The sequence below is a fragment of the Arvicanthis niloticus genome, chromosome 6, assembly GCF_011762505.2.
Source record: "Arvicanthis niloticus isolate mArvNil1 chromosome 6, mArvNil1.pat.X, whole genome shotgun sequence".
Taxonomy (NCBI): domain Eukaryota; kingdom Metazoa; phylum Chordata; class Mammalia; order Rodentia; family Muridae; genus Arvicanthis; species Arvicanthis niloticus.
The window spans coordinates 81,156,664-81,300,842 of NC_047663.1; the positions used below are offsets into that span (position 1 = coordinate 81,156,664).

The window sequence follows — 144,179 nt, forward strand, 5'->3', positions numbered from 1 at the left end:
TGAAAGTCAATCTTGTGAAGACCCTCATTGGTTAATAGTGTTCTATGTTGGTAAATAGAACAATTTTTATTCTTGTGGTTACAGAATGGGCGCATTTTTAAATCAGTTACTACTCCTGATTCTCCCAATACTTCCTTTAATTACTGAAAATATATTTAAGCAATAGTGTTAGACTTATGTTCTTTTTCTTCTACCATATATTAAACTGGCCACTTACCATACTTCAAAATATAAAGTAGAAAAGTTTTACCTTTACTTGTTTTATGTTAAGAATTGTAGCAGTCCTCCGCATATGTCAGCGTCAACTATTAGTTCACCTTTTGCTAAGTTGTTTGGCTCACAACAGCCTCACTCCTCTTAGAATCATTGTAATCAGCTTCTAAATCACCCACACTCTTAATGCTAAAAAAAAAAAAAATCACAAAGCCAGTAGAGATGGCATCAGGTTTAGAACCCAGTCAGACTCCAGGGGCTTATTATTAACCTATGTTAATTTTAGAATCATTTTAAGGGACAAAGAGATGGATCAGTAAGAAGATGTTGCTTGGTGTCTAACCTTGTGATCTGACGACCATTCTCTATCTTGTTCTTAAACCTACTTGTCTAATTTCATCCAAATGGACATATGATGGATTCAGGCTTTTAATAAACACAAAAACACAATCGTTAATGCTCTTAGAGTAAAAATTCATGCATAAAATAAAAATATTAAAAAATTCTAAAGACTTGGTTTATATCTTATCATCTAGAAAATCTTCACTAGTCTAAACAGGCTTATGGTATTAATACAGAACAATTATTAATGATGTAAATTCTCTAAGTAAGAAGAAAACATACTGTCAAATATAAACCACATTACAACCATATCTCACACTTTACTTCTACTAATCCTCCAGGTACTTTCTTTTGTAATAATTGTTCTCCTTGTTGGCAATCCTACACAGAGCCTCCTGGACAACTTGGGGTCTCAGGAACTGAGCCACACTTCATCCACACTAATGCTTTCCTCATTAAGCTGGAATGGAGTAGCTGCAAGTCTTCTAGAGGTTATATCTCAGTATTATAGGTTCTGTGTGCCTTCTCTGGTGAGAAAGACAGGAGGCATTGCCTGAGGTTCCCAGTCACAGCTTTATCAAGGGAAATGAGAGAATAATCAGTGACTTGGAACTAAATCATTTAAGAAGAAGCTGACATTAGTGAGTCAAACAAAATGAATGTGATAATTGGTGAGGGACATAGAGTTTATCAAATCTTAGACACCATCAATTCTAAGACATTATTTTAGGTGCCAGTCAGAAAGAAAATATGTCTTCAATTATGCTATGTTAGACTAATAATAAGACACACTCATTTCTAAGATGTTATAGTGAGAAATTACATAAAGGATCCAGGAAATACATTATTACATTACTTTCTATATAGCAAAGGCTCTGAAAATGTATAAAAATAACCATCTCAACAATGTTATAGAATCAGAGTTCGAAACAAGGCTTGTTGATAAATTTTACATTAATTATTACTGTCCTCGAATACTTTCTCTGTGTGTGGTATGTGTGTGTGTGTGTGTGTGTGTGTGTTATAATGTTGATCATGTTTCAGATTTCTTGGTTCTTCTGTCCAAAAATTATTAGATTCTCTGTTAAGATATAACATTGGTGCTTATTATCATCTCTCATGAGTTTTGTATAATTCATACATGATTGAAATCAATTATACTGATGTTCAGTAAAGAAATACACAGTGCCTAACATCCAGACCTCAGTCTAGTAGTAAAAATGTGGGTGAAAGTATATAATAGCTCTACAGAGGGGATGACGAAGAGTATTATATGAAACAGGTAGGGGCAAAGCCCAGGAGTTAACACAAGTAACCATGTATCTTATCATTTCTGGAATGAACACCATTTGAACCCAATGAAGGACCCAAGGAACAGAACTTAAAATGAATGTTGCACAAGGGAATAGATATGGCAGAATGGTACAATAACTTATAATTGAGAAAAGTGAGCACTGGGGACAACCTATCCTGATGTAGAAATGACAGTCATTTATCTGTTAAAGATTGCAATTTCTTCACTGGATCCACTTCTAGCAACTGTTTTAACCAAAACAATAATAATGCCATTTTCCCGTGATACTCAAGTGTTAACAAATCCAGGATGTCTCCACCATTGACACCAAAATACAAGAAGGAGCAATTCCCCTATGTAAGCTGGAGTAGTACCTTCATGCCACCAATACATAGGTTCTCCATTTCTTTAATCACTATCTAGATGAGTTATAATACCTAATAAACTGTAAATATTATAAAAGCAAGTACCATAATGCAGTGTATAGAGAACAATGGAAAGACAACTATTTTGTATATATTTGATGAAGATTCCTCTTTAAAACACATTCTGTCTACAGTTATTTGAACTGTTGATGTTAACCTGCAGATGAAGACCAGTAATTTTTGTAGAGATCATTATATAGGGTTTCCAGTAGAAAAGATGGTGGAAAAAGATGATGTTAGTAAATGATTCTAGAAGATGTTTTTTCAACAGTTCAGCTCTTGTGTTCTCTTTTATTGACCCTTGGCAATGTTTGTAACTTAATAGCAAGAAAAAGTTGAATACGGAAGCAAATTATACATTTTAAATATGCAGAATCCTACACTGATACAAATACAAAAAAGATCATGAAATACAGAAAGTAAACTATAGAATGAATGAGTTTAAATCTCTCTATAGGAGTTAGTGAGATGCCTCAAATACTGAGAGTGCTTGTGGCTCAGTCACTAGAACTGATATTTAGATCCCAGCAGCCATATCAAAAATTGGCCATCTTACACATGCCTGTACCTCCAGCTCCAAAATGGATGAAAACAGGATGACTGCTAGAGTTTGCAGAGAAAATATTTACACTTAAGGAGAGATCGAGCCTCATAGGAAGAGAAGGATAATAATAAGGAGAGACACCCAGGACCCTCCTCTGGACTCTGCATGAACTCCTGTGTGAATAAATATTCAAACATGCAGACAAAAGTAAACATATACACAGAGAGATAAATAATTTTTAAAGCTCCTGTATAATACCATTTATGGTAGATAGTTGAAGGCATTAGCATACTTCATTTGCTCACCTCCACAGTGAGATGAAATATGGAACTCTTAGAATTAATCTAAGATATAATTTAAGTAACATATGTAAACCATGCATATATATTTGATGTGCATAAAATATTGATATAGCACACAGTTAGGTAAGATCACTTTCACTTTTCTTCAAATACCAAAAAAAATTTGACACCTGTTTATCTAATTGAATGTTTGCCTCAGACAACACACATCAACATCAACCAAAATCTAGATTATATCCTAGAATAATAGAAGCATTCCATTGTGTTTTCTTTATTAAAATGCATAACACAGAATGTTAAATTCAATTTAGAAACATTTTTGGCAACTGAATGACCATTGGTTATGTACCCTTCAAGACAAATTTTTACACAAATTCCTAATAATTTGATATTGCATCATAAATTTGGAACACTGCCTATGTGTAACTTGGAGACTCCAATCCAATATAAAAGTGCAGGTACTGGATAATAATTTTATCATAGCTTTTATTGCACCATCTGAGGTCTTATCTCATGAGTCACAGGCTTTCCTGAATTAAATGCTACTAACTAAACATTGTAATAAACAGGCCACTACTGTGAGAAATGAATCAGTGATGAGTGATGAATGTCCTGTTTTGTGGATTTAATGAGTAAAAAATTCTTGTTCTTATAGAATAATTTGTAAAAGAGAACAGTGTAGAAGGTGATAGCAGGTTTACTTCTCACTTGAATCATCTATGGGCTGGCACTGACTATTCAATCATGACTTGGTCACTGGAAACATAAGAGGACACTCCCACTTTTCTTTCATCAATTTCCTAGTTAGATATGAATACAATAAATATTCTGCATCTTCTCCAATCAAATAGTGAGAAAAACACTGGCATTTACAATGGAACAATTTTAATCCTGGTTCCTGAATAATGTATACCTGTGTATGCATGTGCGTGCGCGCGCCCACACACACACACACACACACACACACACACACACACACACACACACACAGAGGGAAGTAGAAGGAATGGAGAGAGGGAGAAAGATGGAGCTCTAGGAAGAAATTGTTTCATGAAGAATTCTCAGATCTTATGTGAGCATTAAGAACAATCTTAGTATAAATTTTATTGGATAAGATTTACTTTAGTTAGTTTTACCTATGATATTTCAAGCAGCATTGAAGAAATGAATGAACCTAGAATTGACACTCCCAACTTCAGGAGCATTCTAGCTTATGCCATGACAACTTTGCAGTGTTAATTCTATATTTTATACAATAAATGGTGGCAATTCCCATAATGTTCTTATTTCTTGTTTCTATAAAGACCACTTAGTAGATTCATTTATTTTCACATTGTTTCAGGTTCATCATTAATTTCTACTAATATGTAATTTAAATTGTTTTTATTATTCTATCTCTATTTTTATCATTAGCAATTAATTAATGTGGCTTAGCAATCTATTGTCTTTTTGTATAACATAAAGCATGTTTTATAGCTTGTATTAATATATGATAATAGATAGAAAATAAAACCTGAAATTTTCCTAATGATCAGCTGTTTAACTGTTAGAAAATTTTAAGACTTTAACATGAACTCCCAAATGTAACATCACAGGAATCAATCATCCAAAACAAGGTTGTCACTATGCCCAGTTTAAGAATGTGAATGACTGAAGGCTACATATGAAATTATAAGTCTAATCATATCTACATAGGAAGTTTTAAAGGCTAGGCAGTATCAGTCTAGAGTCTGGCCTCTTAGTTCCTGTGTTATAACATTTTTTATAGATATTTACATTATTGGCTGAAATTATCCATAGACTATTTTAAATTAATGCAGACATGATTATAGTTGTATGTCAATTTAATTATATAATACTCCTTTACTTTAGGAGACACTTAACATGTGCTCTGCAATGTTATGTTCCTGATCATTGGGTATTGAATAAACTGGGTAGTAGAAATGGATGGAACAAGAGGTATTTTGCCTGCCTTGGGTCAAAAGAGTTTAAGATTTCAATATTTCAATGATAGAGCCAATGTTTAACAAATGTCACCTGCACCTGTCTGTAACTTGGCCCATCATTCCTACACAGAAAAAATTCAACCATGCACAAACACAGTTCCTTTTTCTGTATGACTTTTAGTCATCTTCACATCTTCTACATCATTTTGTCCTAGTATAATGTTTACATATACCAAGGGTGGGAATGACATTATGTAATCTTTTTCTCATATTTGACAATAAAGCATAGACTCTAATTATATCTTTAAATATGGTGTTTCAAATAGAACCATATAATTAATTATAATAGTGCTAAAAAACATTGTTTTTTATGATAAGCCAATGTATTGTGAAAAAGTAAATATTAGTAAAATAACACAGTCAACCATACCCATGCAAGCTTTGTTTTAATCAGGAAGAAACACATTTTCTGTTTGAATATTACTTTTTGGTTATTTTTAAGCATCTTTTTGGAAGGAAGCAATACAGGCAGAATCCAGAATTTCTCAGGTATGAATGCGTCTGTCATTCAGGAACACCAACAGGTGTGAAGGCTTATCTCTCATTATGGATGATTATGGAACCTTTTCAAAATCCATGAGAGACTTCATCAAGTGACTAGACTGTGGAACTGAGCTAATAAAATCTGCACAAATGTAAAGATGAAGGGAGTCACAGTGGGAAAGACTTCTTTTCTTTTTCTTCTTCTTCTTCTTCTTCTTCTTCTTCTTCTTCTTCTTCTTCTTCTTCTTCTTCTTCTTATTATTATTATTATTATTATTATTATTATTATTATTATCATCTTCTTCCTCCTTCTTTTTCTCCTCTTACTTCTTCTTGATAACTGAGTAAAATTAAAAATGGTTTTGTTGAAAGAAGATTAGTGGATGGAACTAGAAAATATCATCCTGAGTGAGATAACCCAGTCACAAAAGAACACACATAGTATGCACTCACAGATATGTGGATATTAAACCTGTGTATTTTGGAATATCCAAGATACACAGGGTTCCCAATGGAGGAGTGAGAGAAAGGAGTGAAGGAGCTAAAGGGATTTGCAACCCTATAAGAAGAACAACAAGATACAATTCATAGACCACATGAAGCTCAAAAAGAAAGAAGACCAAAGTATGAATGCTTCAGTCCTTCTTAGAAGGCGGAACAAAATTCTCACTGGAGGAAATAAGGAGACAAACTTTGGAGCAGAGACTGAAGGACAGGTCATCCAGAGACTGCCCCACCTGGGGATCCATCTCATATATAGACCCCAAAACTAGACACTATTGTGGATACCAAGAAGTGCATGCTGACAGGAGTCTGATATAGCTGTCTCCTGAGAGGCTCTGCCAGAGCCTGACAAATACAGAGGAAAATGCTCACAGTCAACCATTGGACTGAGCACAGGGTTCCCAATGGAGGAGTTAGAGACAGAACTGAAGGAACTGAAGGGATTTGCAACCCCATAGAATGAACAATATCAATCAACCAGAAACCCCAGAGCTCCCAGGAACTAAACTACCAACCAAGCAGTACACATGGAGATAGCAGAGGATGGTCTTGTCAGGCATCAAAAGGAGGAGAGGCCCTTGGCTCTGTAATGGCTCAATGGCTGAATGTAGGGGAATGCCAGGGTGAGGAGGCAAGCAAGGGTGGTTGGGTGGAGGAACACCCTTATACAAGCAAGGCAAGGGGGGATGGGATAGAGAAATTCTGAGGGGTGGGAGGACTTGAAAAGAGGATAAAATTAGAAATGTAGATAAAGAAAATATCTAATTTTAAAAACCATGGTTTCAGTCTCCCCTTCATTTTAAAGTAAGTTGTTAATGTTTGTATGGATTTGCAATTAAGGATTTGGTGTGAAACATCTTTCTTACCCCCTGAAATCTACTTTATTTTACATGATTGGTTATTATTTACTTGTATTATCTGTGTTCACCAAAGCTAATTCAAACAAGTTTTGTGGTACAAGTCTAAGAACTGTTTAGGAAGCTGTTAAATGTTTCTCCACAAGTCTTCATTATGATCCCATGAGAGTCTTTGATGTGGGGAAAGGTGAGCCAGCAGATTAATCAGTCCACATGATCACTCAGTTTCTCCTCTTTCTCTGTAGGCTGTCATTAATCACAACAATACAGGAGCCATCTTTTTGGCAATGGGAACAATGATTCTTTAAGAATAAAATTTTGCTCCACTGACAAAAGACATGATAGCACCCAGGCTGCCCCTTGAACTGTGTGACACTTTGTATAAAAGGCAAATCTGTTTAAAAAAATATATTTTTTAAATACTTGAAATTCTCTCCCAACACTTTCTAAAGTGCCAAAGAAAGAATGGGATATCAAGTTCTGAGAAAGAACAGAAAGGCTAACAAGCTGCACAAGAAAGCAATTTTCTGAAAAAAAAAAAAAAGTAGTTTTCTAAAATTGAAGAACATTATTCCTTGAAAGAAAATGTCTCAGTGTCCTTAAAAATATCAGTCCCTGTAAAAATCAAATTGTGTCATAAAGTAACCATAGATTTGTCAGTTTTGTAATTGGCTTGGTTAGGTCATCCAACTTGACACCTGTGGGGAATTTCACCACCAAGCATACTTATCAATTTTTAATAAATTCCACAAATTAAGAACTATAAATAATAAATGAGGAAGACCTTGCAAATTCAATATTTAGTTTAATGTAGTCTTGGGAAAGCTGTCACTATACATGTACATAATTGGTCTGACTTTTAAGAAATCAGTGTCTTTAGCAATGAAAGTTGAAAGGTATGCCAAGGATGTGAAGGTTTTTAAAGTCACAACAGTGTACACAAGCATGTGCCTTAAATGGCTAAGGTATAGACTGGTCAGTTAAGTTAACCCATCTAAGTAGGCCTCACCAAGAAGCCAAAAACTAGTTCCTTGTTGTCTTGGTAAAACTCGGCTGTATGTATGAATAGTGCTCCTTTCAACATGGTCAATTGAATGTCAAAGGATATGAAATAATAAAGAGTTGTTAAATAGCCTGGTGAACAAAAGGGAATGACTAACTATTGAATGTGAAAATATGGAATTTGGAGATACATGCTAGTTTGTTAACTGCAAACACTTGAAATAAAATCCTGGTTTTGCCAACTTTTAGACTACAATTTAATGTCACCCCTAATAAAAGCCTAACCCACCCAGGTTAAGACCTTATTGACTCTCCAACATAATTTCCCATGCAAAACACAGTTTTCTAGTGCCTGATTTTACTGAAAGTACCAAGTTAAGATCTATTTAAATATGTCATATGTGGTGGTTGTTTTAAATGTAAAGTTGACAAAAATTAGAATCACCCAAGTAGAAAGCTTCTCCTGAAAAATCGTTTTGAATGATTTACTAGGTATGCAAAGACCTACCTGTACTGTTAGGACATATTCTAGCAGAAGAAGATAAGATTTCTTTCACTCTCTGGAACTCCCTTTAATTGTCCAGTTTATCTGTTTCTGATCAATTTTTTTTCTGATGCTAATTCCCTTTCTAATAACACGGTCAATGTTTCCAGGCTTGTATTCTTGACTATAGACACCAGTTATCCGAGAACATTCTGTGTTTTCAGTGACATATTTGTGTTATTGAGACACTCAGTCTCCTGTTAATATATATATATATATATATATATATATATATATATATATATATATATATATCAAACAAGATGTTGTGAGCCTCCCAAACTTGAATCAGTCACTATGCAACTGCACTGAATGCTGAGACACTTTTCTCAAGGATGGAGCAACTAGCCTCTCAAGTGAGACCCACCTTTAGGCACTATTTTAAGATAAATTTATTTAAAGAATTCTTTATATGTGTACTTACATATGCATATAAATATACACACACTTATATGTATGTACTCATCCTATCAATTCTGTTCATCTAGAGAACCCTGGCTAACCCAGCATGTTTGACAATTATGTTTTATAGTCTAACTAACTAGAATTCTATGTCCAAATTTAATAGCGAAACACACAGTCAAGCATCAAGTAGGCATAGAGGAACTAAAGATCAACCAAAAACACTGCATCTACAATTAACTACATTATAAACAGCACAATTCAGGATCATCAATTTGGTTGCCACAGACATTTGTACAACAAATATTTATTCACATTAAACCCAGTTGTTTTGATTGTAAGAGTCCAGATTCAAAGGTGTAACTCTATTCCATCTGAAAGTTATGTGTCTCTTTTGATACCACCCATAGTTTTTGATTAAGTTGAGACAATTATTGAAAATTTGGAGAGAAGTCAAAAAGCAACAGTCACAGAAACTATAGATCCCACTAAGACACAACAGGAAAAACAAACCTGTTTAGAAACATAGTTTGAAAAGCAAAAGTATTGACCACTTATCTACTGGTTGAAATCACATGTAGATGAAGGAAGCCTGTTAAAAGCTGTATTCAACTATAGGGCTGCTTCTCATGGGACTTTGGCTCTGATTGAGGACTCGTCTGACAAATGCCACACATTCTTGTACTGACTCATTCTGAATCCTATCCTCTGATTGTGTTTTCTATCACCTCAGTGTCCTCTCTCTCTCTCTCTCTCTCTCTCTCTCTCTCTCTCTCTCTCTCTCTCTCTCTCTCGCCCTCCGTGTGTGTGTGTGTATGTGTATTCTCTGTTATTCTGCAACACTCTGCAGTAAATCTAGCCATAAGAATTTTACATGCCAAGATAGACTAAAAGTCTTTATCATGTAAATGCAGTTTAGTGCCTCACATATCATAAAAATAGAGGCAGCTGCCTATAGCTTGTGCACACAGGGGTCCTTTCCAGGGTTTATGGCTGTAAACTAAAGAGTAATTATCACCCATAATTCAGATGAGTAAAATATAGTGAGAGAAAAATATAAGTCTATTTACATATAACTAGATCCACTTAGTGGCCAGGAAATAAGGTAATAAAAGCTGTCAGTGACAAATATCCATTTACTTCCCAACTGTGTCAATGCAGAAACAAGACACAAAGCCGCACTATACTGCTTGATGCTAGCCTACTAAAGAAGCACTGAGTCGAGGTCTTCAGAAGACAGATAGGGGCCATGCCTTGCTCATTCTCAATCCTGCAGAGGACTTTCAATGCACTGCAAGCAAAAAGCAAACTACCTTCTCTATCTACTATTCTCCATCATGCCCTGCCTCTATTCCTTATATGAACACTATATCCAACCTTTATCTCTGTGATGGTCATAGCTGCTGGGGACCTCCATGACCTGTTCATAGTTTTGCACTTTAATTTGACCTTTCAGATCCCAGCTCAAATCCAGCTCACTGAAAGGACATGCTCTTTAGAAGTTCTCTTTCTTATGGTTCATGTTTTCATGGTCTTTTATCTCCATATCAAATTGTCTTTGTCATATGCTTTCATGTTTATTCATTTTGCTTTCCCTTTATGTTTCTCTAGAATATCAACATGATGTATGCCAAGATACTTTTCCCATTTTTCCATGTTCATTTTTTAACATGACTTAGAATAATATGCATGCTCAATTTAATACTCACTGATAAATATATAATGTAATATATCAAAATAATGTTATATATGTGTGTATATAATTATATATGTATATATTTATGTATATGTGTATGTGTGTGTATGTGTATATACACACACATTACTATGCCCCAGTGTTATGTGCTGATATTTGTATGACACTACATAAACAAAGCATAATCTTATGCAATAGGTATGGGAGTTATTCCCATTATATAGATGGGAATTTGTGGCTTAGAAAGATTAACTTACTCTCCAAAGATTAAAAATCTGGTAAGAGGTAATTCAGTGTTTAGAATCCAGATAGCCATAAGCTACCATGTGGTTTCTTGGCTGGATAATGTATTCTTTTAATTATGAACTATTATGAGGCATGCAGAATATCTGAACATGGGGGACGGGCAGCATCTTAAGCTATGTGATCAAAAAAATAGATGTTTTACAGAGTTTTGTGGAATGTCGAAGTGCTTCAGTTGTGTGACTTCTCTGAGGACAGTTGCCTCTCACATTTCATCATCAGTGTCTAGGCTAATTCATTTATGCGTTATACTTAGTCTCTGATAAAGTATCTTAATAATACTGCCTTATTCAGGGAAGGGCAAGACAACTAAAGTGAGTATTTCTTAAACTATACACAGAAAACATTAGTGTCTCATGGTTCCTAGAGAGGAATTTTCTAAATGACAAATGAGTAAATAAATTGTGTGATTAAAAAGTAACTAAAAACAAATAGGAAAATGTTACAAATATGATTATTTCAAGACACAAGAAAAGATGAAATTTGTGTAAATTTGCCCCAAATTGTGAGGCCATCTGATGTTTACTAAATGTTGACTTGCTCTATTTTCAGGGCCTTTTACAGTTATTAGAATGCCTCAGGCTAAATTGAATTTTGAGTGTCAAGTGAGGCAAGTGAGGCATTCTCAAAGTCTTTAAAGAATTAAAGCAGAATTTAAATACTACTCTCAAGCATTTTTATTTAAGTAAAAAACTGTCATTTCCCACTTTACCAATAGTGAGTGATAATTTACAGTATTTTTCCAATTGAGGTTTCCACTCCTCCATCAAAATATATAAATGTCTAATGGCATTTTCTTATCACTTTTTATTTGATAGAGCTCTTATGAGAATTTTGCTTAAGTCTCAGGGAAATGCTGTCCATTCTGTATAATACAGAACCAACACTGAAAAATTATGTTGTCTGTATCCTAAATGGAGCTCATCAACACACTTATTAATCAGCCTGTTGGGTTCCAATATTTATGAATGACATACATTTATACAATCTGAGATATACACACCAAATTAGAAATGGCATGGTAGAGGATGGAGAGGGTTTCATCAATGCATGTGGACAAAGATGTAAATAATTTGTGTAAGAACTGAGAGACTAAGCATTTAGATTTACATAAATGGCCAGAGATCAATGTGGCCATGCTCTCTTGCCCCATCTCTGCTTTCCCCTTTTCACGCTTATGCACCACTAATAACTTTGCCAGCAGAATGGGGATCTTTCCCACACATATTGATACGTCCACTCACTCACAATTCTCTGATTAAATGGGAGAGGGACCAAGTTATTTGTTTACAATATGAATTGAAATAGAAACTGGACTTTCCTGCTTACGAAATTTAAACTTTGATAAGGAAATCTGAAACGTGAGAAAATTCCAGACACGCCAACCTCTCAGTTGTTCTTGAAGGAGAAAAGTCATTTTCAGCAAACATTTGGAGTCTGTTTGCCCAATTAAAATAACTTTTTTGTTTTGTATTTGATGCCTCAGGGTAGGATCCAAATTATTTTTATTTTGTTTTCCTTCTGTGTCTTCTGTAGTTTTCTCAACAGTGACATTTTCTGACAGTCTTTATTTTCTTTTCTAACTCCCATTAGTATTGTTGGTTCTTTTTTTCCCTTCCTTTCCCTATTATTTTCCTCAGTCTCTCTTTAATTTCTGCATCTATGGAGATAATTGGGCTACACTAGTAATCTGCATCATACTAATTACTTGACTGTTTTTCTGCCTGGTTGTTGCTAAGTTATATATGCTTAGGACCTACACAGAATGAACCAGCCACATCTCTTGTTGATCTTGTGTTTTGATCTTTTTGATTAATTGGTAGAAGAAATATGGTTGTGCTTAAGTGAAGGAGAAGGAACTGAGGCAGAAGACTATTTGATATGTATTAAATTACCCTTCCAGTTAATGAAACATTGTTGCGAATAGCTCTGAACAATGTGAGAAGATTGAGATAGAATTCTGAAACAATGAAAAGAACAACAGTCAAGAGGCCAAAAGGCTACAGTATCAAAAACACCATTCACACTAATTCTGTAAAACCTTAGCTAATATACTTCTCAACCAGATGCAACACTTTCATTTCAGCAATAATATTTGGAAATAAATACATTCTGAAGAAGTCAATTGGTTTGGGGAAATTTGGGTTTTTCTATTCAGAAACTAAATATAAAGCTTTCTGCATGGGTTTGTTTCAAGGATCAAACTAAATTATGCACTCAAAACGGTTAGTGCAGTCCATAGAATATGATTAGCATTAGTAATTACCATCACTAAACTACATCACATTTAAAATATCCTGGACAACATGAGAAATACAAATATATATCTGTCTGGCCTTGCCACCAAGATATTCTCAGGGTTGGGAAATAAAATATATTGTAAAACAGAAAATACCAATCAGTGTGTAATTAAGTGCTCAAGTATATGGTAGAGATGATTGGTAGTAAGGTAAATGTGAGGTGGGAATATTTAATGATACTTATGAAACGCTGATCATTGAAAACAGTTCCAGTAGTTCTCAGTTGTACCATTAAATAATAGAACAACACCACCCCATGCTGGCTGTTTCAAATGTCTCCCATTGAGTCTCTCCTGTTATCCTACTCTGGATTCCTCTCTTTCATCACATAAGTCTTTTGCATCATTCAAACATAATTGAGCTTCCAGTAGTCAGAAATTTCTTCATCATAAAATGCAAATGGCTTCTTGCGGAATATAGAATAGTATATAGAATAGTATGCTATGATCACAGAGCTACGGGGATCCAGGGTCTTGCAGCTACCTCTGCAGTCTTCCTGCCCATACACTATCTTGCTTTCTGGGATGGAATCATCCTTAGTCGTTTTGGAAGCAAGTCTGATCCTTCTTGGTTTGGGGGGAATTTTGCATTTTTCTGTTTCTTTTGCCTTGAAAGAGCCATTGCTGACATTTTTTTATACCTCCACTGTCACCATAAATCTTTCCAGGCCCACCTGCCATACTCTCTGTACTTTGGCTCTCCATTTCTTACCTTCACACATACTTCTACAGTATGTCATTTTTTTTTTTTGATAACTTGCTTATGTTGTTACTCTTGTTAACTGTTTGTATCTCCAACTCCATAACAGGGGGATGATGGTTTCTTAGAAGTAGTGAGTGTATCCTTTCAGCAACCACTATATCACAGAATTTCTGTAACCATTTATTTTTAAAATGGACAGAATATTCATCTCATACCTTTCCCACAATTTTTTCTATCTTCTATTGGGTGTGTTTGAAGCAGAATTATTTCTATCATTGATCACATCAGGAACACATCTGGCCTTCTCCATCTTCTCAGAACATTGTGCTTACTCTTTAAGGCCTTTTGTGAAAGAACATTTTTAATATTAACAAACAAACCAGCTCTTCCTTGTTCTGGCACATTATAGTTTATCAGTATTTTTCTTCTATCATGTCTGCACACTTGGGCAGAAGCTTGTGATACTGACTGCTAAAATTATAACAATAAATGAAGAATTTTCAAAAACATGTTATAGTTGAATTAAATTAATTCCCTCGCTTTTATCCAAAGAGAAGCGGAGAGTTTTCTTTCACACTCAGATCCTATAGCATATGACTCTAACTTAACAGATGATGAGTAATAACATTTAAAATTTAGCATAATCTAATCACACTTTAAAAGCATGAAAGAATGCAAACCAATTCTGTCTTATCATAAAGATTCAAGAGTGATGACTAACTTTGTATACTCATTTCCAGAACTGTACTCGTTTTGCTCCTCTTATGCAGAGCTATTGTATGACTCCAGCACACATGTTTTCATACCAGCACTCTTCATTGAAAGGCGTGTAACTCAGTACAACCCAAGAGTTTGGATGAGCAGCATAAAACTGATGTAGAAAGTTCTGTTGTGAGAACAAACCTTACCAATGGAATCAGCGACTCATCCTACAATGAGTACTACACACTGTCCTCTTGTGTCGAACACCTGCAGTAACTCAATCCTAACACTTCCTTCTGTTTAAAGAATAAAACAATTTCATACCATGTCTAAAACGTCAGAGTGATAAGCAGACCCACTCAGGGACTACCTCTCTCTCTCTCCTTCTCCCCTTTCCTCCCCCTCTCTATGATAGAACTGTCATCTGAATAGTTGTCATATGTAAAACACTACAGAAAAGTCTTCTCTTCCTTCTCTCTTTTTTGTAGAAAGTTAGGTAAAATACCCAATTTATGGAATGGATTGTGTAAATCAACTTTTCAAACCAACAAACAGCTTGATATATTTGATGGGCTACCCTTAAAATTTTAGATCCAATGGATTTTATTCCTAGAAAATACTTTTTAAAATAACTTTAAAATGGCTATTGCATATGCTCAATAGATGAAAGTAACTTATTTTGCAAAAAAATTAGCATATTAGAGCTTCCTAAAAATGCTGGTTTGCCAGATTAGTTTTATGGCATAGTAAAAATGGAGAGAGAGGGAAAATGATAATACATACACACATATGTGTATGAATATTTATGTTTGTGCATATATATCTCACATATATATTATTCTGTGGACACAAACTGGTCCATTTGAAAATGGACCATCTTATTAGCATGCCAGCTCAGCTGATCCTAAGGCAAGTCTGTTCTTTGTTCAGTTAGAAATTTTTTTTTTAATCTGGTATGCAAACAAGTGAGATATCAAGAGCCTGTATTATTTGGGGGTGGGAGGTCTCTAGTACTTCCTTGACCAAGCATTTATAAGGCAGATTCCACATCTGGTGGTATAAGGATTTTTTGTTTATTAAATTATGGCTATTAGAAAGAACATTATCAAGAAATGCAGGGTATCACCCTTTTTTTCGAGACAGTAAATGCAGAACTGAGGTGTGCACAACATATAGAGAATAACTGAGGACAGAGTGCTTAGCCCTAAGCAGGGTATTTATACTCCCTAAAAGGCTCTTGGAGGAAGAAAAGGAAGGGGAAAAGAATCAAAGAGCCAGAAAAAAGGACTGTGAATTGCCACCTCCAGGGCATGATAGGGCCAGGGCCTTCATGATCTCTTAGTTACTTCCAATGAGTCAGACTAGACCAGGCAACATTCAGAGATTGAAGAAAGGCATGAGGAGCCCTGTCCCTCCTGTGGAACTATTGAACATTTACGGATTCTGGGGATGGGTACTCATTGTCTTCCTGTAACATTCCTGTAGATGAGCCCACTGGGATAAAATGCATGTTTTAGTTCCAAACCCATATAGATGGACATATATATGGGCTATCACACATATAGATGAATTTGGATATAAACAGGAAGTCAAAGACTAACTAAAAAGACATATGTATGATCAAGTCACCTGTAGGGAATGAAGGATGAGACAGGTATGTGTAAGGTAAGAGAGGATGCAGGATGAGAGGAAATGAAATGCATTGTATACCCACACATGATGTTGTCAAAGAAGAAATATATTAAAAATAAAAACTGGCATCTTAAAAATGACATATATTACATCTTTTCATTAATTTAAAACACATTAAATTGAACCCCTTTAAAAGTAGATTTATACAAATTAAATATAAGTTAACTGAGACATTTCAGTATGGTGTCCTATAGTATCCAAGAAGGAATACCAACTTCTCTTCTATTCATTGCTTTGATTATCAGTCTGCTTGTGAATTGCACAATACGGTAATTTAGTAAAGCAGAAACACAAGATGCTGGTTTACTCAGTGTTGCAGAATTGAATCCTTTAGGGTCTTGTACCCCACCTTCCTGTAACCTCTTTTCAATAGCTAGCTGTCTGTGTTCTAGCTTAGTAATCACCATTGTTGCTTCTGCTCTCTGACTGGGAAGTTTTTTACGGTTTCTATTGCTGTGAAGAAATGCACGATCATGGCAACTCTTGATGAAGGAAAAGAGTGTATGGGGGTGGCTTACAGTTTCAGATGTTTAGTCCATTATCTGCATTATTATGGCAGAAGCATGGTCAAATGCAGGCCAATATGGTACTGAAAAGGTAGCTGAGAATACTACATCTGGACAAGCAAGCAGTAGGAAGAGCAAGTGATTGAGGGCCTGACTTGAGTATTTTAAACCTCAAAGAGCACCCAAGTATAATACTTCTTCTAACATGGTAACACCTCCTAATAGTGCCAAACCCTATAATCTTACGGGGGGCCTTTTCTATTCAGCCCACCACAGGGCATATTGGACATCTGGACATTTTAAACTTTTGCCAAATTGAGAGTGACCTTCCCCATAGTCTTAAACATCACTGTGACATTCCTCCCACTGTGCCAAAGCTCCATGCTTATGTGTATCTGATGTTGTGCCAGATGCACTGGAACTTCAAGAAAAGCACACTCCAGCTCTCTCTGTAACTATATAGAGCTAGCCCCGCCATACAGACGCATCAAGTGACATTGCTCAGTGTCTTCCACTCCCCTCACACCCACCAGTCCTTTCTCAAACAAAAAGGTAGCAACCTCCTTGGTCACAGAGATTCTCAAAAATTACTCTAAGCCTGTCCTTGCCTGCAGTGAGTCTATGCCTTTTTTTAAATTCCCTTTGGCGTAACTTGAGTGTGTTTTGGCCTTGCTGCCCTGTCTCCATAGTCTGCAAGTTAACTGTTGGAACAAGAAGTTTCTGTTTTATATTCTGGAGCACACCGGATCTGAAATATGTGCAAGGTGACTTTGCTGTAACTCAGCAGGTTTTTCACACACACACACACACACACACACACACACACACACAAACAAACAAAAATGTCTCCTTTTCTTTCTTTCTAGGTCCTAAGAACATTGTCATTACAGACTGAAAGGTGAAAATACTTAGATAAGAAAATAGCAGCCAGTTATCCTGAAGAAGTTTAAGCCACCCTGGACTGCAGGGCATCTTGGTTCCAGTCATCAGAAAAAGTGTTCTTTATCACAGGTAGGTCCATCAACTCTCATGTAAAATTTTATAGCCATAGGATTTGCTCATCTCTATAATGTAAAACCATGCTTAACTGTCATTTTGAGGAAAGGACTTACCCATAGCCGTCTTAATCAAAATAATTTATAATTTGAGTACTTATTGTGGCTGTCTTCTACTGGTGATTTCTTAGTCCACAGGTGATTTCTTATCTTTTCACATTCTAAAGATAGTTACCTTTAAATGGTGTACTCTGATTCAAGGCACCGGTTCAACTGTATGGCTTTATTCACTGACCCCTTTGGATGTCAAAATTCGGATTTCCTTAAAAGGATGCCAGAGTCCCTTTATAAAAGAGGAAGCACAGGTATTTAAGCCCATGCAAAACAGATAGCAACAGTTGTTATTTACTACCTTCATATTGTTTGCTTAAGAGAGACAAACTCACTCTCACCAAAGGCTAAGTAGGTTGTTTCTTTTCATGTTCTAGATCCCAGGAAAGCTTTGTTCCTGAGTTTATCCATGTTACGGGTGTAGCTGCTTTCCTGCACTAATGTTCATGTTTTCCATAGTCAGCTCTTTTTGGTTATTTCCTGACAAATTAGAAAATTGCCAGAAGTGAGAGTTCTATGATCTTTGAAAGAAATGAGACTGAGAGTCTATTGAAAGAGAAAGTAAGCCTTCAGGATGTACAAGAATCCCCAAGGAGGTGGAGGGACAAACACATTCGTGTCTTTATGAAACGCTGCTGCATGGGAGGCAGTTGAAAGGCTTTTTTACAGAATAAATCAGAAAAGATGAGTCGCAATTCAGTATTGTTTAGGCCCACAGTGTCAAGTCATGGAGCTTGAGACTGCAGAATTCAACGTCATGAGCATATTATTTGTATATCAAACCTTGGTATAGTATATAACATTTAAAACTGGAGAATTTTCAGTTTAATAGTGTTATGTGACAAACATTTTGGGAAGATGCAAAACACACACACACACACGCACACACAATTTACTTACCACAGATAGAAAACTGACAATAGATTAAAGTCCAACCTGTTGAACCAAAGAGTTTTACTGGACTTACATATAGAATGAGGGATGAAGGGTTACTAAAAGAAGAAAAAGGCTTCAGAGAAAGCTGCACCACTAAAGCAGCTCCTGGCATGTATCATCACAGCAAAAAACCTGGACCAGCCTGCACAGCCTGCAGGCAGCTCAGTAAGATGAAGTCTGTCCTTTCCTGGTAGCTCCCCTTACTCTGATTCCCTTGCAGGCAGCTCAGCTGGTTTTGTTTCTTAAGGCAATTAGACTGGTCTCCATTTGTTTCTGGAGGTTTGTCTGAGACCCTTCTGAGTAACTTGTCTTTGCTTAGTTCAGGGAACTAGACATGTCTGAGAGTAAACATTCCCTATCACTTTTTTATTGTTTACTCTCGGGGTGGAAGGACACTATTGAATCTGGTCAATTTCAGGGACTTTCTGAAGCTGTTCTGAGTTTTTTACTTTCTGCTTTAATGAGTTTTCTTGCTGGGTGGAATGCATCAATTGCAGAGGAAGCTGGTATAAGACAGAAATATGTAAGCTTTTACTATATGTAGTAGGTCGCAAAATATACTTTAACACCTAGAAGGTGAGTGTATACCGTGTATTGCCTTCCATTCCTTTGCCTCTCTCTATAAGGCTAATAGAAAAACTGATCTCTAGATACTAAAAGAAATATAATTTATTCACTGAGGAGCTATGCCTTGGCATGACTTAACCATCTTTCAGCATTCCTTTGCTTCATGGGTTTTACCTGTCTCTCCTTCTTACAGGATTTATGTCATTAGAGTGATTTTTCTGCTCCCTCTCACTTCTACTTTCTCTGCATTGCATTAGTCAGATAGGGGGTTTTAACCTGCACTGCAGAGGTTTACCATGGCAGATTTCAGTCTTTCACAGTCTGAGCTAATACATTTCATTCTGAGTAAGGCTCTTGCTCTACACCCGTGAACTGAAGTTCGGCCCACACCCAAGTAAAATAATTGGATTCCTTAAACAGCACACCTATTGTTTCTACCAGTTCATAAAATTTTAGATGCATCCCATTACCTTAATTCTAAACTTCAGGCACATAAAGTCTGAACCCAGAGTCCATGACTGCATGGTGTTAGAACAGACATAGTTGAGTGTACAATGAAATAAATTATTTCAATTAAAAGCATTGTGCATTCGTATGTGCGGGTGAGTATGGATGTTTGTATAGTTGTGCAGGTCGGTACATGCCATTGCAGGCATGCGATGGTCAGAGGACAACGTATGGACTGTTCTCTCTCCTTTGGGCCCTCATTATCAAAATCAGGTGGTGGCAAGTATCCGCACACTCTGAGCCATTTCAACTGCCCAATTCACTGCAATTTTTACGTATATATCTACAGTTGATTGTAATACCCATCCTTTTTGTTAATTAGGATTCCTAAGAAAATCCCAAAGGCTAGAAGTTCTTTAGTCTTGGCCAAGTTGTAAAGGCAAGAGCTGCAGTTTCGATACCATTGTTAGTAGGGATGAGATTCCTCATTAGAAAGTAAACCCTGTCCAAAAGAAACTTTTCTGGCCAATAACAAGAAAACAAGTCTTACATGTAGTATGATAGCACAAGATATATAGAATAAGTCACAACATTCCTTAAAAACAAATAATAATCAAAGGTGAAGCTTTTTAGTGGGTTTCTTCTCTGAAGGGAAGAATAAAAGCTGCTTACCTCCATAGTTTCATCAATGGCCCCAGGGCCTTATAGTATTTCAGCCAATTAAAATAACAATTACTACAGGAGATGCATAGCAGAACTACTTTCAGCTGTTTGAGTCCCCACTTCTCCTGGATTGATTAAAACCCCTCCACTTCATAGTTTCATCCTGCAATGCCTACTCTGCCTCTTCAAATGAACACGTCTAGCAATTTGGGAAAACCTCTTCAGTTTACCCTTTCATTTTCAAATTTCCTTCTGGAAGTTTCACGGATGCTTTTCAACGTCTCATACTACGGCCCTTTTATCTTTCCAAAATATAGCTGGCAATTGTTTGCACCAGCGAAATCATTATTTCACAGATTCAGCGCCATGCTTGCTTTAGTCTGACATGGGGTGTAAAGGTTGTGTTGCGTTAAAATATTCCTGTAATGGATTCCTATTGTAAGCAGATTCGTTGCTGACAGCCAAAGGATTATTCCCAGCAACCAGAATTGAAATACGAAAACTTTGAAAGATAATGCATATCAACATATTTTTGCATTTAAATTACTCTGTATTTTTCAAAGAGAAAAAAAGGATGAGCATTTAGGCTGTTGATAAACATGTATCAGGATGTGCAATCTAGTAATTAGGTACAATCCTCTGTTTCTGACACTGCTTGATAGAAAGACTAAATGAAGACTCAAGGGGTAAATTTCCCTATTCAAATTGTCTTCTTAAAAACTTGACCACCCTTTGAAAAATTAATGTTTATGTTTGAACCTAAGAAGCAAGGGTTGGTTCACTATTCAATGTATTTATACTAATAAAGATTCTTCTTAGTGGTATGTACCCTGATATTCTCCTGTTTGTGTTTTTTTCAACCTCAATTGTTTAAAATAAAATGGATACAAAATTCGTTATGATGATACATGCCCTGTAATCTCACAGCATGTGTGAACTGGAGACAGGGTATCCGAGCTTCCTTTCTTTTTGCTTTGATAAACACTATGACCAAAAGGAGGGAATGGTTTATTGGGATATAGGTCAGGTTGCAACACATCATTGAGGAGAGACCTGGCTTGTACTCAAAAGTTGTAACTGGAGGTAAGAACTGAAAGAAAAAAAAAATATCAAGGAATGTTGCTCACTGTCTCTCTCCCCATAGTTGCTATTCACTTATACAATTCAGACCACCTGCTGGGAGTGGCGTCTCCAGAGTGAGTTGGGCCTTCCCAGGTAAATCAGCTATGAAGAATGCCACATAGAATGTACCGTATGCCAATATTACGGAAATCTTTCCTCAACTCAGGCGCTGTCTTCTCAGAAGCCGCGTTCATTTAAAGCTGACAAGAAAACTTAGCAAGATAAGGGATGATCAAAACCCACATACAAAACGAAACAACACTCAGAAAGTTATAGAACTTATTTCTATTTTATTGAAAACCTTGACATATAAAAACAAGCATACATGTGTTGACGAGAGTTCAACGAAGGAAGAAAGAAACGTAATATGTATCAGTGTGTCACTATGGCTTAGAGCTACACACGAGTGTAGTTTCAAATGAGATGAAAAAAAAAATGTGTCCAAAAAAACACAAATTAAAGAAATGCTTCTTCTTACCATAGCTTTGTATAGTTTATACTTTTAAAAAATCTGATTGTGTGTGTGTGTGTGTGTGTGTGTGTGTGTACTTTTCTGTTCTTTCCTTTCTTAACATGTCCCAGACCTTCCAGGTTGGGGAAAGGAGCTTTTATTCACTAAGTGACCGGGCAGAACTCGATATTGTGTTGTTTTAGTTCAAAGTCATAACTGATGAAAGAATATGTTTTTGTTTCATTAAAATGTTATACTATTATAATGGGTATTGTTTCATTTACATATACATTCTTTTTTGTTGTTGTTGTTGTTTTGCAAGTCTGTTTTGTTCTGTGAAACTGTAGCTTAAAGAATATAGTAAAGTGACAACCCAGTGCCAATGGAATTCTCTTGTTTTAGAACTTTGTTCTTTTTGTTACCTAATTTTGATATTCCTACTTTTTAGCCCCTTCTCTTCATATCTTCTCCTTTAAAAACAAATACTAGCATAATTCACTATATTTCATTAAGCCAGACAAATACTGTAGCTGTTTCTAATATAGTGAAATGACAGGGACAAAAAAAAAGTGAATTCATCCTTCATTTGTGAAGAGGAGGGTGTATCAGAATAGTGGCTTTGTTCTTGGGAGGATGGGAGTGGATGATACGTCAGTCTGAGGATTCAATTATCATACAGAAGAATGGTTTGTCAAGATCTGGATGGAACAAAGAATGGCTTATGAAGAAGGGACTCGTAAGATCTGGAAAGGAAAAGAGAGGCAAGAACAAAAGCAGGGAGAAGGAGTGACAGGAACTGAGAAACAACAATCAAAACAGACATCTTGCTATTGAGATATAACACACCTCCTCCATGCATGTCTCTACGAAGCCATCAGTTATAAAACTTACTCCACAATGCTATTGGCACAGTAATTAGAATTTATGTTATTAAAATGGTTATAAATGCACAGCAGAATGGAGGAAAGACCAGGTGGAGAGCAGGGCAATAATTTTTTATATTAATATACATTGTTGAGATGACCTATTTTTTCTGCAACATAGCAGTGTGGCTTCCAATTTGGTTGAGCATCCAAGGGACATAAAGTTGATATATATAGAAAAACTTTCAGAATTAACACAATAGGTTTTCTTCTTCAACCCATTATTCCAGTAAAGTGTACAATTTTGTGGATTTTGAAACAGCTTTTCTAGTAATTTTTACAAACTGATTCTTATAAGATCATGGCCAAGAAGAAATATAACAAAGGCAATGGTTACATTTATTATATCTTGGAGTTTGTTTTCATCTCAGATAATGAAACAGTAATAGAGTTTTTTAAACAGGTTAAGACATTTTTAATAATACAATGTTTTGAATATTTTCAACATGTTATAAAGGTGTTATTCCAGTATTTTTTCCATGATCAATTTTCCCATTATTTATTAAAGCCAAGTGAATGCCATTAAATGTGACCCTGGGAAACACTTGAGGATAAAGTCACAAGGGTGGTGCCTAAAGATAAACACATACAGGTTTTCTTATATAGTTCACTGATAAGCAGCCCCAAACTGTATATCACCCTTGTTTAAATCACAGATTCTTATACTTGTGGTGACCTGCTTTATTCTTTGGAAATTAGAATGTGAAAATATAGATTTTAGGAAGTTGTAACCATGTACAGTGAAGTTTGACCAGTAGCCTGGGCCTTAAACAATCCTAGGTGGTTTTAGACAACAATGATGGAGACAGTGTAATGGGTTACCTTTTGTCGCAACCTGGAATTATTGTCATTTCAGGCTGTTTATGAGTCTAGAAAAAATCTCTTACATTGTTTGGGCATCACTGAAGAAGATTCTACGCTGGCACAGGACTAGCCACTAAAACAGGAATAACAACAGCAGCATCAAAGAAAATACACAACCAAAACATGTTCTTACTGGCCCATAATCAGTCATTCAACACTCTTTGAGTGACTAAAACATACTTAATGGTGTTTTAGTATTGTGGATACAGTATTGAAGGTAAAGTAATCAACATTCTTGATCACTCTGTTAAAAAATAAAGCTAGAAGGCAATTCATTGAATAAACACCTGCACTGTCCTTAATTTTCCTGATGCTTTGGTATAAAATACGATTTTCAGTGATTCTTCTGCAAAATACACTTAGAAAAATTTCTGAAGTAACAAACTCTAAAGACTCTTAATGTCTTGGAAACATAGAAATGAAAACAAAAAATTTTAAGTTATTTGGTAATGTAGAAAATGCTTACCTATAATATTATGTAAAACAATTGGATGTTCACTTTATTATCAATTAAGTAAGAATCAAGGAAGACTTGGCAAAATATGTTCATAAAATGTATTTCCTAAGAATTTTCAATATTGTGGCCTCATTTAATTACTGTTAACACTGTGTTCTTAAGTTTATAAATATTCACAGTATATAAGTATATAATATACTTATATTAGAATTATATACCCTATTATATATGTATATATCAATAGATATAAATGTTTACATAACAGTTATATATAAAAAATATTGTCTATCATGCAGATATTATAAATGTTTCTTTTTTCTTAGGAAATGTAATGTCAACATATTTGTAGGCTCACTTTTTTATTTATTAAAATTACAATACTTTTTATTAGAATCCATTAAATAAAACTCTTTGATACTCATTATGAATGGTGCTGAACAATCGATAAAAGTTTCTAATGTCTTTACACAAAATACTTGAAATAAATCAGCTCAAATATTAGATATCTTACTTGATGCAAAGTATGTCAGGAAATAGGAGCAGTCGTGGGGGGATTATGTAGTAGAATAAACTATTCAAGAAAACACAATAACCAAAATCAACCAAATCTGCTTGTAAGAGCATTATGAAGAAATAATAAGCCATGATTTAGCTGAATTACTAAGGACGTAGTATTAATGTCACAAAGATTAATACACTTTCTCTGTTCTCTTCATACCTTGAAAATGTTTACATGTAAATGTTGATGCACATTTAAATCAATTATTAAAAGCATGTTAAGTTCAAATTAAGAAAAATATACAAAGACATAATGAACAATATGTAACAGACAGGACATAATGAAAAACTTGCAGTAGAATTACATATGATGTGTTCACAATAGCTTTGTTAGAAAAACCTAAAATACCTTAACTAAATGTCCAAATATTAGGACAGCATTTTCTATATTAGAATAACCTGCTTATTTATTTTCTTTTCTATTTTCCAGCCAGCAATAATGTTGATGTTTAAGTTTTACCCTTCTTTGGTGACTTTAACTACCACTATTTAAAAAAAAAAAAAAAAAGGCATTCTTTCAAAGGAAATGAAGGAAATGTATCTTGGTTAAGTTTATAAGAATGACCGTAGAGCTTCTGGAACAGGGTTTTATAAAAAAGAGACTGATCCTAGCAAAGGAACAGGGAGGCTAATATCTGAAAAACAGGTGTAAATGAGACAATGTGCAGAGAAAGGAAGCCTGCTGGACGTATGGGGATTCTTTTGAACATGACATGACAGGATTGCTGCTTAGAGAAGCCAGGATGGTTCGAATAAGCTAGAAGATGGCAGGCATGAAAAGGTTGTTCAAATATCAAGTGCAGTAAGAAATAGAAGGTACAGGATTCCACGCAGCAGACTCAGGATGTTTGTTAAAACTGCTCTGCAAACACAGAGCCCAAGGACTGGGTCTGTTTTTAAAAGGGCTTAGAGTTTGGCCAAGTGATGACTCTTAGTTAATGCTATGCAAATGTTGGTACTCTGGATGAACTACCAGAGTATTGTTCAACATCTGTGCTTTCCAAAGGTGCCAGCTTATCATAGGGATGAACAGATACTTACTCGAAGCTGTTCTTATGAAACCTATGGGAAAGCATCAAGATTCTTCAATATTCAGCATAGTAAATGTCAGTCGTATCTGTCTGTCTTCCACATCCCCACCTTTAGATAGCACCTCAGCTGTTTTCCTCTGAACCATAGCTCCTATTACATTTACTTGTCTATGGTCAAGTACTTTGACCACACCATGGAACTAAGTAGCAAATATTGAAAATGATCTTCTTCAATGAGTAGATTATCACAGATTTGGCAAGCCATCTACTTTGTATATTTCTTCCAAACCTGGGTGAGCAGCAACTACATAAACATACCTGATTTGACAGAATTCTATAAGCTGAAGAAATCTATACAATGCAAAGAAAATGAAGACCTGCTAGAATATGTTTAATGACATCACTAGATAGACAAAATCCTTGAGAAAAGAAATGCCCAAATTCTTGTTTTCCCAGCAACAGGAACAGCACAGTAGACCAGTATAAACTTTTTTGGGTTAATAAACACCTTAAGAGTCAATAATTGAATTTTATTAATTAGTTCGAGAAATCAGAATCAAAGCCTTCCTGAAGCCACTCAGATCCATCAAATACCATTGTATTAGGATGGTAAAGAATATTGTAGACATAGTGGGTCTGGCAAAGCAGATAGCAAGCATTCTTTCTCAGGGATGTAGCAATCACTTAAGCAGAGAGAAACCTGTGAGATTTGTAAGTCTTTTATAAGAAACTCAAACATCAAAATCCCTACTTCTTAGTCCTCCTCAAATATTAGTATAATACTCCAAACTGTTGAGAAATTTATCAGGAAAATTACCTGTGTCCACTTGGTCTGTCACATGATAAGCTGCGTATTACCTTAGCATATCTCTTCCAAATCCCCTGTATTCTTTGTCTTGGAATTTTCTTCTCTGTTCGGACAAGGTAAGTTCACATGGAGTATTAGCCCTACAAATTAGTAAGAGACAGAAAAGAAAGCCATAGGAATTCAGAGATTTCAACTATCCTTTACATTATTGAACCTGCTATTCTCTGTAATTAGGAGATGGCATTAATCATTAATTAGAGAAGGAACCCTAAGTGAACAGTGTGAATTATCTCCATAGGAACACTGCTGGCTTACTCCGAACAACAGTGAATGATAGAGGAATAGAAAAACCAATTTAGTGTGCACTTTGGTAAATTTGATTTGGGTAACTAATGTGCGTAAAAACTAAATAATGCACATTTTAATTTCTGTGTCTAAAACCATTTCTTTTTCCATCCCTTTCTCTTAAGTCTTTGGTGATATGTATCTGTTTGAATATACACTGGGACCTACACAACTCATAGCATTAGAATGTCTTCCCTACCTGTAGAATCAAACAGTGAAACAAAATCAGGTGTCCAGAGTTCATTGAGATTCACTGTAAAATGATGTTTATCCTTCAGTGGGTGAAAATGTTCTGCTGGCTTCTCATTTGAGGAAACCTCTTGGATTAGGCTTCAAGATCTCATCCATCCTCTAAGGAGTGAGAGTGAAAACTAGATCTATTTCTGTTGTCATTGGGTTTCTTGTTGCCAGGGGAGACAGTTGTTAAGTTATACAATAGGACAAAGAGTAGGGAATTAATGAAGAAAGAAAACAGGGAGCTGTGATGGACTTAACACTCTGGGACTTTTCTAACAAGCTGTCATGTGTTTTCCACCCCATCTGCTGAGAAGTTTGAAATACCACCTTGCTGTTGGAGTGCATAGGGAAGAACATGCTGCCTGTCTCTTCCTCACACTCTGATTACACTATACCTGATACTTCAGCAGAAACATTTACACTCATTTCGATGACACAATATAAGTTCTTGCGATCTTCCTATTAAATTCTGAGAAAGTTCCATATAAGATATGTGCAATTAGAGATTATCTGGATGTTGTTAGGGAAAACAGAATTGAGTTTGATAGAATTTGTGAATATAAAGAGCTTGAAAAACACAAGCAAATTCCCTCTTCTTGGCCAGATTAATTCCTTCATTTTAATGAGGAGTCTTATCTGACAAAGGATTTTATTCTCATGACAAATAGCTAAATTTACTCTGGGCCAGCCATGGGGGTAAGGTTGTATTGCATATGCTCTCAACTCTTCTTCCTGGCCTGAAGTAACTATTGTCCAAGTCTGTATTTTTCAGAGAGTTTTAAATGGCATGGTATCACTGAGATAAAAACCATTATTAATTGCTATAAATAATAAAACCACAACAAAAATAGCAACCAAATGCATTCCAACTGTCATGACACAGGACCTATGCTAAAAAAAAATTTTTAAGTGGGAGAATGGTATATTTCACTTGAATTGCAGTCACTTTCTTTTCTTTTTCATTTTTATTGGTTATTTTATTTATTTATATTTCAAATATTATCAGTTTCTCCTTCACAATCCCCACATCCCTTTTCCCATGCCCCTGGCACTATGATGGTTTTTCCCACCCACCCACCTACTCCTTCCTCAGTGACCTAGCATTCCCTTACCCTGGAACATCGAGCCTCCATAGATCCAAGAGGCTCCCCTCCCAGTGATGCCTGATAAGGCAATCCTCCACTACATATTCAGCTGGAGCCATAGATATCTCCCCCCCAAGTGTACTCTTTGGGTTCTGGTTTAGTCCCTAGGAGCTTTGGGTGGTCTGGTTGTTATTTTTTCTATGCGGTTGCAAATTCCTTCAACCCCTTCAGTCCTTTCTCTAATTCATTCAATGTTTGGATGCAGTCTTCTGCATCTGTATTGGTCAGGCTCTCATAGAGCCTTTCAGTGGACAGCTATACCAAGCTCCTGCCAGTAAGCACTTCTTGGCATCAGCAATAGTGTCTGGGTTTGGTGTCTGCAGATGGGATGGATCCCTAGGTGGGGCAACCTCTGGATGGCCTTTCCTTCAGTTTCTACTCCACTCTTTGACCCTGCATTTCCTTTTGGTGGGAGGAATTCTGGACTAATATTTTTGAGGTGGGTGGGTGGCCCCAACCCTCAACCAGGGGTTGTGCATATCTACTGGATATGGTATCAACAGGTTCTCTCTCCACTTTGTTCGGTGCCATTTAATTATTATGGTAGATTCTGAGTTGGTGTTTTTACTTGACAGGAGAATTGAGTCACAGAAACAATAATCACATAGCCCTTCCCTCCCCAATACTTTGTGCTTCTGATATATAAACCAACAATAAAGCAAAGTGTTCCAAGGCAAAAAGATCATACACAAGCTATTACATAATCTATGTAATGGCATTTACACAGCATCTTCAATAAATATTTACTATGGGAAGTGATTCTTTCCCTTCTACATCAGCTTCTCAACTTACTTTTGTCCATGGATATTTTGCTTTGCTTTGTAGTGTAGTGTAGAACACTACATTGTGTGTGTGTGTGTGTGTGTGTGTGTGTAGAGCCTGGAAATCTTTAAGTATTCTTCATTTCTTAGCTGTAATATAAAAGATTCCCCTACTGTCATCCTTCAGCATAATTTATAAGTCAAGTTACCGTTATGACTAATCCCTACAGATTCTTTGACTAATTGATGGTTTGTCTTGTAGCTGTTGTCTTGATAGCTCATCTGTTTAAATAGTTGTAGGAACTGAGGTATTTTTGTATTCATGCAAAGACTCTCTCTCTCTCTCTCTCTCTCTCACACACACACACACACACACACACTACATTTTGTAGTGTAGAACACTACATTTTATGTGTGTGTATGTGTGTGTATGTGTGTATATGTGTATGTGTGTGTGTGTGTTTAGAGAGAGGACTGGGCAATTCTTAACACATTCCAGAGACATTTTGCTATTTAAAATAAACATGGTTACAGACCAATTCTACATCTTTATGAGTATGTAGGATGGGAGATAAATAATCCAAAATCCATCAATAAAATTAGTCAATTTCAGATCTGGTCCAATAGCTTGACATTTACATATTGTTTCTCATGAAAATAAATTAAGTCCACCAAAGGCTAAACCTAGAGCGATGAATACAGCACAGCAAAGGAAATATTTCCTTTTCCCCTATTTAAAGATAATGAGAGGTTCTCCAGAACTTGCTTAAGTAAGTGACACTCGGAGAAATAGATTGCTATGCGCTGACATATGGTGCACTGGTATTGCAGTTGTATGAGATTATTACTGGCAGCGAGATTTTATAGTTATTGCCTTGTCAAAACTGGTGTTTTAATCACTATCATCAGTCCTGTCTTCGTGTTCCACCTCGTCCCTATCCAGAAAGCCAGATCTCTGTGTCACCAATAGAGAAACAGGTTTGCGATGTCCCATTATTTCATTTAGACATATATTTCAGAGGGATGTGTGAGAGATGACTTTATGAGATGGGGAGGAGTACTCCTTTTAAGGAGTGGAATTTAAAGACTGTAATTATTGATCCAAGGAGGCTTAAGAATGGTGCATTTATGAAGACTCCCATAAAGCTGCATTTGAGATGAGCAATGACTGAGAGTGCAGGTGCTTCCTCTTCTTCCTGAGAGCAATTAGAAGGCCAAATTATTTCCACTGTTACCTAATAAGGCAACAAGTATCACCTGATGAAGTTAATTCCAGGTGCTATTAATGTAAACACAGCACCATTTAAGAGGACTAGCATTGCTCAGAGTTTACAAAGAGACAAAGAACGTAAACCACCCGTAAATTTTAAAAATCCCCAAAAAAGGAAAACACGGAAGAGTGAGTTAAGCCTCACCTGTCATTTGACTTTGAGTCATATGTACTTTATTAACAAAAAAAATAAAATCAGTTACTCCTCTTTTGTAGGAACCAGATCCCTTTGCTGCAGGCTCATGATTGTTGAAAAGCTTACTCATTCTGATGCCTGCCAAATTTATAATATTTTTATTTTGTTTTCTTTGGAAGAAAATGACACCATTTCCTCTAACCCTTTCCTGCCTCCCATTTGAAATATGCCTGGTTGAGATGTTTGATGGTAAAAGTAACAGCTGTGGGCTCTTTTCCCCTCTGTTTGCTTCAATTGACCTCTTTTCCCAGCACATTAGATTCAGACTTAAACTTAAATTGCAAGGTGTTGTGAGTAACCCGTGCGGCACTTCAGGCTTTGCTGGTTAGAGCTGTATGTTCCCAGCATCTCTGCACATCGCACCTCCTAAAAAGCCCAGAGAGACAAATTTCTCATTTGTGGAGCGCAGCAGGTCAGCCCTTTCCATATGCTCAAGATTTGTGGCTCATGTCATAGGCAGAGTATTCTCATCCTTCACGTCCTAACAGTACAGGAGCCTTAAATCCCTTTGAACCCAGATTAAATGGGTTCTGGAGAACACAGCACAGTGTTCGTGGGCTTATATTTTCCCGAAGGACAGTGCATCTGGAGCCCTGCTAGGGAATCGTTTGATGATCTAAAGAGCACAGTACCAGCTTTTGGTCTATTTATCACCAAACATGGTGTGTGGAGGTGGTTATGGAGATATGCATATGTATGTATAATTTAGATGCGTATTTGTATCGTTTTACTCTCTTGGCAAGCACAATTCAAGACCAGGCGTTCTCAGCCAAAATAAGATTCCTGATATAAGTATAATGCCACATCACTTTCTTGCCAAGTATGGGGAAATATAGAGATGATTTCTCTATACCGAGCTAAATCTGCAAATTTTTTTACGACATTCTTAGTGCAATGTGTCTTAAAAGAGGAAGTTCCCGATCTTTCTAATGACTTACACTCCTTGTACCCCATCAGCATTTTAGGAAGGGTTTCCACATGTGCCAGCTCACCTTAATGATATCTAACGTTGGTTGATTGAGAAGCTTCTCCTTTATCATTTATGTTCTTCATTTAAGAGTAATTTAAATTATTTCTAGCTTAGGCTCATTTTAAAGTTGTTACTAAACACGTACTGCAAGCTCAAGTCTTTTAAGTGTGTAAGCCCCCCTGTCTTTTTTGTGAGAAAGCCCCTCAAGTCAATCTCTGTGTTTTTGCACTCTCCTGTTACAGCAGGGCAGTGTTGAGTATCACAGACTTCCTAGCTTAAAACAGTATTTTCTGTGGTTTGTCAGGACCAGATGCTATGTTTATTTAACTGTGACTAGGGTCTTTTGATTAAGCTTGAAAGCTTTCTATTGTGGGGACCAGTCAATTTGTCTTTATGTTTTTGTGTTCTGATGCTATGCAGGGTTGAACATTTTCTTTAATACTTTCTTATTTATTGCATATGGGTTTTTTTTTGGAAGATAGTGAGGTGTGTGGTTTTTTTATTTTTATTTATTTTAAATTTTATCTATGAAGGATTTGGGTTCATGCTTATCAGTGTTTAGGTCTACAGTTCAACCATCTATATGTGAATGTCACTGTCTAAAAACCAACGATAGGTATGACTTTTGTTTTCCAGTATTATATTTATCATATTCTCAAACATCATCTCTTATTCAAACTGCCTCCATCCCATCCGACTATGAATACAACTTGTGCTTTCTCATGAAGATTCAGATCAAACATTCTCTATCATGAGGAATGCTCTATTTACCTTGACAAGTACTATCTCCTAAGGGAAAAAGTGCTCTTTTACTCAGACCTTAAACACCAAATAGAAGTTTCTTTCTTTTCTTTTCTTTTTCTTTCATGCCAACTAACTTTACAACTCTTTATACATAGTTGAGTAGCCCATGGTTCAGACTCACAAGGGACTACTCTACTCATCTCTAACATTTTTCTCAAGATTAGTTCTACTTATAAACTTCACTTTTGTGGCTTTTTTTTTTTTTTTAGCATAACAGTATGTTAGGGAGAAATATTTTACATAAGCACACAGCTCTTTTATTCTCATACTACAGCATATTGTGTATGAACTTTTAAGAAATTATCTCTTCCACTGATGATGAGGTAACACAGAGTAACTGTGAGTATTGTATGAACCTTTCATGTGCATGTTCAAGCATTTCAATAGTGTACTTTCCTAAAATTAAATTTATGAATCACTTGATATTTTCAAGTTCAGAATTTTTGAATTGTTTCTATTCCCTTCTGGTTAGTGTAATATTTACTTCATTTAAAACTCGATAACCTACAGAAGTACTTTGATCTTATCCTAAATAAAGCTAAGATCTTAGAATGTGTGGATTCTATATCATCCTTTATTTTTATTATTATGTCCCACAATTCTCTCGATATAAATGTTTTGAAAAATGTCAGTGCTAGTTTATTAATTATTCAATTGAATTCACTCATATATTTGTAATTTCTACCTTTTAAAAGTTTTATTGGCTCTTTGTGAAATTCCCATCATCTACCCCAATACCACTCTTCTCTCCCCTCCCCTTGTAGCTGCCATACACCCTTGCAACCTTTCCCTCCTACAGAGAAAAACAACATCTTGTAATGGAGGCTGTAATGTGTCTCAGCATGTCCTACATTATACCATTTTGTTCACTCTTCTTTGCTTGAAAATGTTCATTGCAATGACTCTTCGGTCTGGTCTTAGGCCTCTAGCTTCTGCTAATCTATCAGTACTGGAGCATCCCTGGGATTCCTCTGGGCCATTTTTACTCCTCTTTTGTTTTCCGTGTTTCTACTGAGAAAATGTGTTTGGAAATACATGTGGGAGGGCATGCTAGAGCGATGAGTCAGCGTTTAAACATAGTGACTGGTCTTCCACAGAACCTGACTTCAGGTTATACAAATTCTGTGATATAGTGGTTGCTGAAAGGACCCTCACTACTTCTACCACTGACATGGCAGCTTACATCCTTCTCTAGTGACATTTCACAGTCCCAAAGGACCTGCACACTCTAGGCAACAGGTATGTGCGTAATGCACAGAAAAAAAAAATCCGAACATAAATTTTAAAAGTGGGAGAAATTCTCACTCTTTTAAAAATGATTCTATTTTGTTATACAATTGTTTTACTTTCACTAGTTATGAAATAGTGATGTGCACACATGTTAGAAGGTTAAAGGCTTCTATAACTTTACAGGAAAATTAAACATCATATAAGCATCATCAAGTGAGTTGGTTCTCTTCCTCAAAGGTAGCTACTGTTATTCTTGTGAATGTTAAAATTATCATGGATTTATAGGACACTGCAGTATCAGCTCACTGGTCCCTCCTTCTACCTGTTTATATATCAGCACCTATACATTTGTGTATTAATGGTAGAATGCTACAGTATTGTTTATAGTCATTAAGAATAAATCTATTTTATAGTGTTGTACTTTAGAAAAATAGCATGTGGTCCATTAAACTGCTTGAATAGATATGTTAGGTTTGGGGTTGTTAACGATATAAATGGGTTTAATCATCATTCATGGTTTTTGTCTTGTGGTTTATGCCTTTGTTTCATCCCATGTAAGGAAAGTTGGGTAGATACGGAAAGCTCCCCAACCTTCAGTTGTATTAACATGCAAGTTTACTTCATGACTAGAACTGCCAGGAGGTAAGATATGATAGTGACAGCTGTTCTAGGCAAGACTCACTTGTTTCTGGATATCACAGAAGAATGAGGACATCCTGAGTCATGGGCCAGTGATGTCAATAATGGAATTGTCCTGAAGCATCAGGAAAGGTGGAGCTCTAGGGATTGTGTATGGTTAAAAAATCTCAGACTGTCACTGCTTTGCCAAAGCTTAAGTAAAAATTTCTCAACAAATATTTTGTCATTGATTCTATGCTGATAAATCAATTTCAAAGATATTAAGTGGTTGGGTGTTTTTAAAACATGTTTCCTATATATTATATTATCTTTCTTCATTTTAATGGGAATTGTATCTGTAGAGTTCCTAATACAGTTGTCTCCAAAGTGAAAACACCTTAGTAAAACTTAAAACCAGCTTCCTTGATTTGACCTGGTTCTTACCAGGTGAGGATATAGACAAAGAGTCACATATTCATGAAGTTCATTAGCTGCTGCTGTGAAGCACTGGGAAAATTACAAGTAGACTAAGTTAGCATGTGTGTAATGCTATATTTAGAATAGAAATAGTAGAATTGGAGGTCGTTTTGGTTATTTGAGATAAGAGTTTCTCTGTGTAATAGCATTGGGAGTTCTGCAACTCTTTCTGTAGATAAAGGTGGCCTTGACTTCTAGAGATTTACTTGCCTCTGTCTCCCAAGTGCTGGAATAAAAGGCACATGCCATCACTCCCCAGCCAGAATTTGAGGATTTTTTTGAAGCATATATATATATATATATATATATATATATATATATATATATATAAAATGTGTGTATATATATGTATATATACATATATATGTATATATGTGTGTGTGTGTGTGTGTGTGTGTGTGTGTGTAAATTTCATACTCTTTGGATGGGTATCTTGCTTGAGTGTATGTATGTGTGCCTCCTATGTATCTGGTGTCTGGAGAAATAAGAAAAGTGTGTCAGATACTATGGAACTTAAAGATTTATGATTGTGAGTCACCAGATAGGTTTTCTGCACTGAACTAGAGGCTTCTGTCAGAGCAGCAACACTTGTAAAATGCTATGCCATATCTCAAACTCCTGTATTGTTTTAAAAAAAGTATATAGTTTTTAATGAAATAATTACAATATATGTTGTAAATGACTCTATAATACTCATGTTTATGTTGTAAAGATTAAATTTTAAAGAAATGGCAAGGAATAAACCTGTGTATAAGAAAACCTCCTTTCTATTTCACCCTACCCCTCAAACTCAATTGGTTTTGATGGTCTCTGTGGCAAATGCAGTTAGTATAGTGATTTGTTATAAATCATCCTGACAGATTTTAGGCTTTGTTGCCACAAACTCAAGTCTTAAAACTATAATGAAGAAGCTAGTTATCATCTATCAATAATAAATATTCCCGACAAAGAAAATGTAAGAAGATCAAATAAGAGTTTGTGCTATCAAGATACTATGAAATGCCGTCCATCAAATTCTAGAGAACACCAGCTATTCACACATAACTGCTTAAAAATTAAAAAAAAAAAATACGTGGGAAAGAAATTATTTATATGCCTGACTTTTTATGCAGTCAGTAAATGTAGACAAAATGATTAGCCCTTCTTACGCTTCAGTATTCAGTAATTCTATTTGGAAAGAGTGAAAACAACAGAAAGAACATAATCAAAATCAAAGGATCCAATCAACATGAACTGAATGTGAAGCACAGTTTGCCTGTTTCTGATGACAAGTGAAGAAGTGTGCGTGTTTCTCTATTATAATTAAGGATAAGAAAAATTTCTGATCCTAAATTCTGCCTGTCTTTGATCATGTCTACCTTAACTTGCAATTAAAAAGATCACACAATAAAAAAGCTGATGTTTCTATTGACTTGCTAATCAATTGTTTACTTGCCTTGGCCATACTTACTCTTTCCAAGAGGCTGACCTAATTTTCATAGACTTGATTAAACCCGAAAACCAAATTAAAAGGGTTGTTTTCTCCTTTCCTTCTCTACATTACACTGGTTTAGAGGTGAACAAAAATAGACAGAAAACCAAATCCATCTTTTTAGGGGATATTTCCTTGCCAGGTTTAAGTATTTGTCAAAACAAAATCTGCTTAACATGTGTCAAACGTGTCCATTATTCTTACTGTAAAATGTGGAAATGAACAGAGCTTAAAGCATACAAGCAAAATTATCATACCTAACATTTACTCAGCCCTCATTCTTTTCACTTTGCTCATGTGCTTTGTGTACCTTTTCTGCTCCCCCTAGCCCTGTGGAGTGACTGGTATTGTTATCTGTGCTTCACAGGCTGGGAGAGAAATTGGCAGAGAGGGTTTACAAAAGTTGCCTAAAGTCATGCCGCTTTTAAATAGGTGAATGAAACTCTCATTCCTGGCATCTGCCTATAGCTCCAGTGAACAGAAACAGCTCAGAATCCTTTGTTTTTGAATGTTTAAAAATGGTTTTGTTGTTTTTTAGTTCATTACTGGGGGGAATAATGAGATACACGTGCTCTCTAAAATAGGTGATTTACGTATATTGTCTGCATTCGAAAATTATATAGTTTATCTTACTCATTTTTAAGTACTTAGTAAAATCAAAATGATGAGATTCAGAAAAAAAAAAAGGACCTGGCAAATTGGAAATCCCAATTGATATTTTCAAATGATTCTATACATTAAACTCATAAAATGGATTAGAAACTAACCCATTAGTCTAGTTTAGACAGTACAATGCTCTCATGCCAAGCCGTCTGAACTATTGGCCTATTTATTTTGTTTACTGTAGAAAAATGACTCAAATCAACCATGGAAGAAAGGAGTCAGTTCTATCAAGACACTGAATCTCTTCTGCAAACTCCTAAACTGACCCTTGCCAGTAAAAAAAATTAGAAAGTTGGAAATGATAGTAAAGAAAATGCATTTGTATTCCCAATAAAATGGCTGTCTCTGTGGTTGTCTGTGTAAGTCATTGCCTTGTGAGCAGCTTCTCTCCAGCTCTCTCTCAAGGAGATAGCCAAAGCTGTTATGTAAACTGTGAATTCCTTTATATCACATGAAAAAGCTTGTTTGATTGATCACAAACACCAAACACGTTTACAAAATCTGAGCTAGAAACAGTATTGTCAGTCACCTAGATTTGCATCTAGATGAGATGGTGTGCAGGACGGAGGCTGAGAAGCAGGAATTGCATTATTATTGTCTCTTTCACAGTCTTAAGCTTGTGCAGTTTAAAGGTTTCACTGAGCTGTAGCTCCTATAAGAGATCAATCTCGGTCATAAAAGTCAGTAAAATGGAGCGGCGCAATATCCCCATTTTCCTCCAAAAATGTTTTCTCTATTCAAACTTCGAGCTAATTAATGCCCCTAAATGTTAATATCTTTTTTAAAAAGTGTTCATAACATTATAGCCAATCCAATGAAATAGTATAAGGTAAATGACCACTCTATGAGCAAGCAATATGCATCAAATACTAATTTCAGTCTTTTGCATATACTGACTTTAACTCTCACAGCTAACCTAGAAAAAAAAAATAATCTTGCTTGAGTGGAGATCTTTTTCTTATCACCAGTTGGATGCTGAAGTATTATGGAAAATGTTTGGTGTTCAAGTTCTAGAATAGGCAATCGTCCATGGCTCCAAAATGCTAATCCTCAAAACGACTCTAATGGCAGGTTTGACTGAGTCCATGTCCTCTGAGAAAATGGATATGAAGAGCAATACAAGTGTCTCTGGCTACTGTTAGCATGTTTGTGGAAAATATTCCCGCTACGTCCAGCTGGCTGGATTGAAGCCTCCGTTTCTTCCCATTTCAAACTAAACAACAGAATATTATTTTCTCTGCGCTGAATCTATCTTCATCTAGGATAAAATGATAGTACTTGTAGTTTGGGACTTAGTGGCTTCCAAAGTACTGTTCCGTTTTATAACAATCCTGTAAAACACTTATATTCAACAAAAGCAGTTTTCAATAAATAGGAAAAGTACTTGAAAAGAAGTCTACATTGGATCTCAAACACAAATATTGACACAGTTAAAAACCAGAGAGCGCATGTAGAGGTGGCCCAGTTGGCAATGTGCTTGCTGTACTCAAGCTTGAGTCTGATCCCCACATACACATAAAAGCTGGCCATGAAGGCAATTCTGTCATCCATATGCTGGGGAACGCAGCAAGGGGCAATGGAAGTTGGTCACAGCTACTCACAGAAAAGGAAGACCAACTGTTCCCTGCGATACAGGAATGACAACTGTCCCATACAATATTGGAAATCAGAACCTCACAGGACATGGTTTACAGAAGCAGCATTCAACTTGGGCAGATGAGAAAATTTACTTCTTAAAATTAAAAAATAATGCACCACAAAGAATAACACTGTGCATCACAAAGAAATGATGCTTAAAACTCTACACTCAGACACATCAGAGTCAAAGTCAAAAAGAAGAAAAACTTCAGTTGCATTACTAAAAGTTCTTACCACATACAGTCATTCTGTAAAACAATAGGAATTCAGATGAAAAATATACATGTAAATATTCAAGAGACCAAAAGTATACAGAATGAGGTATATAAAACACAAAGGAACTATCGATGTCTCTCCATAAGGCAATTTTTATGTCAAAATACCATAAACATCCGGGGAAAGATATCAATAAAAGAATATTTCAGGAAATGAAAGTTAAAGTCCTAGTGCAAAACTTAAAAGCATTGACAACTCTATCTACACTTTAAGGACACAGACACATTCAATAAAAGAGCAACATCTTCGGAAGAGATGAGAGTAATTATGAAACCAAGTACATTTCTATCCAGATTGATCATTGTCCACTATTTCTTCATAAAATTTATTAATACTGATGTATGATAATGACCTAAAAGTTTGTTGACTCATTAATTATAATTTTCTGACTCTCATAAATGACATGGCAAATGCACATGAAACAATAAAGAAAAAATAATATTCCATGAACTTAAAAAGTTTCATAGGCTTAAAATCAATGCAGAAATGCATTGGAAATGTAGTTATGAAACAAAGTTAGAATTTTCAGTTAATAATATACACAACATATTCCACATGAATATGAAGAATAAAGTTACCAAGTCTTGTGAAAGAAGTTTTGAATAAATAATCAAGAAGTTAGTATTAAGAACAAGGCTTCTTAAGCTGACAAAGGACCCAAAAAATTTTTAAAATCAATAAGCTATTTACAATTTAAAGACTTAATGAGAAATGAGTAAACAAATAAATATAACATTTAATCTACAGATTTAGATGAAATATGTATTTCCAACTAGGAAACAGACAATATGGGCCTGGAAACCTGGTTTAGTGAATAAGGTGTTTGTTCTGGAAACATGGTTAGCTGAATTTGATTACAAGAGCCTATGTAAAAACTTGGGCATGCTGACTCAAATTTAAATCTCAATGCTGGGAAGCAGACACAGGAAGATCCCTGGGGTTACTAGACAGGCACCTTACACTAACAGGCAAGGCAAGCATCAAGTACTTGTGAAATACTTTGACTCTGTCTCAAATAGCAAAACATAAAAATAAAGGAGAGAGACAGACAGAGACAGAGAGACAGAGAGACAGAGAGACAGAGAGACAGAGAGACAGAGAGAAAACAAGTAAACCATCTAGGTGTTTCCTGAGAAGCTTGAACTGAAAAGCAATGGTTGGGTGAGACTCTGACTTCTGCACTCCATAAGTATGCAGACAGGCATGCACCTGCATCATAGAAACATGTAGACATGTTAATAAATACAGACACAAACAATCACACGGAGCAAACAACCAACAGAGATGATGCTGATGCACAAAGGAATAAAATATTAATTTTGATTAAACTATCAAAAGATCCTTGAGTAATCAGGACATGAAAATTAAATGAAGAATTATTTTGCTTACTACTTTTTTTTCAGAATATAACCAGAAATGTTTGACAGTATTAATTTTAGTTAAATTGCCAGGAAAACATAGTATCTATTACCAGTAAAAATGTGCAGACAATTTGACTGTAACTACCAAAAATCACAATTTACTTATCTACTCATACACCTAAAATTATGTTACTATGCATTTAGTTACACACAATTTTACACATATGTATGAAAGCTCATGCATTTGAAATTATAATATAGCAGCATTTTAATAGCAAAGCTGAATAGTCCCTATATTCCCTCCAATCAAGTATATTTAAATGCACACTGATATCACACTATGGCTTATAAAATAGCAAATAAAACTAAAGAAATACTATATGAACACATGTGATAGATCACTTATAAGTGATAAAACACAGTTGATAAACAGGATATATGCCATCATTTCTGCTTAAACAATATAAAATTAAACCATATGATTATAATTCCATATACATATTCAGTATTATGTTTATAGTAACTAAACAGAAAATTTTTAAATGAAAGAGTATACTACTTATACTGATTCCCTTTGACAGGAGCTTTCAGTTTGGTTAGGACAGTTTAATGCTATGTATTTCACTAAATATACTTTCATATTGTTTTCATGTTTACCGTAAGAATACACTCACCCACATTATTTGATTAACTAAATGTATTTATTATATACCAGATCAAATTATTTGACACCATCTGCAGACCCTATACTTTTCCTTTGAGGCACTTTTATAATTTTTAATACTTTAATTTACATGAGCATATTTTTGTTTAATATCTGTAGTCCCCTTGGCACCTCTCTTGTGACTTCTTTAAAAGCTTAAGGCCTTATATCTATGTTAAAAGAAAGAAGAAAGTAGAAAGAGAGGGCTCTTGTTGCACCTATCACTTGTATCATGGAAATAAAAATTTCCAGATCCAACAGAAATTCCTTCTTGTATTTTATTGTATATAACATTGAAACATCAACAACACCAGTGGAAAAGATTCCAGTAATGTTAGTGCTTTGTTTATCACACATTTTTTTCTACAAAACAACAACAAAGTTTGCAAAATACTATTGGGTTAGCATCACTTGGATTCAATTTTAACATTTTATATGCTATTGTAAATGACATGTAAATTCTACTGTTTACATTTAACTGGCAACAAGGTGTACTGTACTCCAGAAGCATAAGGAAATCTATTTTCTAACTCATGGATGACAGTAATCAATAATCAACACAAAGTTCAGACTAAGAGGACCAAGCTTAGTGAAGCTTCCATGGAGAGTGTGGCCTGCCAATTACAAACACAAGTAATGTTTTGTACATAAACCACCCAACTGAACAGCATGCACCATCCGACTTCCTTTCTTTGCTTTAAAATATCTTTAAATTGCTTTTTACAAATTGGCCTTGGCAGTGATACCATCATTCATTCATGAAGAATATTCTAAGAAACCACCCTGTGAAACTAATTACAACATTTCCTTACAAATTATATATCGGCATTTCTGCAGAATATACAACTCCATCAATTTAACAATTACTGTGTTTTGAAGTCTTTTTTTTTTCAGTTTAAGGATAAGCATTAGTTTTACTGTGAGTTTATATCACCTTCTACAACATGATTTTAGTGTCTTTTTTTTTCTATTTCAGTATTCTATGATTTTACTACCTTGTCCAGATATTTGCTTTTATAAACATAGTTTCCACAAACATCCTTATTACTAAATCCCTCTGACCTACAATGAGAATTCACAGAAATGGATCAATGAATAAGGCTGGGTTTAAATCTTTTAATTTGCAAAGAAGAAGTAGTTTAAAGGAAGTGAATGACATGAAATAGAGTTCATGGACTATTTTATTTGAAAGAATTACAGTAATCACAAAATCAACCGTAATCTTAATGTATGATTTGGCACGGCAAGTGTATTGATTAGGTGTGGATCAGGGTAATGTTGAGGGACAATGTTTAAGATTTATACATAAAGTACAGAGAGAAACAAAATAGTACAGTCTGACAGATGACAAATCAAATCTTCATCAGAGTTTGGATAAACTGGGCAGGAGTTGGAAATAGTAAAAGGTTTCTGTTATCATCTGAGTAGCAGGAGGAAGATAAATGAAGAAATAGGCTGTAAGGAGGTTCAACCTATGCACAACACATGCAGTGCAATTATGTAGGCTGTGAGAGTTCACAAGTTTACTACAGGACTACTGTTACTGCGGTAAAAGGTATGAAACTGTCAGGGTTAGCATCGTTTAAATAACTTGAAAATACTGCAGCTTTAAAAAAATTCTTTAATATATAAAAAATGCAGAAGATGAATGGTTATCTTGGCCTTAAAACAGTCTTACTTTCTTAAACATCCCTTCGTCCATAAATTTTACTATATATAATTCCATGTGTGTATCTGTAAATATTGACAACTATCTATTGTGACATATGCTAACAAACATGTCTTTATACTAAGGTATGAACTTACACATAGTATCTATCTATTATCTATCTATCTATCTATCTATCTATCTATCTATCTATCTATCTAACTATCATCTATATAACTATCTATCCATCTATCTTGCATTTAATATTGGTTTTCTTCTTCAATATTTTCTTTAATAAATTATTAAATTTATTTTGTGTTGGCTATATAGTGATGGACATAAGACCTGCCTGTAAGTGAGATTTGTATATCCAGTGAAACTCAATTAGAAAAAAAAAAAAAACAACTAACATTTCCTAAGTTAATTGTTATCAATAGGAGATACATTCTGGGTTAGGGATTGGCACTTGTATATACTTCCCCTCTCTGCATTGGAACCTCAACTGGCCTAAACCTGTTCAAGTCTTATGCATGACCTTTTCATGTTGCCACGGACTCTGTGTGTTTGTATGTACATCAGTCTTGCTTTATCTAGAAGTCCTTGCTTTTTTTTGGTTTCTTCCATCTCCTTTGACTCTTACAATCCCTTTGCTTCCTCTGCTGCAGATTTCCCTGATCCCTCAGTATCAGGCATAAATTTTATCTCCTTCAGTGGGCCTCAATTCCAATTAGTATTGGTTACTCCTATAAGATTTGTGTCAGTATTGCACCAGGTTATCTTGTTAGTGTGGACTAGTGTGAACATGGAAGTAAAGAAGACAAATCAATTTTTTGTGACTTTTTGCAGCTTCTGCCTGCACACAGCATAATAGAAGCAACTGTATTGATACCACTTGGTTATGAGGAAGAAGCTCTGCTTCCCTCAAGGCTGGTGGTAACTCAGGAACACACATACCTCTACCTGTAACTGGACTTTCAGATACTTTGTGGGTTCCTGTTTCTAGTAACATCTCTACCTATATTCTACCCTTCCAATCCCCCAACACCAGGTAAAAGAGATAAAAAACAAAACAAAACAAATCTAGAAGTTTTCTTCTACCCCCTTTTGGGGGGTGTTGATATTACTAGACTACTTCCTGTTGGTTAGGAGGATGAAGTTCCATGGGGCAAGTTTGATCTTTGCTGTCAGGATATTCAATTTCTTTTTCATACCTCTTTGTGCATGACCACTTGACAAACAACAATTGCAGCAACCAGCAACCAGCAACCAGCAACCAGCAACCAGCAACCAGCAACCAGCAACCAGCAACCAGCAACCAGCAACCAGCAACCAGCAACCAGCAACCAGCAACCAGCAACCAGCAACCAGCAACCAGCAACCAGCAACCAGCAACCAGCAACCAGCAGCATCAACAACAACAGCAGAAGGTTAGGGAGGAGCAGCAGCCACAATAAAAATTTACTGATGTGCTCAATCAGAATAGGCATCCCTTCTTCAATGCCATTTCCTTTACAGAATGTGAAATCGAATTTCAACTCTGCCCAGGCCCATGTTGGGTGCCACTTACAACCAGACTTTTGGCCACTTTGTTGGTTACATATTCTACTACCCTCTCAATCCCTGTTCTACTTTCCCAACCCCCCAACACTAGGTAGGAAAGAAAGAAGTTTAGAGGAGAAAGAGAACATTGATATCATTAAAATTCTTCCTGCTGATTAGGGACTTTGAATACCTTAGGGCAAATTTGATCTTTCCCATTAGGATCACCAATTCCTTCTCATCTTTTTGCACATGACCCATTTGACAGACAACAACAACAACAACAACAACAACAACAACAACAACAACAACAACAACAACAACGACCAGCAATCAGCAGCAGCAGTAGCAGTAGCAGCAGCAGGAGGAGAGGAAGCACCAGCATCAGCCACAGCCATTCTAGAGGGCCCTAGCATTTATATACCCTTTCAAGAGTCCCTAGTATTCCAAACATCGTAAACTATCTGCACCTGGCAAAGTCACACCCCTGCAAGACCATAAAGCAGCTTTTGTGGAAAATCTAAAGCATCCCCATATACCACACCTGGGATCAAAAAGCAAACAAAATAAAACCCGAAAACAAACATATTCCTATAACATTCTGATTTTTTATTTAACAAAACGCATATTTTCACTACAGCTACCCATTCCTTCCACGTATTCTTTATTTTCTTTGTATTTTTCATTTCCTTTTAGTCTCGTGGCTCCAGAATTTTATTCCCTAAACTACTAACAGGGAAACTTTGTCTAGACTCTGTTTTCCATAGAAAATAAACCAAGGAAATTCAGGTATAAAAATATGAACAAACATTTTAGAAAAGGGTAAAAATATATGTAACTAACTTATTAACAGTCTTTACATTGCAGGAAAGAAATGTGGTAAATACATTATCTTCTGAAAATACCTGTGCAGAAAAAAATTTAGTAACCGTGAATAGTTTGCCTATATGGTGCCTTTGGAGACCAGAAGAAGAATATACCAGGTTTGTAATTTTATAAAGTTATTTTCAAGTATGTTTGAGTGTACATTTCCAGTTTATTTTCTCAAATGATGTTGGATATTGGCTCATGCATGTTTGTGCATCTCCTTTTCCCATATTTCTTCCTTGAGTTACTTACAGTTCATTTAAAATTTCTGCTCTTAGTTGGAGAAAGTATTCAACAGTTATGAGTCATTTTTTGTTCTTGCAGAGGATCAAAATTGGTAACCAACAAACACATGGTGGCTTACAAACATCTTGAACCCCAGTTTAGGATAGCTAATGTCTTCTGGTCTCCAATGGCACCATATAGGCAAAATATTCACAGTTACTAAATATTTTTTTTTCTGCACACGTCTTTCCAGAAGATAATGCATTTACTACTTTCCTTTTTTGTAATGTAGAGACTGTTAATAAGTTAATTGCACATGTTTCGCTTTTCTAAAATGTTTGTTCATATTTTTATATTTAAGTTTTATGTTCTTGTTACACTATCAAATATAATGTAGAGAACCTTTAGTCTTTTGATCTAATGCTCCATTTTGCTTAAATATGAAAATTTTAACAACACATTTTTCCAAATATTAATTTTATAGTGCCTACTTTTACAAATTTTGTTCTATTATTTACCTTTTGAGTTTCAGTTTCAGAAAATCCATTTTGTACCATCCTTTGCTTTATAGCTCTTGATTAATTTGACTTCCCTATGAGGAGTTTGATACTTCTCACTGCTTAAATTTGATGTTAATCTACTAATTCTATCAGTATAGCAGCTTTACCAATGTATTTGCATGAATACATGTGTATGTGTGTGTATGTATACATGTATGATGTATGGATGTATGGATGTGAGCGGTGTGTATCCTATGAGCATGTGCTTGTGATTATTGCCAGAGGCTGGTTGATGGGTTGGGTTACCCTGTGCCATCACTTCCTTCTAACTCCCTTGAATTGAGTCTATTACTGAAACTTGAATTAGATTTTTGACTTTTAAGTGTGGGCCAACATTCTGCCTTTGTTCCCCAGAGCTCTTAGGTTAAGAAACACAACAAAGCATGTGCCCATCTCTTTACATATATGACAGGTATTTGAACTCAAATTTCCAAGCTTTCACAACAAACTCTTTTACCTACTGAACAATAATCCCAAGATGCTGAATTAGTGCTAGCCTACAGAGGTAGCTGATCCAGGTCTTTACTCAGTACCTATGGTCTATTTGTATTTTCCTACAACAATGCTGCACTAACTTGAGTGGAGAAGTTTTACAGTATATTCAATTACATGAACAATTAATAGTGTCTTAGTTTTCTTTTTCCTACTTTATTTGGTTATCTCTTGTTATTTCTTCTTTTATTTGAATTTTAAGAGGAATATTACCCAATCAAATGTACCCAATGCTCTATGAAAAATTCTTTCTTTCATGTTTCAGAAAGAATTGTATTGAATTTATATGTTTTGAAAAACATATTTTTAATGTATACATATTTTACATATTCATTCCTTTTGAGATATTATTAAAATTTATAGGTTTTTATTACTGTGAATGAGATTGTTCATCAGGCCTTGTAGGACTTGTATGAGTTGAAAGAAGGTTCTGGATGCTTTTGTGCTTTACTTTTATCCAACCATCTATTAACAGAATCATATTAAATCTTGCAGTTTTTATGAGAAGCCTTGATTCATCAGCAAAAGTAAGAAATCAATATATTTCATGTTATTAATTTTTCTGCATTATACTTATTAAAACTTTCAACAAAACATTCAATACAATCAGGTGCCATTCTTCTTTATCTGGCTAAATTAAAGTGGACTTAATATCTCAACAAACAGGACAATATTTACTTAAAATTTGGAACAATTGCCCTTTGTTTCTTGTGAGTAGGCGTCAGTGCTAAAGGACATGCTCATAATAGGAGAGCATTGAGCTTTTCTATTACCCCTGAGCTGTATGCCCAGCATGATCATTACACCACTTAATTATTGAAGTCATTTCCTTGAATATCCATTTTAATAAAAGTTTTCAAAAGCAATAGCTAATCATGTTTTCTAATAAATCAGTGGATACCTTTGTTATAAAAATTCTCAGTAAGATGAATTGAAATATTTTCATAATCTATTCCTGCATAGTATCTGGGTAGGTTAAGCAAATGCATATATAGCAAAATATTGTACTAAGTAGCAAAAGTGATGTCTTATTTCAGACATTGTTTCAAAACAATAAATTTTCCATTCAAACCTGTATCTTTATTATAGTTATGAAAATTTTCGATATTTTTCTAATGTCTGATATTTGGCATATTTTCTAATTGTTTTTGCTTTGTTTTCCATATATGGCTTTATTTTGTTGAGAAAAGTTATGTTGGTTAAATTAAACTAATTTAAAAATTATGTGATACATTCATTCTTTATAGTTTTACAAAGTTTTGTGCTATTATCAAAATCAACTCTAAAAATATTTCTTAAATGGGAAATAATCATTTTGTGTTCCTCAGCAAGCCACTCTCAAGCCTTCCCTCACCACCAGCAACTTAAACCCATCAATCTGTTCCAACCTCACAGATAGCTCATACTTCAGCAGTTTGTTAATGTCCTCAGGGGTTTAATTTACTGAGTATAAAGCCTCTGAGTTTCTTCCATATTGTAACTTATATGAGCACATTTTAACTTTCATTACTAAATATGAATTTGGTATATGAATATACTACCACAGTTTTTCATTTATTCATCAGTTGATGACTGATTGGGTTGTTTCCATGTTTTAGTTTTATTCTTAAATATAGATTTATATATTCTTTAATATATATTAATGTATATTATAAATATTAATTTAAATATATAATTGTTAAGAGTAAACCTGTGTGTTTTTAAATATTTATTTTTATTTTATGTGGGTTGGTGTTCTACCTGCATATGTGACTGTATGAGAGAGTCAGATCCCATGGAACTGGAGTTACAGACAGTTGTGAGCAGTCATGTGGGTGCTGTGTATTGAACAGGGGCCATTGGAAGAACAGTCAGTTATGTTAACCACTAAGACATCTCTCCAGCCCTGGGAGTATATTTTTATTACTTTTGTCAAAAGCATGAGAGTAGAATATCTGGGTCTAAAGTTAAACTTACATTAAACATTTTAAGTAATCAAAACTCTCCCCTAAACCATAATATCTTGTACAATCTCACCAGTAAAACGTAGTTTCCAGTTATGTTGGAGTTTTTGTTTGTTTTGTTTTAATCTGTGTTATCGCTGTCCATTTTGCTTAACTGTGTGCTTTGGGTTGCAGGAAGGAGTTGTTCTGCATTTCTGTAAAGCTATCCTATTTGGTACAAAAAGTTAACTTCTTGTCCTGTGAGGTTTTTTTGTTTTTTTTTTTGTTTTTGTTTTTGTTTTTTTTTTATGATTATAGGTTCATTTTGTTTCATTTTGTTTTTTAGTCAACTGGATACAAGCTGCAGTCATTTGAAAATAGAAACTCTCAATTGATAGACTGCCTGTGTAAGACTGGGCTATCAGCAGTGGGTTATGTATTATCTTGAATAATGATTGATGCAGAGGGGTGGGGGAAGTGCTAATCCTACTGTGGATGGTGTCACTCCTGAGCTGGTAGCCCTAGTGTGTGTAAGAAAGCAGGTAAGTACTCTCAAAGGCAGCATTCTTTATGGCTTCTGTTTCAGTTCCTGCCTCAAAGTCACTGTCTTGAATTCACATGCATTCCTGTCTCTCAGTGATGGATGTAACCTGACAGCTGTAAAATTAAATGAATCCTTTTGTCCACAAGTTGATTTTGGACATGATGTTAAGCCACACTGATGGAAACCTTAACTAAGACTTATATTGTTGATTATTTAACTTGTCTTAAGTTCATTGTCAAACACATTTTAAGTTGTTCATGGCCATTGGTAAAAATGGACGTTCAAATTCATGTCCATGTTACAAGTGGGTAAAATGTCTTATACTAGATATTAAGTTCTTTTCTCTCTTATACTTCATGCTAGAAACATTTTTTTTTCAGGAATATGTTTCATAAATATATTTCGAAGCCATTAAGTGTGTTTTCACTTTTAATGGTGCATTTTATCACAAATGTAATTTTTTAAATAAAAATTGCTTCTTTAAGTGCTCATATTTTATGTCATATTTAAAGAAAACATGTGGAAAAAATAGTACGGATGATGTGAGTAGTTAACTAATGATTAAATGAAACTTCTAGAAACATACAATCAATATCAGTATATAATAGACTTTTATCAAAGTCACAAAAAATATCAACTTAGACATGTGAAGAAAGTCTCAGTGAGATGAATATGACTCACAGCATGAGACTTAGGTTCTCACACTGAAGTGAAACTAGTCAGAATTCAGTGGTCGAATGGTAGAGCAATGTCAGATAGAAATTAAAAAAAAAAAATCAGGTACTCCACTGATTGAAACAGAAATAAAATATGCCTAAATTTATAAGATCAGGCAAAGTGTGTAAAGCATATAGAAGAATGCATAGCACTGGGTGTCTATTAGAAAAGCATAAAATTCCAAGTCAGTTGAGTGGTATATTTACTCCTAAGAAGTTGGTGAGGGTTGGAGAGGTGGCACAGTATCTGATAACACTATTTGCTTTTGCAGGGGCATGAGGTTCAATTCCTAGTACCTACAGGACAGCTTACAACCTTTTATAACAGTAGTTCCAGGAGATCAAGTATCCCTTTCTGACCTTCAACGTACTGTAGCCTCATGGTGTGCATGCATACTATTATGTAACAAACTCAGAAAAATAAAATAACTAAAGAAAATTAATTGCAGTAAATACAATGAAGCCCAAATGTGTAGAAAGGTACAGTAAGAACTGCCATACAAAGCTATGAGTCTTAAATTAGAAAGAAAGAAAGAAAGAAAGAAAGAAAGAAAGAAAGAAAGAAAGAAAGAAATTAATGAAGTGAGGTGATAATTCATTGAGAGAAATACAATTCCAAATTTATCATTTGACAATACAATCAAGAAAAAAAAAAACAAATAATATTATTTTCCAAAACTAGGATAGGTAAATTCACTTGTGCTAGAAAATTTATATTATCTTTTCTCTTCTACTATTATAACTCAGTGCTGTAGCAAATGATCTGTGAGTTTCCCAACAGCGGTCACATCATTCCGTAGCTGAAACCAACAAGATATCCTGTGATTGAAGTCTACTTGAACATTATCTGCCACAAGATATAATGAGGACACACAGTCTGAGAGCTCATTCAAAGACTGTCTGTCTTAGAATTTTACTGATGTGAACAGACACCCTGACCAAAATAATTCTTATAAAGACAACATTTGGCTGGGGCTGGCTTAAAAGTTCAGAGGTTCAGTCCATTATCATCAAGGCAGGAGCATGGCAGCATCCAGGCAGGCATAGTACAGGAAGAGCTAAGAGTTCTATATCTTTATCTGAAGGCCACTAAAAGAAGACTGACTTCCACGCAGCTACAATGAGGGTCTTAAAGTCCATGATGACAGTGACACACCTAACAAGGCCACATCTACTCCAACAAGATCACAACTCTTAATAGTGCCACTGCCTGGGCCAAGCATATAGAAACCATCACACTGTCCCAATTTCAACCCTATTTGTGAATACAGCCTGAAAAATTCTGGCTATTAGACAGCTAGTAATAGATTTTCATTACTCTTTCTTGGTTTTGATTTCCTAAAGGCATGCCCAATTCAAAAACACAATATAATTAAGTATATTTCTTAGTTTTAAAAAGACATTTTAAATGTCACTAGTAAAATCCAATTGAGAACGTTCTTAAGGTAGGCTCTGGAAGGTTTCTCAGGTACAATGACTTCTATGCTTGTCCCAATCTAATTAAGAAAACAGGGAAAAAGTTCCAGTGGGACATCATGGAATTTGATGAGTACTTCTTAGAACTGACAAGGAAATTAAAAACACGGGAAGCCTGAGAAATTGTTCCAGGCAGAAGGAGCACAAAGTAGCAAAATAACATAGAAAAACCCAAAAGAGCCAACAGAGTAGTGAAAGGACATGAAGTAAAAACTAAAGCAAACAAACAAACAAAAAAAAAACTGGGTTTAGTTAATAAAAGAAATGCATCAGTATTATTTATAACAATAACACATGCAAGCTATTATTTTGATATTAAGTTTAAAAAAAAAACACTGGAGTATGGTGTGTAGGATAGATTCTGAAGTAATTTCTCAGCTTCCTCCAAATACAACTGTTCTATTAAAAACTGGATTTTATATAGACAATAAACATAATTTACCCCAAATGGATGCACTTAAAAAGTTGAAATGAATGATCATCTTGTTAAATGCCAAAATCACTAATAATGTCTACTATCAATTAGAAATAAAAGCTCATCAAATACTAAAGCTGAGGAGAATTTCCTAGTGTTAATGATGGACAGTTATGGGAATCGTAAAGATTTATGACATATAAAAATGAATGTGTGTGTGTATGTGAAACGTCTCTATGTGTACATGTGTGTATCTGTGTATGTATCTGTACTTGTGATTGTAACCACCCAAAGAGGCAAGAGGTATTGGACTGCCTAGTGTTAGAGATACAGGTAGCTGTAAGCTATCTACCATGGCTTCTGAAAACTGAATTCTAATCTCGAGAAGAACAATAAGTATTTTAATGACTGAGCCAGCCCTGAGGTGATACATATGTATCTCATCATCTGTATCACCTTTGATTATATATACATACATATATATATATATATATATATATATATATATGCACACACACATACATATATATAAATCAATGATGTAAGTTCTCACTATTCTTTCACAAAGTATGAAAGGAACACATTGATATGATTTTTAAAAAAGACATTCCAACTTATAAGGAAATAAAATTGCCATAAACAGACCACATAATCATCTATGTATAAAATGCTATGCTGTTTTCTTAACAAAAAGCTGTTCTAAATATGTTTACCAATTCAATAAACATATGCCTTTCATTATAAAACTCCAGCATATTTCTATAGACTTACCAACAAGCAACTAAAAAATACAATTAAGCTATCATTTTGAAAGACAGAAAATAGAAATAATTATTTTAAAGAAATGACTAGAGTAACAAAATTTAAAAAGCATTGCTGGGAGAAATTAAATAGGAATTAAATAAATGCAGTGATATACTGGGTTAATGGACCAAAAACAAAAGGCTCAATATTGTTAAAGAAGCCAGTTATTCTCAAAGTAATGTGTTGATTCATTAAATCCCAATAAACAGACTACAGTATTTGTGAAAAAAATTGACAAAATGTGTTCTTGTTTATAAAAACCTCTGTACATTTTTATGTAAACTATTCTAATCAAACTAAATCATACATGCGTATGTGCTCAGGTGCACTCACTTAAACACACACACACACACACACACAAACACACCCCATTAGAGAGAAGAGCCTTGCCAGGAAGAAAAAGAGTTTGAGTAAAGAAGAGAGTGAAATAAGCAAGAAAAATCAGGGGTGTAAATGTACAAAAGTCATTGTATACCTATGTGAAATAGTCAAAGAATTTAAGATAAAACAAAAAATATTCAGCTTGATGTCTTAAAAATTCATATGGAATTGCAAAATAGTCTTTTTTAAAAAATAGTAAAATTTAGAGGGATTTAAATTGCAATATTTCTGAGGTTTATTAAAGACTGTGTGGGGAACAGGAAGGCTTATTTTAATCAAGCAGATAGACATTCCATCAGGAATGCCTTATGCATAAAAGCAAAAGACGCCTCAACTAAGAAGGGAAATCCTCCCAGAAAACACTGTGGAACAATTATATATCCACTTGAAAAACAGCATCAAAGGTCTTACATGTAATATTTTCACTGTATGTATCTTGCATTTGTACAGTACTAGCTTTAATACAAAATATAAAAGTAGCAAGCTCATGAAACAAAATGGAAGAGACTTGTAAAAACATGTATTTGATATGTTTTTCTTTTGGGGGAATTTAATTTAATTTAATTTAATTTTTTATTCATTCATTCATTCACTTTACACCTGGATCACAAAAACCACCCCCCTCATCCTCACTCACAGGCCCCTCTCCCCATCCCTTCTCTCCTTCACCTCTGAGAAGGGGGATGTCCTTCTCAGGAAACCAACACACGCTGGAACCTCAAGTCACTGCAGGACTAAGTACATCCTCTCCCACAGAGGACAGATAAGATAGCACAGTTAGGGAGCAAAATCCACAGGCAGACAAAGGATCAGGAAAAGCCCCTGCTTCAATTGTTTGGAAAGCCACATGAAGATCACGTTGCACATCTGCTACACGTGTGGTGGGGACCTTGGTCCAGCCTTTGTATGTTCTTTGGTTGGTGGTTCAGACTCTGGCAGCCCCAAAGGTTCATTTGCTTTTAATTTAAGTGTAGGAATGTTTTACCTGCTTGCATGTCTGTGTACTGAGTGGGGGCAGTGCATAGAGAGGCCAGGAGAGGGCATTGTGTCCTCTGGAACTGAGGTTCAGAAGGTCCTGTGCAGCCATGTGCATCTTGAAAACACAACCCAGATCTCTGCAATAATAGCCAATACTCTTAGTCACTGGATAATTTCTGAAGCCCAGTTGAACATTTTTCACTATGATTTGGGAAAACATTTATTTATTTCTGTAAAAAAAAAACATTATTATATTACGTCTCATATTGATTTCATAATCTATTTTATATTTTTGACAATAGATACTTCTCACACACACCACCAGTTTCTCCCCCCTCCATTCCTCCTAGCCATGACCCCCACCTCACCTCTGTTCCAGATCCACATCTCCTCTATTTCCATTGAAAAAAAGAATAGGCCTCCAGGAGACAACACTCAAACAGGACAAAACAAGATCCAATAAGACTATGACTTCATATTGAAGCTCCCAGAAGGTAACCCAATAGAAGGAAAAGAGTTCCAAGAACAGGTGAAAGAGTCAGAGACACGCCCACTCCCACTGTGAAAAGTCCCACAAAAACACCAAGGTAATTACCAGAACATATATAAGTAGAGAACCTGCAAAGCCCCATGCAGCTCCTCTGCTTGCCACTTCTGTCTCTGTGAATCCAGGTGAGCCATGGTTAGTTCTCTCAGTGGGCCATGCTCTGGTGTCCTCCACCCTCTGACTCCCTCAGTCTTTCTTCCCATCTCTTTCTTGGTGTTCCCTGATGTTCATGGAGAGGAATCGATGGTGACCTCCTATTTAAACTCTTTCTCTCATAATGTCTGGCTATGGGTCTCTGCATCTGTTCCCATCTGCTGCTGAAGAAACCTCTCTGATCATGACCAGACAAATTACCTGCCAATTGAGTATTGTAGACTGTCATTAGGAATCATTTTGTTGAATTTTTTGTTTGTTTGTTTGGTTTTTTTTTTTGGCAAGACTGAAAAAATCGAAGAAACACATTTCAATTTGTATCATTTATAGTTCTTCATAGAGAACAATCAGTAAAATAAAGTATTTTTTAAAAATATATTCATATATCTGAATAGACATAGATTATCATTTACATATATAGCATATAATAGGATACATAAAGTAATAAACACCAACTATTAATACAATAGCACAGACAAATCACACATTAGTTGCACATTAATGTAACAGACACGCAAGACAAATTAACAGATAAAGAAGAAAGGTCTATTTGACTCATAGGTTCAGGAATGAATTTTATTCAAGCCTATAGCAAGTCAGTACATGTCAGAAGCATAGTGGTGAATACAAAATCACTTACCTGTGGTCAGAAGCAAAATAAAGAAGACAAACTTGGTTTCCACAGCCTTCGCCATATGTTCCCAGGGATTTAAGGCTTACCTGGATCCTTAAATGTTGCACCTTTTCCCAGTAGAACCAAAATTTAAAACGAGCCTTGAACAAATGGGCCTCCTGGAAACATTCTACATTCCAAACAGATACAAATCCGACAAGAACTCTCTGGAACAAAACAAAAATAAATGAATATAAAATTAGTAATAACGTTTATAAAAATTACAGCAAATCCATGTTGAGTCTTTAGTGACTCTAGATACTACACTACAGACGAATAGAATACAGTATGGAAGAATGTTTTGGGACAAAGCAGGCAGAGGTGTTATTAAGGGACATGACAAAATACAACGGGATTGCAAAGTGGGTATTTTCTTATCTATGGTGATAGATGAGGTACTTTGAACATAGCATCCGGATAGTCTACATACATGCAGTTTATTCTAAAGTATTCATTTTAACAACTTTTGAAAATCAGAGCTAAAGAGAATACTGAAACCAAGAAGATAGTTATGTTGTGAGGACATATATCCATGTTACATCATATTCTTCTAAAGCATACTTCATATACTGTTTTGCTTGTATATACACACAGGTACATGCGCACACATGCACAAATACCCATGAACTCACAGACATGCATACATATGCATATCCATTCTAGTAAATATTTAGAAACTTTTTATTTGTACTTGTTTCTTTCTTCAGTATTTTCAGTAATGTTTATTTCTTTCTTCAGTATTCCTGTAGTTCTGTTTCACAAAACACAGTGATTATTCCACTTGGATTTTGCTTTGTTATTAGGATCCTTGGCACAGATTTTAGGCTGATTTTTCCAGTATTTATTTCCTACTGTGGATGTCCAACCTTAAAGATATTCTATGCATATGAAGGGTCAAATGGTCCTTTAAACATGAGTTTATAGAAAGGCTATTATTTTCCCCTAGAGAACACTTACGGACTTCATGGAAGAAATATTTGGCATAGTCTTTAGGAGCTGATTGAACACCTCTATCCCTGTGTTAGTCACAGACTCTCACAAGTATTCATTGTTGGACAGCTTATAAGCAGCCCACAATTGCTCCAAGTGGAAATGTTTTACCTAAATGTCCTGCCTTGTGTCTGTGACCAGGTGTCCTTCAGTCTCCCTTAAGCAGTTCAGAGAAGAACCATTGCTTACATATAGCCAAGCTTCTAGCAGAGCCCACATTTAGTATTAATCCATCCAATGGCTTACATTTATAAATACCTGCTCAGATATGAAATGCATCAGCGTCAGAAATTCAAATGACTACAACATGGTCACAACTTCACAACTGCTTCATCAGACTTTATTCTGACTTAAACTGTGTCTATTTTGTGGCTGTCCACATCTGAGTGGTATCCATGGCAGACAGCCATGTTGTCCAGATAGTCATAAAACTTTTTATTAGAGCTTTATTTTTAATAATTGGTTCTTTTAATCTGTACAGAAACATGGACTCACAGCTGTCAGCAATTAAAATTAAACCTTATTTGTCTTTTAATATAATGCTGTGTTCTTGGGAATAGAGTAGGGATCTAAGCCAGTTGAATGATGGACAGTAAGCTTATCCGACATGACGGAGACAGATTTCTAAGAAGACAGACTGATGTTTTTGTGTACAAAAGGGAATGAGTATACCATATCAGCAACATTTAATTATTGTGTAGGTAATTATTCATTGAAGTACGCAACTTTTCAGAAAGCAGAAGACAGACCAATACAATTACTGCTTGTCTAAGTACACTGTATGGGAAAAATGATAATTAGTTTTTTTTTTATAAAAATTTGCATGAGTTGATTTCTTTTAAAGGAGGAGTTAAATTCATCCATTTAAGAGCTCATGGTTTGTATGTGAGCTAATATAATATAGGATGATATCTTTAGGCAAAAAAAAATGCAACAAGTAATAATTGTTCAGATTTAAATTAAAAGCTAACCAGAGCTTTAAAAAGGAAACCACTTAAAATGCAAAGTTGCATGAAATATATTCTGATAACCCAGTAGGAAATTTTATTATGGATATTTTCTGTCTTGCTTATAGCCTAAACTTTAAGAATTTATACATGCGACTTCAATTATAAGTACTCAATTCTTATTTTTAAAACCGAGTCTCCAGAACAATACATAATTATCTGTCTTTTATTTGCTAAACCATGTTGAACAATGCATCCCTCCTGTTATTAATGGAAAAGAAAATCAGCATTATATGGGAAATATAAGAAGCATCCCAAAATATGTGTGCTTGGGTAAACCATCTGCCCGCATTTAATTCTCAAACAGAGAATATTCTACCAAATGTGTGCTGAATTCCAGAATACCTGAATAACAGTTCTGACTTTAGTCTATTTGTCTAGGTAAAACTAATTTTATTTTTTTATCTTTAGTAATTTTCTAACATTGAACATCACTGATTAAAAACAAACAAACAAACAAACAAACAAAAATACATATTCCTTGAACAACAGAGATTTGCCCTAGAACATTTCCAGATGTGTCATAACACAGGTTCTTTCCATTTTATTTCCACTTTTCTTCCTTACAATTTCTTTTATTGGTCCCTGTTTCTCCCTCTCAAATTCATAGCCTAATTTTCTTTAATACATATATGCATGCAAATGCATAAAGATACAAATATAATCTGCTCAGAATGTTTAATGTTATTTGTATGATATGATTTTATAGATAGACATTTGTTATTGGACAGCCAGGTAGGGGGCTCATCTCTGAGAAAGACTATGTCTCTCATTCTCAATATTTATGTCATTCTTTACATTTTTCATTGCTTCTTTTAAAAGGTGATTATTCACTACAAATGTGTTTTCAAGTTTTTCCTTTCTCTTTATGCCTATCAGTGTTTTATTTGCATGTATGTCTATATACCATGTGTGTCTGGGTATCTCCAGAAACCAGAATAGGGCACTTGAATGGCCTGCAACTGGAGTTACAGATGGTTGTGAGTGCCCATGTGGGTGCTGGTAATTGAATCAACTCTAGAGGAACAGCCAGCACTCTTAACCAATGAACTATTATTTTCACATCTATAAGTTTACCTTATAATGTATGTTCTTAGTCTACAATATCTAAAGTAATTTTACTAACATCATTTAAATTTATTACAAGATAATATGCGTGTGCTTTTAAAGTACATAAAATACTATTGGAAAGGCAGAGGTAAAGTGAAATTGATCAGAGATGTAGTTTTTATTTTCTGACTCTAGCTGTGCAAAACCCAGCACTACTAAGTCAGGCAACAATTACCATTTACATGTGAATCTCTCCTTGAAGGCTCTAATCCCCTTATCACAGGTCAAGCAAATGTGCCCTGTTGATGATGATGTGGGACTCCAACATCATAAGACTCGTTCTCTTCCAATCATTTTTACCTGGCTTCTAAATTCCCTAAGGAAATATCGGGACATGGAGCGTTTCTGTAATTCAGAATTGCTTAGAACTTTAAAATAAGTAATGGAAATTTTAAATCTCATGACCACAAGATGATACTTAATACTCTATAAAGATTTATCAAGAAAATTCTAAATTAACAAAGGATAAATTTATGTTACACTCAGCTTAAGTGGGAGAAGTGAGCTTCAAAGAACTGTACTAGACAAAGGAATGCTATGATCTTAGCTATTTAGGACAGCCTTTCTGTTCAGTTGTCCACACCAGCCTATAGAAGCTTAGTAAAATTCTGTTGCTTGTGGCTTCATTAAACAGAGCAACAACAACAACAAAAACCCAAAAAACAAACAAACAAAAAACCTCTTAGCCACAATTCATTTCTTCTAAATCATACTTTATCTCAATTACTTTATATTGTGCCTCAAACAACAAAAAATGCTATAGGAAAAAAACTGAAAAATTTTAGAATATTTTCAATATTATAAAGACTCATTTATAAAGGGATGGTCATTTTATCACATAAAGCATCACCATTAATCATAACTCTCAGCATGACAGAATTTTCATATTTGAGCATTGCTAACCTTTGTTGTTATTTTAAGGAAAACTCTAACATATGCCAGTACAATATATACAATAGAATACTATGTGTCTGGCTACCCAACTGAATTCAAGCAAATAGTGTGCATTCAGAATTTATAGACTGGTTAATGGGTCTATTTTCCAATTAATTTTCTGTTGTCCCCCACCCCCCAAAAAAATTACCTATTTTGTTATTAAGGGCAACCATGCAAATTGATCATGAAGTAGATGGTTTATGGATCAGCAATGTTTTCTTTCTCAACTCTACAAGAAAAATTCAGCAAGCTCTCTGGGCCCGTAGGTATTCAATGGATTTAGACAGATGATAGGGAAAAAGGAGAGAGGAGGGAGGAGAAGAGGAAATCAATGAGAAAGAGAAAATGGGAAGGGGAGGAGAACAAGGAGAGGGAAAAAAGGAGGAGGAAAAGGAAAAAAGAGGTATAGAATGAAGGAAATGAAGGAGATCATGTGAAAAATAAATATATTTCCATCAATGAACTTTAGAGTTAACAATTGAAAGGAAGCTGTGGAGAGTGCCTGACTTCAGATATTACCTTTAAATGTTTCATATTGAATGTTAATGAAAATTAGAATGCTCTTCTTATTGCATGTAAACACTTAAATACACATATGGACATTCAGTTAATAAAACATATTTTAATAACATCTTTCGCAGGCAAAGAAATTTTGAAAGAACTATTCTGATCTTAAGCAGTAAAAACTCTGATCTTCCATGATTGCTTTCTCACTGGAGACCTTATCAACTCTCAGACAAATATTATCTATGGATACTAATTCAAAATAGATCCAGATTCTACTTATGAGTATTTAATGAGTTCAAGTAACTTTTATTATTTTAAAAGAAGTGCAACGTATATTTTAAAGACAGGTTCTCTTAGGAACCTAACGGCCGCTTTTGAATACGGTTCTGGAAATTATTTTCTTTTATCTGGGATATTGTTCTACATTGTAAATATGTACCAACACAATGCATCCTACAGCCAACTGGTAAGCAACCTGGTTTTCATATTTGTTGTATATGTGAGATACAGTCTCCTATACAGATTGGTATCTATCTCTATAAGTAACAAAGACTGACCTTGAACTCCTGATCCTACTACCTCTATATCCCAGGTCCTATGATTTGCAGTGTACACCACCACTCCAAGATAGTGCTCTTATGGACACATTTACTATTAATTTGAGACTATAGTAAATTAATGTGAGGACAAGACTTCTCCTGATACTACAAGAAGTACTTTGTTATTAAAAAATTCTAAGATCTTCTAAATATGTTCTATATTTCACATGCATATTTCATCCTGCTTTCTGGGTCTGGAAAAAAAGTTCAGTCGATAAAGAACTTGCATGAAAAGCATAAGATACTGAATTGAAGCCCAAGAACTCATCTTAAAAAGCTGACGATGCCATAGCTCTACCTTAATATTGACCTTATTTTATTACATTATTAAATTAATATTATCAATTAAGCTAATTAAATATTATCAACTAAAAACTGTATATGTTTTTTCTTCTCTCTTTCTATTCTAAAAATTCTTTGGGTACTTATTTGATTCCAGTATAGTGTTTTTATGTAATTCCTGCATACGTGAAAACATGGGTCCTCGAGTCAATATCTGTTTCTTGTAACTTTTCTTGGGTTCTTCTTCTTCTGTTGGTTTGTTTTATTCTATTCTGATATGTAAGTTTTTGTTTTTATTTTATTCTACTTTAATTTATTACTAACCTTTAAAAGTCTGTTTACCTTTTAATCAGAGGCAGAAAGGGGATGGAACTGAAAGTGGGAGGAGGTAAAGAAAAGCAGGGAGGAGTAGACTGAAGAGAATTAAAGGAAAATATATATACCGCTAAGCCATACAATTATTACCGACAATTACAATAAAATAGTTTTCTTACTCCTCCATTTTATAAAATAGTTGTAAGGAGTAACCCAGAGTACCAGGAGAATGGCAGAACTATGCAGCCCCTTGGGATGGGAGGTGGGTGGATCCTCTAGAAAGTACGAGAGACCTAGAAGGAGAGAGATTCTCAGGACTCAATGGAGGTGACCTTAGCCAAAATGCCCAACAGTGGGAAGAAGGAACTCGAAGAGTTCACCTCCAGTAGACAGCCAGGGTCTCAAGTGGAAAGATGGGATTATCAACCCACAGTCAAAATTTCTTACTCAGAATTGATTGTGCCTAAAAGAACTGAAGGGATAAAAATTGAGAAGAGACTGAAGGACAGGCGGTCCAGTAACGGGGCCAACTTGGGTTTCATCTCATTGGGGTGTACGAAGTCCTGACACTATTTCTAATGGTATGATAAGCTTACATACAGGAGTCTAGAGTGACTGTTTTCTGAGAGGTCTTATCAACAGCTTAGACAAATGCAGATACTTATATTCAACTATTAGACTGAAGTCGGGACCCCTATAGTTGAATTAGAGAAAGGTTTAAAGAGGCTGAAAGGGAGGGCAACCCCATAGGAAGACCAGTAGTCTTAACTAACCCAGAAGAAGGAAAAGGAGGAGGAGGAGGAGGAAGACAAAGAAACCTTTCACATATGCACTAGAATTTACACATAACACCCCATAACACCCCAAAACTCTCTAACTCACATTTCCACCAGTGGTCTTACTGCTTTAAATTTGAAACAAGGAAACAGAGCAGCAAGTTGTCATGAAGATACACAGCACTGAGATAGCTTGACCTGTTTTTCATCTTGTACCAGCACAGTACTATCATGGATATACACACAAGAACAGGCAAACACCTGTGGGTGTTAGTGACACAAAGCATGTTTGACACAAGCATCTGTGATATCCAATCATTCGGAACTCTTAACAGTACAGCTGAGTCCCTGTGTAGTGAACACCGGCGATATGCCTTGGAAATCTCTGACTGAAGCTCTATGTGGAGGGCAGTGTTCATTGCCAAAGAAGACAGACATGTGATCATCTGGAGTTAGTCTGTCCAAGTAACTTTTAAAAACTTAGGACAACAGGACAATTTCTACATAACTATTGTAACATTCGCTTATTGATAAATACCAAGGTACTGTGAAAATAGAAAGCAGACTAACTTAAGAAGTTTCAAATCAAAGCAGAGTTCTTTGGGACTCACTTGTTCTAGTTCTAGTTTCACAGATAAGGTCAATTGTATCTGAATCCGAGGCATGAATATATATATATATATATATATATACATATATATATATATATGTATATATATATATATTCAATATATATTTCAATATATTATATGTATATATAATTTCAAAACGAAGAACTGCCTGTAATTATGTAATAAATATGATTTTGAAATTTAAACAAACAAACAACCATCATTGACTTAGGTTGAACAATTGAATATATCAAAGAAGAAATCCTTGATAATTTATTGTTGCTTATTAGAAACTGACTTAAACTAATCCTTCATTAGCATTGGCATGGTTTTAAACTTCCTAATAAATAGCATTTTTTAAAAAGTAATGTTTCTTCCACATATAATTTATTTTATTATTAAGTTTGGTGTGTGCAACTGTTGTTGAAGCACTGGGTACCTGACAGAACTCAATCAACTCATGGGGAGATAGTCTGCTATCTTCAGCAGCCAGTGGAGCAAGGAATGGAAAAAGCCCCAGGGGTTCAGATGAATTGCCAAAAACCAGTATTCAAATTCAGAGAACTCTTTTATCCTCCTCAGGATCATTCTGCCCAGTTAGAGAACAGATGAAAGCATACAGGAGCTCTTGAAAATCACATGACATGAGCAGTTCAGTACTGTGCTGTGCTGTGAGATACAGGGTTTGCATACGTGAATACAAATTTGTTCTTTGTTTTCAGTTGTAGACAATCTCTTGTCAAGATACAGCTTTTAAAGTTTGCTCCTTATAGATGATGGAACACTCTACATTCATTAGTAAAATTTCTTAAATTATTTTTATTCCTTTTTCAAACTTGCTCCATTTATTGATCTAATAGTTGTTTTCACTATCTGTAATCAGACTTATACAGGAACCAAGAATGACGATTCAGAATGAGTTCAGCAAACTGACATTGTTATACTGTCCATATATTTGATAATGTTTTCCAGTAATTTGTTCAGTTTCCGAAGTATCAGTTCTGAACTGTTGAGGATCCAAACAATGAAAATCTGGCACTTTCTGAGTGAAGCATTTTAACATCATTGTCCTATAGATTTGGACAGATGATGCACATTCCACACTGATCCATGTGTAGAGAACAACACCATCACATCCTTTTCTATCTTTACTTGAGCCCTATTCTAATCCCAGTAGTGTTGGGACAAGGTCAATGCAGAACAAAATGAAAAGAAAAGGAAAAATTGTGTTCGTTCCATTTTAGTTAATAATTACATTATTATCACTTATAACCTTACTTTTAAAAATTAACTTTTAATCCTCCTAATTATAATTCTTTCAGGTTCCCCACAGGATAAGAGATTCAATTTATTAAATTACATTTTTTTTTTTGCCATAGTGGTCACTCTATGACCCAAAGTCATGTAACATTTTAAATTAAAGTTGTTTAAGTATTATTTCATATACCTTTATTCTAGTCTTATATGCATTAAAATATTTGTGAAAATTGTACATTTGGGGAGAGAGGGGAAAGAGGGAGAGGGAGAGGGAGAGGGAGAGGGAGAGGGAGAGGGAGAGGGAGAGGGAGAGGGAGAGGGAGAGGGAGAGGGAGAGGGAGAGGGAGAGGGAGAGGGAGAGGGAGAGGGAGAGGGAGAGGGAGAGGGAGAGGGAGAGGGAGAGGGAGAGGGAGAGGGAGAGGGAGACGAATGCCTGTTTCTTATGATGTATTCATTCCACTGGCAAGACTCTGTTCAGTGTAGTGATAGTATTATCAAGGATAAGAGCATTAGTGAATGCCACTTTGCTGTCTCCTAAGTTCAAAAGCCCTATTCAGGTCAAGCATAATGAAAAAGGTGAGCAAAGCAGATTCCTGACAGCAGCTATGGAGGAGTAGTCCATTGCAGAGATCAAGGATGTATCTTCCTGACAGACCTTCTGTAGGCACCAAACTCAAGTCACGTAAAATCACACCAAGGATATACTCTAGATAAGAACATGAAGGATGTTTGGTGAAGGAGAACGTTAACTCCAGGCATTAAGGAAACAGAATCTGGCACTCAGTAGATCGTCATATACAGCATCTCTTCATCTTTGAGTTAAAACTTAGGATAACGATTGCTGAGATTATGTCTGAGAGTCACAAGTACCTTATAAAAAAATCTGGGCAGCTTTATAATTGTTAAATTAACACACCCATCCTCACTCTTTGTAAAACTGTATGAAAAAAAAATAAGCAGTTAAAAGTTGACTGTTACCTTCTAAATACAACAAGCTGTAGCTCCCCATATGGTGATTAACTTATCCATGTCTTACACCTATGATTTTGGATGGCTTCGGTAATGAGCATCAACACCGAACTTAAACATAAGTAAAGTGTCATTAGCCCAAAGTCTCAAATCCTCAGGAATGTGTTTTCACTGCAAATATGAATAAACATGAAGAAAAACAGAGTCTGCAGATGAGTCTATCTTCATAAAAGGATCTCAGCGCTTTGGATTTGCATCAATGTTGACTTCATTAATGAGTATTTGAAAGAGAGAAATCAGTGAATTCCAATAATATTTTACACAATATATTCAGCAGGTTAACCAACAAGATCCCTAAAACACAGTTTCAGCTGTGAAAATCTAATGGCTTTTGGATACTCTACAGATCTATCTATAAAATGCAATAGTAGTATGGCAATAATCAACTGATAGCTATAATAATACGAATGGCTGTGATCTTTTGTGCGTCCTTTATAAATGGAATTTTGCTGAATTATGTATGATATAAACTACATTAATTCAAAAGAATGCACTTTCAGGTGTTGTGGAAAGATTTTCTTGTTTAAAAAATAGATCTAAACAAAAGCAAATCTAAGTTGGAACCGTACTGTAGCCAGAATGAACCCAATTGTTCATAACCATTATTTATTTAGGTATGTAGTGTGTGAGAGAGTGTGTATACTCACACTCATGACAGGATACACAGGTGTACCTCACAGGATAACTTAAGGAAGTTTTTTTCTTTCTTTTCATTACCTGGGTTCCTGGAATTGAAGTAAGGTTTTTGGGCTTATTGGCAAACATCTTTTATCTGATGAGAAATCTATCTCACCTCCCCGAGTCCTTGCATTTAATCAATTTTTGAGAAGATGATGATTTCACCCAAATTACTACTCTTACTACTACTACTACTATTATTATTATTGGGGTGTGTGTGAATGTGTGTTATGTGTGTCTGTGTGTTGTGTTTGGTTGTTTGAATGTTGCCAGGGCTCTTGTGTTGGGGAGGAAGATAATGTTGTGAATTCAGTTCTCAACTTTCATCTGGGCATGGGATCCAAAGATAAAACGTAGGCACCTGGGGTCGCATGCTAGCCTCTACAACATACTCAGCCATCTCATTGGCCCCACATGATAATTTTGAAGATAAGCTGTCAATGAAAGCACGGAAGACAAACCTGAGGTAGTGAGACTGAAGGGAAGAGGAAGAGGAGGAAGAGAGAAGGTAAGAAAGAGAAAGAGGGAAAAATGATTAGTGTTTCTCTTTTAACTCATAGACCAGAAGTGAATAGATACTAGAAAGAATGACCATTATATAATTAAATGTTGTGATTCTATCACCCTGGCGCCATATGTATATATTATGATAATCAAGATTTTGTTTGCCTTTTAATCAATTTTATCACATGCTTGGAGCAGATCAACATTTTAGCTATAGTGACAAATTAGGAATAAACATTGCACTTTAAAATTATTTAAGCTTACTATAATTTGCTAATATTTATTTAAAAGAGGAAGTACACCATTAGCTGTGCTCCTAATTAAAAAAATCACAGTATCTTTATACAGGTTGAGTTAATTAAATCTGGATCAGAGATGTCATAGTGAATTAATTATCCAAATTGTTTGTGAATAAAATCATCCTATTATGGTAAACATAGTTTAAACTTTCAAGCACACACATTTTTTCATGACAAATATTTCAACAAATATAGTTTCTTAGATTACCCCAGATGACCTAGAAAGAACTGAAAAAAAAAATGCATTTTAACTTTCAGCAAATTTTTCTTCTGTTAAAAAAAAATCTTATGAAATGTTTTCCTGATTAAATAATAGAAAGCAAGAAAATTGTATAAGAATTGCCATGTAAATAGTTGCTAAACAGCTCTCAATCTACCTAGAATGCTACCATGATTATCTATAATAATGATGTATTTTAAAATTAAAGCTTTATTTTCTTTATGTTTATTTGTGTTTATGTGAGAATATACCACACATGTGTAGTGCTTATAGAAGCCAGAAGATCCTAGGCAGCTGGAGGTTTAGGTCCTTGTAATCTCCCTAATCTGGATGATGAGAAGAAAGTTGTGGCCCTCCGGAAGATGTGTGGGGATGCTTAGCCATCGTTGCATCACCAAAGCTAAATTATAGGTTGATCTTTGATAACTTGTTCTTTGATGTTTTGTAAAAATCAAAGAACCATTTCATTCTTTCTGTATTTCTTTTTATCTAAAGGTAAGATATCAAATTTATAAAATGACTGTTGATATTATCGCAAAGGTGAATTTAGCAGATTTTCTATGCATAGTTTATCAGTGTATATATAAGCATATTAGAGCAGTTTACCAAAGAGAAATATTTTATGCAAGAAAAGTAAAAAATATGCTCAGAGGTAAGTTCTTAGCTTAAATATGGTTCTGTCAAGCTTAATTTATTAAAATGAGAATGTCCTTCTGTTGAAGATTTTAGTATATAAGACTTTATGCTAAGTACAGCAGTGTCTGCAGAAAGCACATTTATAGTAACTCAGACTTATTTATTTTAACAAGGAAGACAGAAGGTAATAACAAACCAAAACAGGAAAACATACAATTTTGAATTGAAACCTTATCAACGTTACACTTGATAAACTTATTTACTTACTTTCATAATTTTTGCTCATTTATTTTGATCAATGTGTGCTCTTGTATTTAAAACAATATGCAGAGTCATGTATGACCCACCATTTAGCATCATCTGGTTTGTAGATAACTGCATTTGCACAATGCATGATCTAATTTGCATTTTAAAATGCAAACCAGGATTTCCACTGTAGATTAAGTACAAAAAATAATTGGCATGCTTTTGTGTTCGGTACAATCTTAGAAGTGAGGAATACAGAAATGATCAACAAAAGTAGTAATATATTTTAAGAACTATCATTTATTGTGAAGAAGATTTATTATTCTCCCTCCTTTTGTTAACATTATTGATGTAGATGACACTCACTGTGGCGAAACTGCTGAACACTTTATTGCCCTTTGTGGTTGGAATATAAGTAGTTCTGTGCTATGGGGATGAGAACAGCAACCCATAGACCCTCTAGATATGTGACCATTGTGGCTTAGCTAGTGGAAATCTATTTTATAAGACATCTCTGTTGCATTAATATACTTTTAAGATTTTTGTAGTAATTTATTTGAAAACATTTAAAGTAATTCTGTATTTTTTTCAACACAGAGAAACATTATTTTTTTATAGATAGAGACCAATACAGCACTTTTATATTTCAGCATTATATTATGTATTAGAAAAATATGGAAATCCCTCCATAAATTTAAATAGGGCATGTCAAATTTTTCAGTTATCTGAGAACAAGGAACTAACCATGCATGGGGAAAAATACCAGAAATTGGTTTTCAAGATGAAAGAAATTATAAAGGCTCCACGTAGGTGGACAGGGCAAAGATAAAATAAAATGACTAATTATATAATGTAAAAATGCATGTTTATTGTTATTTGTTGTGAATAATAATGACATCAGAATTCTTGAATAATGTAGAAAGTTACAAAAGGAAAATATATTCTAACATATTTTATGGGATTAGAAATAAACACCTCTACAGCTATACAACTGTATCACATGAGTAGTAAGAACCCTGGATATAAATATTAGAATTGCCTTTTTAAAGATTAGACATTTATATTAAAATGATCTCTAGCCATATTTTAATTAAAGAAAGTATAATAAGTCATGGTCAGTGCTACTAGTGAACACTTCTATAGAATCTATTTCATAACTCTATATTTCTTCTCACACTAGTTGATTAATAACTAGTAACTAAATAAATTCACAGTGGAATCTACAAAATAACCCTGTGAAGTGGATATGTGGTGGGTTGAAACTATTGTCTTAGTTTACACATTAGGTGAATAGCATAGAAAAGGTAAAAATCTCTGTGTTAAATTCTCACAGATAGAAGATGATTAAAATGGTTTGTAAGCCTTGGAAGCCCATGGCCCCAGATGGCACATTCTTGCTTCCATATTAGATCCTAATTCAGCAGATCAGCAGATAAGTCTACAGAAAATGGCTGATTATAAACCCAGATGACATCACTGATTTTTCTGAAACCACACAATCTTTAGAAAAAAAGGTTAATTATTTAGACTTGTTGGGGAATTCTCATTTTGAATCTGTATATAATTTTTAATAAAATGTTTGATGCAGTTTAACCTAAAAGTCCTTGATTCCACCAAAAAATAATGAAACTTTCTGAGAGAACTGAGTGAAAATTCTAAGCAAGCTATTTAATCAAGAACAGACAAGAGTATGTCATTAAATCAGCAGTGGGATTCTTTTCCTCAGGCTGATGTGCCATGGCTCAGTCAACAGCAAGTACAATTATCCTTAACCTGAGGACATATATTAATAAGAAGCCATCAACTTCGGGTTTTAGATCTTCTTCTGAATGTGCCTGTGAAAAAAAGATAGATATGAATAAAAAGGTTTATTAGAGCTATGGAAATAATAATTGTGTATTCTCAGTTTTTGAAGGTATTGAGAAAAGTTGCCAAGCTGTAGCACATCAAACTTGTCAGCAATTTCACCCAAACTGATAACATTAGTGATACACTCACAGACATGCTCTGCTTCATCTCCTTCTTCCATTAAGATTAACATTTCTACAGGAATACACTGTAGTCAAATAAATGTACCAAATTAAAGCAGGGACAAGGATGATACAATTCTTAAGTGTGGACACATAATATTTTGGCAAATTAGCCTTTTTGGGGAGAAGTAATTGAGCTGTAACCTATAGGTGTTTCAAAACTAATGTGTGCACATATGTTTACATTTTTGTGACTGTGTCTGGATATGTATGTATGTATGTATGTATGTATGTATGTATGTAAGTGTATGTATGCATGGTGTATGGTGTTTTCCAAGACTGAAGTTCACAGCTTTCAAAAGACTTTTTCTTTTTTTTAGTGCATATGGTTGGCAAAATGTTTGCTATTCCATATACTCTGGAGGAATGTATGGTCAAAGTTGGTTCATGCTATTAAATGTATAGTACTTGAACAAAGATAAAATTCAAACTTGGAGTATAGTAGAATAAATTAATAATTAGAAGAAAATAAATAATATTAATGTGAGGACTTTATACTCAAAAGTGAGTTAAGATTTGTTTAGGGTCATGATAATAGAATGACCTTATGAACTGAATTGTATTATATACAATTATGAAAAATACTATAACTGATGTTTGCTTTATTTGCATAAAATATTTCAAATACACGCAATATGAAAAATCTTATATTACTTATGCTAACATGAAATATAGAGACATTGCTCACTCTAAAGATTTATGTTAGATAGTAAATTATTTTACCTTGTCAATCTTTACTGTGTATTTGAAAATATAGGATGACTTTTATGTCATTCGTGACTGAGGAATGAAGCTAAAGCAAATGCAATTTGGCTAGTCTAGCATTTACTCAAAGCTGCACAAATACTTTATAAAATTCATATGCAAAACCATCTGGACAAGTGGGAACAGCAGTTTGGTGGTGTTATATAAACTTACCATTTATATTAAAGTCACATGAGCTTGTGCTATAAAGGTTTCTGTGGATGTCAAGAGGATAAAAGGCTCAAACACAGGAGGAAAAAAGGATGTTTTCATTAGAAGGGGATACTTAAGGCTCTGGTGCAGCTACCTTATTAGACATTTTCAAGACTTGATTTTCTGTACAGAACATGTGAATATAATAACTGAGTCATTTTGAATTGCCACACTTATAAAAGAACCATTGTCCTAAAAAGAAACCTGAATAAAATCCTGCTGTGTTGAACTTTCTGGTGATCCACTTCAGGATTAAAATCATAAAATGTTCTATAATTCCCCTTATACCCTAAGCTTATGAAAGTTAAGTTTTTCCAGAAAAATTAGGATTGGCCAGTAGGTTAATTTTGTACATTTTAAGCTTATAAATGAAGCATCATATCCTCTTTTTGATCTTCTGAATGTAGAAGCCATAATAAGTAATAAAGGTGTTCATACTTCACAAAAGTTCAACAACATCAAATGTTTAATTAACATGAAACATTGTTATTATTTAGTATGCTTTTATTTCTCTCCTATTTTCCCTTTAAACAAATTATCAGTCTTTCATGGCTAATTATGCAAGGGAAATGTTAAAAGGGATGGAATGAATGACATTATAACAAATAAGCATAGCGGGGCGAAGTGATCAGCAAAGCACTCCACATCCCGGAGAGCTCTGGGCAAACTGAAGAGACAGAGACAAACAAGGAGATGCGCTGAGTGCTGAGCACTGCCAAATATTTTAGGAATAAGCTAGTTACTCTTATGACCAAGCCTGGCCCCTCTCTGTCAGGTTTCAGTTTGAAAATAGATCTTTGCATCTGATATTTCTATGACACAATTTTTGTAAGGTTCTTGATGCTAAAAAGACTAAAAATCAGGAAGATGGATGATAGCTATGCTCTAAAATCAAAATTAAAAATCAGATGGTAAGTACTCACTGAGAAGTGGATATTAGCCCCAAAGCTCTACCCATGATACAACTCACAGACCATATGAAGCTTAACAAGAAGGAAGCCCAAAGTGTGGCTGCTTCAGTCCTAATTAGAAGAAGGGAAAAAATAATTCTAGTTGGTAGAGGGAAGGAGGGACCTGGGAGGGAGAGAGGAGAAGGAGGGGGAAAGGAAGGGATCTATATCAGGTCTAAAAGACACAGGAGAGAAATCCAAAGGGTCAGGAAAATGAATAGAAATATGGAGCAGAGGGAAGGGGGTTGGGGAACAGGGAAACCAGAAGAAAGTCCCAGACACTAGGGAAGCTAGACATTCTCAGGACCCAGTGGGGATGACAGCCGAAATATCCAACAGAACGAAGATAATACCTGAAGAGATAGGCATGGCCCCATGGCCTCCAGATGAACGATGGGGCCACCCACCCATCTCAAAAATTTTAAATCAGAACTGTTCCTGTCTAGAGGAAATGCAGGGAAAAGACATGGAGCAGAGACTAAAGGAAAGGCCATTCCAAAGACCGCCTCACCTTGGGATCCATCTCATCTGCAGACACCAAACCCTGTCACTATTGCTGATGCCAAAAAAGTGCTTGCTGATAGGAGCCTGGTATGGTTGCCCTCTAATAGGCCCTGCCAGCACCTGACTAACTCAGATGCTGATATTCACTGCCAACCATTGGCATGAGCCTGGGGATCACAGGAAGAGTTAGGGGAAAGACTGAAGGAGATGAAAGGGACTGCAACCCTATAGAAGAATAAGAATATAAACTCACCGGACCTCCAATACACACACACACACACACACACAAACACACACACACACACACATAATTTTAGAATATTTATATTGGTGAGCCTTTAACTTGGTGGCTCCTCACACATATTTACCATATCTAATAATTGATATCATTAGATTATAAACAACTAGCCTAGAGAAATATTTAAATACTTGGAGTGATATATATGAGTTATGAGTACTTTGTCCACATGTGTACCTGTCTAATATATGCATGCCTAGTGTCATCAGAGGAAAGAAAGAGACATAGCATCCCCTGAGTTGGAATTACAGAATTACAACTGGTTCTGAGCCACCATTTGCATGCTGGGAATCAAACCTAGGTTCTCTGCAAGAACAGTCAGTGCCAGTAACTGCTAAGACATCTCTGAAACCCCCACATATGAGGTTTTTTTTTTTTTTTAATGATGTATGGTTTGTATCTTTAAATTAACCATATGCTAGAGGCCTGATCACCAGCCTCTGGTGTTACTAGGCTGTGAGGAAAACTTGAGGATATGTTGGACATCTCTTCAAGGGGATATTGTAACACAATTACTCACGCTTTTTAGTATTCATGGGCCAAGTAAATTTGCTTTACTGCAAGTCCCCTGCCAAATGTTGTACTTCTCTACAGACAAAGCAATGCAGGTAGTGTGGCCTGATACTCTAAAATCATGAGCTAAAATAACAAGTTATTCCATTTTTTTAATAGGGTTATTTGAGTCTCTAGAGTCTAACTTCTTGAGTTCTCTCTATATATTGGCTATCAGCCCGCTATCAAATGTACGATTGGTAACGATCTTTTCCCAATCTGTGGGTTGTCATTTTGTCCTACTGACAGTGTCCTTTGCCTCACAGAAGCTTTGAAAATTTATGAGGTACCACTTGTTGATTGTTGATCTTAGAGCATAAGGCATTGGTATTCTGTTCAAAAAATTTCCCCTGTGCTCATGTATTTGAGGCTCTTCCACACTTTCTCTTCCATTAATTTCAGTGTATCTGGTTTTATGTGGAGGTCATTGATCCACTTGGACTTGAGCTTTGTACAAGGAGATAAAAGTGGATTGATTTACCTTGTTTTACATGCTGACAGCCAGTTGAACCAGCACCATTTGTTGGAAATGCTGTCTTTTTTTCCACTGGATGGTTTTAGCTCCTTTGTCAAATATCAAGTGACCATAGGTGTGAGGGTTCATTTCTGGGTTTTTCAATTCTATTCCACTGATCTACATGCTGTCTTTCTACCAATACCATACAGTTTTTTAAAAGAATTCTCAAGTAAGGAATATCAAATGTCCAAGAAGCACCTAAAGAAACGTTCAACATACTTAGTCATCAGGGAAAAGCAAATCAAAGCAAGCCTGAGATTCCACTTCACACCAGTCAGAAGGGCTAAGATCAAAAATCTCAGGTGACAGCAGATGCTGGCGAAGATGTGGAGAAAGAGCAACACTCCTCCATTGTTGGTGGGATTGCAAGCTGAAAAAACCACTCAGGAAATCAGTCTGATGGTTCCTCAGAAAATTGTACATATTATTACCTGAGGACCAAGCTATATCACTCCTGGGCATATAGCCAAAAGATGTTCTAATATATAACAAAGACACATATTCCACTATGATCATAGCAGCCTTATTTGTAATAGCCAGAAGCTGGAAAGAACCCAGATGTCCTTTAACGGAGGAATGGATACAGAAAATGTTGTACATTTACACAGTGAAGTACTACTCAGCTACAAAACAAAACTAAAAAAAAAAAAAAAACAAAACAGACAAACAAACAAAAAACGATGACCATGAAATTCTTAGGCAAATGGATAGATAACTAGAAAATGTCATCCAGAGTGAGGTATGCACTTACTGATAAGTGGATATTATTCCAAAAGCTTGGAATACCCAAGATACAATTCAAAGACCACATGAAGCTCAAGAAGAAGGAAGACCAAAGTGTGGGTGCTTCAGTCCTTTTTAGAAGGGGGAACAAAATACTCACAGAAGGAAATATGGAGGCAAAGTATAGAGCAAAGACTGAAGTAAAGGCCATCCAGAGACTTCCCCAACTGGGGATCTATCCCATATACAGTCACCAAATACAGACACTATTGTAGATGCCAAGAAGTGCATGTTGACAGGAGCCTGATATAGCTGTCTCCTGAGAGGCTCTGCCAGAGCCTGACAAATAGAATGTCAGATGCTTACAGCCAACCTTTGGACTGAGCACAGGGTTCCCAGTGGAGGAGTTAGAGAAAGGACTGAAGGAGCTGGAGGGGTTTGCAACCCCATAGAAAGGACAACAATATCAACCAACCAGACCCCCCCCCCCAAGCTCCCAGGGACTAAACCACCAACCAGATAGTACATATGAAGGGACCCATAGCTCCAGCCACATATGGAACAGAGGATGGCCTTGTCTGGCATCAATGGGAGAAAAGACCCTTGGTCCTGTGAAGGCTCGATGCCCAAGTGTAGGGGAATGCTAGGGCAGGGGGCAGGAGTTGGGGGCTGGATGGGGGAAATACCCTCATAGAAGCAGGGTGATAGGGATAGGATAGGGGGATTCCCAGGGGACCTGGGAAAAGGAATAATATTTGAAATGTAAATTTTAAAAATCTAATAAAAAAGAAAAAAACAAGTTATCTTAATTATTGCATCACAAACTCCGAAATCTAAGCAACAGATGCAAAATCAATATTTTAAGGAAATCCATTCTGTTGTGTTGATTGACAAGATCAATTAGAAAAATATGTCACTGTTTTTCCTTGTGGGCCACCATTTGTTTACATTTCAGTTGTTATATAGCATTCTTTCATGGAAATTAATGCATGATATTTATCAGTAGTTAAGTATGTGAATATTTAAAGTAGAAAACTTTAGATATTTAATTCTCCTTGAATCATTCTTTTCCAAATTAATTATATTCCCAGAAAAATTCAAACATATTTCTTTTGATTCATGTTTGAAAGGGAAAGAGGCAAGGTGAAATGACTTCAAGGAAGGCAATGGGTGTTTGGGCTCCTGGTAAAAAGGATGAAAAATAATTTCTTTTATGATTGTTTTATCAGTTAAAATATTTCTAACATTCTCACAACCATTAATAACAATAAAAAATCTGTGCTAGATTATTTTTTAGTCTAGAAAAATCAGATACCTATGCCAAGACTTGGGGCGCTCTGTCGCTGAAAGCACAAATTGTGAGAAGTGGAGGCATTTCTTCTCACCACTACATCCTGCCTCTTCTCATTGAGCATGCCATGACTCTGTCTGTAAGAGGACAGATAACCGTGTCTGTTGTGAGCTAAGCAAATACATGTATCAACAGCAAAGACACAGTGTGCAACAAGTGATCTCACAATTCTAAATTACTCAAGTGACTATGACCATGTATTATGAAAACTGATTTACTTTTTTCAACATAAACCTGCACCGGCAGTACTGAATATGTTGAAAACTGCATTTAGTTGAGGGAAAGCCGAGTTTTCTACTGTCTATAGAGAAGAAATTGATTTTTGTTTCAATAAAGATCCATCCTTCTTTGACACAACGGTGTACGTTCACTACTGGGTAAAGAGAATGAGTGTAAACACCTCACTTTAAAATGTGATAAGGTTTTCAATAAATCAGCCTCTTTATTAGACTCCCTGTGTCATTCACAATGAAATAGCAGAACTGTGTGTCCCCACCAATATTTCATGTTTTCATTTTGGAAAGGAATCCTCTCCAGCACTTTGCAATGCCGTATGATTTACTGTTCTGCACACAATTCTGAAATATCAATCCCCATCTCTGCTTTTCTCTTCTTGGCACCAGGAAAGATTTTTGCTTCGGGTTTTATTTATTCAGTGACTGTTAATGTTGTAATTTTTATGTCATGCTGTACCATTTTGCCACTAATGTTATATATCTAATGAACGAGCACAGAGAGAGGAACTATGTTGTTATTAATTAGAGAGGTCTGATAAATGGGTTATCTTATTTAGTAAGCAAGTCCTTGACACGCAGGTAAATGCAAATGAGCATATTAATGATGGCTCTCTTAATTCACTGACGTGTTAACACTAGTTTGACTCCTTTTGAAAATTAATATACATATATCCCTGAAACCTACTTAGGTAATAAAATTTATAGCTAAATATTATTGGCTACTGTTTAATCTTATAGAGTCCACTTGTATGACGTTAATTCATTCTTACACTATGAGGAATGATTTTTCTATAGAGCATCCATTTTATAGTTGAGAAAATTAAGGTAAATAGAGGTTGCTCATAGTGGAAGTCTTCAGAGTTGATAAAGCTGGAATCCCAATGACAACTGTTAATCTTCTTGAGAGATACCTTCTTCACACTTTTGCCTTAGATAAAGTTCATTTCCTCCAAAGCTCCCACACTGACCTTCTGATAGAAATATAAATATTTACATGAAATGTAAATTTAGATACATCTTATATTAAGTTTTTAATATGATAGTCTTCTTTGCTCAATACAGAAATGTGAACTTGACTAAAATATTATTTTCATATGGTTGTAATTCCTATACTACAGGTACTTAGTGGTACTGGATTTTAAGGTGTGGGAGAATGATTTCTTGCTTAATGTGTATTTACAAAAGAAAATACTCTTTTTCTAGTGCCATCACTCAACTATCCTCACTTAAAGATGAAAAATAGAGTCTTGCTAATGTGGTTTATTTTATTTCTCTTGGCCCATGTTCTAACTGGATTATTCTGAGAAAGAAGGTTGGTTTTTCAGTCTTAGCTGCCCTATATTTATATGATACAATTTTCTATAGCTCACAAACAAATTTTGTGTTAAATATTATTTTAAATAAATGTTTATGGAAAATCCATAGAAAACATTAATTGATTTGTGTGTAAATCTCATCCAATTTACTTCAAGAACAGAAGTGATTTTTTTTCAATGCAAAACAAGGCAAAATTAGATCAATTATTTCCAAGTTAGATGAAAAATATTTCCAAATCATCCTAAATGCATTACTCTTGTGTGCTGAGTGATTGTGCAGCAATATTCTATTCATGGCCACATATTGTCATGAAATTGTAGGACATAAATTTTAAATAATGATCATTTTCCTATTCTGTCTATCAAACTTTATGATCACATTTGGACAAAAGCTTCAGAAGAATGCCATTTCTTATTATTCCCAATATCAATAACTTACTTATTTATCTCACTCTATTTACCAAATATGCTTTTACTAGGCTATGTATCTGAAACTTTCTTCTCAGTACTAACAAAATTTTTAAAGGATTATTATTATTATTATTATTATTATTATTATTTGCATGGGGTCTCTTGATTCCCTCAAATTGTGTGACTATGGACAGATGATAGACACGTTCTTAGATAAATATTTAGAATCCTGCACCATTTTTTTTAGCAACAAGGTTACTCCACAATTTATTATAGATTCTGCTGACTAATTACTACATAGTTGGTTGCAATCCAAGGCACTTTAGTACCTTACAAAAAGTGTAATGCTTTAGGCAGGATTATCAGCATGAGAATAAATGACTTAGCAAGCACTAATAAACCCCACATGCAACAGTGTTAAATGTTTTATGCATCATTCCAGAATGTGCCATTGCAGAAAACAGAATGAATAGCTTTTTGGTTATGAATTCGTGAAGCAATCTTTTTCAGCATTGTTTTGCATTTCTTTTGGTGACAGACATATCAAAATGAACATTTTTGATAGAGAATGCCTTGTAGGCATTCCCTCTCTTAGAGCATGGTGATGGGTGTAAGTCTCCTGAAACTATGTCTAAGTACCATCTCAGAGCAACAGCCACTCAACCAATAAGCCTTTACTAAAAGCTAATTCTGTGCCAGAAGTACGGTTACACTCTGTTCAGACTTAAGAGTTTTACGACATTGAAAATGAATTATGTCACATAGTCCCTCCAGTCACCATTGGTTTACACAAAAGTTAGAATTCACATTTTCTTAGACCCTTGATCTGTGGATGATTGAACAGTGTTAACAGCTTTTCATTTTTTTCTTCAACAGCAAATTTTTGTAGACTGACCATCATGTATATAACACACGACATTCCACATATAAGTAACCCAGTTCCAACCCGAAGGAAGGCTTCCCCAGGGACCACGCTTGGAGAACTTTTGCTTCTCACAGTTGCAGTGAATTGAGGAGGAGAAAGAGAACATGGGTGGGAAGAAAAAGAAGAGTAAAAACAGTAATTTATCATGAGCCTTTAAGATTGCCTGGCTTATTTTTGCATGGACCATTATGTAACATTTAACAAGAGTCATTTTGCCAAAACATCTCTGAAAACTTTTCTGTAGCAACTATGCGTAACCTCATTTCACAGATATAAGAGGGGAAACCCAGGCAGAGAGGGACTAACATGTTGTCCAAATCCACAAGGCCAGTAATACATAAAAATCACACTACATTTCTGGTAGATGTTAGTATTTTTCTTGAAATGGATGAAGTTTTAAATTCAGGAATCGTAACTTACACAGGCCTTTTCTAAGGCATTATACTTTAATTATGTTTCTAATGCCAAATGTCATACTAACAGGCACCACAGTGTGTTTCTAAGTTTTATTCCCCAGACAAAAGCCCACACATAAGACAGATTCATATTCTAGTACATAAAAATATTCACTTTGGAGTTACTTTTCTATTGTGATGAAGAGAAGCTATGAGTGAGGAAACAACTGAAACAACAAAGCAAAACAAATAACCAAAACCAAAAATCTTAAAAACATTTATGTAGAGATTTGATTATAATGTCAGACATTTAGCCCATGACCATCCTGGTGGAAACCACAACAAATGGCAGACTTGGTCTGAAGCAGTGGCTGAGAACTCATATATGATCCACAAGCTCTTTAAAACTAAAGCCCACATGAAGTGAAACACCTCTTTCAACAAGGCCACACTTCCTGATCCATTTCAAGATAGTTTCACCAACTGAAGGGCAAACATTGAAATACATGAGTCTGTGGATGCCATTCTACTTCAAACCATCACAACATCTGATTTTAGAATTATCTGTTTGAATTTCCCTCCTCTGATGATGACAAGAATACCAATCCATAGAAAGTCTCTCTATACCCCTACTCTGTCATCCTTCCTATGGTTGGTTTGCTTGATTTGTCTTGTCACTTCTTTTAATCTATCTACATCTATTTTTCTCTTCAATATTAGTCTTCTCAGCATTCCAACAGGCTCCATAATGATCGGGAAAGAAAAAAAAATGCAGAAATTACAATAAACTGAAACATCCCCAGGCCTGCTTTCGATTTCAGTGCCTCCTATGTGTCTCTCTTTCCCTGCTAGCAGAAACCTGTTGAGTTGATAGCCTTTGTCACATTCATTCTTTTATGTAATCAACAAATTTTATTGACTCCCACTGTGTGCCAGAGGCTCTGCCAAAGAACGAGGATGAAGCAAAGATAAAAGTAATCAGGAGGATCATTCCAGTCCTGGATTTTTGCAAAATTGAAAAGGAAAGACTGGTGTTATTTCAAAAATAGATAAAAAATAAAACTCCCAGAACCTTCACATAAGAGCTAATATTACAAACTTGTAAATTATGAGCCATGCTGATTCAGGATACCTTTGAGAAATAATAATGACCGTCAAGTTTGACTCTATCAATTCTTTTAAAATGTGCCAAAATCTTGGAGAATATTTAACTTGCAAACCTAATATTTATCATGCTGCCTGGATCATTTGAAAGCATTTCGATGCCTTTCAGGCCTTAGATTGATCTAGTTATTTGGGTGCATTTATGAGCAAAGTATGTGAAAATTTTTATTACCATGTTACCAAAACAAACGCAACAGTGAACTAAGATATGTAATATTCCTGAGCATTTACACAGGCCAGTTTTTTCTTGATTCAGTAACAAAACAGGTAGTCAATGGGCTTAGCTATCCGTTTGCATTCTTTCTCAGTTATATGCAAAGATTACAATTCTAATCCCTTTTACATCCCAATGTATACCAAAGAAATTTTATGAGTTCTGTAGAATTACTAAAAAGTGGTGTATGACTTTTACAGGGCAAAAGAAGCATAAATGTGAGCTTTAGTGAGCATGGCTTCAGGAAGTGGGTGGAGCAAGAGTGAAGTATGAACTGATCAGGTATATGCTAAGTGGAAACATCCCATGGTTTGACTAGAACAATTTGCAAAGCTCAAAGGTAGAGACAATAGACTCATGTGTTTGCATTTCAAAACTTTTCATTGTGTGCCCTGGTATCTTTGAACACTTCAAGAGCAGAGTTTACCAAGATCCATATGACATCTAATTTGAAAAATGTCTGTTTGAGTTATTGATAAATTACTGGAATACACTTACACCTACAGTGTAATCTGACTTGTACTGTTTCCTCTGAAGCAAGACCTACTTATTTTCTTTGTTAGACTTATTTTGCTGGTTAGAAGTATTTCTTAAAAAGGGAATTCATCTTTAGTCCCATTTAGCTGACCTTAAGTTTATTTAAATTTTTGCATGATTTTGTGTTCTTCTGAGTTTTCTTGTATAATACTATTCTCTTGAACATTAACAGCTTGATGAGACTTTAGTAAAAATTGTTTTAAAATTTTGCTGACCTTGAAGCAGGTGGGTGGTGGCACATTCCAGCTTTTGCTACATTTACTTTGTAGTAAATATGCTTGTTTTTTTACAGTCATGCATAATTTCCAAATTCCAGAAATTACTTTTGTAAAACGAGTGTTGTCAGCACCTTTCTACTTCACCTTTACAAACATTTATAATATGCTCATAAAACTCACTCCAGGGTGGATTTTGACAAATAAACTCTTATCTATGGAAGGAAGAATTTTTTTTTCTTTAACAATTTAGAAAGCATATATTGACTCCTCTGCTTTCACAGAACTAAAGCTTGTAGAGTCTCGATGCTGTAGAACCTTGCTTTGTCTAAAACGCAATGTAGAAATGAATTTTTCTGTTAACTTGAACTTCTTTACTCTCAAAAAGGCCATATACAGTAATGTAGACCCTGTGCTGGGTATAAGGGGCGATACAAAAATCACCACCTCACTGAAGAGGCTGAAGTTTTTTTGTGTGGCTGTGAGTTCAGAACAAGTATGAGAGAGTTACATAGCAAGTTCCAGTCCAGCCTGAACATCAGTGTAAGAACTGATTTACCACACACCAACCAATAATAATAATAAAAAAAAGATGAGCAGTTTGGTCAGCAGAGTTCAGTAGATATGAGTTCAAATCCTTCTCATTATCATCAGATATATGAGAGAATACATGAGCTCAACAAATATAATTGTAAGCATATGATATGTGGTAACTGTAGAGGTAATTTCATTTCATTAGGTTTAATCTTAAAGTTGTTTAAGAACATTTACATTAGCTTTTTGACTGGGTGTATTTCTTCACATAATCAGCTAAATAAATTTTCTTTTCTTCCAATAATATTTTTCTATTATTGAAAACAGGTGTTTTTCGTGCACCATATTCTAACTACAATCTCTTATATTTCTTTTCAATGTATTCAGCATTTATAACATAATGTCTCATATTACAGTTATTTTATTTCATTGTCATCATACTTTTAATATTTATGTGATTAATTCCCTTTTGATTATGGACGTATCCCAAGTCCTCTAGAATAACCTGGCACAGAGTGTGACCTTGATATATTTGAGTGAACAAGTCAATGAGAAGATGCTCAGAAGACATTGGTTTCATCATCACTTTGCATTTGAGCACACTGAAATTTGGGATGACTGAATTGGTCCAAAACCTTGAAAGTCCTTAGAATATGAAGAAGAGGTTCATTCCATTTTGTCTGGTTTTCATTCCTATGTTCTACCCAAAGACGAACTGGAATTGATAAGGAAGAAAAATAAACAATGGAAGTCATCCTTGAACAAAAAAAAATCAAGAACATTTTCTGGTAGCCAGTGCAGTAGTAAAAGAATTGAGAGAGAAGGCATTGTGTGATATGTTTTTTAAAAAATTTTTTATTGGATATTTTATTTATAATACAGATGTCATCCCCTTTCCCCATTTCTCCTCCCTAGAACCCACTATCCCATCCCCCTTCCTCTTTTATGCTTTTATAGCATTTTAATTACATGCTTGTATTAAGGTCAGTTCTAGACTGAGGGTCTAGCAATACAATAGATGTAAATAGTCAAGGAACAAGCAAGACAATAAACATAAATAGTCAAAGAAAAAGCAAGGCATTAAACCCAATTATATGAACACTCCTGAGAGGTGGAGAACCTTTGGGGCTGCTTGGCAAGAATCTGACATAGGCCAAGGACAAGGAAATGGGCTGCTTGGCAGGAATATGTCATTGGCCAAGAACAAGGAAATGGGCTTCAGGCAGGAATCAGACATTAGGCTAGAATAAAGAAGAAATTTCAGGCAGGAATCTAAATATTAGGCTAGAACAAAGAAGTAATTTCAGACATGTTTCTGAATTTTAGGCTAGACCAAGAAAATAGGCTTCAGACATGAAAACAACTTTACACTAGGACAGGGAAGTAGGCTCAGATACTTTGGTCATCCTGATGAGTCCTTAGAAACAGTGTGATATGTTTTATAATGTCCAGAGAAGATATAACTTTAAGAAGTTTCCTATCATTTCATATTGGTTCACATAGATTTGAGAAGCAATTCAGAAATAACATTCTAAAAATGTTGGTATTTGATAGTGATGACCTCTGTTTACAAACAAAAGCAATAGCAATTTGTTAGCTATCTGTATTTATACAAACTTTATATATATTTACATATTTGCTCTCCATATATATACTTACATGTACATATATAGCTTATCATGGCACTACAAAATTTATATTGAACTTGAAAGGAGTAATGTATAACTTTAATCATCCCAGTGTTCAAAAGAACACCCCTGTATCTAGTTTGGCTTCAAGAATGTCTAATATAAACGGGAGCAGATGCAAGTGATTAAACCAGACTAGAATTTGGGGTTCTCTGATCCTCAAACATCAGGGGTTGCCTCATACTCTGGTGATGTTTGTTGGAACATCAAAACTCAGAAAAGCACAGGATACATGGTGAAGCAGCATTTATTAGTGTGCTTTGGCAAATGCCCCAAAATATTGGCCTTGTTTTTGTCATAGCAGGCTTTAGTTCCAAAACACAGTCTATTAGAAATCCTTGCCATATCTGTAGAGTGACTTGAACCTATTTTAAATCTGCTCATCACTGACTTAATGCATAATAACTAGCCGATTAAAATGATTTTAGAATTGGCATATAAAATATGTGCCCATTATAGCCATCTTTTCAGGAGTGGGAAAATCTCCTGCAGAAACTACAGCTAAAGAATAATTTGCTGAAAAAAATCGGCTGAAGCGGGGGGTTCCAGCTCATTGAAACTCAATTTATTATATGCTTAAATGACTCCTGGAACAGTGGAATGTGTAGGCTGCGCAACCAGACAAGGCAAATTCTGTGCTGATAACTAATGTGTAAAATGCACGTACCTAGTGGAGAAGATATAGCAGCCAAAACCAATACTTGCCAGTCAGTAAAAAATGTGAACATGCTGTTAGATAATTAACATTTTTCTTATTATGCAAGGCTGGGTAGTGAATATGCAACCCAACATTTCCCCCCCTCTGGATAAGTTACAACTTTTAAAACAGCATATAATTAAAGCAAAATACAATTTTCTGGAAAACTTTGTGCTATATGCTGTAAAGTTGAGTCTTATTAGCTATGGTTTGTATGTTTGGACAGTTACTTACTTTCAGGATTCAAATTTATTGTAAGATGAACAGAGTTTTAGGTAACAGATCTTTGGGCATAGACTCCATAAATAAGGTAGCTCGCATATTTTATCTTGGATAATTACATTTATCTTAAAAGTTGCTAGTATTATGGCATCTACAAATGTTGTAACCAATTGGCATCTCATACATGCCTCTGATCTCAAAACAGATAATGTTATTAGTACTACTAAGTCATAGTAAGTATTTCTATACCTGTATCTGGAATCTTTTCCAAATGGACATAATTCTCCATTAAATTACTATAAATGAAGTTTACTGATGTTGGAAAAACTAACAACTTATACAACATATGAATTTTGAGATATTATCTATTTATCAAATATTTGCCAAAAGCTTTTCATACATGGATAAACAAGGCTACATTTACAAACAGCAAGCTTACCTTTACCTTTGTTTCAAAAGAAACAAAAATGTAAGATAATCTTTTGCATAAAAAGATATATAAAAGCCCTTTTCTCAATAGTCTGGTGTGAATTAAATTATAAATGGATAATTGGACTTGTCTACACTTTAAATTGATCAAACTTTTCCATATTCCTTTTCTTTCCTTTTAAAATAATGACTGAAAGACCTCAGTGCTTAGGTGATACACAAACTTACACCACACACACACATCACACACACACACACACACACACACACACACACACACACCACATGCACATTCATGTGTGAGTGTGTGAGTGCATCTCTCTGTCTCTCTTTATATTTATCTCTGCTCCATCCTGACTCTCCTCTACCTCTCTTTATTTGTAACTTTAGCATAGACAAAGAATATCCTTAAAATGATTATCTAAACCAGTCATCATTAAGTTAAGGATGTTATCTGTTTGTCCCATTATGATGATTAAAGTTCTCTTTAAATAAACTTTGCCTGACATGAATTGTCTATAGGTTTAAACCCCTATCTATGTATGAAAGAAGATGATGCATTTGCTCACCTACTAATAGTTTTAAGCAGTGTATTGATAGAACGATAATGAATAAATAGAAAAATCTACATAAGAGAAAATAAGAAGCAATCTTGTTGGGTTTATTATTATATTATTAACACCTTTATATATCTTGCTATTTGTTTCTCATAGTTATATAAATAATATTCATAGTTATTGCTTTATTTGCCTTTAATACCTTTATGATATCATCATGAGCTAATAGTGCAAGTACTTACCAAACCATGTAATATTTTTTAAACATAATATTTGCAATAATGTACCATGGAAATGTTTAGTATAGTGTAGTGAAAGTTAAATATTTAACAGTACCCACCAGTTTTTACCAGGAAGTAACCAGTTTGAAATGAACATAAGGTATATACAAAAGAGTTAAGCTGTACTTTACTTTCCATACCTTCCTTCATGCCTAATATTTCCTTTCAATTAATAATCTCTCTTCAGACTGCAACCATGCCAGTGCCCAAAAGCTAGATCAGCCCCTCCAATACCTGCCTGATGCATCCTTCCATGACATAGTAAGCTCTACCTCTCTCACACCAACCTACCTTCTTAGTATAGTATATCAGTTTAGCCTTACATACATATAACTCTGTCAGATCAACTAGGGTAAATAATAGAGAAACATCAAGGATGAATGACTAGGAAGCTGCATTGTGTTCTGCTGATTGAGATTAGTGGTAATGAAAGAAGGTGCAGTTAAAATGTTGCAGGATGCAGTTGGTACCGGTGAATGCTGCCCTGGATCTGTTGCTGTAGATCTATTGACCCTGTGCTCTCTGTTCCAATGAACTCATCCAGAAAATAGACACTGCCATAATTCTTATTGGAAAATCAAGGAATATGACTCTTGCAGTCTTTCAGATCTAAAGAAGGCAGAAAACAGCAATCTAATGATGCTGAATGTTTAAATAGTTAAAGACGTTTATTATCTATTTGTTTCTATATCCTCTCTTTCCGCTTGATCTGGATTTCTAGATTCATTTACTTTATGCTATGTGATCTTTGTGTACCATGTGCATAAGTGATATTTACAAGGGTCAGAAGAAGGCATGAAATCCCCCTGGACCTGGACTTATGGATATTTGTAAACTACCATGTTTACAGCTCCCACAAAAGCAACAAATGCTTAAATTCTGAGCCATATGATGTCTCCAGCCCTTGACCTTAATTTGTATTTAAATATTCTCTTTGCTGTGGTTTAGCTATCTTTTCCATGCTCTTCTAGATGTTTCACCCATGTTCTTAAGACCATATCATATATACTTACTGAAGAACTTATTTTATTAAATTGGTTACCTTAACCATTGAATATCTGAAACTAATTTTTAAATTCTATGAAGGTAATTTTTCTTTTAGTTCTTTTTGTTGTCACTTACATCTATATCTATCATCACACTAATATAGTCTAATACTTGTTAAATCAAGAAAAGAACATGAAGGTATAGTTTTCTGCAAGTATAAATATATGTTCAAGTGAATATACAAATGTGCAAATAGTGCTGTTTGAAATACCTGACTGGAGATTTAGATAACAGGACGTAGAATAAGGAATGACCACAACATTTGTTATAAAGTGGAAGAGAGGAAACTATCCTTTGAGGCAGGATTTTTGAAACTTTCTCAATCCCAAGAGTTATGGCTTTACATTGTGCTGACCCCAAACTCTACATCAACTTGAAATCTGAGGAAGATGAAGTATAGTACATTTTTCTTGAGTGTTTGGTAAAAGAGACAAGAGACTGAATAGAAGTTTACAATACATATAAATATGTCTCTGAAAACACTGGGAAAACACACTTTATAAACATATGGCTAGATTTTTCACTTAGCACAAAGATTAAAATATGACATGTTTTATTTCCTACATTGTATATTTCATTAGCCTATATTCTGAACTCAGTGGATTCTTGGAGGTGATTCATTATGCGATTTAATCTGATATTGAAAAGTCCCAATACAATATACAACAGTTTTACAAGCCTACAATGAATTTTAAGTAATACATCTTGTTGAGTATATTTGCTGATTTATCCAGCACAAAGAAATGAAGTTTGTCAGGCATTTCCTTGAAGTTTAGAAAACTCATAAATAGAGCACAATGTTCACAGGAATTCAGGTCTTTAAACATTGTTCAGCTTGGTTTGACACCATTGAAATTTGACAATAGGCCTTATATGCATCAGAGTAGCTTGGTAGAAATGTTATTTACCACAGCTGTGGGACTGACCTCTACTTGCTAACTATCAGAACACTGAACATGAAAAATGTTTCCCCTAAACTGACCCAGCCCAGATAAATTATTCACACCCAATCTTGATTACATTTTATCTGTCATTCATCAGTATTAATTCCCAACAAAACATGGTTGAATGCATGTGAACTTGTCAACTTGATTTTTTAGAATTAATGTTGATTGGATATGTGAATTTTAAAAATTTGAGCTGTGTCTGATAACTTAAAGCAATGTTTCTAAATTTCTATGAGTCTCAGAAAATATATTTCTGTTTCTTCAAACAGGATTTCAAATTAGTAGCTAGTGTGTGTGTGTGTGTGTGTGTGTGAGCATGCACACACACGAGTGTGGGCGTGTGCATGTGTGAATTTGGGATTGTAAACTATATTACTTGAAGATAGAAAGCACTAAATCAGAAATACATGCACACACACACACACACACACACACACACACACACACACAAGCATCCACTAGTAACAACCCAAGTATTACAGGATAGACTTTATACCACTTATTTATGAGGGCAAATCAGGCTCAAATTAACTGTCAAACATAATTTCATATTTAAAACTTTAAATATGTCTTTATCCTTAGAGGAAGCCTTTGAACACATTTCTGATTGCCAAATTTATATTTGCATTATGGTGAGCTATAAGGTTATAGATCACTTGGTAGCCAATTGACAACCCATAAACTACATGTGAAATCTACTAAAAATTCTCTCTGAAATGCTTTCATATAAGTGAGTGCTTTGCTTTCTCTAGAAAAAATAAAATGTGCCCAAGTCTCTAAGTTCTTTAAAAATAGTGGGGGAAAATACTAAATTCTGTTTATTTCCACATTCCTTCCTCTAAAGGTTGCAGCCATAAATGCAAAATGAATGTTGACATATTTGTTTAGCATCCCTGAACAGATTAAACCACTTTAGAAGTTCTTTTGTAATCAGCCTTGAAAAATAGAAACTGACACTCACATCCCTGGATAGATTAAATTGTTTCAAAAGTTTCTCATTCATCAGACATGAAAAAATATTTTTTTAAACATAGAAGTAGGTCCTTTGGAAAGGACTTTGAATTTTCCATGCATCTATCTTTGCAGTTTCTGCAATTCTATTGTACAATGTCAACTTTTGATGATACCTGTAAAATAGTAAATATCTATGTCTTATTCATGGTCGTGATGGAGGGTACTGACAATAAAGAGAAAGAGCACTGCACCTGTATTAAAAAGTCCACTACCAGTCATTTCTATTTCCTTAAGCAAAGAAAAATTAATTTTTAACAATGTCCTTATAAGGGAGATGCTAATTTCTGAGTGTTGATCTCTGTTACTGCAGGTTTAACTGCATTGGGTACATTTATACATTATGAAACTGGACTCCAGTAGTCATATCTTGTCTCATACAGCATGCTTAGTAAATATTTCCATAAAAACTGAGGCAGTTAGTTTAGATGTCGCTCTGGATTGGCTACTCATGTTCCATTTTGTGACTCAACACTTATGGCCTTGATGGCCTTACTAAGTGAACTAAGGAGGTTTATAAAAGAGCCTACTATGGAGGAAAGAGTGGTAATGAGGGAATAAAAACATTTAACAGGACATAGTGATATTCATTCTCAAACAATAAACTTTTTAAAAAATTTGCATTGAGTTTTTATTATTGAAAATAAATTTTCATATCATATATTCTGAATATGGTTTCCCCTCCTGACGTTTTCCCAGAGCCTTCTTGTTCTTCAAATACACACCCTTTCTTTTTTTCTCTCATTGGAATACAAGTAGGCATCTAAAATTAATAATAAGTTAAAAGAAGATAAAATAAATATAAACAAGCCAGAATAGGAGAAATCAAACAACAAGAAAACAGAAAAAAAGATCGCTCCCAAAATAAAAAAAAAAAAAATGTACATAGTCTCAGAGACACATATACTTATACACATAGACATCCCATAAAAACACAAAACTGGACATCGTAATATGTATTCAAAGGATTTGTAAAGTTTAAAGAATAAAAAATGCCTTGAAAATAAGTATAATGCAATAATCCACCAAACACTCATTTAGTTTTTTGTTGTTATTGTTGTGCTTGATTCTCTTCAAAGTTCATTTTCTTCTGTGATGATAAATTTTACTTAAAAACTATTAGTAGACTATATTATTGGTTTGGTTTTTCTGTATCTTTAATGTACATAGGTCTATGGATTTAGTTTAATTTATTTTTTCTTTTCAAAGTAAGTATATATGTTACCTGAGTGGTAATAATCACTTTTATCCATTTATACAATTTCTATTTAAATAATCTAATTCTTGCCATGCTAATTATAGTTTTATACTCTGTTTCTTCTAGTCCAGTGAGGACCAATCACTTTTTGCTAGGTAGTTTGGAAAATAATAATATACTATTGGCATCTTATTTTATATAAAGCTCCTTTCTAAGTTATGATGTAAGAAAATGAAAAAAAAAACAGAAAACAAAAACAAAAACAAAATTAAACAGACAAACAAAACCAGACTACACTGAGTACTGGAAAAAGATAGTTTGAGGCCCATAAAATTTTTGAGGTGAAGTAGAGGAGTTGTGATATATGTACAAATAGACACCTTGGAAATTCACCTAAGTTTATACTGGACTCCTAACAAATAGTTAACACACAAGCATATTTTATGAAACATTACAAGACTTGAAAGAAAATTTCTCTAGAAAGTCTGAGATACTAGAGTAAAATATAAAATTATTTAATTATTGCTGTATCTACATTCAAATTATTAATTATTTAAAGATTTTCAATTTCACCAGGCATTTAGTGAATTTTACAGATAAGTCTTGTCCTAGAAATAAGTCTACTTAAAACTAGTCTCACAGCTTAACAAAGCTTAAATCAGAGATACAATGTGATAAAACCTTAAACCTGAACTGCTATTAAATAAAACTATTAGTTACTTCTCTGTTGCTGTGATAAAGCATCAAAGGCAAGTCAGAGTTTGCAGATTTATTCAGACTATGGCTACAGAAGAATAAGAATCCATCATCATCATCATCATCATCATCATCATCATCATCAAATAAAGAGGCATGGATGCAGACAGGCGAGGAAGCTGGAGGTTCAAGTTGAAAGCTCAGATCTTGCATCATAAGCACGAAACCCACCTCAAGCAACTGGAAATTTCACAGGTCTTTAAACTCTCAAAGACTGGCCACTTAATTTCTATAGCAAGGCCAAACCTTCTAAACATCCCCAGATAGTAGTAGCAAGTGAGGACCAGATGTTCCAAAACATGAGCCTAAAGAGGACATTCTCTGTTAAGTCAACACAAAAATACAACTCAAACTTCAAAAATTGTAGAATCCATGTTAAGGGAGAGTATCATAAAGAACCACAGTTCCCTAAAGTAAATGATTACTTGCAAGTATGAGAAAAGGTAGTGTATCGAAAAGGCCTGATGGATCCTACATACTGGAGTTGATAGTCAGGTTTTAGACAGCTTCCTGTGAATAAAAGAGACAAAAAACTCAATGTCATGGGCATTTCCCAAAAGAGAAATGCCAAGTTGAGTTATATCCCACACTTTAAAATTAAAAGAACCTTTAAATACACATCATTCTATATAGCTAAAAGGAACAATAGACAACAAAGAAGATTTTGCATAATTGAAGTTAGACCACAGCGAAATAAGATTCAATAAAGAACAGAAATAAATCAAAGAAACAAAACAGGTATGCACCCTCTGATTAAGAAAATAAGTTCCACAGTTGTTCTGTCTATAACTGAAGAGGCAGATGATAAAGATGAAGAGGTCCTATAACAGGACAATTCAAAGGGTTCACTGTGCTCATGTGTGCTGAACATGGAAAAGACTTGCTTATGGTCAAATTTTGTCAATTAAAGACCATGGGAAAATACTAACACAAAAGAGAAAATGGAAACATTAAATATAGAAAAAATAGCAAGGAAAACTGTTGACTTTTTAGTAGAAACAACGCAACTCAGAAAACGATAGATAATAAATTTTAGGGCCACATTTAAAATGAAGCACAGAAATATGAACGGATGATTAAGAAGTGAGGGTAAAAATGAAAACTTTTAACACAAGCCATAGGAGTGTCAGAGCATAGATTCCTTCAGTAAATGTTAAGAGCTGTTTCCTCGGGACATTTTAGAGTAAAAGGATTCATATCAGAAGTATCCTAAGGCCTACACGAAAAGATCAAAACTGGGACCTCTTAGAATGCTCTATGGCAAGGGCCCTTGTTACGCAGTCTGAAGGCCTGCATAAAATCTCTGGAATCAGCATCATGGAAGAGAACTGACGTCTTAAAATTACCCTCTGAGTGCTACACACACACACACACACACACACACACACACACACACACACACACGGTAAATAAATAGATGAAAATATAAAATATAAAAAAAATAGAGAGAAGTGTAAATACGTTGATAAAACAGGACAGACTTAAAAATTATCTGGCAAACATCAGTAAGGTTTTAAACTCAACTCACTTAAAATGAGTCTGTCTGTTAATGATATTGTATAGAATTATTTGCTAGTAAAGGAAAATATATTATTTTATTTAATCGTTTTACTTTCATTGAACATAGATTTTTCTCTCATATGATACATCCCAACCACAGTTTCTCCTCAACCCCCCTATTTCTTTTCTTTAATCTCCCTCACTACCTCCCCTCACTCCTCTCCTTCATTTCTCTTCAGAGAAAAGCAGGGCACCAATAGACAAAGTAGGTTATGAAAAGACAAGGCAAAAAAAGCCTCATATCCAGGCTGGACAAAGGTGACAAATAGGAATAAAAGAGTTTCAAGAGCAGGCAAAAGAGTCAGAAATATGCCCACTATCACTGTTAGAAGTCCCCTAAAACTATGAAGGTAACAACCACAACATATATGCAAAGGACTGGTACAGACCCATGCAGGTCCTATGCTTGCCACTTCAATCTTTCCGAGCTTATATGAGCCCTGTTTAGTTGACTCAGTGGGGCATGTACTAGTGTCCTCTGTCCCCTCTGGATTCTATATTCTTTTTTCACCCTCTTCCACTGGGTTCCACAGGCGGTGTGGTGGTAGAGGTAGGGGCCATAGAGATCTCTCTCCACAGACTGTCTAGCTGTGAGTGTCTGCACTTGATCCCATCTGCTGCTAGGGAAATCATTGCTAGTGACCGGACATTGATCTAGTACAGCAGACATACATTTCTATGCCAATCCACTTAGAAATTCCTCATTATATAGATTGGAAGCAATACTTCTTAGGAAAGAAAATGAATAATTAGATTTAAATGCAACCTTGTGGTGACACTGAAGAAAACGAAAAGCTAGGAAATCTCTCTCTCCCTCTCTTACTCTCTCTCTCCATCTCTTTCCCTCGCTCTTTCTCCTCTCTGTCTCTCTATCTCTGTCTCTCTCCTCTCTCTATCTTTGTCTCTCTGACTTCCTCCCTCTTTCTCCTGTCTCTCCGTTTCTGTTTGTTTCTCTCTTTGTCTCGGTCTCCATCTCCCTATCCCTCTCCCTCCATCTCTCTTCTCTGTTTCTGCCTCTGCCTCAGACTCCCTCCCCCTACCTTGTCTCTCTCTGTCTCTGTCTCCCTCTCCCCCATATTTCTTCTCTGTCTCTGTTTTTTCTCTCTCTGTCTCTGTCTCCCTATCCCTCTCTCCATCTCTCTTCTCTGTCTCTGTCTTTCATTCTTCCTCTTTTTCCTTTATCTCTCTGCTTTTCTGTCTTTGTCAGTCTCTTTGTCTCTATTTTTTATCTCTCTTTTTCTTTCTCTTCCCCTCCTACCTCTTCCTCTTATAGACAAATGAGTTGATTTCATTGCTCAGACTAGGCTGACACCTAGATTCTCTTGTGTCTGCTTCCTTAGTGCTAAGATTTCCATTTGTGATATTGACAAGCTACAGTGCTTACTCTACTTTGCAATGACTGGTGCTAACTACCTCTGGTTGCATTTATTTTTATTTTGCTCTTATTCTTATTGTCACACAAATCACACCCTTTAAGTGTTTTAAATTCTAAAATTACAGAATCTCAGACGAGAAGCCATATATATTTGAAGGAATACTGGGATTTCATACGACTTTTGAAAGCTCAGGAGAAAAACATTCTGTTTTTATTAAACATGTTACATTTGTATCGATCATCTAACACCAGGTTTGTAAATTAAGCAGGCAATGGATCTTATTTGAATAATAAAATTTTATGGGAATGAGTGCATGCCTATGTTGATAAATATGAAAATATAGTGGGGAAAATAGCCACTTTGTGGTTACCAAGTATATTTCTCTTAATGGGTTAAGTTGTAAGATTCAGTAAATGTGTGTAAACTTATTTTGTACCACTGGGATTTTTAGTTAATTATCTGCTATCACTATTACATTTTGGAGAAAATCTAGCACCTTCTCACCATTGATCTTACTGCTGTCTTCCATTCCTACCCTCCACAATTCTAAATATATCTTTCATGTTAAGTGACATTTTGACATGATGATTTCAGACAATAAAACACTTATCAATTTTCATGACACCATGAATTTCTCCTCTGAGGATATCATAAAACACATCTGAATTTTGTCCCATTTATTCTGAGAGAGTGTAAGAGGTGTTCCTTTTCTATGTGTGTATGACAAGCACCACAGGTGGACTGACACATTTCCTAGAAGTTTGTGAGCTATAGATCTGTGCCTTCTCTCATGTTCTGCAGGATTCACTGGTTTGCCATTCATTTTGCTACAAATCTGCCTTTAACAGGCAGTAAACTACACATTGACTTCAACCAAACAAGTGACCTGTAAAATCCTTAAAATATGTGGAAGTGTATTTCACAAAAAAAACAAACAAACAAAAAAATTGCTCAAAAATGAAGACTAAGTCTTTTACCTTCTTCTCTGTTGGCAAAAAGTGTGCTTCCAGAATTGATCACTGCAATATAGATTTATGACAGTGCATGTCTTATACAGAATACTATATTATTTTCATTCATATTGCTGCTTATTGCTTGTATAAACTTGTTTTTATTTGTAATTGATATCCCTTTCTGTCATCTATAAAAATCATCTGACTTGGGTTAGGATGGACAACATCATATTTTTTTCTCATTAAAATTAATAGAAATATTTTTTTTCATGCCACAATTTTCTCACTTAGCAGCGGGGTTTCAGGGATAAATTGGAATGACTAAGCGAGAGACGTGTTCCTATAAGCTATCTAGATCAGTAACTTTGATTAGAAAAAAATTCGTAAATTGCTAGCATGCTACAGAAAAAAATATGTTTTTCTCCGAATGTAGACGGAAACTATCACAGGCTGGTGGGCTTTCACTCTTTCATATTTTTCTACTTAACTTCCCTTATGGTTTCCATATTCAAATATTGGAAAATAAACTTACTGTACTCAATGTGCAGCATACATTTTGAATTTCCTGTATTAATGACTTCAAACTCATCTATCAAGACAAAGGAATGAGAGCTTTGGGCTTTTCAGCAGAGTTGAGTATGCCAGTAGTTAGCAGTATTCCTTTTTAGCTTATACATTTGTTTGATACTTGGGCATAATTTTTGTGAGAGCTATGTTACATTTTTTGCTAGGCCAACATAGTCATGAATACTTTCCACGTTTTGCCTTTTAAAGCATCAATTGTGTTCTAGATATGGAAATGTTTTAAATTCATGTTTGGGTGTTTTATACATGGATATAATGTATTTTGATCTAATCCAACACCCCTATTCTTTTTCTTCTGACACCTTGTATTTATCCTGTAATAGTTTTCTTTCACCATTTCATGCCCTCTTTAAAGTGATGAGAGAAAGTGGGAAGGGAAGACAAATTGTTCTCATGAAGATGGTGAAGAACTTTCTAAATTAGCCTTTGTGAGGAGATGAAAGACAGTCTAGAACACGGCAATGTAGTGGTGATTTCTGATTTGAATAGCAGAGAAGATATTGCTCATTTGAAAAGAACATGTAGACAGAACTGATGTAAAAACGGAGAACTTTCTGACTCCTTCCTACTGTGTGCTACGATGTTGTTTAGCATCTTCTAAATGTTCAGTACCTACTAATTTTCCCTTTCTTTTACCATGCAGTGTTCCATGGTCCAATCATCCCAGAACCCAAAACAAGCCAGAAAGCGGCACTCTCATCTTTGTGCATTAGGGTACATGCTAAACTGATAGAAAAATAAATGCTACTTTTCATTAGTCTTATTAATGAGTCTAACTAACCAATAACAGAGGACTTTAATTGATATCTTCTTATGATAAAATATAGAGGTAATATTTAGAACTAGTGACTAGAAAACAGGGTAAAAAGATTTCCATGGTTGGAAGAAATGAATGCTATAATGAAGCTGGCACTGGGAAGCAGGTCAGAAAAGAAAGAATCAATTTAGAACCCCTTAATCAAAAGAACTTTGAAGAGAGACTTGCCTCTGCATTTCCAGATGATTGAGATGAAAGAAAAACATCTTTTATTTTTGTGTTTCATATTGGATCCCCAGGAGACAAGTTTCAAGACTGAGATGAGCTCACACATGTATCAGGGAATATTCATGAAATCAACTCTAGTTATAAGGGGTAGGAGCTTCAGTGAGATGGAGAAATTATGCTTGCAGTATATTCTTACAAATAGCATTGGCCAAGCCAGACAGAACTCTGAACAGGATATTTTCTTGCAGAGTGGTCCTGAACACGACAAGGGGCAAGAGTTATAGCTGTGCACCGATTGGATAAATTATCTCAAAAGTTAGTACTAGTAGGGATACATACATCTGTTAGTCAAGGCAATTTCAAAAGAAGTGTTTGTACATGTTAAAGTCTCTATTAGCATCCTTCATGGGTAGACAACTTAAGTTCTTCAGTACCAGGGAAGCATGTGAACAGTCTAGAGTTTTGTCTTAGTTAGGGTTTTACTGCTGTGAACAAGCACCATGATCAATGCTGCTCTTATAAAAACAAAACAAAACATTTATTTAGAGCTGGCTTACAGGTCCAGAGGTTCAATCCTGTGTCATCAAGGCAGTGTCCAGGCAGGCATGGTGCAAGAGGAGCTTTAAGTTCTACATCTTCATCTGAAGGCCACTAAGAGAAACCTGGTTTCCAGTCAGCTAGTATAAGGGTCTTAAAGCCCTAGCCCACAGCGACACACCTACTCCAAGACCACACCTATTACAAGGCCACACCTAATCTAGCCAGGCTATACCTCCTAACTATGCCACTCCTTGGGCCCAGAATATACAAACCATCCCAAGTGCTTAAGCCGGTTTGGAGAGACTCAGCTGAAAATAGCAGATGGTATAAACTGGAACAAAGAGCATATGTGCATATATGTCTGTATGAGAGATAACAGGATATTGTGATACATCCCATTGTTAGTCTGTAAAGGGCATATCCTGAGAGGGAAAAGTCACTGAGAATAGAGTCCACTGGAGCCATGCTGCTTGGAGTCAAAGGCCATCACTAGACCCTGCCAGCATATTCATCCTTTAACTGTTCTTATTTAAATTGTTTTTCTATTCGAAGTAAGAAAAGTACTAAATCTCACAGACTTTTAAGACTATTAATCGATCAATGAACATATAGCACAGTGCATCATAAACATTGTTAACTCTTGATATGGATCTAGGCTTCCTAATTTTATGTTACAGATTTCATGACATTATAATTTCTCCAACTATACAATTTCATTATAATGTTAATAGAGTTAACACTCACATATTTAAAGCTTTATTCCACCAAAGATGTATCTTGAAGATCTCAGTTAATCACATGATAAAATATTAATTATAGTTCATATAATTCAACTCAATAACTGTTATTAGACGTTGCAAAGTTTAAAATGGAAGTTAGTCATAGTGAATGCAAAACTGAAAGAAAGGGGGTTGCTGAATGAAACAAAGGAAACTAACAACAACCGTGATTTCAAGTGAAAATTCTAGATTCGTCTATCACAAAATATTGATTTTATTTTTAATATACATTTAAACATAAACATAGGGTTGTATTGCAAAAACATTAAAGGAAGAAGAGAAATTATACATGACTAAAATATATTCTTTGCATGTGTTTGTGTGCATGTGTGCACACGTGTTTGTGTGTGTGTATTTGTGTGTGTGTGTGTGTGTGTGTGTATGTGTGTGTGTGTGTGTGGTGTAATGCATGACTATGGAAATACATGTGAGTATGGTTGTGTGCACCCAAACGCACTCATGAAAGTCAGAGAAGAGTGCTAGGAGTATCTGAGACACAGTCCCTTACTGTTTTGTCTAAGCTGGCTGGAGAGAATCTCCATTAATGCACCTGATTCTGCTCCCCCTACATTGTGTTACAGATATTCGTAGCTCTAACCTACTTTCATGTGTTGCTAGAGATTTAAACTTTTGAGGTTTTCAAAGCATGAGTATTGAAGTAAGAATCTGATTCAAAGTAACATTCTCAAAAGTTAGAATCTAAAGCATTTTCTTGGACAACAAAGATCAGAATTGGAATGAATGGCTTTGGATTCAATTCAGGGTATCCCTTGTGCTTTCTACAACAAATGTCACTTAATTAAGAAAGTGCTGTGCTTGACAGCCTAGTATTACAATAAAGCCTCTTTTGCCCTCCAGTTTCCCTTCCTCTATTGAAGCTTACTTGCTTTAATTATTTTGCATGTAACATCTTTTCTTGAGGGTTGGTTTTATTTTCCTCTTTATTATTGTATTGTTGAAATTCTTTTGTGTTTAAATAATTCAAATAAGAGATACCTCACTCTGAAATGATAATAGGGAAAGTTATATATATATATATATACATATATATATATATATATTACAGGACATATCAAATAAAAGTGAGGAAGTAGAAATTTTCCTTCTACAAAATAAGGAACAAAGAACTGACCAGTCAAAACCAAAGGTGTGGCCTTTTTCGTACTGTATACAGCATGTATTATGTACACTTCTGTCTGTATCTCTTCATGCATGTATCTTTGCTTCAGTTCATAGCCTGGCTTTCTCTACACTGATATCTTGGTTTGGGGGTTGCATAGACTCTCATCTAAAAAAAAAATCTCTGGTTCTAGCACTCAATACAAATGAATCAGTGAGCCATCTGCTTTGGGGAGGATGATGTCCTTTGATCATGCATGCTGTGCCCACAGGGTGCTACAATAAATTCTGCTTGGTGTTCTGCAGATTCATTAGGTCAGAATCAAAGCAGGAACCATGTGTGGTGGTTGTGGAGAATATAGATGAACACAGGGATATGAGGTCTAAAGAGTCCCTAGAAGAAGCTTAGGTTCAAGAAGCACAAACAAGCACAAACTTTCTACACCCATAATAATGATCTTCAGTTGTATGAAATTAGTAAAGAATTCCTGAATCAGTTTCTTCTTAAAACAAAAGTTCCCCACCTGTGCTGCCCATTGTGGAGAAATATCATTCCTATTACTAATCTTTGAGGAGGTTTAAGATTACAAATATTATCATAATGTTGCCACTTGACGTTATAAATTTGAGAAACTTAAAATGTGCTAATGTAAATTCCATAAAATATTTTATTAATTGCTGCCTCTACAGAGAAAATATAAGATGCAAATATTTATGAAATAAAATAGGGCAAACAAAAACTATCATACAGTTGATGACAACAGAAGATATTTAATGATGAAAAAGATGGATGAATATGATGGATATCATGTAGATTATACATAAAAATTGCTTTCATTTGATTTTCCTTCATGTCATAATTTTTCTACCAGGTTCAATCTCAAGGATCTAGTGGCCCCATACTTTGATAGAAAGAAACAGTTCACCTTTTCTTTTGTAAAGAGAAGTATAAAAATCCAACCTGGACTTGTCTTCTCTCTCCACCTCCTGATTCATTCAGCTACTTCCAGGCTCTCAGAACTAGATGAAATGGTGCCAAAATAAAGTATCCAGAGAATCATACAAAGCTCCTATAGCCTGGGCTGTATGCTCCTAATTTGAAAGAAGTGGGAGCTGGGTGACATCATCTCCCAGTGATAACCAAGTCTGTCAGCCTTTGGATGACTCGGTCTGATATTTTATTCAATGTCCCTTAACTACTCAATTCCATTTCTTAACTCAAAACAAAAAGATACAAATATACTCTAGTTCTTTACTTGAATTTAAGTGACAAAAAAACAAATGCACCTTAATAAATGGCTTAATTGTAAACTGTCATTTAAAAAGAGTCCTCTAGTTCAGTATGTGTGAGCCATGAAAGACCCTTCTCAAATTCCAAATCCTTGTGACAGAAATAATTGTGATTCTGCACTAAAATACTTTTGAATAATACTTATATCTAATTAGAATGAATTGTTCTTTGAAAATGAAACATATATCTAATTACAATGAATTATTTGTCCTTTACTTGAAAAAAAAAGAAGCATATTTAGCACCAGAAAATATTACAGTGGCCTCTGGCTGGCATAGCAACTTAGTTTTGTTTGTAATTGAATTGCATGGAATAACTCAGTGTATGCCACATAGATCACACAGATTGCACTCGTAGTGCCTTGAGTGAATGAAACTTGAGCAAACATTTGTCTCTGTCAAAACTTTAAATTCTGTCATCTAGACAATGCAATTCCCCAAATAGAGTAAATTGTGAAACCAAGCCTGTAAGAAGAAAATTTTGTCGTCATACATATCAGTTTTGCATTGAAAGAGGTTTAAATGACAAAGCCTCCTTTGTTTACTTGCTCTGAGATTACAGTCATTGAAGTCATGATAATCCAAGATGACCTTATGCCTAATCATGATATGCATAACTAACAATCATAAAAATGAATGAATGAGTGAAATAATAGAGGGATGGACGAAGACAGCCTTTGGCTTATCAAACATGATTGCTAATTTGGGAGAGCAGTGAACATAAAGAAAACCTTGGGAAAAGTTTTATTTTATAAATAAGTAATACAAAATATGGTAAAGTAAACCAGTGACCCATCTTTAAGGACTTTTTCTCTATTCTATTTGTTGTTCTCTCATTATTCATTTTTGTAGTTAATTTGTCTTTGGTTTGATTAGTTTAATTGATTTATTTACATTTCAAATGTTGTTGTCCCTCCTTGGTGCCCTGGTCCCCCTTCCTAGAGTTCTTCACCCCTTCTCCTGCCCCTTTGCCTTTGACAGGGTGCCCCTAACCCCCACACACACCTCCACCCCAATTTCCCACACACCCACCTCTCACTCCTGACCCTCACCCCCCTACCTCCCACATCTCCCTTCTCTGGGGCATCAAGTCTCTACAGGATTAGGCACACCCTCTCCCATGAAGGCCAGACAAGAAAGTCCTCTTAACATATGTGCCGGGGCCACTGGCCAGCACATGTATGTATGCTCTTTGATTGGTGGCTTAGTCTCTGGAATATCTGAGGGATCCAGGTTACTTGATAGTGTTGTTCTTCCTATGGGGTTGTAATCTCCTTCAACTTCTTCAATCCTTTGCCTAACTCTTCCATAGGGGTCACTGACCTCAGTCCAATGGTTGGCTGTGAGTATTTGCATCTGTCTCAGTCAGCTGCTCATAGAGACTCTCAGGAGACAGCAGTTTTTTTTTTAAAAAAAAACTTTGGTTCAATTTATATGACAATCTGGACAAAGTGAAAGCACTAGGCCTCTCTATTCATTAAGATATCTTAATTTTTCTAAATAATGAAATCTCTTTATTTGCTTCCAGGCAGAAATCTTAGACCATTATTAAAAATATTAGAAATATTAGACCATTATTCTCTGCAATGAGAAATGACTAACAAGTAGTTTTCTTCACAATACAATGCCAGTCCCCAGTGCAAAGAAGACTGACAAGGGATATGAAGAGAAAACCAAAGAAAACAAGGAAAGACTCTCTGGTTCATTTTTGATCAAAAATTACTGTGTATTACCTATTTAATAAGGGCTAGGTGTAATGTAGCTCAGAGAAAGACCAATTGTTAAGCATGTTCAAGGTTGAGGTAATGCCAGCACTGGGAAAAAGGTTACATTTTCTCAAAACCAACTCAGTAATATTAATTAGAACTCTTATAATCATGAATAAACAAATTGAGCTGCCATTTAAGTACATGGAAAAGAAATGCAGCAGACCCATTCCTCCTGTTTGCGTGGTGATACTCAGTTTTGTTCTGTTTAGTTTTTTTTTTTTTTTCATGAAACTTTTAAGAACACACAGTTTTACCCTGTATTTTCTATAGTGTGTCTAACAACTGAGCCCATAGTCATTCACCTAATTCAAACATCCTCTCAAACTCTTTAGGTTTGCTTTTCCTTTTCTGTAAGTGCTTTGAAACAATATTTTACTAAATCTGTGTTTGTTTCTTTATTTGGAAAATGCAAATACAGTAAGTTGATATTTAGATGCACAACTATTTACTTTTAAGAGGTGTAAGACGAAATTGGTCTGAAGCCATGCTAGATATTTAAATCTATTAGCTGGGTTTTAAATCCCAGTAAGCGTTTTTAAAGAATCAATGAGCTTTTTATTAGCACTATCACCATCAGTCTTATTAGTTAAAACATTTTGAAAATGTAAGGACCTTCATTTTAATTTGTTTTCCTTCCCTCCTAGAAAGAAAATAAAGTTATTTTAAAAAGTGCCAGATCCATAAATGACATCCTGTAAGCCAGACACACAGATTGTCTGATTCTAGTCGTGACGGTTTTCAAATAAAAGCATCCTCCAGATGAACTGAAGGAAACAGTAATCAAGCTCAAACCTGGCTGTCTCTAATCCACACCACTCCACTTCCACTTTTCCTTTTGAATTCTTAATTACAAAAGGAAAGAAAGAAAGAAGCACTTTTAATGAGAGACAGCCAGAGCATGAAGCTGTCAGTTCTCCTCCTGTCCTTGATGAATACCAAAAAAAAAAAAAAAAAAAGGAGAGATTTCACTTTTAAAGGAAGCATTGCTTTCCAGAGACATTTGTATTCAAACAGGAGTCTTTCTTTCTTCCTCTTTCTCCTGGGAGAACAGCTCTACTCCTCAAATGAAAAAGAAATGATAAAATACACCAGCAACAGTGGACCTCAGACCTAACGTTTCTCCCTTGTCTTGGAATGTTATTTCCATATAGAAAGCTCCTCTAATGGGACACTTGTAACTGGCAGGGAATTTAGCCCTTGTGGAGTCCTCTCCAGAAATTGGATTTTTGCTTAAGCAAACAGCAAACCAGGCAGCAGGAGAAAAGCTATTTATTTGGCAGCCAGTTGAAGAGCCTTGCAAAAATACAATTCAGTCTTCTCTGACCACCGAGTCAATCAGAATACATTCAAAACAAAATCCAGGTATCAGGTCTGCACTTGCATGTAACAGTTAATCTCGAATACACTTTAATGATATTTTTCTTGATTACCCTTTTCTTATACATAGCGGCTTTGGCAGTTTACTTTCACATTAAAGAAGGGTAAAAGGCTTATACAAGCTGCTAACTTCTCTCCAGACTTTTGAGGGATTATTTAGAATCTTTGCTATTCAAATATAAGCAAATTTACACTCAGGAAAGTTAATCTCCAGTTTACGATATTTAATAATGTCATTTACAGTACCTCATGACAACAAGTTTACCTTCTTAAGTCAGACTTAGTTTTGAAAAGGTTCTTAGGAAGCATATAGGACATAAGACGTGTTCCCTAATCTTCTCATTTGTCTTGTACTTTAAGACTTCCTTCTTCACATGGGGATGCTTCTCTTCTTTAATCAAATAGCTCACCCTCCTACCTCTCGAAATGCCATTCTCTAGCAGGAGAGGGGCGAATGTCTGTGTAGGAAGACATTCCTTTAGGGAAATAGAAGATAAAGATAATTCAAAAGAGGTGGCAGACCTACTAATTTAAGCCTCCGAAATATTTGCCTTAGTTACTGACATTTTGATGTGTCCTTTGCAGAGCAGAGCTTCCATTCCTGTACTGCCACACCCCCCAACTCCCTGAAAACAGCTTTTGTGAGCTGAAGTGATTTTCCCCAGCCTACTATCAAGTTGTGTAGTTAAAAACCACTGAAGAAAATGAGTATCTACTGCTGATTTCTTCCCTCTAGTTCACCTATCAACTTGTGAAATTTGATATCTCACTTCATCCTGTTATGTTCTCTAAAAGTTAGTGACAGCTTTTCATTTGTAGATGCCCTCCCTTGGGAGAAAAGGAGTGATTTATTCATGCAGAATTCCCTATTAGTGAAAAGACCTGGAGTACACAGTCGTTTTTTTTTACTTTCAGCATGGCTTGTATGGAATTAGGAAAGATAGTTCATTCTTCTGCTTTCATTTGCTTAACAAAATATATATCAAATTGAGAAGCTTACTCTGATTGTGGTGTATCTTGAATTTTTCAATGAAAGACATGTTATGTGATATATATATATATATATATATATATATATATATATATATGCAACACTATAATTGTTTATTTTTAAATTTATTTCTGAGATAGAATATACAAGAAAGGATGAATTTGTGAAATGTCCCATGAGGAATAGAGCAATAGAAATATTTGTATTTAAAAATGTCATTTATAGTTTTCTGTTTCATAGTTGTTCTAAGTATTTAGTTGTAAAATCATAACACATAAAGAGTAAATTTAAAATCCTCTGGCTCATTATTCACTAACCATCAATATTGATCTATCCTTATTAAAACTGTGCACATGCACAGTCACATATACACATGCACACACACACACTCTGATTGCTAACCATAAAGTCTAGAATGAAAGTAAAATTTCTTCTGTCTCGTAGTATTGCACATCAGTGTTGGACCTTCTTTATCAATATGTGTTAAAACTTCATAGACACACGCCCTTGACAGAGAACTTTGTTCATCAACCTGTGACAGAAAATTCCAGCTGTGGAATATGCCAGTATGAAGAAAGTTCAGAGCAACACTTGCATAATAGCAAAAACTAAAAAAGCACACAGGTTTTCATGAATAACCAAATTGATGTACATCATGAGGTTTGCAGAAAGTGAAATTCAGCAAAACATTGAAAATAAGTTTGTTACAATCCCTCAGAGATAAGGAACAAATATTGAAGAAGCTGTTCACAAAGAAGACATGTTGCACAATTTGATACACACAAGTTGGAAAGAAAGTCAATCTCTAAGGCTGGAAGCATGGAATATTTTTTCTAAGAAAATAATGGCAAAGAATATGCAGATTGGCCTCTCGAGTACAAGTGACAACCATACAAACTCAGCCTTTTATACATGTGTCATCTGTGTTTCAGTAACAGTCGCAAAGAAAAGCAAAGTATTGTAAGAAAATGTTTTGTCTATTTATTTGTATCTACTTAAGATGTACATTTTAACATAAAAATGGTGGGCAGAACATATACACTTTTAGCTGTTTTAAAATTTATCAATATAATGCTTAATAGTCTTTGGTACTCAGAGACAAAGTTTTAACAATGACATTCTATTGGAATTTTTAGTTTAAATAACTTAAATGCTTTTTCTAAATATTTAAGTTTTTACATTTATATATATAAACAATATCAAAAATTTTACTTTTATACTGCTGATTTTTCTTCAGAATCAATAAATGATTATATGTTAATGAGTTAGTAATATTTTCAAATTGTGTACAAGAAATATTGTATCACTATATCATGAGTGGTATATCCTGCCTGGTATATCATTATACCATTTTGAATATACCATTTTGAATAATTTATACCATTTTGAATAATGTTATTGATAATTTTTTTCTCCAGGAGCCTACATAGCACCTCCTATTACTTTGAAATTATAAAGAAAGCCTTAATCTCAGTTCTTGCTAGATTTATTTTTATTCTGTACCTGAAGTGTGTGGTATCCAGTAATAGGCCTTACCATCCAGTTCTGCTTGGCAAAAAATACTACAGGTAAAAGCTAGTACTCTTTTGCAAACTTCTGGGGCCTTCCTGAATAATGACTCATAGGGACATCTACAACACATGACAGTGATATTGAATTATGGTATCTCTGTCAATTTCCTTGTCACAAAGTAGAATATTATTTAATTTAAGAACGGAAATTTTTAAATTAATTACTAAGATAATTTTAGTTCATTATAATGTATTGTTTCCTCATGAAAACTTCATAGATGTTCAAGCTCAGCTTTCATTCATACTTAAAGAAGTTAGGTTTGAGTGAGCATCATATGATGTTTTCTTTTTTAATTAAATTATTCACGTATTCTCTTTACAACCCAATATTAACCTTTCCTACCAAGACAGCCTCAGGAAAGTCTTCCCTCATTTCTCCTTCCCCTTCTCTTTTGATAAGGAGAAGCCCGGCTCTGTGTGTCACCCCACCACACACACACACGCACACACATACACACACACACACACACACACACACCACACACACACACACAAAGAGAGAGAGAGAGAGAGAGAGAGAGAGAGAGAGAGAGAGAGAGAGACAGAGAGAGAGAGAGAGAAAGACAGAGACAGAGACAGAGACAGAGACAAGACAGAGACACTGAGCGACTAGGCACTTTCTTTTCCACTAAGTCCAGACAAGTTTGTCCATTTAGGGGCACAGGATCCACAGGCAGGCAGGAAGGCAGGCAGGTGGGAGGGAGGGAGGGCAGGAGAGCAGGTGCACAGGCAGGTGGGCAGGCAGGCAGGCTACAGGCTGAGGAACAGCCCCTGTTGCAGTTTTAGGGTTATGCATAAAGACAAAGCTACTTATCTACTACTTAAGTCCAGGGGACCTACTTCCAGCCCATGATTGCTCCTTAGTTGATGAGTTAATCTCTGGGAGCCCCCTGAAAATGTTCAGATTAGTCGACTATGTAGTCTTCTTGTGGGGTCTCTGTTTCTTTGGGTATCTCAGCCTTTTCCCCAACAATTTCCAGAGCTCCAGCTAATGTTTGAGTGTGAGTCTCTACATCAGTTTCATTAGCTTCTGGGTGGGGCCTCTCAGAGGTCAGTTATGCTTTGTTCTTGTCTCTGCTGGCTGTACCAGGCAGACCAGCTGGAGTGATCCAACTAGTGTGGGTGGTGTTCCAGAATTCCAAGCTGGTTAGTTTTCAAGCCCCTCAAGGTTTCCAGGGGGAGTCAGGATGCTCTTGAGATCCCGCAAGTCTCCTCCAGACAGAGAAGCAAGCCCAGAGCTAGACAATGGTGCTCAGAGGACCACGCACACCTCTGCAGGCTCTCCCAGGTAGACCAGCTGAGGTGACTGAGTTTTGGTTTTCTAAACACATGATATGATGATTTTTAATATTTTTGGCAGTTGGCTACAAACTGTCTAGTCCCAAGTTTATTTAAAGTCAGCTTCTTGATGTTTTACCATATGTATATGTGTATATATGTATATATATATATATATATATATATATATACATATATACACATATACATATATATATGTATATATACATATACATATATGTATATGTATATACATATACATATATGTATATGTATATATACATATATATATATATATATATATATATATATCCATATATATATCCATATCCTCAGGTGTGAAACTCTTTACAGATTGATTATCATTCTTCCAGTAATAACTTTATTAGTTTACTCAGGAGCTTGAGATTCATTTTTATAGGTTGTTAGAAATAATCTATTCATGGAATCAGATTTCAGTTATTTCTCTACATCGCGCTGTTTAAAGATCACTTTCATGAGTAAAGCTGTGAAATCGAAGATCATATCAATATATTATTAAACCATCTAAACTTGATTTAGTAGTATTTATTTCAGTGTTGTTATTCCTTTTCAGAATAGTATAAAGTCACTAATTAGTACCCTTTGCATTATTAACCACCCTAATTTACTTGATAGATTTCTTACTGTGTGAATATTCTGCAGTAAAGTCAACAGTTTGGTTCTTCCACACAGAGTCTCATCTTGTTCTATCCTACTGTAGAGTTATTTTGCTTTTTTTTTTCAATGAGTTACAAGTTTCTTTTTCCTTAAGACTTATATTTAATGTCTGACTTAAATATATATCTCCAAACTCACAGTAGCTTCCCATCTTCAGTAATGTATTATTCCTATGGTTTTCTTCTGACATTATAAAACTTGCTTTAGCCATGCCAAATACTCCATTGTAATGCCACTATCGAAAACTCACAAGTTGATTTAAAATAGAACTTTTTCACACTCAAATCCTTTTCACACAAAAATAATTTTATATGACCTAAGATACAGAGTAAGATTAAATTAGGTATAAAATATTACAGCTACTGATAATAAATCATGAATTTATTTCAAAATGTTTCTATAGGACCTATTAAATTTAAGACAAGCAATCTTATCCATAAATAAGATGGGTGTGCTTGTTCATTTTCATTGAAATTATTCAACTTTTTGCTTTCATATTTAATACTGTGGGCCATAGAGCATCTTTAATGCTTCTCAGAGTTTATTAGAATTTTAATCTTATATAATAAATATTAAGGCTGCTTCTTCACCTAAGAGCATTGTATAACATAACATAGGTAAATAAATGCAAGGTCATTTTAAAAATTGTTAAAACACCTTGTCCTGGTCCAATGCTAAATTTCATATAGCAAATATCATGAATTCAATCCAGCATCTCTATAGAAACTTTGAAATCAAACAGTCAAGTACATGAAAATCCAAAAATATACTAATTTGATATTTACATGCTAAAGGTTAATAGCAGAGATATTAAAGTTTTTATTTTCTACATTCAACCCATTATACTTCCAAAAGGCCAGAAAATTTTGTACGTACAGTAAAATCTTTGTAGTTTATAACATTCAGTAATCTTGGTTTAAGTAGACCCTAGGTGCTGTGAGAAGCCTTCTCTAGTGTAGTTTGACATAGCATGCACGTCTGTAGAATGCATACTGAATTTTAGAACCAAAACTTCAGTGAAGATGCACAATGCATTATCAGAGAACTCTGCCAGTAAAAATTTTGTTGACCAGCCATGGAGTCATTGTCAAGAAAATAACATCATAAAATTCATATTTCTTAGTATTAAAGCTTCTGTATTTCTCATTTTTTAAAATAGTTTATATAATAAAATAGATTTTCATAGTGCAGCTATGAATAACTCATAGAATCTTAAAAGTCTCCATAATCCTTTTCACTCCCCATGCCAAAGGTAATGTTAAATAATGAAGAAATATCACAATTGAGCCACACTTGTTTTTATTGGCTTGACTTAAGACAACATGAATATACTCCAAATCATCACATTCTGCTTGATCATTAAAAAAAACAAAAACAAAAACAAAAACACCAGCCATTCAATCAACCAACCAAACAAACAAGCAAACAAAACAATTTACTATTATAAGTGAAACATAATAACTTCCTGTCTAGATTGAAGCACTTGTAGTTGCCAGTAATTGTACATTTTGAATCCACTAATGAGAATATTCCTGCATTTCAATTTGTCTAATACATACATTGTTAATTTTATAGGATATATAATATTCTTTAAAACAGTTTTGCAACACTCTGTCCTTTTCACTTGCATCATTGCAGGACATGAGTCAAAATCAGGAACACCCCTCTCTGGTGTAGAAAGTAATCAAACGGAAAGTGGCTCAAGTTTTTGTTTGTTTGTTTATTGTTTTGTTTTGTTGCTCTTTTTAGCCAAACTGAGATAATTTCTTGTTCAACACTGAAGCTTACCAACTCAGGTATGAAGAAATATTTGGTCTAGCTTCTCTCCCCTGCTATGCCTCTCCCTCTTACACTAAGCCGATTTTCCCCCCTCAACAAGTCATGCAACTTCAAAGTCTAAGGCTATTGGTGTCAGGAGCTCTGTTCAGCCTCAGAGGTCACAGATATTTCCACCCTGTCCAAGCTTTTATGGATCAACATCTTTGTAGGATTCTGTTGCTTTGATCTTTGATGGATTACTGGCTGGATCAGGATTTCCATGGAAGTAAATTTGAAAAAAATTTGCTACTGGGAGAAATTTTGGTCATTTTTTTTTTTAATGTTAGATCTAGAGAAAGAGATCTTCTATCAATAAAATGTTACTCAATATTGAGTCAAGATACTTAAATTATGGTTATGTATTAACAGTGAATGTAATTGCTATAAATTTGGAGATAAAATGTGTTGGAGCAAAGTGTTGATTTACTTGTTAAGAAAACAGATGATTACATATTACTTTCTGACTGAGTAAAATAACTGGTAATTATCTTTCTTTATGAAATCACATAAGTCCTCCTATGTCTGACGTGTATATCTTACTAATTCTTTTTATACTATATATACTCTTAGCTCCACTGGAAAAATTGTTAAACCAAACAACTAATACTTTATTTGACTTTAAACTTTTTTTTCTTTTAAACTTTTCATATTGCTTAGGATATTTAGTATCTGCTCAGCTTTTTTATTTTATTTTTAAAAATCTTGCTTTTTATATATTATGCAAGTCCTAAAAGGATAAAAAATATTTTTCCATTTTCATTATTAAGTTCACCATTTCTTTGTGATTTTGGTAATTTATGTTCCAAAATAGATTGACCAAAATCTTGTGTCCTTTTCAACTGGTCTTAAATCACATATATTTATACCTTTTCCATCTACTGAATTGATATGTGAGAAACAATGTGCTTTACAATTTTCTGGAGGTAAAAATGTAAAGGATTTTAATGGTAGAGATGAAAAAAAAAAAAAAAAAAAAAGCTCCCCAATGTTTTATGTCTCCTTGTAAAATTCAAGAATTGTTTCAGCCAAAGCAAAGTGTATATTTTGAAGATAAAGTAGCCCTTCTAAATATATAAAGGGAAGAAGGTATTCAAATACTTTGACTTATGTACCGCTTGTCATGGGAGGTGCCTCACCAGCCCTATAGAGTAATGACAAAATGAGTTGTATTTACTTCGCTCATGGGTGGTGCAATCTCAAATGCAAAGTGGTCTTTTATAACCACCAGTATCAAAATTACACTCTCTGTTTTTTCCTCTTCAGAATCTTTGCATGGTGTAGAGCAAGGGATATAGGAAATACATCTGAAGCATCCACTGTGACTGCCTATTGATCTGAGGCCTGGATTTATGAATACCTCATATTTTCCCAGGACCTGTAACATGAGAAGAAAGATGGGGTTTGTTTATACACTATTATTACATGACTAATGAAGAAATCTAAACTTAAGTATGATAAATGAATTATTTCTAATAGGGATAGTTACACGTATGTCTTTTAAATAGTTTTCTCAGTTCTTTTCAAGGGTGGAGAATTGTGTGATATAATTGTGAGATTTGATCTCCTTTAGATATAATAAATGAAAGAGAGAAATTACTACATAATAAGAGGTGACAAGAGGTGACTCTTTTAGACATTTGATGAGTGGGCAGTTTGACTTAATAACTGTAATGTTAATGAGTGTTTAGAGTCCTTAATATGAGCGGAACTGCCTTCACATATTTGACATACATTATCTTAATAGTTACAGTAATTTTATATCTTTGATATCATTTTGAGTGAAATTTTATGAGGCAGTAGAAATTGCTCACCAGTTAAAAGTGTGTACCTCTCTTCCAGGGGACCTGAGTTTAGTTCTCAGCCGATATGTCAGGGGTACACAGCTTCCTGTAACTCCAGTTCTAAGGGATATGAAGCCTTTCCTCTGTGTCTACCCATATACAAGTATATATAACCTCACATAGACACTCATCTGCACACACAATTAACAGGCAAAGCAGAAAAAAAAAACTTTTCCTAGGGGAAAATTTAAAATGGAAAATTTTAGATTTTTATATTTAGATTATATACAAAAATTGTAAAGATTTTCCATGGACAGAAGGCAAATTAATGACGGGTCACAGGGAGAAATCCAAAGACTTCTTTCATGAAGTGTTTTAGATTACTATCTATTTTTGATGAGAAGGTTATCTCATTTCTTCAAGGTAAACAGAAGAAGTGCAATTCTATTGACAATTTAGCTAAGATATTTGTGTGAAATCAATTTACAAATCAAAAGATTGAGCACCAGCTAGTTAGTATGTTTTCATAATTGTCATTGATATTTGAGGGAAATACCCCAGTTTCTATCATCAAGAAAGCTGTGCTCTAGAACTTAAAATCCATGGTCAACGTATAGGTGTGCTAACTTAACCGAAAAGGACGTAGTTGTTTGAGCATCACTTAGTACAAAAGGATAGAATGCTTCATTCCAGGATGGTCTCCTTCAATTCCTCAAGTTTGAAGTTGGCCTCATAAAATTTGTTACAAACCATGTGTATTGACAAGAAGGGTGCTAGGGGAGGTGAGCTGGAGGAATGGCCATGTTAGTAGTGTGTGAATCTTCACTGCCATTGCTTTAATGAATATTTGGTGACATTGCTGATGAATGCTGTTTTCCTTAAAGACTGTAATGAATTAAGACAGGTTCATTTTCTCTTTTGTATACCAATAAACTGCTAATGTGTTGTTCACATACATTAATATTTATAATCCTCAGAATATCCCAAACTGGTAGGTACTTTCGTTAGCTCTAATTTTAGTTGCAGAGTTAAAGTACAAAACTTCAGGTACAGTCACACTGAGGACTGGCATAGCATGACATATTTCATAGCACTCTTCTCCTTTGAGACGTTGTTTAAAATGCACAATCAAAACATTTTAGAAGATATTATATTCCAAAGCTATGGGCCAAAGATCATGGGAGAAACTGAGAAAAATGTGATAGATAGAAGTGGGGGGGAATAGAGAGAGACAAGGAGAAAGAGAGCAGAGAAACAGAGAAAAGGAGTGATACAGAGAAATAGAAAAAGACAGGGAGAGAAGAGAGAAATTCTTATTCTTAGGAGTTATCTGGTCTATAAGATAATGCAACTACTGTGGGTATATATCATGAAGCTGTAATGTAATGAGCGGGTATGTGAGGGGGTAAAAGGATAAAACAGTGACTATAGAGAAATAGAGGAGAAAGGAGATGAATCCAACAGGTGCCGATATTCCTATAGATACAAAAGCTGAATGGCATGATCAAATTTACAGAAACATGGCATCAAGATCACTGTCAAGTTTCAGAGTAACTGTAAAAGACAGTGGCTGTACCCCAGTACGGATACATATTTTGGGTTCAGTTGGAGGAAATATGCTATGAGTAGGTGAAACTTTGGAGTTTTCAGTAAAATTTCAAAACACATGTAATCAGCAGACAGTGTCCCAAGTTCAGATTATTGCAGGGGTGCAGGAGATGCTTGTCCCATCAGGGATCTCACTAAAATTGTACCACAAACATTAAGGATATAGATAAATAATTAATAGAAAAAAACTATATTGGGAAACATTTTTGTGCATTGAACCATACTTTTCAATCTGATCCATGTAGCACAATTTAGTCTTGAGACAATAGATCTGTAGGGAAATGTTCCTTGAAGGACACTATTCATGGGAGACTTGAACAAACCAGTTCCTTCCTTACATAAGTGGCCATATTACTAGGAATGAATATATTTTTATCCAGCTGTACTAGGTTGCCAGAGTTGAAAATGATGGTACTCTAAGATCTGCTTTGATTGACAGCACAGCTATAATCTGGCCAAAATACTGATGCTAAATGGCCCCTGATGGTTGTTTGGCTGATAGGCATAACCTCACCAGAGGTACCTTGGAGGTTAGCATGACTTACTCTGCTATCAAGGAAGTCATGAGTAAATATATGATAGTTCCCATTCTCTATCATATCATAATGGGATCCTGAAAACATTTCTCATTCTCCAGTTTCCTGTGAGACAGGGTGGAAGCTAAATCCCAAGAGGATCCACATACTTGTTTAAATTTTACTCTGTCCTTTGTTGCTCCTCTCAACCCCATAAAAGTCATTGTGATGTTCATCTTTCTGTCAATCAGCTGACAGGTAACAGTCTACACCAGTCCCAAGCATAGAGTACCTAATTCTGTGTCTGCCTCTCTTTGCCCGTGTGAGAGCAAAAAATTAGAGGCTACAGAGATGGAAAATCTGAGGAGCTAAGGCATGACCTCTCAGATTGAATACTCTAGCCCAAAACATGTCCCAAATACATACCCCTCTATATGCTTGAAAGAACATACCTCATTTATCATATTTCGTGTGAAAAAAACGTGAGGAAAATAGTGCAAAGTTTAGACATAATGAGATGAATGCATTTTTGATACTGATAACAGCCAATATTGCTATAGAGATGATATTAACTATAATATACTTTCTAGCAATGTAAAGATAATTTCAATTGGAGCTATATCTCATAAATGACTATTAATGATAGCATATGTAAGTCATCACTTTGTTTCGTCTAGGGTGGAGTTCTGACAGTATGAACAATAAAATATATCTGTTTTAAAATGCCTATACAACAAAATACTTTTTTCATACCTTGGATGGCTTGGTAGATGATTGTTTCTAAGGAGATATCAATTACAAAGATTTCTAAGAATCACAAATGAAAACTGTTTTTTTAAGGCAACAATTTTGTAAATGGTAGAGTGTATATACGTTCCTTTTATAATGAATTGTAATCCCTTAACCTATTAAATGTTTCATTCCCAAGTAATGAGTATTTTTGTGTTTAAGATTAAAAACAAAAAAATTGAAAATAATTAGCATTAAATGACTTAAAATTTTAGCGACCAGTTTTCATGTTGATGATATCATAATGACTCAGGTTATTAATACATCTGTAACTAGAGTAAAGATGGCCAAATATGGTCTCTTAAAGCAATATAGAGAAACCAAAATGTAAGAAACAATACAAAAGAGTATTTTATAAACATTCAATTTTACAGAGTGTTGCTGCATATGTGTTTAGAAAAATGTGTCTTCTAATCTGCCCTTCTAGAAGACACATTTACTAACTGACCCCTGGTACCTTGTGTCTGATCAATTATTAGTTTGAACATGGAGTGCTTCTTTTTAGGGAGCTATCAACCCCCCCTTGAAGTAAATTGTGTCCTGTGGCTAAAATTTGACATGGTTCAGGAAACACATACCTTGTACAATCTTCCATGGTGGGTAGCTATGTCTCAGACCCCTCAGAGGCATTTACATCCTCAGTGTTTGAGCCGAACTTTTCAAGTCCTGGATTCTTTGAAAACTTCAAATGCTCTGCAGTGTTAGCAGACTGATGGTGAAGCTGATCTCAAAGTCCACCATTAACACTCCCCTCAAGGACATTTTCATTAGAACTTTGTACATGGGCAGTTCAAAAGATCCTGCTATTGATTTTTGTTCAGAAGTCCAGCCTTCACTTTCATATTATGCAACTTTTTTGACAGACTTTCAAAAACCACAAACTACGGGCTGCCTGTGATTCCAGCCAGGGTTTTATGCTGCTCGTGTGATTTCCTCCAGCCACATCCTTCTCCCGTCCTTGTCAACACTGCAAGGAGAATAGCCGTCTTAAAAGATTTGCTAAAAAGCAGAAGCAATTTCACAGAGATGGGAGGGAAAAAAAATCTGACCTTTCCATGTACACACACACAAAATCTCACTTAAGTAAATAACCTTTTCAGCTGTAAAATTGTGTTGCCGCATCCATTTATCAGACACACAGATAGATCATCGGCGAGTTTATCTTATTTTGCCATTTAAATTTCATACAGGAGTCAGGCACCAAAGTGTGTAAATCGTAGCAAAGAGCCTCTAGCATATGTGCTCTGCACATATTAATGGAATTATCTATCAGAGAATCTTTAGCAGCAATGGTTGAGGAATTAATTATTGGGATGGTTTTTTTTTATAGCTGTCAGTGTGCTGTAAAAATAAGTTTTGCCCTTCATATTCTTTCTGCCACGTTAGCCTTTCAATTGTAGCAGTTTCTAAAGAGATGAAGAATTGGATGTGGGTTTGGCTCTGATCCACTGTGGGCCTATTAGTTCATTGTGAATATTTCAATTTGGGTTGGGTGTGCAGAGTTCCATAGTGATATGATTAAGCAATGACTGTGAAATGACAGTTTGTACAGGTGCAGAACTTGCTGCTTTAACATTTACAGACAAAAAAAAAATTTTAACTACCTGTCCAGAAAACAAATTTCATAGGAACCTCGGTGTACCTTTTTCCCCAGCAGAGGTGAATTTTCTGAGATCATTATTATGACTTATGGTAACAGCTAGTCCCTAACTGGTAAGTTGCCATGTGGCGTTGAGATGTGGCAATCACCTGCGTTGTAAATTTCATTTTACACAACCAATTAAAGCAGTTGGTGTTACAATTGCTTTTTTGTTATGAAGCGAACGAGGGTTAAGAAAAATTATGAAAATTACCTAAGAACTGTAATGGGTTAGAAATATTACTTATATACAATAAAAAAGAAAAAAAAAAAAAACAGGGCAGAAAAAGTACACTCTAAACTTTGTCAGAAAAAAAGACTTCCTGGAATTCAAGCCAAGAAGTACATATCCTGGGGATGCTCTCTTACCTCTGTAGGATGCATGTGATTCTCTCCTAACCAGTTACCTTTGTTCTCCTGTGTGCAAAATCCAAGGGGAAGAAAAGTGTGAAGCATATAAGCCAAATTCCTCAATATGTAAGACAGATATAATATCAAAATTATTGGATCTTATAATCACTGTAAAATAATGCATTAAGTTTTTAAAAAAGCAGATTTGTCTTATGAAAATACTATTGCTTTACTTTCATGCCTGATCCTTTTTTTTTCCTGATTCTGCTTCTCTTGTGCTTAACTTGCACTCTACCACACAATGACAACCAGACAGTGAAACATGGTCTCATATGGGTTTTCTTGTCAACCTTTTCAAGGAAGTACTGGGAGTGTAGTAGATTTACTTTGCACAGAGCCTTGTATACTAGGCCAGTTTTAAAATGTCAGACATTGAAGAATTCTGTTGCTGCCACATTCAGGAGGCAAGTGGACACTGGTGAACACTCCAATATGTCTCGCTCAGATCAAATGCTGAAAACGCACCGTTCCTATAACACACTGTTAGCAAGTTCATGAACTTGACAGCGCAGGGCAACAGCTCCCTATTGTAGGAAGAAATGAAAGCCTACTGAATATGGTTGTCCTCATGCCTTTCTCTTGTTTGATCCTTTTGAATTCATTTTCATACTCCCTCTACTGGACTTAATCAGGCCTAAACAAATGAGTTTCGGTGGCTGCACACTGTTGACCTGAGATGATACCAGAGTTCTATTCCTTTGTGCCTTGTTGAGTGGAAATCAGTCACTGGGGGTCAACAACCAACTCACCTTTTTGGTATTGTGTATTGAAATGAATCAAAGAAGGGCTAAATTCAATACCCTGTGAATTAAGCAGTTTCACCTCTGATAGGATATGAGAAACAAATAGATTTCTGATATGAAGTTGACCAAGTATGATGTTCATACCTGTAATTCCAGAACTCAAAGACTGAGGCAGGTAAGTGGCAAGTCTGGGCTACATACTGAGTTTCATGCAATCCTGGACTGATATCACACCTGATCTCTGAACAGAAAAAAAAATGTAATAGGGAGTTATATTTAGAATACTTTTTCTTAAACTAAAATTAATTATCTGTAAAAAGAAAAAAAGTATACCTTCAGTGTTTAATCAGAGATTAAAATAAGGATATCTTGATTATTGAATGGGTGTAATAATTAGCCACAAATTAAATACCCTCTGTAATATTATTTGCAATTAAGTCATAGCAACTGAAACTTTCTGAACATGCCTCAGTTCCCTAGGTTGTAGAAATGGAAACCTGGACAGGCTATTGACATCCTGATTCTGTGGACATTCTTTATGCATGAATGTGCCACATGGAAAATAAAGAAGATGGGTTTTCCAGGGGATATAGGCTTGTCCATTTTAGTTCATGTGACTTCCTCATGGGGTGGCAATAGGGGCAGAAGAGGAAGAAGAGCTATGATTTGTCACACTCCTTGTATACCTTTGTTTTAACCTGGAAAACCCCCTATCTGATATTCAAACGAATGACTTTAAACCCTCCTATAGCTGGTCTTACTACACTATGGGTTCTTCTCTTCGTCACCCTTTATTCCCCCAGTTTTACCCTCATACTAGATAAGAAAAAAAAAGAATAGAAGGGAGAGAGAAAAAAAGAGATTCATGAATCTAGTTTCCTTCCTTTTGTTTCTTCCCTAAGTACAACTTCTAAGAAACCACAACCAACCCATTCAAATGATCATCAAGCACCAAACTCATCTCTCTAGGTCCTAATATTTATATGCTTGTGAAAAGTTCCCAGGATTCCAAACTTCACACAGTCACAGAAACTCTCTGGAGCTGATAAAAACATACCTCTGCTAGATCAAGAGGAAAGTAACTCAAACTAGCCCCATATCCCCCAAATTGGTATTGAAACAAAAACATATTCTTATAATAGTTCTGTGGGTTTAAAAAAATCAAAATGTCAGAATTCACACCCTTATAAAAATACTTATGGTGTTTAGCTTATTTCCTCTGCCCTAGAGTGCTTAGGAATGTGTGTGTTCAGGTTGAAAATATAGAAAATGTTTCCAATATCATAGATTCTAACTAAAAAGCAATTAAATAACTACTATAAAGTATTTTAAGCCAGATACATGTAAGTCATATACCTGGTTTATTTAAAGATTTTAGAATTGCAGTAAAATAAAGTACTTGTTTCTTGGAAATGAAAGAGAAATGGGATGCTAATCAGGGTGCAATAGACTCATATCTCTTGATTTAAATAGACTAAACATTAGTTTTTCTTCAGTCTTTGCATTGCTTCATATAATTGTGATGATTATCCCATCAGGTTAACATATAGCTCGCTATCAATCCCTGTTCTCCACAGATGCTACAGAATGATTCTTGCCTAATCAAGAGTGGAACTTTTTCCATTTCTCTTTACTGTTTTATGTGATGAAGAATTTTAAAGGACTTATTGTGTGTGTGTGTGTGTGTGTGTGTGTGTGTGTGTGTGATATTTTTTCTAACATTAACGGTAAAAAATGTGCCCTTCTAAATGTGTTTGCATTTAGCACTTGGAAGACTCTTAAATTATACTTGATACTATTATAAAAGTCATTGTGGCGTCATTGTTGCTAGTTTCAAATTTCTACATATTCTGCTTCAGAAATGGATCACATAATGACCTGACATTTTTAAACTTTATCATATGGCCTGGCAATTCACACACTCCCTACTTCTCATTTGTATTCTTTTCACAGCGCCTACCCCAACCCCTGAACACCCACACATACTCTTGGCAGCCCTAGAACTTTTATTTCCATGATCTGTGGCCTCAACTTAAATTTTCAAATAATTCAATACTGAAAGTCCACCATAATGCTAGCTCAAGACCATATGTGTGGCTTTTCATATCTTGGCAACTACTGAATGTCAAGTTCATCAGACGGATGGTCTTCCTGCTCATGCCTTTAGGCTATATTCATATCTTCTTTGCATTGTTTGAAAAATACTTAAGTCAGTCTTTTGAATTACTTTTTTCTAAAAGTCCTTCAGGATCATTCGCAGTATGGCCATTACCATGGAACTGGCAATTTGGGGACAGCATTGTGCTGTGGGGTTTTATGATGCTTTTGTCTCTGTGCAAGGACTTGCCTATTTGGAACACTGTGGGTGGAGTCTTCCTCTTCTGTTTAAATTACCTTCTTGAGATGTAGGTTTCAAAAAAAAAAAACAAGTCTTAAGATTATTGAAACATTGTTTTATTCTATGAGTATAGAGATCTGAATATTTTGTCCCTTGTTGTCTTTGAAGAGTCTCTTATGTTCTGCCCTACTGATATTGTATAAACCTATACACATCCCTAGTTGGTTCTTTCCTCTGCAGTCTTCTGAGGTATCTTTTCCCAGCTGGACGTCATAGCTTGTTTGAGCTCTGATCTGATCTGTGCCTCTATCAGCCATTATGAGGCTCTGTGAGTTTGGACACATTACTCTTCTCTGAGTTTAGGGCTTCCCTCCCCAAATTTGGAAGTCCTGGCCTATTTCTGTCTGCATAGGACAGCTCTGATATCCTCCCTGGTTTTATCCATATCCATCTATTTGAAAGGCTCTAACTATTCATGAAGAAGATGTCAAATGTAAATCTTTACCTTTCCAACATGGCATTATTGTTTTCTTCCTAGAGCCACTGTCACTTAGTAACACTAATATATCCCTCATCAAATTGAAAGATTTGTGTTCTCTTTGATATAAGCATCCTTTATCCATCTTTTAATTACAGTAAATACCACAACAGACACATTTTCTTTGTGTTTTACATATGAATTGAGGAAGTAAAATCTTTAATTTGCTCACATCCTTTAGAAAAAAAAAAAAAGGTAGCTTTAGAAAGTCCTTGTCAAAGAGAAGTTTGCAAGCAAAATTTCCAATATAAAATAAGACCAAATGAGAATTAGTAGGTTGACTTATCAGACTAGTACACTTGGATTTCTTTCCTTTTACTATTTTTAAAAAGATTTATTTATTTTTTATTTATATGAATATACTGTAGCTGTCTTCAGACACACCAGAAGAGTGCATTGGATTCTGTTACAGATGGTTGTAAGCCACCATGTGGTTGCTGGGAATTGAACTCAGGACCTCTGGAAGAACAGTCAGTTTTTTTAATTGCTGAGATATCTCTCCAGCCCTACACTAGGATTTCTTACAAACCAAAGTTGTGTAAGATAATTACCAGATTTTTGGAAACTTTACATAAAAATCACAAGCACAGGATGCCAAGAAACTTACATGAATTTAGAATTTTTAAAGCTATATTGGTACTTTATTTTTGAAAGCCCATTTGCCCAAAATAAATACTTCTGTTCTTTCTAAAATATATTTGTGTGGTATTCTTAATTTGAATTTCTGTAAAATCATTTATTACATTTCTGACTTCATTATTCAATTACATAGAAAATACAAGAATAGTTTATCATAAAATATAAAATATCTTTCTTAAGTAAGATCTACACTGATATTCAGCTATTTCTTCAAAAACAAACTAGATACAAATGCTGTGGGGCAGGGGAGTATGTGAGAATGTCTCCAGGACAGAAAAAATCCAGTACATATTAACAAGTTGGTTTATATTTTTAGTTTCCTGCTATAAGCACAAGTGAATCTGATCCCTTATGAACTTGTTGGGATTAAAATATTTACAGAAAGTAACTTTGAAATTTGTCCATCATTCACAGTTCATATTTAGTTGTGCTCTTTTATTAATCCCATTCTCAAGTGAAATTTTAGAATGATGTAAGTAATATCAGGAACCTAGTAATAGAGTCAGTTAAGTATAAAATAATATAATATAGTATAATATAATAAAGAGTCACTCCTGACTTCATAATTTTAGGAATCTGTGATTCTAACATAAAACCATAGTAAAGCTGAAGAGAGATCGTGTTTTGGGAATTCCTGTCCGTCATTGAAAGGCACTCAGGATTGGGTTCTCCAAAGAAGTGATTTTTCAAGCTAGAACTTTCAGAGATTTGAAAACTCGCCAACATAAGAAGAGGGGAGAAGGGCAGCGGGAAAAGTGCTCCTGGGAGAAAGACAAGCAGATGACAATTGCTGAAGATGTGGATTTTTTAATAATTTTAAGCTTAATCAAAATTTCATTAGCTAGAAATGCAAAGCAATCTTGAATAAAGAAAAGATTTGCATAATCTTGCTTATTGAATCACCTTTTTAATAGAGTAGTGTTGTTAACTACAGACTTACTCAATAAAATGAAGTAGATTAGATAATTTCAGTACATCCCTCTATCAGACCATTTCAACCATTAAAATAATTGTATTGGAAATTAAGAGATGGCATTGAATGCTTATTGCATAATATAATGTGAAAAGAGGAGATCATGTCCCTCATGATCTCAACTATTCAAAATAGGTGTTGGAAAATAAATGAAAAATGCATTCAATGATTTTCACATTTAAAATGGTTTGCTATATCATGGTTTCTATATGAAAAATATATTTCAAAACCCCACGGGGTACCAGAATAATTTTGTAAAAGTCCTTGAAGCCAAGAAATGGATAAAGTTAGTTTTGCTTTTAAACTTAAATACATTGGTCTGAGTTTCTTGGTCACTGACAGAACACTTCTCTGGCATGTATGAAGCCTAAAAGAAATCTCACTCTGTGTGGATTTGTGCCAATAAATTATTCAAAAGTCAAGAGTTATGCCTCTAGTAATAAAAGGAAAGAGTAGTTTATCATGGTCTTTAAAAAAGGGAAAACATAATGTTTATTCTCTCCTTGAAGTAATAGACCATTTTACAGAACAGGAAACTGGAAAGTTCCTTTATATTTAATGTATATTTTCTCCTTTTCTTCTAGAGGAGTCTGGGTAGGCTGGCCGATACATCCCGAATAGCAGCATACTAGCCATATTTTGTAAGGTGTATAAATCTGTATGAATGTTAGCGATTTGTCTTTGGGAATACAATCTGTGGGGACAGAGGAGAGGGGCCCATGTATGCCTGCCATGTATTTTGAACGCTTTCACTTTGCATTTTCATTTCTGTCCCGTAGGAACTCATGAGGGTTTTCGAAAGCAAACCAAGAATTCTCTATCTGTCTCACTCCCGTGTATCCTGTCATAGGACAAACTGGCAATCTGTGCTGAGTGTTACAGATTCCGCACTGCCACAATAACAAATGGCTCTAAAAATGCCACGCGAGTCTTCTTCCTGCTTCTCTTGTTGGGGATAAAACTGATACAGAAGGTTTGGGCTGAGAGTCAAGAAAGTAGATAAACAAACCCAACTAACAGTTGGGCGTAGGATTAGAGAAAATGTTCCCCTGGGAATTTTATTGTTAGGAGAATGGATAAAGACGGGTGACAGCAAAGAGAAATAAAGCCAAGTACATACACAAAGAGGAATTCGAAGCATGTTGCCAGTAAATAGGACAGGAGAAGAAATTTGGTCCATTGGGAAAGGAGAGTTATTATTTTGCTCTCCCCTGGAGATGTATTTGTTCAGCTGTGTCTTCCTCTCTTAAAGTAGTGTAATAATTTGGCCTATAGAACAATAATTAATTTATGGCTTTCTTTTAGTAATTAGCTCTTTGTGCAATTCTGTGTTGTTTAGTGCAGTAATTGCTTTTTTTTTTTTTTTAATCTTTGTCCTGAGGTAGGTTAAGAAAGTGGAAAGTAACCTTTGGCTGGTGAGTATTATAAATCAGAGAGCCACAAAAGATTGTTTGACAAACTAGTCAATACAAATAGTGGGTCAAATACTGATAAACTTACCACATCAGTTATCATAAATCTTATAATTATCAATAGCAGCAACTGTTAGGTTGACATGGAAATTCTTCTTTGTAAATGTGAACTTCTGACACATTATCTTTATTTCTAAATCTGTAAATTGATTCCTTGCAGTCATTTACCTTCTCTCTGACCTCCAATTTTATAACCTTTGGAATAGAGTATTACTTTTGAATAGCGTATACATATAGGGGAGAAAATGAATAGCTAAACTCACATCAGTGATTTGATGTCTGCCTTAGTACTGGACTCAGATTGGTAAATTTAAAATTGATGATACTGTGTTTCAGACTAAAGCAGTTATTTATTAGAGTAGTTGACACTGTTTTTAATTAGCATTTACTGATATTCATATATCTTTATGTTTTCTGCCTGCTAGTGAAATATTCAACTAAATATCAACACAAATTAAAACAATTGTAAAAGACTCATACAGTAACTACATAATTTATAAAAATTTATAGGCATTCTTGACTCTAATAGATAGTCTGTGTCTCTCTACTTAATAGGCAATTTACAGAGAAACTTTTAACTTTGAGACTTGTTATTCCCCAATCCCAGCAAAACGAACAAAACTCATATTATTCCTGTATTAAATCACAGTTTCTCAATGGAACAACAATTTGCCATTGTAGAGAACAGGAGTAAAATATAAGAAACATGGCTGGCAGCACTGATTTTAAGCAGGACACCAAATATTTACCCCTTATTCTGGGACCCTATGTCATAGATTTGAATGGAGTAATCAAGCATTAGACTCCATGAAAACAATTTTTATTTTTATTACAATAATGACTAACCCAACTTGTTGGTATAAAAATATACACAATACCCTGTAAACTTAATGAAATATGGATTGTGTGTCTTTGCACTTTGTGACTTTTTGTCTTCTTAATAGGGCAACATGTACTTTTGAATTGAAAAGGAACTCCAAGATGTTAGTAACTAATAGGCACCTTTAATTGACAAAGAAAGGGCCCCTAAGGTATAAACAGAATTTTTCAGGCTTTGAGAATTTTATCCAGATCCTTCACCTTTCTACATTGTAGCTTTCAAAGTGTGAATATAATTAACACTCTTGCGCAATAACCTTGCAGTTGCCAAAATCACCATCCACTTTCAGCTTTGCCTTCAGATGTGAATCCTTGATCTCTTAATTGTCTCATTCTTCTTGTGACTTTTCTTATATCATGAAGATAGCTGCTCATTTTCATAGACTAATTCTTGCTTGTCACTGTGGTATCTGCAGCATTTCCTGATGTATTTTCCCCAGAAAATTTTGTTAAACTTACCCATCCTTCTTTTATTATACAGATCTATCACATGCTTTAATTTAACAAGAAAAAAGCAGACCTTCACCACCTTTGAAAATATTAATTATTAATCCAAGAACCTACACATTTTTTTATGAAAGAATGTATGAACTACCTGAGTTAAGTCAGATAGAGTAAGGTATAATTCCTTTGCAAAATCAGTGTTGTTTTCCATAGCTAAGACTATGGTAATACACTTCAAATTAAATCTTTAAACACCTTTGAAATAGAAAACTTACAATTTTAAGTTTTAATACAATAATCTTTGGTAGTAAATGAATTCCCCGTCTCCATCTTCATACTCACAAACTATATGTCCCTCTCCTCTTCTTTGCATTTCTATTCAAAAAATAAGGTCTTGAAACTTATTCTCAATCTCCTTCTGACAAATGTCTACTGGTTGTCAGCAGTGAATTTCACCCACTGTATATCCTGATGCATAAAAATAACACCCAGAACACTCCCTTCTATGTGGTCTGTATGAATACACTGATAAAAGCCAATGAGATGGCTCAGCAGGTAAAATCTCTTGCTGAAAAGTCTGAGTCTTAAATCTGAACTCCATATAGTGGAAGGAGAAAACTGACTGCCAAGTTTTACACTGATCTCCATATAGGAACTATGGCAAATACACATCCTCAACATACACAAACACAAATAAACATCATGGGGAGCATAGAAACAGAACCATGTATTGCAGGAGATATTTAAATGAAGGCCACTGGCCAGGCAGACTATCTATGTGGTGTCGGCGATTCTGTATAGCTCAGGCCACCATGCAGCCAAGCGCTCTGCAGCTGGAAGCAGCCAGAAGCCATATGCACATCACAGCTAGAAATGGCCACCCAGAAACACTGGCCCTGCCACCCATGAGACGCCAGTGTGGGAGATGACTCTGACAATCTTCCACGCTGTCTCCACAAGGTTTGGCTAAGCCCAGACCATCCCACCATCTACACGGGCCCAGTAGAAAATGAGACTCTAATGCTTAAATATTAATCAAAGGCTTTATGTGTTTGGTAATGCTCAATAACAAGTTGCCCACACAATCAGAGGTGTAACCCAATACCCAACCTAGATATATCAACTATCTTTGACTACTAGAGACATGCACATGTCCGCTTCCATCTTCCCCTCTCTCTCTTGCCTCACTCCCCCCATTCCTTTTCCTCTTCCTCCCTCACTCCTTCCACCTTAGCTCCTCCTACAACTATGGAAAGACATATGAAAAACAAGAACAAAGTAAAAGACAGAATTTATATATCAGACCTTACTCTATATATTGATTAAAGCTCTAAGTGAAACAAAGATTGATACAATACACAACAGCTCATCATCTAAATCTCACCATTGATTTTTGAAAATTATTTAGAATATTTAAATTCAAAGATGCAGATTAGTTAATAGCACTACAAAAGTAATTTTTAATAGTCAGGTATAATGGTCACCTCTAAGGCTTAATGATGAATAAGCTTTCTAGTTCTTTTTAAACTCTGGCTGGCCAGTTCAACTATTGTTCTGGATCAAACTCCTCTCCAAGCTGACTGATTCAATCTGTCTTCTCCCGGCTTTTTACTGAATTGCTCTGCTTGGCCTCAACTAATTCTGGCAGTTGATTTTAACCATCTGGCTCTTGTCTATTGGATGGCTTCAACTTTGTCTGGTGAACTGCAATGAACTGCACCAACTCACTGATGAACTCAAGTTCACTGCATTCCCCCCGACACTGACTCCCAACTGACTGATAAACTAAGCTCCACTCAACTGAACTGACTGACCTGGCTCTTTCCCACTGTACTGTTCTTGAATAGCTTTTCTCCTGAAAGTTGAGTGTATGTCTCTGAGTCATTCTGTCAAATTTTTCTCTGATTCATCCTTTTGTCTGCCCCTTAATTGGAAGACATTTGGATAAAGGATTCTAGTATACTAAAGGTGTATACTAGAGGGATTAAACATGTATCTTAAGGGTGTGTCTGCATTGTAGCCAAATCACACAGATGAAGGTATTTGTATGTTATCAGAGCAGCATGTTGCTGGATTAAAATTCTATTACATAGAGCAATAACATGAAACATACTACAAAACAGAAACCAGAGGCAACTCTAGGAATAAAAACTGTGATAGCAGATCAAAATTTCTTAAGATAAAATTTGTTCCTTGAGCCAGTCGGTGGTGGAGCACGCCTTTAATCCCAGCACTTGGGAGGCAGAGGCAGGTGGATTTTTGAGTTCGAGGCCAGCCTGGTCTACAGAGTGAGTTCCAGGACAGCCAGAGCTATACAGAGAAACCCTGTTTCGTCTCGAAAAACAAAACAAACAAACAAACAAACAAACAAAATTGTTCCTTGAAAAAAAAAAAGGAGCTCATCTATAAGGAAAGTGTAACACTTCATTAGACATAATACAGGAAAAAGGAAACAAAATGAATGTCACAGAAATGTTATGAATCAAATGATAAATAGCAGTTTGAAACTTTAAAACCTCAAATTCCAACTATACCTAACAGACCTGTATAGAATAGTTTATCCTTCAGGAGTAATTCATGATTTTCTCAATAGCCCATGAGACATTTCAGGGATAGTGCTTGTGTTAATTGATAAAACACATTGCAGAAACTTTAAAAAATGTTTGCAATCATAGAAAATATGTCACCTGATAAAATGTGATTAAATTCAAAATCAATAATAAGAATTACCTTAGGTAGATAGCACAAATACATATAAACTACTGACTTGGAATGACCTGTAATCAAGGAGAAAATTAGAAGGGAAAAATACACAGTGATAAAAGAAAGCAAAAGGTCTGGCATTACAGTTTTTCCGATTACATGACTCATTATTATCAACCTTATTTTGTTGTTAACTTGAGTATGTACCATTTTTTAAAAACTCTCATAAAAGTACTTCTTTATAAACAGTGACTGCTCTTCAAGGATTAATTTATTCTTTGTTGAGCAGAACATGAAAGGATGATTGTTGTCTAAGAATCGCTCCACAACCACACCAACACTGATCTCAGTCAGACAGGGGAAGTTTATTGAAGGCACACCTTAATACTAATCAGACCAGGGATATAGCTTAGAATTATCTGAACTATGACATCAAACATTTCTCAGAGCAGACTTATAAAGGAAAAAAAAAAAACCTACAAAACCCATCAACTTATAAGCAGGTGCAAGAAATGCTGTCCAGTGGTCAGCTCTGATTCAAGCCATTTTAGAATAGTTCATATCGGCCTTTAATTTAATGGGTCCTATGTAAAGCTTTGTAGGATTTCTTAAGATTGATGAACCTATGAACATTCAGAACAAAACAGAGGATATATTCAACATGCTCCTGATCTGAGTCAAGTCACTTCTATGTGTCAGTAACTGGCAGGCATGTTACAGCAGTAATATGAAATAGTGAGCAGGCATAGAGCAAAACGGCTACAGCTATTCTGGAGGGGGGCAGTGTCAGACCACAACAATGATCGCAATTCACACCATAGTTAAAAAGTTTGGGGCCACATCACTGCTTCATTAAGTCTTCACCAATGCTGATATTTGCTTAGGAAACTGTCATTTCCTGGACTTTCACTGAAGGGCCTGTCTTGAACTGTCTTCTGTACTAAAAGCCTGATGAAAAAAAAAATTTTGTGTTTTACTACTTTTCAGACCATATTTCTCTGGGACTGTCAAATGAATTTTGAAAATCAAATAAATACCTTGAGACAAAGGCAAATCCTGTTAAATCTCTGGGTTTCTTTATGGGTTTGTTTTGTGAGTATTATTAGATAGCAGGGGGTTTCATTCTACTCTTCAGACGCGTTCAAGTTGTGATAATATTCTTGTAACATGCTCCTCAAATTTCTACTCAGCCCAAATCAGCAAATACTTTATGGAGGAAACTGGTCAGGGTTTTGTAAGACTATGGGATAGGCAAGTAGATAGTGGATTTAAGGAAAGGAAGATGATATAATGGAAGATGGATATGTTCCAAATACCTAGTGGGATATTTTCAAAGAATTAATAAAAAATCTGTTTGTAAAACTATATGTGTGATAAAAATACATCTAGCCAACTCGTTTTAAATCTAGATAGGAAAATTCAGAATTTCAGGAGAGATTGACAAAGAAGGGGCAGACTTACAAATAGAGGAACCATTCCAAGATTTTTGAGATCAGCATCATCCTATGATTTTAAATGCTCAACCAATGCTCTGTGTGGTGATCAAAACATATCATGGGAAGAGGGCTGCGTGGCCAGAGATCACACTTATCGTGAAGCTAATGTGGGAGAGCATCTGGAGCCTTACAGAGCTAGGTCAGCTAGAAGACCTTAACTTTCTGAAATCAGGCTGTTGTTTCCATTTAAAGGAAGCTAACATAGACACACAGAGAAAAACAGACTGACTATGCAGTGTCTACCTTAAGGTGGTTTATTTTTCTAAGATCTGAATAAAAGGCATGCTTAATTTTAATTCTGCTTCACACCCTGAACAAAGTCACTTGCCTTATTTTATTTAGAAAGAGGTTCTATTTGACTATTCGGCACAAATTTATGTGTGAGCTGAACTATAAACATACTTGCATTTTGTACCTCATTTTAATTTTTCACACAATGACCAACTTCCACCAGAAGGAATACATATGTACTGTCTGATAAGTACTGATAAATATCCCATTCCTTTACGGTGAATAAATTCTTGCCCCCTACTGTTTTCTAATAGCTCAAATGAGCAGAGAATGATTGCTAGATTCTCAATGCTCTTCATCAGAGAAATGGCGGTGATCATCTTTTTTCTCACACAGGGCTCATATGTCAGAGAAACTCCATTTCTGTTACTGATGACACAGTCCATCTCTTGTAACTGTATTCTAGTGGTGTATCTTAGAGTCTGTTTTGATTACTCATCCCATTATTATGCTACTACAGTTGCTACATGCCAAGTACATCATTCTTTGTCCTCACAACTCTTTGAGTCTAACATGACCATAAGATATTTGCAAATGAGGAAAAAGAGGGGTTAGAAATTTCGTTTTAAGCATCCAAAACCAAAAGTTTAATGCAATTATTTTTCCAGAATTTTATTAGTATTCTTATATGTTGTTTTCTTCCTATTTCATTCTCAATACTATTATTTCTTTACAGGGTTATAAAATGTTTACAGGAAGAAAATCTAACTAGAGAATATACAGTTAAGCCAATAATTGATCATTGTAAAACAAAGCATTAATCTAAAACAAAGTGTTAATAAACATGTAATTTGCCTCACTAGATAATTACCTGGACAAATCTATCTGAAGAAAGATTATGTTCATTCAGGTTTTTAATATTATTTCTTCATTCTGTACATTTATTGATTTGATCATTATATTTCAATTCTGGTCTGATTATTTGGTGTTCTATATGCTTCTTATACCACCTCCCTCTTTAAGTTAGGAAAAATTTCCTCTATGATTTTTTTTTTGAAAATATATTCTGGGACTTAACCTGAATTTTTTTTTTCTTTTCATTAATTCCTATTAAAATAGATTTGGTATTTTCGTAGTTTCACTGATTTTCTAGATGTTCATGCCTGACTTTCTTTGTTTGCTTGTTCGTTTCAAATATAACTTGTTCTTTGATAGCAGTGTCCTCTTCTTCTATCAGGTCTTGAATGCATTCAGTTGATGAGACTTGCCTCTGACCTTCTTCACGTTTCTATTATATTCATGAAAGCTATTTTAAGGTAATCATCTTGTATTTCAGCTATATTGTATTTCTTAAAGCCATGGGAGGTTTGCTGGGCTCTAGTGGAGACACTTTGTTGTAGCTGTTATCATTTGTGTTTATATGCTGGCACTAGGCATATGAGGATGTGATGATTGTAATTATAGGTGATTATATGGTCTTGTCTCTGTTGTTCCTTGCTTTTGTTTTTTGGTTTTTTTGTTTTGTTTTTTGTTTGTTTGTTTGTTTTCCACTTTCTAGTTCTTAGAAGGTATAGTAACTGTGCCTTGCAGGGAATTATTTTGGGATCCTTCAAAGTGTTTTAAAGTGGAATATGTTTCTAGATACTGTGAATTTAAAAATTCAGTTTATTAGAAGTAGTTTACCAGGAACATCTATGTAATATTGTAGCAGATTTCTCCAACATGCACATAATAAAACATATATGTCTGTGTTTATATTGATTTCTATGTCTATGATGTATGTGTATATACATACACACTATTTTATATATATACACTATATAATATATATACACTATATAATATATATATTAGAAGTTCCTATTGTGCAGGAATGTGAATGGGCTAGAAAGGGTACTAGGGGGTTCACTAGGATCTTACAACAGGGGGAAGAGGGTGAGGAGAGACCACAACAGGTATTCTGAAGCAGAGCTGGGAATAAGTCAGGGGATAGCAACTGAAAGAGAAGAGGGAAAATAAATATCTGAATGTCACCTACCTGCTTTGCTGACCTACTTGTTTCTTTGATAGGCTTAATAGTATTTTCCCTGGGAATGCCTGCTGGAATTGGGGACTGGGACAAGATAGATGAGTGAGATGGAAGGTTGGAAGGATGATTTTTGTGATCCACTGGAGCTGGGATGTTGAAGAGATGAGAAGTTCAGCAGGTAGTCTGCTACACATCTGGAGTTGAGCCTAGGGGACTGGATTTGGAGGAGAAGAGAGAGAGATGAAGACCTGTACTTAGCCTACCTGCTTTCTTGGCTAACTTGGTCTGCATCCTATCCATCAGGACAGGTTAGTGACCCACAGCTCATGATGATAAAATTAATAATTAAGTTAAAGAAACAATTATTAGAATAGTGTTGACATTGTTTCTTCCACAAATAAGATAATTTTGCTAATATTTTGTAACTTAACATATTAACATCCATTAAGGACCCAGATATGAAGCAACAATTTCATTTGAAGTGAAAAAAGAATAATAATAGTGTTGACATTGTTTCTTCCACAAATAAGATAATTTTGCTAATATTTTGTAACTTAACATATTAACATCCATTAAGGACCCAGATATGAAGCAACAATTTCATTTGAAGTGAAAAAAGAATAATAATTTTTTCAGTTTTTTAAATTTATTTTTATCATGTATTATATTTACATTTCAGATTTTATGCCCTTACTCCCCTTTCCCCCACCACCCAGGAACCTCCTATCCCATCCTCCCTCCTCATGCTTCTATGAGGATGTGCCCCCACCTACCCCCCACTCCCACTTCCCCACCCTCAAATTCCCCACACACACTCAGTGTTCATCCTTCATGGGACCAAGAATCTCCTCTCCCACCTATGCCCGACAAGGCATCCTCCCTTTCATGTACAGATGGAGTCATGGGTCCCTCCCTATGTGCTCCCAGGCTGGTGGTTTAGACCCTGGGAAGCTCTGGTTGGGGCCACAAACCTTTCTGCTCCTTCAGTCTTCTCTCTAACTTCTCCATTGGGAAACCCTTGATCAGATAGAATAATAATTTCTTAACACTAGACTTTGTAGTTCAAAGGAGGAAATACCAACCTCTTCAAAATTATATTGTATGTGTTTCATTACAAAATTTCCACTTTCCTTAATAAGTAAGAATTTGAGGAAATATTTACCTCCAATAATGTCAGATATATCTATTTTTTCTTCCAATGTATTTCCCCCTTTTACCCCTAAGTTAGAAGCTATAATGTATTAGAATTGGTTTACTATGCTTAAAACCCCAATGTAATAATTGTAGTAGGACATTTCTCCAATATACATATAATCAAACATATATGTATATGATGTATCTGTATAAATACTTACACATGGTTCTAGATATATAATTTGTAAGTATAGATGATTCCCAGAAAGCAAGGCCTATTGAGAGTCCAGACCACTCCATCTTGAATTCAGGCTCCATCTAAGAGAACTTTAACTAAGATTGAACTTGAGTTAATCACCAGACATGCACTGGTCTCCAGGTCAGTCTCTAACAACCACCAATCAGGAGGGATGCATAAGTTACAGTTGTAGCTAAAGATATTTACATATGAAAGTTTATGGTTTGACTCCCGGCATCAGCCAATCATTTTACAGGGCAGCAAATCAGCAAATTCCATAGTAACTCCATCCCCCCCAAATCAAACATACGCCAAGCTAGATACCTCCTTGTTTGGTTGCTTGCCTCTGTAAATGCCTGCTTGAAATTGTGCTAGGGGCTTCACCCTCCCATCCTGGTGCATCAGTGAAGATGGTGGCTGGAGCTTGAGGTTGAATAAAGACCCTTGTGCAATTACATCACAATTGGCTTCTTAGTGGTCTTTTGGAATTTGCAAAATGGGCATAATACTATGACTCAGTGTGTTATCTGCCACGGTCATTTTGGATTCTTTCAATAGGAGAAATATCCAAATATTTTAACTCTTGTTTGTTTTTATCTTTGTCCATTCATAGTATCACTAATATCAGCAAATTGGTGATTTGTCTTCCGAACAGAATCATCCTACAAGAGACTTTTGAAGCGATAGGATCTCATTTATTAATTAGTAACCATTGTGCAACCTAAAGAACTAAATCTCAAAAGCCATGCAATTAATTTCAAATGTATCTTCTCAGTGGATTCAAACTTTTAGTTTAACTGTCTAGATGTGTTAAGTTAATAACTTAATTAGGTTTTATTGTGTTGTCTGAGCATCATTTTCTAACAGATGCATAGTACTAAGCCAATCTGTTGAGGAGACACTTTCCTCCATTGTTCATTGTTTGTTTGTCATCATTGACAGAAATGATAGAGACTTTCCAATTGGAATTCTTTACTCTGTGACATTGATATATGTGCGAAACATCATGTCAGCATCCTGTTATCCTGGTCATTGTAGCTGTACAGGTTGTCCTAAATCTGCAGCTATAAATCTTCCAGCTTTGCTTATTCTGAGATCAAGTTGAAAAGTTAAAGTTACTTTTATTTGATTTCCCCCATCCATGAATCTTCACTGAAAAAAAAAAAAAAATACAGCTATTTTTTATAGTTCCATGCATGTGTAGAATCATCTTGTTCAATTTTTGTCCCCCATTTTTTTATTCACTGCAAAGTATAAGTCTCAGTTTGGAGAGGGATTCTGGGAAAGGTGTGTTTGGGAGTTGTGAAACAAATGACTCAAAGTCAAATGGTGGGTCCAAGCTGGTGGCCTATGTTCTGCTTATACAGCTTTCCAGCCTGCTTTCTCTCTGTTCTGCTTGCTTCCTCTCTTAATCTAATTTCTTTAGGGATCTTCAGAAGTGTTCTCTCCCCCTGTGATGCTCAAGACAGTTCTCCAAGCGCTTCTCTCTTGCTATTCTAAAATTTTTCTGGATAGTTAATCTCTTGCAGATCATACACAAAGTCTTTTATTTTACATATCAACCCAGTCATTTACTCCAGGTGTCCTTTTGATTATCTTATGAGTCAGCATTCTGTGATCCCAGACCCTTAATTCTTAGGAGACCACAAGCATACATTTTCTATTAACCTTGCAAAAGAATTGAGAGATCTGCCTGCCTCTGTTTAGCACAAAATATAAGATAGTTGGGTGGGACCCTGTCCTGAAATTATCACCTCTATCACACTAGGGCCCAACCTTGCTCTGTCCCAAGGCCTCTGCCTTTGTAAGCCTAACCTAAAAGCTAGGCTGGGTAGGATCTCCTATGATCACCACTCCCCAAGGCTTTTTGTTTCCTTCCTTAGTATCTTTCTGGCAAATTGGCGTATAGCACAGCTGTTAGTGTTCCTTGAGATTCATGAAACTCCACATAATTCATATTCCACCTTTATATTCTGCATATTTGAAAAATTGTATATTCTTGGAATCTGTACTTTTAGAGTTCTTTTCCACAGCCTTAAGGTCTGTCCTGAGAGTCTTAGAGTTTACTTTTGTGCTGACACATTAGCCATACCCTCAACTTCTGGACTGTCTCTGATTATTACGGAGCCATTAAAGTTAATTGGGATGATATTCCTTAAAGAAGGATCATGAAAATACATAAATTATTATACAAACAAACCCTACACCCAACCAGCAGCTGTTGACACTCCTTGAGGCCCCTGACTACTGGCCCTGTTCCAGGGGCAGGAACCATTTTATTCTGTTCCCACGAAGGCCATGACAGACTCTGTAATCCACTCTTTGAACATCTTTATAACATTGAGTTTTCCAGTTCAAGAAAGACTTTGCAGGTTTAAATGTTTTTTAATGCTTATTATCAAGGTTATTTTGTTGATCTCAATAGAGAGATCTTATATATCTTTTGGGAAATTTCCTTCTAATTCATTATTTATTTAATTGCTAAAATAAAGAGCATCTGTTATATTTTAATTTTCTAGTCACTACATGGATATACAATGTATTTGAGGTTGTATATTCATTATAACTTTATCCTAAAACTTTTCCAGGTGTTTTCAGATATTTCTCATAATTGTTTTATATTCTTCATAGGTTACTCATTCTAGAAGATGAAGCCATTCATAGACACAGAGGCACATCATTATATCTTACATTTGTAAATGATTCCTTTATCTTGTGTTTAACCATGACCTCTGAGACCAAGAAGAATACAAAACAGTGAGGATGGGCATTCTGGTTTTATACACTTAAAGCTCTATAACAGTGGCCAAACAAAGGTGTGTCTGTATTCATGAAAGATACTTTCTAGACAATAGAATGGAGGTGCTTAAGGTTCAGTGAGAGACTCTGTCTGAAATCTAAAGCGGGCAATTATTTAGAAAGATACCTGATGGTAACTTCTCATTTAATATACATATCACATGAATACACACACACATAAACACACACACACATGTTATACACAGACAAGAACATACATAAACAAAATTAAATGAAATATCTTAATTTTTTCTATTTTTTATTGGACATTTCATGTATTTACAGTTCAAATGTTATTCCCCTTCCCAGTTTCCCCTCTGGAACTACCCTATCCAATTCCCCTTTTCCCTGTTTCTATGAGGGTGCACCCCTTCCTACCCACCCACTCCCATTTTACTACCCTGGCATTTGCCTACCCTGGGGAATTGAGCTTTTCTCCTATTTATGCCAGACAATGCCATCCTCTGCTACATATGTGCCTAGAGCCATGGGTCCCTCCATGTGTAGTTAATTAACAATTAGTTTTTGAGTTTAGTAAATACTTTCTGTGAATTTGTTTTATAGCTCTAATAAACTAAAAAAAACTTTTATGAAACATTATCTATTTATATAATCTATTTGGTGTCTTTTAACATGTGTTTATATGCATGGCATAATCTATAACATCAAAAGTCCTAATATAAGAGGTTGGGCATGGTAATGAATGACTTTAATTCTAGAAGTTGTGGGGCACAAGCAGGCAAATATCTGCTAGCTCTAGGCTACATTGAGTAATTTTCTGTGACTTGAAAAGAGAAAAAAACAAAACAATAAACAAACAATAGTTTTCTTACTATATTTGTGACCTTACAAAGATACCTTCCCAACTGCTTTGCATTTATCAGACATTTTTTTATTCTTTTCTCTTCTGAATTCCTCCTTTCAATCTACCAATAATTCAAAGCAAAATCTAACAGAATGTCCATCCACATAGATCAACTTATATTTTAGAAATTTTATTAAACTTATTAGCAGGGTGTGGTGGCACATATGCTTATAATACCAGCACTCAGAAGTTTCAGGCAGCATGAATATTACAAGTTCAAGACAAACAAGGGCTACACTCACCACTGGCCTTCTTTTCTTCTTCTTTTGAGAAATATCCATTCATATAATTTATACCATTTGTTTATCATATTGTTACTGGGTGTATGAAGTTATTAGGAGGTAAGAAAGCAGAAACATAGGCCGGTGTATGGTTTTGTAATTTTCTGAGCATATTATTTTGTGAATTGTTGACACCTGAACACTGGTACCAAACTGTAGCTTTAACATAAAACTTGAAATTATTTCAACATCCTTTATTGTTTTCCTTTTGATGTGAGTGGTACATATATGCTGCCACATATATACAACATAGAATATTATTTTAATGTCTTAAAATTTTTCTGTCAATATATTTCTTATGATTTTTATATATAATTATGTTAAGAAGCATTCCAATGTATTAAATATTCTAACTCATAGACACAATATAACCACTTTCTTATTATCTTAGATCTACATAAATTTGCTCTGCAAAGTGTCCTATAGATTTCAATCAATAAAACCTATATTCTAATCAGTAAACTCTTTTTTTTTCTAAACATTTTCAATTTTCATTCTTTTCCTTGAGAGTTTTCATGTTTGTATATGATGTATTTAGTTGTTTTCATAACCATTACTTTCTCTCCTCCCATCCCTCTTCTCGACAAGTTCCCATCTTACTATCTGTGTGTTACCTGTGTCACTTGCACATGCCTGAGTGTAAATAGACTGGAGAATTGGTGACTTACCTGTGGCTACACCACTGAAGAAATTACACCACTTTCCCTATAATGCAATAACTGCTAATAGTCACTCAGTCCATCCATGATGGAATCTGGTCCACTCAATCTTCTGCAAGTTCTGTGTAGATAATCACAGAGACACTGAGCTCACAGTTAACCTCATCAAAGTGAAGCTCATGTTGAATTTGTCCCTGAGTGTAATTTTTACTGGCAGGTCATTTTATCCTGCAGGAACCACAGCCATGTAAGATTGCTGATAACATTTTTTTCTTCAGCAGCCTGCAGAAGAGCTGAAACATCTAGTACGCTTGAAAGCCAGTTAGAAGGAAACATCTCACAAGTTCCTGCTTTATTTATTTGTGTCCTGTGGTCAAAATGTGTGATATCCAAATGGGGTCTTATGATTGAATTCTGTGAAACTATGGACAATGCCTATTATTGTTTTATAGAACACTATGGCTCCCCTGATCACCAACTCTAAGGAGGTTATTTCACACCTGACATTGGAATTTTGATTGATATTTGTTTTAAAAGGAATATTATCCATTTGTACGGGGTATCTCCATTCAAAGTCTTCATTAATTATTTACCATCTTTCTAGGCTCATTACGTGATATCATGACATGTTCACTTACACCTCTATTTCATCTCTATATGATTAACAATATGCCTGTATAAGTATGACAAAATTTATGACAAAATTCTATCATGTGTTTTTTATTGTTTTGGTAGTGTGATTATATTTAAATTCGTGTTTGGTGTGGTTGTCTCTCTATCTCTCTGTCTCTGTCTCTCTCTGTCTCTTTCTGTCTCTGTCTCTCTCTTTCTCTCTCTCTCTCTCTCTCTCTGTGTGTGTGTGTGTGTTTGTGTGTGTGTGTGTGTGTGTGTGTGTGAAGGTGTTTGTGCATTCTTGATACTAGGTGTCTTCAAAGCTTATAAAAAAGTATATATTATATGAAATTTTCCATAAATCCTTAGTTTTAATTACCCCATTCTGACTGCCTCATCTGATGTCCTTTCCCACCCACTGCCTCCTGAGATCTTTTTAAGTCTAATTCTACCCCAAGTCCTTTCACTTTTATGTCTATTATCACTCATCACCTTTTTACATCTCTTCTCTTTCTCTCTCTGTCTCATGATCTGTTTATATATGTCAGGCTTTCACAGACACTCAAAGGTAAGCACACTATTCTAAGTAGTATCTACTGTTAGTTAAGCAGTGTGTTTTATAGCTCATTTTCAAAGCTCATTTCATTACATTATGGCTTTCTTATGTTCATTTTTAATACCATGATGACTAATTAAAAGAACATATTGATGTATCTCTTTTTATCTTTAAATGATATCCATATATTAGATAACATGTTAGTATTTAAATGTAGGTAATTTTGAGATTTATATAGTTTGGTCCAATAAACAGTATACTGTTTCTGTATCTATATCTATATCTATATCTATATCTATATCTATATCCATATCAAACTCTACCTGTATCTATATCTATATGTATACATATACCTATACTATACCTGAATCTAGACTCTATGGCTACAACTACTTCCATATTTATATCTACATCTACATATATATCATCTATCTCTATCTCTATATCCATATCTATCTATAGATACTGTCTTAATTAGGGTTTTACTGTTGTGAACACACACTATGACAAAGACAACTCTTATAAATGCAAACATTTAATTGGGGCTGGCATATAGTTTCATATGTTTAGTCCAGTAACATCATGGAGGAAAGCAGGGTAGCCTGCAGGCAGACATAGTGCTGGAGAAGCTGAGAGTTCTATATCTTGATCTGAAGACATCTATAAGACTGGCTTCATCAGGAAGCCAAGAGGAGGTTCCCTTCCTCACTGGGAGGGGCTTGAACACTAGCAGACCACAAAGCCCAACTGCATAGTGACACTCTTCCTCCAACAAGGCCACACCTAGTCCTACAAAGCTATACTTCCTAACAGTACCACTTCTTATGGGCCAAGTATTCCAACCACCACAGATACCAAGGACAATTACTCTGTAGTTGATTGAAAACAAATTTCTATTTGAGACTATTTTGCCTTAAGATGTGATATTAAACTCACAGCAACCTACAAATGTGACAGAACAATAGGATGCTCTAAGGAAAAATGTCTTTGAAACATATGGTGTGAAATTATAAAAGCAGCAGAGAGAGGGGAGGGAGGGGGAGAAAGGGAGGAAGAGAGAGAGAATAATATTCCTGCTTAAAACCTATTAAAATTAATGCTGCAAGTGGTCAGTCTATACATTTGTCATTGAAGCCTCTTCAGTCTGTGTAAGAGCACGCAAAAACCATGCCCAGATAATATGAGCCTCTAATGAAAATTTCCAACTATTATAATTGTTCTCTATATTTCCATTTGGTGACAACCTTTGTGAGATAATTCCGCACCATCAATGTTCTAATGAACTACGAGACACTTAATGCCTAGACACGAGGCACAGTCACCAAGAAACATGTGTCACGGCCAGTTTCGCAGCAACTAACATACAAAAATGTAGGCTTCATTAACAGCATTCAGAAAGACAGATGAGTCTCCATTCTGCCTAACCCAGTAGTTAATTTATTGACTGACTTTAACAGTGACGTCCCTTTGGAGGGTTTTTAATAGTTTCTAAGTTGCTCGGTGAGGTTTTAATAGACATTTGCCTGACTGAGCTCAATAAATATAGAGTGCCGTTTGAAATCTTGCGACCTACAATGTAAGCAACTGACTGAATGGGGTTAGAAAGGATTTATATTTCTTCTAAATATACTTCTGAGTTGAAGCCCAAGTGGAAAAAAATCAGTTTCTAAAATATCTACCTACTTTCGGGAAAACTTTCTTCTATTTTATGTTTCGACCTTTGCATCCTTAAAACAGAAAAGAAAATGTGTCCACATGAGAAAGAGGTGGAGGTGAAGAAAAGAGCTAACAATTCTTTTCAGTTTATTCATAAGAGGCTTTGGGAAAGTGTGGAGCAGACAGGTGGCAAGCATCCAAGGTAATACAAAGTCTTATACTGTTTGGATCTCACAATACAGTTATTTAGAGCCAAATATCTCCTGGTTTATCAGAACATCCAACTGCTTATGCAGGTTATAGACTATATATGAGACAATCTCTAAAGCAGTTTGGGGTCTAAAGTTTCGAAACACATAAGATATATCAATAGTTAATCTTTCTTAGTGTTTACTCTATTAAGCAGTTCACAGTACTTCAACAATGCTTGGTTAGTCCTTACAAGGTCAGGTGCAATTATTGCCATTGTTTTCTGAAAAGTAGTTTAGTAATAGTTTGAAAGATCATGCAACTACCATACTGGAATTGAGCCTGTATCCTTACATATTGGACCAGGTCTCTAGAACATTAAACTATGCAAAACATCAGAGAATAAGAGATGTTTTATTTTCTTGTAATAACTGGAGGTGTTTGATATTGTTTGAAAATGAAATATGATTGCTTATACAAATACATTTGAGAAGCATATTATGAAAATGTTTACTGATTTGAACTTTTTATCCTCTTTAAGATCAATTTTTAATAAATATTCATATGTTTTTGTTTGCATATTTCTGTGTGAGTGTAGGTAACTCCATGCCATGGGGAACATAGAGATTTCAGAGGTCAATCTCTGGTTTTGATCTCTTACCACTGCATATTCCAGGCTTGCTGGCTTACAAGCTTCCCATGGTCCCCTCTCTCTAATGCTCATCCTGCTATAGGAACATGAGACAACTCCTATATTTTATTGTTTGCTACTACTGTCTTTCTGTGGTTTTAAGGGGTCTGAACATCAATCAGGTAGTCCCTGTTTTATGCGATAAGAAACTAACTCCCAAGCAACAACATACACATTCTTTTTATTGTTATAAGGAGTAAAATAAAACTAAGACCTCATGATATCCATAAAATTATAAATTGGCATAAAAGTAGCCTTTTGGGTTAAAGAGAGATCTCAGAGTTTATGAAGACTTTACTAATTTTTCCAATTCAGTTCCCAGCACCCATGTGGACCAGGTGTCAACCAACTACTTCACAAGTGTGATTTTGCTGCTGTTATGAATCATAATGTAAAAAGCTGTGTTTTCTGATTTTCTTTTGAGAGGAGGTCTCAAACCACAGGTTGAGAACTACTGCTCTATATTGATACCTTACTAAAGAGTCTATTAATTTTTATAAAGAAGAAATAAGATCATAAAAAAATTGTTTTCATATGCCTAGTTAGTATTTTCCTGTAAAAAATGTATACATATCTGCTAAATTTGAGACTTAGAAGAAAAATATGTTTTGTTTTGTTAATTTCTGCTAAATTTGATACCTGCTGTGCAACTTCAGGTCATTTCTATAGTAACAATATGAGGTATACCTTCCAAAGAAAATGTATTAAGTATCTTTGCTGACATTGTCTCTGGTTTCCCAGTTTTATTCCTATGTGGATTTTTGCTTGATAGTTTTCTTTATAGTGTACTATTATGCTCTGGGTAAGAACATAAATATTAACCAAAGACTTTGGGAATACTTTTCCCAATTAATTACTGATGAATTTATTATGACTCTGAATGGTTTTGTCTCTTCTAGTAGAAGGTTATGCCTTGTCAAGGTTTTTCTAAGGTGCTATATTATGTGCCTATTGGGTATAACATTTAACTTAGCCCCACAAGGCAAAGCCAGTGAGTTAAATCACATGGACCCTGGTACATGGCAGGACTTAACCATCATTATCTCTCAAATATTGAAACAGTGTTTTTCTTTCTATTCTTTCTTTCTTTATCCTAATGTCCAAAGAGGCTTTTCTTTTCTTTTCTCCTAAAGTTTAAGAAAATTAGTCCCTTCTTAGAGATAGTTCACTTGTTACTGTTAATTATGGAATTGGGTAAAATATAGGTTTTATCTCATTTACCCAATAAGAGAAAAATGCATTTTTTTTCTATCTCTTTGAAGTTTTCTTTGCAAGCATATCAAAAGTGTTATGGGACTGATCACAGTGTTCTGAAATTCAGGTCCTGCATCCATACACAGAGCACTTTTCTTGTCTTTTCCAAAGAAAATGATAACTAAAGATTGGCACCCACAGATGTTATGCTTTCTCATTTTTGCCAAGTATGTTTCATATATTTTACACCTGCTATTCTTCACAGCAACACCAAAGCTAGGTGTTTTCACTAGCTATGTGTGGGCAGTAAATCAAAGTTGAGAGTAAGGCAAGAAGCGGAGACAAAACTCAAAGGGACACAGTTGAAAACATTAGGTTATGAAAACCATAACCTAGCACATAAAACAATGTTTAGAGCACATAAATTAAACATTAAATGTCTGTTGTCCTAAATTGAGTAATGAAAAGAGCAAGTTTGCCACTGCTCTATAGATATGAATTCTCAATGTCTATACATAAATATGAAAGTAAGTTAATAATCGTCACTCCTTGAGTGTTTATTCAAGGAACACAAATCATAGAAAAACTAAACTAAAAAAAAAAAAAGCAGACACATAATCGCCTCAACTTAAACTATACATGCATTTACAAATAACAGTTAATGGCAACTGAATTTTCCATTTCTCTTACTTCATAGTACTTAAAGATTGTCCTGGGATAAAGGTGTATATTTCTGATGACTATTATTACTGTGTTCCCTACTGCTGTCTGTAGTAAAGATAAGAATGAACATAGTTCAGTGATTTGCTATCTTCTTATACCTTCTCCCACACTCAGTATGCCAAGATTATTACTGAAACTCTTTCATCAAGTATCTGATATCTACTTGTGCATCCAACATGTTGCCTACATCACATTGCTGTACAGTTTAAGTAAAGAGTATAGTTAAAACAGTATTACTTTTTAAAAGGTTTTTTTAATCCCAACCGTTGAGGTTCATTATAAATTACAATGTATTCTGAACTATACTAACATTCATTGCAAACATACAGACTTGAAAATGTACCAGTTCATTTTTCCTTAATGAAAGAGAAATATTTCACTCAACCTTGGACTCTGTTGATATGTCTCTTGAAAGTTACAGCTTCAGGCTCATGAGTTAGTGATTCTATTCATCAATAACAAGACAATATTCATTCTCTCTTCCCAAAAGATACACATTGTCTGGTTGCCAACGAAGAACAATTATCTTTCACACTAATTGGCAACTGGTGTTTAACCTTTAATTAGTTATGAATTTATAATGTCTCTGAATAAATTTGCCCCTTCATGTACAAGGTCACACATATATTCTCTGTTTCCTTTAGCTCCCGTAATTCTTCTCCTGCCAAAACACTAGGATAACAGTTATAGCATGAAATGGAATTTGTGATTTCTTAAAGATTGTCCTTGCATTTTGAAAGCATACACATAAAACTGGCATCATTGCAAAGCAAAAAACCCTTGTTCCTCCTGCTTTAAAAAGAAAATCAATAGACCCATTTCCTTATTATGTGTTGGTATGTCATAATTCCTCTTCATAACACCCATGAAATGTATAGGACTGATTAGAATAGACTGTGCTATCTTGGAGGGCAATGCCCTTCTTGAAATTGTCAAACATAGCTATGTTAGAAGAGTGGAAGACAGCATATTCTTTTAGGATGAACAGTCTATATGGTTTGTAGAGAATGCTTTCTGCTAGCATAATAATTCAACCTTCGACACCATGGATACTTTTAAAATGTAATAAGGGGATAAGAACACAATTTCTCTTATGTGGTTAAAATGTTTATAATTTTGGAAGCATGTTACTTCTTATAGAATAAAATAAATAAAAAATGCTTGAAAAAGAGGGTAGAAAGATGATTCTGGAGTTAAGAGTACTTACTTGTCTGGACCAAGGATTGGTATTCAGCACCTACAAAATACCTCAGAATCCACTGTAAGTTAGTTACAGGGGATCTGATGTTTTCTTCTGACACTTCATGCAGGCAGTGTATATGAACTCCTACAAATGCAAACAGGTACACACACACACACACACACACACATGCAAATCACACACACACCGGAAATGAATCAACTTGTTTGCCATATGGATCTTCCAATTTATTATTTGCCATCTTTGATTAGTAACTATTAATTTAGCTTCTTTATAAAAACTATTTCTAGGTTACTGAATGATTGACTAATTTAGTGGTATCAAATGTAGAAATAATTTGAAATCAAATGGGAAAATATAACTCATATGTCATATCAAAATGACAAATAAACCTAAATTCAAAACTGACTGCATGTACATTTCACACAAAAGTATGGCTGTTTGCAGATATGCCTCAGACATCTTTTCTGTGGAATTCACAGATAGTCTTAGTTATTCCTAAGATTACAGACTATATTTTTTTCCTGTCTTCTAGCCCATTGTATTCCAAGTACAGATGTCACCTTATTTCTGCAAATCCACCAAATATTTTGATAGCAAATGAAGGCCTGTAGGCATAATGAAGTATCTTCCTATATCTTTTGTGCTGTGTTTTTGGGCATACTTATCAGATAGCTCAGTGTCATCCCTCCTTGCTTGAGTATTTTCTCTAACTGTTTGAGGACTATGTTATAGTCTCTGCAGCCATCAACAATAGCAATGCTTACCCACCTCCCAGAAACAGGTCCTTAACAGTATATGGGGAGATGATTTTAAATACCCCAGCTCTTTGCTCACTGACCTGAGATGTCTGGTCTATCAATTTGACTCTGACTACAGATAATAGAAAGCAAGACTAAGCCACTTTGCCTGTACTAACAGCTGACTTGGTAACATTTACCAGTTGGTTTTCTCCCCTCCTGTTACTTGTTAATTTTCTTGGTATATTCTTCATCTTAAACTACTTAAATTGAAATTGTTCCAAATATTCATCCTGTAGAAATCAATCTGTATTACACCCCTATGTAAGTTCATAACAATGTCTACATGATAGATCAATATGGTGCCCAACATGGCTGCATGTTTAAATCATATACTATTAGACCACTCTGGCCTTAAGTAAATGAACTCTTCTTCCAGGCACTTCAATCTCCTTACACAAATTGATGGCATTCATAATACTCTCTTAAGTATTGTGTAAAATTAAGTGAGGTGGTGACAAGAGCACAAAGAAAGTCAACAAAGAACAGACAGAGATATGCAGATGAACCAGGATTGCAGCCAATAAGGTGATCTTTCCTTTTCTGTATGTATGTTTAGCACCTTGCCTAGATATAGAGATGTAATGGCTTTCTTTCTCTGAGCTCTGCACACATGTAGACTAAATGAGTTTGCTTGGAAGACCTCCTGACATTTGATTGCATAAGTGAATGCAGATTTTGAGAACTTTAAAGGTAATATTTCTTATTCTTGGCCACAATAATGGGCACATTGCTACCAAATGGGACAGAGGACGGTTTTAGCAGGATATTACTACCCTTTCAAGATATTTTTGGGTGTTTAAAAGTAAGTTGGCTAATTTAAGAACAGCAGCATAGGAGAAGTCTATTTAAATTTTGTGGTTGTCATAGTCAAGATTACTATTGATGTGGTGAAACACCATGTTGAAAGGTAACTTGAGGAGGAAAGGGTTTATGTCTAGTCCATTTTTGAATGAAGTAAAAACTAGGACTCAAACAGGGCAGAGACCTGGAGGTAGGAGTTGATGCAGAGGACATGAAGGAAAGTTACTCATGAGCAAGCTGCTTATAGCTTGCTCAGCCTGCTGTTTTATAGAACCAAGAGCCACTATAAGCTCAGGGATAGCCCTGTCCACAGTGAGCTGGGCCCTCTTCCATCAAGA

At 35.1% G+C, this 144,179-nt stretch overlaps 1 long non-coding RNA gene across 3 annotated transcripts; it reads right to left on the reverse strand.

Annotated features, from left to right (window-relative positions):
• Positions 1-25,529: 25,529 nt before the first annotated feature.
• LOC143442835 (uncharacterized) lies at positions 25,530-113,636 on the reverse strand. Of its 3 annotated transcripts, XR_013111362.1 has the most exons (6): positions 113,483-113,636; positions 54,905-55,024; positions 54,080-54,385; positions 53,853-53,918; positions 53,492-53,714; positions 25,530-26,892 (listed from the first exon to the last, which is right to left on the reverse strand). It is a non-coding gene; the product is annotated as an uncharacterized LOC143442835 (long non-coding RNA). The 3 variants fall into 3 exon arrangements; XR_013111361.1 differs by lacking the exon at positions 25,530-26,892 and having other exon boundaries at positions 52,677-53,714; XR_013111363.1 differs by lacking the exons at positions 25,530-26,892; positions 53,853-53,918 and having other exon boundaries at positions 52,677-53,714.
• Between the last annotated feature and the right edge of the window lie 30,543 nt (positions 113,637-144,179).